This window comes from Arachis hypogaea, chromosome 20, assembly GCF_003086295.3.
Source record: "Arachis hypogaea cultivar Tifrunner chromosome 20, arahy.Tifrunner.gnm2.J5K5, whole genome shotgun sequence".
NCBI lineage: Eukaryota > Viridiplantae > Streptophyta > Magnoliopsida > Fabales > Fabaceae > Arachis > Arachis hypogaea.
The window spans coordinates 14,810,777-14,942,835 of NC_092055.1; the positions used below are offsets into that span (position 1 = coordinate 14,810,777).

Genomic DNA, 132,059 nt, shown 5'->3' on the forward strand with positions numbered 1-132,059 from the left:
ATTACTATATAATGAAGCAATCCAATAAAACATATCAACAAAAAAATGGAAACACATATAGCACTCAAGCAGACTTTATGACTATCTCATCTAACCACATTATTTCTCCAGATTTTTCCAAAAATTAATCAATGTAACAAACATCTAATTACCATGAATAAGAAGCCTTCACAACACACATTTTAATAAAAATTCTATTAGGAATCAATGAATCATTAACAAGATGTAGTTGATTGCATGCATTGTGACATAGACGGACAACACAGTGAGATTGAAATGGATCTTGGACTATTCGCACATTTAGGAGCAGTATAAACTACCAATAATTTTGTCTTTTCTAACATAGAACTTACATGTCTTCCACACAACCTAATTAATTTCTATATCCACTATCTATGTCTATCTCTATTGGAATTTTTTGTATCAATGACATTAGCTAAGCATAGCCTTTTTCCGCAACCCAATGTATTCAATTACAATCATACCTTATTAACATGTCCACTAGCAACGTAGGTGTGCCACATTTTTTTCAAAGAAAAAAATTAAAGAAACATCTAAAAAACATGGAAAAGAAACATTCACATTTCACATTCTCATAAAACCTCATGCAATTCAAGACTAACATATACAACATACAACATACCAAGGAACCCTCTTGATTAACAACGCCATCGTCATTCAATTCATCATTGCCTTCACTAGCATTGATCACTGTGCTATTTGGTTTCCCTTCCGGATTTGAGCGTTCCATGGAGACTTTTTTTCCCGAATATTTGCGCCGCCACGACCACTTCTTTTTTTTAGAGTAAAAGTGGCACGCACAGTGGAAAAGCAAGGACGGTCTCAAGCAAGTGATGATGATCAATGTGACATGCATTCAAGGCTTCCGGGGACGTGTTGCACCAACGGCGGCTTCTTAGTGAATGAAAAGTGGCCCGCACGGTTGAGGAGTGACGACGGCGACACAGCTTGAGTGATTGGGTGAAGATGGTGGAGGAGCTAGGCGGCTATGCTTCTTGGAGGAGAGAAAAAGAATGATGGCGCTAGTTGGAAAGGGTAACCCAGGGTAGTGAGCTTGAATGCTCAGCGCATCTGTTCCGTGATTCTCTCCTATCACTAGCGTATCTTCCCTCATGTTTTGAATGTGGTCAACAATAATTTAAAAAATAAATTAAATTATAAATTAATAAAACTAATTTAAATTAATTATGTTGTTCCATTCTTGGCTATTAGTTGGTTCTATATACTTTTCCTATATGAAAAGGCAATCGAAACATCAAGAAAAGAGAAGGAACCAACTGGGGAAACCTCAAGCACCAATCTCAAGGTTTTATCAAGAGATTTAGATACCATCATCGAGAATCCTATCGATACTACCAACATAGACAAAATTATTTTTCCTTATGCTATTGAAGATCATGTGCATTTCTTTCTAAGTCCTCATCTGCCTTTTTTGCGTATCAATGGAGTCTTACCTTTCTTTCCAACTTTGCCAAATCAAGAACTATTGATAAAGAGTGACATGTATATGGCTCCCTTTCGATGATGTCACTCGTGGTTTTCAAAACAACGCTAAAATCTCTTTCAAGAACACTAACTTCTTAACTTGGTTTAAAAGACTTGAGTCACACAAAAAATATTTCTAGATTTTGAAAGGCATATATGACCTTATTTGATTGTCGCAGTATCCACTCACCACCCATCATTGGATGATCAGAGCAATCCTTTATTTCTGGAGTCAAACAACTAGCAATTTACACCTCCCATGTGGAATGGTAGGTCCAACGTTGTTCGACATCACTGCTATTACATGTCTTTCCCCTACTGAAAGTCTGGAACCAAGATCACTCTTGAATTAAAGCCAACCAAAGAATATGATGTCAATTGGAACAATCCAGTCTATGGGAAATTTGTCAAAAACAACATGGGGCAAGGTAATGACCCTGACACTGTCGAAGAACACATCACCTTCCTGTGCTTTTGGCTAAATGGGATAGTCTTCTGTTCGCATAGTGTGACTATGCAAAAACTTCATCAGCCCTTGGCTATGCTTTATCATGAAGTCACATTGAGCTATTGCCTGACCAAACTCCTTTTAGGCAATTAATATGATGAATTAGGCCAGATGATTAAGAGTCTGTGCAAGAGACTCCTCGTAGTGCTAGAGTCCACTTTGGTATTTTCAATTGTGGTTGAATACTGTCTTTCAGAAGTTCATGCTTGTTGATGACGCTCCACTTGCAACAACACAGCGCATCAAAGGCAATATGTTGTCAGTGTTGAAACCTAAATTTCCTGGTTCCACTATGAGAGATTTGTTTTAGGAGGTTTTCACCAAGCTTTATAATTCTAAGTCCTTCCAAAATGAAGAACTCAAATTTGCTCCTTTTATCGAGCGCAAGTATGGCCCGACTTGGTTTCGAGCCTCTAGGATTTCTAAATCTGAAAATGAAAAAGTACACCGTCATGTCAACAACACTTGGGCTAACTTCACAACTATTCAAGTGTTCGCTACTAGCTTCCCTATGTATAAGTGATGAGCGGATAATTTATACGCTTTTTGGCATTGTTTTTAGTATGTTTTTAGTAGGATCTAGTTACTTTTAGGGATGTTTTTAATAGATTTTGTGTTAAATTCACATTTCTGGACTTTACTATGAGTTTGTGTGTTTTTCTGTGATTTCAGGTATTTTCTGGCTGAAATTGAGGGACTTGAGCAGAAATCAGATTCAGAGGTTGAAAAAGGACTGCTGATGCTGTTGGATTCTGACCTCCCTGCACTCAAAGTGGATTTTCTGGAGCTACAGAACTCGAAATGGCGCGCTTCCAATTGCGTTGGAAAGTAGACATCCAGGGCTTTCCAGAAATGTATAATAGTCCATACTTTGGCCAAGAATAGACAACGTAAACTGGCGTTCAACGCCAGCCTTCTGCCCAAATCTGGCGTCCAGCGCCAGAAAATGATCCAAAACCAGAGTTGAACGCCCAAACTGGCACAGAAACTGGCGTTCAACTCCACAAATGGCCTCTGCATGTGCAACACTCAGGCTCAGCCCAAACACACATCAAGTGGGCCCAGGAAGTGGATTTATGCATCAATTACTTACTCATGTAAACCCTAGTGACTAGTTTATTATAAATAGGACCTCTTACTATTGTATTAGGCATCTTTGGATCTTTGGATTACCTTAGAATCCTTTGATCACGTTTTAGGGGGCTGGCCATCTCGGCCATGCCTGGACCTTCACTTATGTATTTTCAACGGTAGAGTTTCTACACTCCATAGATTAAGGTGTGGAGCTCTGCTGTTCCTCAAAGATTAATGCAAGTACTACTGTTTTCTATTTAATTCTTCTTATTTATCTTCTAAGATATCCATTCGCACCCAAGAACGTGATGAAGGTGATGATTATGTGTGACGCTCATCATCCTTCTCCCCTTATGAACGCGTGCCTGACAAACACTTCTGTTCTACATGAATTAAGCTAGAATGAGTATCTCTTAGATCTCCTAACCAGAATCTTCGTGGCGTAAGCTAGAATGATGGCGGCATTCAAGAGAATCCGGAAGGTCTAAACCTTGTCTGTGGTATTCCGAGTAGGATTCAATGATTGAATGACTGTGACGAGCTCCGAACTCGCGATTGCAGGGCGTTAGTGACAGACGCAAAAGGATAGTAAATCCTATTCCAGCATGATCGAGAACCGACAGATGAATAGTCGTGCCGTGACAGGGTGCGTGAGCAGATTATTCACTGAGAGGATAAGATGAAGCCATTGACAAAGGTGATGCCTCCAGACGATTAGCCGTGCCGTGACAGGGCATTGGATCATTTTCCCGAGAGATGACCGAAAGTAGCCATTGACAGTGGTGATGTATCACATAAAGCCAGCCATAGAAAGGAGTAAGACTGATTGGATGAAGATAGCAGGAAAGCAGAGATTCAGAGGAACGAAAAGCATCTCCATTCGCTTATCTGAAATTCCTGCCAATAAATCTACATAAGTATCTCTATCCCTTTTATTGTTTATTTTAATCTAATAAAATATCATGTTTAAATCCGCCTGACTGAGATTTGCAAGGTGACCATAGCTTGCTTCATACCAACAATCTCTGTGGGATCGACCCTTACTCACGTAAGGTTTATTACTTGGACGACCCAGTACACTTGCTGGTTAGTTGAACGGAGTTGTGTCCACACATAGAGCCACAATGAGGATTCAATACAATTATATATTGTTACTCTCATACAAGTACAAAGAACATGGAACACAATTTCGTCCACCAAGTTTTTGGCGCCGTTGCCGGGGATTGTTCGTGTTTGGACAACTGACGGTTCATCTTGTTGCTCAGATTAGGTAATTTTCTTTTTGTTTTGTTTTCAAAAATTTTTCAAAAATCTTTCAAAAATTTCTCACTTATTTTCGAAAAAAAAAAATGTTTTCAAAAATATATTTTTCTTCAAAAATTTTAAGAATGAATTCTAGTGTTTCATATAACATATTTTAGCTTGACTGGCCATGAAGCCATGTCTAATTCCCAGGATTTTGATTGAGGACTATGAATTCATTACTTCCTTTTTCCCAAATGTTTTCAAAAAAAAATTATACAAAAATCCAAAAAAATTAGAAAATCATAAAAATCAAAAATATTTTTCTGTTTCTTGTTTGAGTCATGAGTCATGTCATAAGTTTGGTGTCAATTGCATGTGCATCTTGCATTTTTTTCGAAAATTCATGCATTAATAGTGTTCTTCATGATCTTCAAGTTGTTCTTGGTAAGTCTTCTTGTTTGATCTTGATGATTTGTTTGTTTTGTGTTATATAGTGTTTTTCATATGCATTCTTGAATTCTTAGTGTCTAAGCATTAAAGAATTCTAAGTTTGGTGTCTTGCATGTTTTCCTTGCATTAAAGATTTTTCAAAAATGTGTTCTTGATGTTCATCATGATCTTCAAAGTGTTCTTGGTGTTCATCTTGACATTCATAGCATTCTTGCATGCATCACATGTTTTGATCTAAAAATTTCATGCATTGCATAATTTTCATGTTTTTCTCTTGCATCATAAAAATTCAAAAATCAAAAAAATTATCTTTCCCTTTTTCTCTCATCAAATTCGAAAATTTGAGTTGACTTTTTCAAAAATTTTAAAAATCAAAGTTGTTGCCAATGAGTCAAATCAAATTTTCAATTTGAAAATCTTATCTTTTTCAAAATCTTTTTCAAAAATCAAATCTTTTTCAAAATTATTAGCTATTTTCGAAAATTTCAAAAATATTTTTCAAAATCTTTTTCTTATTTTTATATAAAAATTTCGAAAATAACTAATCAATTAATGTTTTGATTAAAAAATTTGAAGTTTGTTACTTGCTTGTTAAGAAAGATTCAAACTTTAAGTTCTAGAATCATATCTTGTGATTTCTTATGAACCAAGTCATTAATTGAGATTTTAAAAATCAAATCTTTTTCAAAACTAATTTCAATCATATCTTTTCAAAAATATCTTCTTATCTTATCTTTTTCAAAAATATCTTCTCAAAATATCTTTTCTAACTTCCTAACTTCTTATCTTTTCAAAATTTGTTTCAACTAACTAACTAACTTTTTGTTTGTTTCTTAACTTTTTCAAAACTACCTAACTAACTCTCTCTCTCTCTAATTTTCGAAAATATCTCTCCCTTTTTTTAAAAATTTCTTTTTAATTAACTAATTATTTTTATTTTTTATTTTTGAATTCAAAAATTTTCGAAAAATACTAACTAATTTTCAAAAACCAATTTTCAAAAATCACTAACTCTTTTTCAAAATAATTTTCGAAAATTATTCCTCCCCCATCTCATTCTATTTATTCATTCATGTCCTAACATCTCATCTCACATTCCAATCCTCACAGTTGCGTTCCTTTACATCACATCCTTTATCTCCCCCTCTTCTTCTACTTACAAAGGGATCCCTATACTGTGGTATAAAGGATCTCTATTATTATTATCATTTTTCTGGCCATTCTTCCTTGTCATATGAGCAGAAGCAAGGATAAGAACATTCTTGTGGAAGCAGATCCAGAACCTGAAAGAACTCTGAAGAGAAAATTAAGAGAAGCTAAAATACAACAATCCAGAGATAACCTTTCAGAAATTTTCGAACAGGCAGAGGAGATGGCAGGCGAAAATAATAATAATATAAGGAAGATGCTTGGTGACTTCACTGCACCTAATTCCAATTTACATGGAAGAAGCATCTCCATTCCTGCCATTGGAGCAAACAACTTTGAGCTTAAACCTCAATTAGTTTCTCTAATGCAGCAGAACTGCAAGTTTCATGGACTTCCATCTGAAGATCCTTTTCAGTTCTTAACTGAATTCTTGCAGATATGTGATACTGTTAAGACTAATGGAGTAGATCCTGAAGTCTACAGGCTCATGCTTTTCCCTTTTGCTGTAAGAGACAGAGCTAGATTATGGTTGGATTCTCAACCCAAAGACAGCCTGAACTCTTGGGATAAGCTGGTCACGGCTTTCTTAGCCAAGTACTTTCCTCCTCAAAAGCTGAGCAAGCTTAGAGCTGATGTTCAAACCTTCAGACAGAAAGAAGGTGAATCCCTCTATGAAGCTTGGGAAAGATACAACAGTTGACCAAAAAGTGTCCTTCTGACATACTTTCAGAATGGACCATCCTGGATATATTCTATGATGGTTTATCTGAGCTATCAAAGATGTCACTGGACACTTCTGCAGGTGGATCCATTCACCTAAAGAAAACGCCTGCAGAAGCTCAAGAACTCATTGACATGGTTGCTAATAACCAATTCATGTACACTTCTGAAAGGAATCCTGTGAACAATGGGACGCCTATGAAGAAGGGAGTTCTTGAGATTGATACTCTGAATGCCATATTGGCTCAGAACAAAATATTGACTCAGCAAGTCAATATGATATCACAGAGTCTGCATGGAATGCAAGCTGCATCCAACAGTACTCAAGAGGCTTCTTCTGAAGAAGAAGTTTATGATCCTGAGAACCCTGCAATAGCAGAGGTAAATTACTTAGGTGAACCTTATGGAAACACCTATAACTCAACATGGAGAAATCATCCAAATTTCTCATGGAAGGATCAAAAGCCTCAACAAGGCTTTAATAATGGTGGAAGAAACAGGTTTAGCAATAGCAAACCTTTTCCATCATCAACTCAGCAACAGACAGAGAACTCTGAACAAAATGCTTCTAATTTAGCAAATCTAGTCTCTGATCTATCCAAGGCCACTGTAAGTTTCATGAATGAAACAAGATCTTCCATTAGAAATCTGGAAGCACAAGTGGGCCAGCTGAGTAAAAGGATCACTGAAATCCCTCCTAGTACTCTCCCAAGCAATACAGAAGAGAATCCAAAAGGAGAGTGCAAGGCCATTGACATAAGAGCCATGGCCGAACCTGTGAGGAGAGGAGAGGACGTGAATCCCAAGGAGGAAGACCTCCTGGGACGTCCAGTGATCAATAAGGAGCTTCCCTCTGGGGAACCAAAGGACTCTGAGGCTCATCTAGAGACCATAGAGATCCCATTGAACCTCCTTATGCCCTTCATGAGCTCTGATGAGTATTCCTCTTCTGAAGAGAATGAGGATGTTACTGAAGAGCAAACTGCCAAGTTTCTTGGTGCAATCATGAGGCTAAATGCCAAATTATTTGGCATTGATGCTTGGGAAGTTGAACCTCCCTTGTTCATAAATGAACTAAGTGATCTGGATCAACTGACATTGCCTCAGAAGAGACAGGATCCTGGAAAGTTCATATTACCTTGTACCATAGGCACCATGATCTTTAAAGCTCTGTGTGACCTTGGTTCAGGGATAAACCTCATGCCCCTCTCTGTAATAGAGAAACTGGGAATCTATGGGGTGCAAGCTGCTAAAATCTCACTAGAGATGGCAGACAGCTCAAGAAGACAGGCTTATGGACACGTAGAAGATGTATTGGTAAAAGTTGAGGGCCTTTACATACCTACTGATTTCATAGTCCTGGATACTGGAAAGGAAGAGGATGAATCATTCATCCTAGGAAGACCTTTCCTGGCCACAGCAAGAGCTGTGATTGATGTTGACAGAGGTGAAATAGTCCTTCAATGGAATGAGAACTCCCTTGTATTCAAAACTCAAGGATCTCCCTCTGCAACCATAGAGAGGAAGCTTGAAAAGCTTCTCTCAAAGCAGAGTCAACCAGAGCCCCCACAGTCAAACTCTAAGTTTGGTGTTGGGAGGCCACAACCAAACTCTAAGTTTGGTGTTGAACTCCCATATCCAAACTCTAAGTTTGGTGTTGGAGAGTTTCAACAAAGCTCTGCACATATGTGAGGCTCCATGAGAGCCCACTGTCAAGCTATTGACATTAAAGAAGCGCTTGTTGGGAGGCAACCCAATGTTTATTTATCTAACTATATTTTTCTTAGTTATGTGTCTTTATAGGTTCATGATCATGTGGAGTCACAAAATAAATAGAAAAATCGAAAACAGAATCAAAAATAGCAAAAGAAAAATCACACCCTGGAGGAGCATCTATCTGGCGTTCAAACGCCAGAACAGAGCATAGTTCTGGCGCTGAACGCCCAGAACAAGCATAGTTCTGGCGTTCAACGCCAGAAATGGCAGCAAAGGGGCGTTGAACGCCCAAAATGGGCACCAACCTGGCGCTGAACGCCCGGAGTTGTGTGCAAAGGCATTTTGCATGCCTAAATTGGTGCAGGGATGTAAATGCCTTGACACCTCAGGATCTGTGGACCCCGCAGGATCCCCACTTTACCTCCTCATAATCCTAGTTTTTATTTCCACATTTTCTTCTTCATTTGCTCGAGGGCGAGCAACATTCTAAGTTTGGTGTGGTAAAACAATTATGTAAAGGATCTATAGCTCAGTGGTAGAACATTCGACTGCAAATCAAGAAATCCCTGAGATACCTCAGGGGATACATTTTCTTCCACACAATTATTGGAAGCAACTAAGGGTGGAACATCAAGAGCACTCCATCATCCTTCATGAAATCAGAGAAGATCTAAAAGCAATGAAGGAGGAGCAGCAAAGACAAGGAAGAGACATAGAAGAGCTCAAGGACATCACTAAGGTGGACTCATTCCTTGTTCTTACTTTCTCTGTTTTTCGTTTTCTATGTTATGTGCTTATCTATGTTTGTGTCTTCATTACATGATCATTAGTAGTTAGTAACTTTGTCTTAAAGTTATAAATGTCCTATGAATCCATCACCTCTCTTAAATGAAAAATGTTTTAATTCAAAAGAACAAGAAGTACATGAGTTTCAAATTTATCCTTGAACTTAGTTTAATTATATTGATGTGGTGACAATGCTTCTTGTTTTCTGAATGTATGCTTGAACAGTGCATAGGTCTTTTGAAGTTGTTGTTTAAGAATGTTAAATATGTTGGCTCTTGAAAGAATGATGACTAGGAGACATGTTATTTGATAATCTGAAAAATCATAAAAATGATTCTTGAAGCAAGAAAAAGCAACAAAGAACAAAGCTTGCAGAAAAATAAATAAATAAATAAATAAATATAGGCGAAAAAAAATTTAGAAAAAAAATAGAAAGAAAAAGAAAAAGCAAGCAGAAAAAGCCAATAACCTTTAAAACCAAAAGGCAAGGGCAATAAAAAGGATCCCAAGGCTTTGAGCATCAGTGGATAGGAGGGCCTAAAGGAATAAAATCCCGGTCTAAGCGGCTAAACCAAGCTGTCCCTAACCATGTGCTTGTGGCGTGTAGGTGTCAAGTGAAAACTTGAGACTGAGCGGTTAAAGTCAAGGTCCAAAGCAAAAGAAGAGTGTGCTTAAGAACCCTGGACACCTCTAATTGGGGACTTTAGCAAAGCTAAGTCACAATCTGAAAAGGTTCACCCAATTATGTGTCTGTGGCATTTATGTATCCGGTGGTAATACTGGAAAACAAAGTGCTTAGGGCCACGGCCAAGACTCATAAAGAAGCTGTGTTCAAGAATCATCATACTGAACTAGGAGAGTCAATAACACTATTCGAAATCTAAAGTTCCTATAGATGCCAATCATTCTGAACCTCAATGGATAAAGTGAGATGCCAAAACTATTCAAGAGGCAAAAAGCTATAAGTCCCGCTCATATGATTGAAGCTCTATTTCATTGATAGTTTGGAATTTATAGTATATTCTATTCTTTTTATCCTATTTTGATTTTCAGTTGCTTGGGGACAAGCAACAATTTAAGTTTGGTGTTGTGATGAGCGGATAATTTATACGCTTTTTGGCATTGTTTTTAGTATGTTTTTAGTAGGATCTAGTTACTTTTAGGGATGTTTTTAATAGATTTTGTGTTAAATTCACATTTCTGGACTTTACTATGAGTTTGTGTGTTTTTCTGTGATTTCAGGTATTTTCTGGCTGAAATTGAGGGACTTGAGCAGAAATCAGATTCAGAGGTTGAAAAAGGACTGCTGATGCTGTTGGATTCTGACCTCCCTGAACTCAAAGTGGATTTTCTGGAGCTACAGAACTCGAAATGGCGCGCTTCCAATTGCGTTGGAAAGTAGACATCCAGGGCTTTCCAGAAATGTATAATAGTCCATACTTTGGCCAAGAATAGACGACGTAAACTGGCGTTCAACGCCAGCCTTCTGCCCAAATCTGGCGTCCAGCGCCAGAAAAGGATCCAAAACCAGAGTTGAACGCCCAAACTGGCACAGAAACTGGCGTTCAACTCCACAAATGGCCTCTGCACGTGCAACACTCAGGCTCAGCCCAAACACACACCAAGTGGGCCCAGGAAGTGGATTTATGCATCAATTACTTACTCATGTAAACCCTAGTGACTAGTTTATTATAAATAGGACCTCTTACTATTGTATTAGGCATCTTTGGATCTTTGGATTACCTTAGAATCCTTTGATCACGTTTTAGGGGGCTGGCCATCTCGGCCATGCCTGGACCTTCACTTATGTATTTTCAACGGTAGAGTTTCTACACTCCATAGATTAAGGTGTGGAGCTCTGCTGTTCCTCAAAGATTAATGCAAGTACTACTGTTTTCTATTCAATTCTTCTTATTTCTCTTCTAAGATATCCATTCGCACCCAAGAACGTGATGAAGGTGATGATTATGTGTGACGCTCATCATCCTTCTCCCCTTATGAACGCGTGCCTGACAAACACTTCTGTTCTACATGAATTAAGCTAGAATGAGTATCTCTTAGATCTCCTAACCAGAATCTTCGTGGCGTAAGCTAGAATGATGGCGGCATTCAAGAGAATCCGGAAGGTCTAAACCTTTTCTGTGGTATTCCGAGTAGGATTCAATGATTGAATGACTGTGACGAGCTCCGAACTCGCGATTGCAGGGCGTTAGTGACAGACGCAAAAAGATAGTAAATCCTATTCCAGCATGATCGAGAACTGACAGATAAATAGCCGTGCCGTGACAGGGTGCGTGAGCAGATTATTCACTGAGAGGATAAGATGAAGCCATTGACAAAGGTGATGCCTCCAGACGATTAGCCGTGCCGTGACAGGGCATTGGATCATTTTCCCGAGAGATGACCGAAAGTAGCCATTGACAGTGGTGATGTATCACATAAAGCCAGCCATAGAAAGGAGTAAGATTGATTGGATGAAGATAGCAGGAAAGCAGAGATTCAGAGGAACGAAAAGCATCTCCATTCGCTTATCTGAAATTCCTGCCAATAAATCTACATAAGTATCTCTATCCCTTTTATTGTTTATTTTAATCTAATAAAATATCATATTTAAATCCGCCTGACTGAGATTTGCAAGGTGACCATAGCTTGCTTCATACCAACAATCTCTGTGGGATCGACCCTTACTCACGTAAGGTTTATTACTTGGACGACCCAGTACACTTGCTGGTTAGTTGAACGGAGTTGTGTCCACACATAGAGCCACAATGAGGATTCAATACAATTATATATTGTTACTCTCATACAAGTACAAAGAACATGGAACACAATTTCGTCCACCAATAAGAAGGATCAATATTGAGTAACCCTTCATGCTCCCCATTTGGTTGCTCAATAAATGGGATTCTCTCAAGCTCTATAGCTCCCTTTGGGTCAATATTAGGGGGTGAAAATGAGCCGAGCCAAGTAGAGCTTTGATTTTGACGAGCCGGATGATGCGTGAGCATCTTTCTTACCTTTTTTTCTAGTGAATTTGCATGTAATTTGTTAAGTTTTATCAAGAATTAATGATCTTTTAGCCACTATTGATGCTACTTTGAGTCTTGTGTATTTCTGTTTATTTTAGGTAACATTCGAATGGATTTGATGGAGTTTCTGCAGAGAAAGAGAAGAAACCAAGGAGCTTACCAGCGAGGAGAGACGTGTGCGCGTGCCTAATGTGTACGCGTGATTTGGAGCTCTCCATGGTGACGCGTGCGCGTACCTGACATGTACACGTGAAAAGCGAAGTTGCACAGCGACGCGTGTGCGTACCTGACACATACGCGTGACACGCGAAGAAGATCAGCGACGCGTAAGCGTGAATGACGCGTACGTGTGACATGCGCCACGTGAAGAAATCGCAGAAAATGCTGGGGGCGATTTCAGGCCGAGTTTCGACCCAATTTCGGCCCAGAAACACATACTAGACCCAGAGGATAGTAGAGACTCCAGGGAGATTCACACAAGAATGGTTATGCCCACTCCAAGTTAGGCGTGGACCCTACGAAGCAAGTGGTCCCTATCCATCAATTGAAGACATGCTGATTGCTTTAATTAATTCTGATTTAAACTTTATTTTATTTAAAAAAATAGGAAAAGATATTATTTTAGTTTTAGAAGATAGATTTTAAATTAATTAGGATTAGATATAAAAGGGGAATTAGTTAACTTTTCATACCACCTGAGCCCAATTTACAATCCTTATTTTTCTCTCTGAACCATGAGCAACTAAACCTCCATTGTTAAGGTTAGGAGCTCTGTCTATTTGTATGGATTGATTTTATTGTTTTCTTTATTTTAATTCAAGTTTTGATTTATATTTCAAGAATTTTTTTTGTTCTTTAATTTATGAACTTGGGTGGAACGGAAGTATGACCCATGTTCTAATTGAGTTCTTGTATAACTTGGAAAAGCTCTTTACTTGAACAACAGCTTGAAAATAATTTCTCCTAAATTTAATTATTTGGCTTTAACGGGATACGTGACATATAATCCTTTTATATTTGGGTAATTAGAATTTCTGTGGCATATAAACTAGAATTAAGCTTCACCCTCTAATTGGAATTAATTGACCAAGGAATTGACAGTTGATGAATTTTAGAGGAGACTAGGAAGGTCTAAGGAATTAGGGTCTAGTTACATATAGTTTGCCATAAATTAAATCTTGCATGATTAAAATAAATTAATAAGAAAAATCAATCCGGAAAATAGATAACTCTAAAGCCTTAACTGCCTTCTCCATATTTTATTCCCAACTTATTTACTTGCTCTTTTAATATTCTTTATATTGTTTAATGTCTTTGAACTCTCAAACACTATTTTCTATTTTCCTAACTAAGTAAATTAATCAACCATCGTTGTTTAATCCATTAATCCTTGTGGGATCGACCCTCACTCACCTGAGGTATTACTTGGTACGACCCGGTGCACTTGCCGGTTAGTTTGTGGGTTATAAATTCCGCACCAAGTTTTTGGCGCCGTTGGGGATTGATAGTGATTAACAACTATCAGTTGTTTGATTGCTTAGATTAGGCATTTTAGTTTTAATTTTTTTTTTTAATTTTTGCTTAGTATTTTAGAAAAATAATTTTTTTAATAAATAAATAGCACTAATATTTTTTCTTAATTTCTGAAATTAAGTTTGGTGTCACCTAGTTAATTTTATTTTAATTTCAGTGCTTATTTTCCCTTTTTATTTTCGAATTTTTTTGTCTAGTTTCATAACATTTTCGAAATTTATTTATTTATTTTATTTAGTATTTTTATTTTATTATTTTACACAGATTACGTCACAGGGACTTCTTTGCACTCTGACGTAGAGAATCCCATCTTTTCTTATTTTCTGTCTGTGTATGCGCAGGAACAGAGGCAAGGAACCTCTCTTAGACGTTGATCCTGAACCTGAAAGGACTCTCAGGCGGCGTTTGCAACAAGCAAGACTCTGCAAGGCTGCAGAATCCACTATGGATCACAATAATGCTATTAATGCCAATGTGGCAAATTCGAATGGGAATGAAGAACAAATGAGAGTGCTTGGCTCTTACTCTGCTCCTACTACAGATCTTTATAGAAAAAGCATTGTGGTGCCTCCTATAGCTGCAAACAACTTTGAGTTGAAGCCACAATTGGTCACCCTGGTGCAACAAAACTGCCAGTATCATGGTCTTCCCCACGAAGACCCAAATCAATTTATTTCTAATTTTCTGCAGATTTGTGATACTGTGAAGACAAATTGAGTGAACCCAGAGGTGTAGAAACTCATGCTCTTCCTGTTTACTCTGAGGGATGGAGCAAAGCTATGGCTAGATTCACAACCCAAGGAGAGTTTGAACACTTGGGACAAGGTTGTTACTGAGTTTCTTACTAAATTTTTCCCACCAAAGAAGCTGACTAAGCTTAGGGTGGTGGTTCAGACCTTTAGGTAGAGGGATGGTGAAACTCTTTATGAAGCTTGGGAGAGGTACAAGCTACTGATTAGGCAATTCCCTCCGGACATGTTCTCTAAATGGACCCAACTAGACATCTTTTATGAAGGCTTGGGTGAAATATCCAAGATGTGCTTAGATAATTCTACAGGTGGTTCATTGCACAAGAAGAAAACACCGGAGGAGACTATTGAGCTGATTAAATTGGTTGCTAGCAACCAATATTTATACTCATCTAACAGGAATCATGTAAACTCTGAGGCTCCTCAGAAGAAGGGTGTTATGGAAGTAGAAGCTCTTAATGCTCTTCTTGCTCAGAATAAGCTTATGTCTCAGCAAATAAGTCTACTTACTCAACAGATGGGTGGCATACAAGTCTCATCCATCAACACCCACAACTTACCTCAAGAGGTCTCTTATGACATGACAGGTAATTTTGTGCAAAATGATAATTATGATTATGCTCAATCCTCTTCTGAACAGGTCAATTACATGGGGAGTGGTCCTAGAAATTCCAACAATGATCCATATTCTAAGACATACAATCAGGGGTAGAAAAATCACCCAAATTTTGGATGGAAGGACCAATCTCAGAGACCTCAAAACTTCAACAATAATTCTCAGGACGGCTTCCAACAGAACAATCACAATAACCGCCAATTTCAGTCTCAGCAGCAATAACCACCTCAGCAAGCAAACTCTAAATCCCAAGAAGATTCTAATTGGGAGATGATGAGGAGTTTTTTTCAGGAAACCAGAGCCTTCATTAGAAACTTAGAAGTGCAAATGGGCCAACTGAGCAAGCAAATACCTGAGAGGTCTGCAAGTACATTTGCAGGTGATATAGTGGTGAACCCAAGAGAAGATTGCAAGGTTATTCAATTGAGAAGTGGTAAAACAGCTGGCTCTGAGACAAGGGCCAATGAAGGGCTAGTTGAAAAGAAAGCTCCAGAGGAGAAGAAGGAAAAAGTGGAGCACACCCCTCCAAAGCGTGCAGACAACCCGTTCCCTGACTCTCTTGACACGTATCCTACACTGCCAAAGGCTCCTGAATATAAGCCAAAAATGCCATATCCTCAGAGGCTTCAGAAGGCTTCTAAAAAAAAGCAGTTCTCTAAATTTTTAGATGTCTTCTAGAAGCTATAGATCAACATTTCTTTTGCAGAGGCTCTTGAGCAAATGCCTCTTTATGCTAAATTTATGAAAGAATTATTGACTAACAAGAGGAATTGGAAGGAGCAAGAAACCGTTGTGTTAACCAAGGAATGCAGTGCTATTATTCAACATAAACTTCCTGAGAAAATGCAAGATCCAGGGAGTTTTGTGATTCCTTGCACCATTGGAGATGTCACCATTCAGAGAGCTTTATGTGATCTTGGAGCTAGCATCAGTCTCATGCCACTTTCAGTAATGAAAAAGCTTCAAATTGAGGAGGTAAAACCCACTCGTATTTCTCTTCAACTTGCTGATCTTTCTATTTAATTACTTGTGGGTGTTGTTGAGGATTTACTGGTGAAAGTAGGACCCTTTATTTTTCCTACTGATTTTGTTATATTAGACAAGGAAGAGGATGTAAAATCCTCTATTATTCTTGGTAGACCCTTTTTAGCTACAGGTAGAGCTTTGATTGATGTGCAAAAGGGTGAATTAACCCTGAGGGTCAATGAAGAACAGGTGGTCCTTAATGTTTTTGAAGCTCTCAAGCACCCTAATGATTCTGAAGGGTGTATGAGAATTAATGTTATTAAACCACTTGTTCAAGAAGTACTGAAAGTTGAGGTACTTGATGACATTCTAGATCCTATCTCTGAATATGAGTTAGTGGAAGTTGATGATTCACCACCCCAAAAGGCTATGGTTCACACGCCTAAGGCAGAGGAGGAATCCCCCAAGCTTGAGCTCAAACCTTTACCTCCTTCTCTGAAATATGTGTTCTTGGGTGAAAATAATTCCTATCCAGTGATTATTAGCTCTTCCCTGAAGTCTGAAGAGGAAGAGGCGCTTATTTTAGTGCTCAGGAGCCATAAAACAGCTCTTGGGTGGACCATTAGTGACTTGGAGGGGATTAGTCCAACCAAGTGCATGCACAAGATCCTCCTTGAAGATGATGCTAAACTAGTTGTGCAACCACAAAGGAGACTCAATCCAACCATGAAAGAGGTGGTCCAAAAAGAGGTAATGAAATTATGGGAAGCATGTATTATTTACTCTATTTCTGACAGTCCTTGGGTAAGTCCTGTGCAGGTAGTTCCCAAGAAAGGAGGGATGACAATGATCAAGAATGAAGAGAATGAGCTTATTCCTACAAGGACAGTCACATGATGGAGAATGTGTATAGACTACAGGAGGCTCAACTCTGCTACAAGGAAGGATCATTTTCCTTACCTTTCATTGATCAGATGCTTGAGAGGTTAGCTGGTCATGCATTTTATTGCTTTCTAGATGGCTATTCTGGATATAACCAAATTGCAGTGGACCCTCAAGATCAAGAGAAGACAGCATTCACATGCCCCTTTGGAGTATTTGCCTACAGAAGAATGCCTTTTGGACTTTGCAATGCTCCAGCAACTTTTCAGAGGTGTATGCTTTCAATTTTTTCTGATATGGTTGAAAAGTTTATTGAGGTATTTATGGATGACTTTTCTGTCTTTGGTAATTCTTTTGAATCCTACTTTAAGCATTTATCTCTTGTCTTGAAACGGTGTCAAGAATCAAACCTTGTTTTAAATTGGAAAAAATGTCATTTTATGGTTACAGAAGGTATTGTTCTTGGATACCGGATTTCAAGTAAGGGAATTGAGGTTGATAGAGCAAAGGTGGAGGTAATTGAAAAATTACCACCACCAACTAATGTTAAGGCAGTCAGGAGTTTCTTGGGTCATGCAGGATTTTATAGAAGATTTATAAAGGATTTTTCTAAAATTGCTAAACCTTTAAGAAACCTATTGGTTGCTGATGTTCCTTTTGTCTTTGATTCTAATTGTCTGCATGCTTTTGAAACTCTGAAAGCAAACCTTATCTCTGCTCCCATTATAGCTCCCCCTGACTGGGATTTACCATTTGAATTGATGTGTGATGCCAATGACTTTGCTATAGGAGCTGTTTTAGGACAGAGGCATGGTAAGCTTGTACATGTCATTTACTATGCCAGTCGTGTGCTAAATGATGCCCAAAAGAATTACACAACTACAGAAAAGGAATTATTAACTGTTGTGTATGCTATTGATAAGTTTAGGTCCTATTTACTTAGTTCTAAGGTTATTGTTTATACTGATCATGCTGCTTTGAAGTACCTTCTAACCAAACAGGATTCTAAATCAAGATTAATCAGATGGGTGTTGCTCCTTCAGGAGTTTGATATTGAGATAAAAGACAGGAAAGGGTCAGAAAATCAAGTAGTTGACCTGTTGAGTTAAGAAATTAACTAAATTAATTAATGATGACAAACATTATTTTTGGCAAATAAATAATTAGTGTGGATTAATTATAATTGCATATTACTAATTATTTATTGTTGCAGGTCAAAACTTAGCAGCCCAAATTAAAATGAAAATAATATAGCAAGGTTGGTGGGTCAATAAATAAACAAAGCCCAAGAGAAAACAAAGCTGAAAAATCAAAACGGGCCATGCAAATAAAACCCGATCCAAGCCCGTGTCCATCAATTCAAGTTGATCACACCAAGCTTCTCATACAAGATTGAAATTTTCACTCTTTCTCATTGCTTCCAAAGCAACGTTCCTTTCCTCTCTGTCTTAGTCAAATCACAAACTCAGAAAAGTGAGAAAGAGAAAGAGAAAACTTCTTCCCTAAGGTGATCATCAAAGAAGCAAGAAAGAGAAAGTCCAAGCTTGAAACACAGAAGTCTAATCAGCAAATTTAAACCATATCAAGCTTAGGTCAAAGGTAATCCATTTTCTTTTACATGCAACACACTTTCTTCTTTTCATCTTCAACTCTCTGTATCTCTGTTTTGAGCTATATGGAAAAGAGGATTTATGTTCCTCTCTGTTGTAAATTCACGGTCTCAAACATGTCTTGCGGACCAAGTTGGTTTTCAAGGGCTCAGATTAAGTTGACCATTGGAAGACTTTTGTGGTTGCTGCTTTATGGCTTTCGGTCAAGATGGGGAAGTCAGAAGCAAAGTTTCTACTCTAAGGTTTAATGAGAAAAAGTGAATCTGTGGGTTGGTGAAGCTCAAGGCTCAAGGAGCTGACCTTGGAAGAAGAACCCAGCAACATGCAAGGAGATAAAAGAAGACTTTCTGCTCATTCAGAAGCAAGGAGAAAAAACCAGAGTTTGAGAGTTGTGTTCTGTAAAGAAGTTCCTCTACTTGGATAATGCTTTCTTTCAAAGAAGCATTCGGCCAATACTGAAGAACTGTATCTGAGGTTTGCAAATCTGGTTTTGCACATAGCAAAGAGGCTGTTGATGAAGTCAATCTCCTTCATGTTTTACAGATTGTAATGTACTTTTCTATGTTTATCTTTCTGTAATTTCTTGTGAGAAAAGGCATTGTGAGAAAGCTCAAGTAAAAGCCATGAGTGGAAAAAGGCTGAGTGATACACTTGAGAGAAAAGCCTAGAGTTATTTCAGATTTCTTTAGGTATGTCTATGTCTTGTATCTTGTACCTATGGGGTATCCCTTTCTTAGTTGGGTTAGCACTAAGAGTGAATAGTTAGGTATTAGCATAGCCAATGTCAAGTTAGGTTAGAACTTGAGTGTGAAAGGATTGGGTCAATCTTGTGAAATTGGTGTATGTAATACTGTTAACTACAGTGAAAATTCTTCCAATGTTGTGGAGGAGACTGGATGTAGGTTGCATAGCGTAAGGCAACCGAACCAGGATACATGCTGGAGTTAGCTTTTCTATTCTCTGCTAAGTTCTGTTTTCTGATATTCATGAGACAAAAATAAATTGTCTCATAAATTTTCACTACTGAGTACAAATAGAATCAGAATTGAAAGTTTGTTTAAAAAGGGTCATAACAGCAACTTAAAAGGAAGGCATAGATTCAACACCCCTTTTCTAAGCCTACCACAACCTTCATGACCATCTCTCCAGAATTGAGCCTGAAGCAGGAGTACAACCACCCACAGCTATGACTGAGACGTTTTCGGATGAGCAATTGTTCCTCATTCAGCAGGCTCCATGGTTTGCAGACATTGCAAATTATAAGGCCATGAATTTTATCCCAAGGGAGTACAGTAGGCAACAAGTGAAGAAGCTATTGACTGATGCAAAGTACTACATTTAGGAGGAACCATACCTTTTTAAGAGGTGTTCAGATGGTATCATCCAGAGATGTGCCCCAGATGAAGAAAAACAGTAGATTCTTTGGCACTGTCATGGTTCTGAGTATGGAGGCCACTTTGGTGGTGAAAGGACAGCTACAAAGGTCCTTCATATCGGGTTTTACTGGCCGACTCTCTTCAGAGACTCGAGCATTTGTGAAGCACTGTGACAAATGTGAAAAATCCATAAATCTCCCTGCCAACCATGAAATGCCACAGCAGGGGATTCTTGAGGTTGAGTTGTTTGATGTGTAGGGTATTGATTTCATGGGACCTTTCCCACCCTCACATTCAAATAACTATATTCTAGTGGCAATAGATTATGTGTCCAAGTGGGTGGAAGCTGTAGGTCTACCCACCAATGATGCCAAGGTGGTAATGAGCTTTCTTCAGAGATATATCTTTAACCGGTTTGGTGTCCTAAGGACACTCATTAGTGATGGTGGAAGCCACTTCTGTAACAGACAGCTGGACTCTCTTCTGCAGAGATATGTAGTCCGTCATAAAGTGGCAACCCGCTATCACCCTTAGACAAGTGGACAGGTTGAAGTTTCCAACAGGGAACTTAAGAGGATTTTAGAGAAGACCGTTAGTGTTTCAAGAAAGGACTGGTCTAGGAAGCTTGATGATGCTCTCTGGGCATACCGGATAGCTTACAAGACTCCTATCGGCATGTCCCCTTATCAGTTGGTCTATGACAAAGCCTGTCACTTGCCAGTTGAACTGGAGCATAAAGCTTACTGGGCAATCCGATATCTAAATCTTGATTCAGAAGCTGCAGGAATCAAGCGGATGCTTCAGTTGAATGAGCTTGATGAATTCAGATATTCAGCTTATGAGAATGCCAAGCTCTATAAGGAGAGAACCAAGTTATTGCACGACAAGAAGATTGCCATCAGAGTCTTTGAGCCAGGACAGAGAGTGCTTCTGTATAATTCAAGGCTCAAACTCTTTTTCGGGAAGCTGAAATCTCGGTGGTCAGGACCGTTTGTGGTTACCAGATCTTCACCATATGGTCATGTGAAAATACAAGAAGAGAATTCTGACAGGAAATTTACAGTGAATGGCCAGAGGTTGAAGCACTATCTTGGAGGCGAGATCGATCGCCAGAGGTCCGCTCATCTACTGAATTAGCAAAACAGACCGTCAAGCTAGTGACATTAAAGAAGCACTTGTCAGGAGGCAACTCGATAATTTCATATCCTTAGTTATTTTCCGTAGTAGTAGTTTTCTTACTTATTTGATTTTTATTGAGTTTTATTGTTTTTCTGATCATGCAGCTATTTTATAACAGGAACCGAACACTTCAGGCGACACACACACACAAAAAGAGCACCCGACGCGCAAGCATCACTGACGCGTACACGTCATATGTGTGTGCGTGAAAAATAAAATTGGATAGAAAGTTGAGCAGGAGTGGGGCTGGAACTGTGCTGGGCGCATAAGCCGCATCACGCATACGCGTACCTCACGCGTGCGCGTCGTTTGCGCAAATGGCCACCCACGCGTGCGCGTCCCTGACGCGTACGCGTGACCCTAAAAATCGGCATCAATGAGAGTTTGGGCAGAGAGTTGTGATGGCTTGGGGCTGGAAGTGTGCCAGAGGCACAAAGTTGATCACGTGTACGCATCCCTGATGCGTGCACGTCATTTGCGCAAATGGCCATCCACGCGTGCGCGTACATGACACGCACGCGTCATATGAAAATTTTGATTCCCAAGCCACGCGAACAGAGATTTGTGCGTGTGCGCGGCTGCTTTCACGTGATTCGCACAAACCAAATCCACGCGTACACGTGCCAGACGCATATGCGTCACTTGAAATTCGCGCGATCCACCCGTACGCGTGCCTTACGCGCACGCGTCGCATGCGACGCCCAAATTAAACCCCTCAGTACCTGATTTCAAATCATCCACCCCTATCCTAATACTCTCTTGTTTATTCTTCCTTCATCTTACTATTTGTTTTTGTTTTCAGTTCTTCTTTGCTTGAGGACAAGCAAACCTTTAAGTTTGGTGTTGATGTCGCTACGCTTATGGCTTTTCTGTTTATTTTAATAGCACCAAAGGGAAATGAAGGTTCTTCATGGAGGAATGAGATGGCCACTAGAATAACTGAGGTGGTTGAGTTCCTTTCATTCTATTTCTTTTCCATTCTTATTTTGTTGTTTTCTATTTTCTGTTGCTTTGATTTCAGTTCTTAAAATTAGTTTCATTCTGTTATTTGTCTCATGTACCACTCACTGAACTTGAATCTAAAAAGAAAAAGAAAAAAGAAGTGATGTATTGCATGAGAAATTGAGTTTATATTGAAGAATAGTCTTATTCACTTACATGTGGTGGTATTTTCTGTGACTCTGAATGCATGACATGAACAGTGCATATTTAAATTTGAATCAAAGAATGTTGATATACAAGGAACAGGGATTTAGAGAATTATTATGACTTCTCTGAAATAAACAAAAATTTAATCCTTGAAGCAAAAGAAACAGCAAAAAAAAAAAAAGAGAAGGGATATAAAAGCAAGGTCCAACACTCTAAGCATCAATAACTAGGGAGGTCAGACATGATTAAAAGCTCAAAGAGTTGTTTCCCTAGTCACATGCTTGTGGTGTTCTTGTGTTAAGTAATCCTTGAGACAAAACATTTAGAGTCGAGATCAATTGCAATTAGCAGAGTATGCCAAAGGCTTTGAGCACCACTGTCTGGGAGTAACTGAAAGAAAAATCAGAACTTAAAGAGACTTCCTCAGTTAAGTGCTTGTGGTGTTTCTGTGTTAAGTGAAGCTTGAGACAAAACATTTAAAGTCACGGCTAGGCTCAAGGTGCAAAGCACTAAAGAAAAGAAAAATTACTGTGTTCAAGGGTTAAATTGAGTTACAAAAGATCAGAGAATTCATAATATTATCCGGATTCTAATTTCGAATGACACTGACATCCTTCTGATTCAAAGGAGAGTGAGATGCCAAAACTATTCAGGATTGTAGTTATAAACCCCACTATAAGAAGAGACATGAGCTTAATCGAACTCTCATTCTTATGCAAATTCACATTCTAAGCTTATATTAGTTTGGTTGCTTAAGGACAAGCAACAATTCAAGTTTGGTGTTGTGATGCGTGAGCATCTTTCTTACCTTTTCTTAGTGAATTTGCATGTAATTTGTTAAGTTTTATCAAGAATTAATTATCTTTTAGCCACTATAGATGCTACTTTGAGTCTTGTCCATTTCTATTTATTTTAGGTAGCATTCGGATGGATTTGATGAAGTTTCTGCAGAGAAAGAGAAGAAACCAAGAAGCTGACCAGCAAGGAGCAACGTGTGTGCGTGCCTGATGCGTACGCGTGAAAAGCAAAGTTGCACAGCGATGCGTGCGCGTACCTGACGCGTACGCGTGAATGACGCGTACACGTGACATGCGCCACGTGAAGAATTCGCAGAAAATGCTGGGGGCGATTTCAGGCCGAGTTTCGACCCAGTTTTCGGCCTAGAAACACAGACTAGAGCCAGGGGATAGCAGAGACTCAAGGGAGATTCACACAAGAATGGTTATGCCCACTCCAAGTTAGGCGTGGACCCTACGAAGCAAGTGGTCCCTATCCATCAATTAAAGACATGCTGATTGCTTTAATTAATTCTGATTTAAACTTTATTTTATTTAAAAAAATAGGAAAAGATATTATTTTAGTTTTAGAAGATAGATTTTAAATTAATTAGGATTAGATATAAAATGGGAATTAGTTAACTTTTCATACCACCTGAGCCCAATTTACAATCCTTATTTTTCTCTTTGAACCATGAGCAACTAAACCTCCATTATTAAGGTTAGGAGCTCTGTCTATTTGTAAGGATTGATTCTATTATTTTCTTTATTTTAATTCATGTTTTGATTTATATTTCAAGAATTATTTTCGTTCTTTAATTTATGAACTTGGGTGGAACGGAAGTATGACCCATGTTCTAATTGAGTTCTTGTATAATTTGGAAAAGCTCTTTACTTGAACAACAACTTGAAAACAATTTCTCCTAAATTTTAATTATTTGGATTTAACGGGATACATGACATATAATCCTTTTATATTTGGGTAATTAGGATTTTTGTGGCATATAAACTAGAATTAAGCTTCACCCTCTAATTGGAATTAATTGACCAAGGAATTGGCAGTTGATGTATTTTAGAGGAGACTAGGAAGGTCTAAGGAATTAGGGTCTAGTCACATATAGTTTGCCATGAATTAAATCTTGCATGATTAAAATAAATTAATAAGAAAAATCAATCCAGAAAATAGATAATTCTGAAGCCTTAATTGCCTTCTCCATATTTTATTCCCAACTTATTTACTTGCTCTTTTAATATTCTTTATATTGTTTAATGTCTTTGAACTCTCAAACACTATTTTCTGTTTGCATAACTAAGTAAATTAATCAACCATCATTGTTTAATCCATTAATCCTCGTGGGATCGACCCTCACTCACCTGAGGTATTACTTGGTACGACCCGGTGCACTTGCCGGTTAGTTTGTGGGTTATAAATTCCGCACCACCAGACCAATGTTGTAAATAGACGGCCTAAGCCTAGGCCTATTACCTCTCATAGGCTTTTTTTCAGGCTCAAGCCCAGCCTGTTTAAAGCATGACAATCCCACGAGCCTATTTGAAAATCCTGTTTCATGAATTAAACCTCAAAAAATAATAAACTTAAAAATCTAAATTCATATTAAATGGATTCTAAAATTTATAATTCATAATTTGTAAAAAAAATCATTTATATATCAATCCTTAGTCACATATCATAATCATACTTATAATCCATAAACTTTTTCTTTGAACAAAAAACTACGATCTTAATTAGTATTGACTATTGATTCTTTTTAGTTTTGTTTTGTATTTAATATAAGTGAATAGTTGAAAGTCTAAACTAGGAGTAAGATATTTGTACAAAAAAATATTTTGACGAGCCAACCCAACGAGCTTCGTAGTTTTTTTTAAAGCCTATGGCTTGACCTTTTTAACTAATAGGTTTTACAAAAAGTCCAAGCCTAGCTTGTTTAATAAAATGAGCCAAGCTGAGCTAAGCCTAAAACAAGTCGAGCCACAAGTCCTTATCAAGTAGCCCGATGCACTTCCACCCCTAGTCGAAATTGTCGAGTCACCTTGGTAAGAAAGTTTAGAACTTGATGAAGCAGATATATCAGCTATTAAATCAAAATGAAGCTCGCCGATTTGATTACGAACCTATCAACTTCGTTTCTAGCTCCTATGCAACCAAGTCCTTTCTTATATTGTGGCAAAAGTATTTTTTAGAATATGATCGAAGTCCTCAACAAATTTTGTTTAGTATGATAAAGGTTTATCCTACAATAGTTGAGAAACATGTTACCAAAGCAGTATCAAAACGTAAAGAAGAAACCTCCAAAACTTTCAAGAAGAAAATTAGAGTATCGAAAGCATCATCTACAGCTTCAAATTTAGCAGAGGTAAATCAAAATAAACTTTGATCTTTTAATTTTGCTTTTATTAATAGTTCATTAACTTCAGTATGTTTCTTTTTTTATAAATCCAAGCAAGGACAAGCTTTACCCCAAGAACCAACCAAATCCACCAACTCTTCCTCCAAAGGTTCCAACATTAAGATTTCAATATCAAGCACTGGGAATGTCGACACAAACTTTAAGGATGTTTCCTCCAATTCTCTCAACTTGGTAGATTCAGGAGCTATTAAGGTATTTACACTACTCTGTACATATTCTCATAACTAATTTTAGAATATTACCTTCATTTACTTTGATATGTAGGAAATGGCTGCTTCTTCCAAAATCACAGAAACTGACCCTCATGTGGAAGGACCGAAAACTAAAGACTGGCCATATATTCTTCGACTTTATCCAGCTTTGATTCAACACTTCCTTTTGATATCGAAGAAAATAAGGAAGCTAGCCCTGCAAAGAATGTTAGAGGTGGCTTGAATATTGCAAACCTGATCCCAATTTTCAAGGACCAAGACATCACCCCATTTGAGCAAGATCCACATTCTCATTTGCTTTAACTTAACTCCAAAGAAATTGACCAAGAAATTGAAGTAAAAAAGGTGGATCAAGATGTACTTGACCTTAGTGCACTCCTTGGCGTCATGTCCAAAATTTCCAAAGGGAAGGATAAAGGTTTGTCAATTTCTGGAAACAAATTAGTATATTTAGTGACTAGTTCTAAAATTCCAAGTTCTATTAAAGAAGTTCAACATCAAGTATCGACCAAGCCCACCATGGATCCCAACATGTTTAAAATTTTGAAACAGTTGAGAACTTTGCTTGCCAACCCTGTCGAAGCACGATCCACTCGAGACGATCTGAACACTACTCTCAATGAAATTTTGAGCTCCAATATTTAACTTCAAACATGTTAATAAACTTTTCGAAGACCGTGGCAAACTTGAAGACTAGAGGAAAAAATTAAGAACAATCAAAGATTGAGATACAAAGCTTGACGCTTCCCTAGTTATCAAGAAGGAAAAGTTTTCAAAGTTTGAAACTCATTTAAATACTGCTTCTGTCAAATTGGACCATCTTGCAAAAAGAAAAGAAGCATTAAAGAGAGAGCTTGCTGAGGTCGAACAGAATGAGACCCTTCTTCGAGGTCCCTTCAAAAAGATTCAACAAAGGAAACAAACTCTTGATCAAGAGATTATATCCTTATCGAAGGAGAAAACTGATCTAGAGGCTCGAGCTACTCATATTCGTGATGTAAAAAAGAAATAATTGCAAAAGCTTCAAATGCTCGAGCGAGAACAAAACGGACTGAAAGATGAACTGGATCAACTTTTGCAACCATATGATGATTGAGAGTTTGGTATGCTAAGTGAATTTTGTAATCCTTTAAATTCTATGATGCTTTTTCGTTTTCCATAACACTTTTTGATAGTTGATTGTCATTCGCTTGACTTGTTAACTTTGAATTAGTTTAAGTATTTACCATTTATTGATTTCACTTTTCTACCAGTATCAGTGTCTTTAATTTGATATGCATTTCCTAAATACACTTTGACTATTTAGTAAGGACCTTCCCGATTTGGTGACCATTTACTATATACTTTCGATTTCTTTTCAAACGGAAGAATAACCGTCATCACTAACTCGCCATTTTGAAATACTTTACTCTTGACGCATCGATTATAGCTATTAGTTTTTTTCCCTGTCGAATAATAATATGCAATGCCATTAAACGCTCATTGTCTAACTTGTTCAATTCTCGAACATTGCATTCCAATAATCCTCGACAAGGAAATATTCTTGTTTCATCACTATTATAGTATTCAAATTAATTTCTAAAGGCAAAAACAACATCGTGGCTATAAACTAACTTATAAGGAGATGTTTTATTCGACCCTCGTGATGAATTCGATATGCCCACAACACTTGGCTTAAAGTTTCATGCCAATTATGAGGTTTACGTCCAACATGTTTTTTAATTAAACCTATTATGATTTTATTCGCTGCCTCTACTTAGCCTTTTGATTGTACATAGTAAGGCGTTGATGTAACCAATTTAATACTCATAGATGCTGCAAATTTAGTTATGTGTCGACCAACGAACATAGTCCCTTCGTCAATACTTATTGTCTGGGAAATACCATATCGATAGATAATATTTTCCTTGATAAATCTACAAGAACATTTTGTGTTACATTAACCAAAGCTATAACTTCGACCTATTTGGTAAAATAATTAATCACTACTAAAATGTACTTATGACCCTTCAATGACGATGGATAAATCAAACTAATTAAATCTAAAGTTCAACCTCAAAATGGCCATGGCTTGATAATGGAAAGCAAGTCTAATGCAGGCACTTGGGCAATGTTTGGTTAGTGTCCATGTCTAGCCAAGACACAGACACAATAGTACATGTATATTGTTTGGTTAGTTAATACATAGAATATTTTAGGATACGGATGGACACAGGTATACACAAATACACAAATTTTGTGTACCAGCTTGAAGGTGAGACACGAAGACACAGTACATGAGACACAAATTATTTTCATTTTTACCCCTTGTTATCCAGAGACTCAGACCCTTCTTTCTTCTTTCTCACCTTACTCCCTCCCTCCATGCATGATATACTCTCCTTTCTTCTTCCCCCTCTATCCCTTTGTGTTGTTTTCTCCTCTCTCCTCTTTCGTTTTTTGGCTACCACTCCTTATGTCTCTCTTTTTTCGCTTCCACTTGTTCTCAGATCTTGGTTTATCTTGTATGTTGCCGGTCACGACATGCTACCATTGTTGCTTGTTCGGTGATGCAGCTGTGGGTGCTGCTGGGTTCATATTCTTTACTTTCCAAGATGCGCCATTATATGTCCCTCTCACGTTGCCGTCTTCCCTTTTTTGCCACTCTGCACTATGCAATCCTTCTTAATTTTTGCCTCACCATTGATCTGTCTCTTTTGTTTTTCTTTTTGTTTATTTAAAAAAAAAAGATGATGTTCTTGCCTTCCTCTTTACTCCCAAATAGTGATTGTTGTGAAATTTCTTAGCTATTTTTTGCTAATTGATTTTTGTTGGTGTGTGTAATGATGAATCCATGGTGGTAGAGGGGATGGTTACTGGCAGCGGTAGTGAATAATTTTTTTTTTCTGAAAAAGCTTATTATAGGGTTAATATAGACTTTTTACAATTTTTATTGTGTCTTGTTCAATTTTTACCAAACACAATACATATACACTGATAATTTGTATCTATGTCTTTAATGTCTATGTCTCTGTGTCTATGTCTCAACTTATTGATAAACCAAATGCTGCCTTGTTGAACTATCCCATGTTTTTGACATTCCATACAAGCCTTAGCATATCCAATACAATCCTTTACCATAGTTGGCCAAAAACACTTGATCACGGTGAATAACCCATTTCATTCTTTCACCAACTTGATGTGCCCCACAAATTCCTTCATGGACTTCACCTAAAGCAATCATATCCTCAAATTAGCTTAGACATTTCATAACATTCCCATCGACACTTTTTTTATATAATCCGTCTCCCAACATCACAAAGTTCATCGATTGCAACTTTAATTTTCAATCAATATGTGTATTAAGATTCTTTAAATACGAAGCGGTTGTTTTTGGCAATCATCATCATCCCAATCATCTATCACCAACACTTATCTTTCTCCAATTGGCACTAAAATTTGTTGTACCTTTGCTAACTTGTTCAATGTATAAGGAGAGATTTTGTATTTTGAAATAATATAGGCTAATTCATTCACATTTTCATTAAAAATCCTTGGGATGTGAATTAATGACACATGTCGAAATGATATTAATAATTTCATGCTGCTAACAAATACTTTTGTAGAATTTCATTTACACACTTAAACTCTTTGGATAATTATTTCAATACCAATTGAGAATCTCCTAATATTTCGACATCTTGTGCCCCTTTGCTAACTAAAAACTCTAAACCAAGTATTAATATCTCATATTTAGCCATATTATTAGAACAAAGAAATTTCAATTCAAAAAAAAATTTTGATAGGATATCATTTGGGGATATAATTAAAATACCAATGCCAACGCCATCTTTGTGTTTTGATATATCAAAATACAATTTTCAAGGCTTGACTTTGACATAATCTGTCTCTTGGTCATTTAGATTACCCGGTCGATCGACCAAGAAATCTGCAATGACTTGGTCATTCGCAGGGACATACTGTAAATCGAATTCGGTCAAAGTAAGCATCCATTTACCTATTCAAGCGCACAAGAGTGGGTAAGACAGCATATACTTTACAAAATCTGTCTTTGCAATGACTTTAATAGTTTTAGCAACCATGTAATATTTGAGCTTCATGCAAGAATAATAGTGACAAACATAATTTTTGACATGGAAATATAGAGACTCAACATCAAATAGTACTCATCTTAGATAATATATTACCCTTTCATTGCCTACTTCATCAGCTTAGGCTAATATGCATCCGATTGTAGTAGTAGAAGCTGAAATGTATAATTTCAAAGGTTCAAATGCTCAAACGGTTGCTATAATAGGAGCATTGGCAAGATAAGTTTTAATGGAATCAAAAGCTTCTTGATGGGCATCAATCCATAAATAATGTGATTTGCCTTTTAATTTTATTAAAGATACAAAAATATTCTTGTTCAACTAGATAAATTAGAAATAAATCGATGCAAGAAATTAACTTTGTCTAAAATAGATTGGACTTCTTTCTTTGATCTTGGTGGTGGTAACTCTAAAATAGTTTTAGCTTTGTTTTGATCAATTACAATTCCCTTCTTTTGAACCACAAAACCCAGGAAATTACCAGCAGAAACACTAAAAACACATTTTAAATTATTCATTTTTAAATCCTTTCAACGCATAGTTTCAAATGCTTTACATAAATGCTCAAAATATTGATCCGTTGAAATTGATTTGACCATGACATTGTCAATATAAATCTCCATAAACTTGCCAAGATATTCATGAAAAATAACATTCATGGCTCTTTGATATGATCCTTTGTATTTTTTAATCCAAAAGTCATCATCCCCCATTCATAAGTTTCTAAAGCACCAAGACATCGAAACGTTATTTTTGACACATGTTCTTCAACAATAAAAATTTGATTATATCTAGAATACCCCTCCATGAAGCTTAAAAATTCATTCCCCACAGCAGAATCAATTAACATGTCTCCTATTGGCATATGGTACTCATCTTTGGAGTAGCATTTAAATCGTGAAAGTCTATACAAATGCGTCCATTTTTCTTGATCACTAGAACTATGTTCGACACGCAATCAACATATCGAGCAGTGCGAATGAATTTGACTTTGATAAATCGCTCAATCTTTTCCTTAATTTTAAGGTTAATTTTAGGTGCAAAATGTCGAGGAGCATGTTTAATAGGCCAAAAATTTGGCTTCGATGGTAAGCGATGTTCAACCAAAGAACGATTAAGACCAGACATTTTGTCATAATCTCAAGCAAAACAATCTTTGTATTCACCCAATAGCTTAATCAATCTTTCTAAAAAATAGGGATTAATATTTTTAGTAATGTAAGTTGGGCTTGTTAACTTCATTAGTTTCCAAGTTAATTTCCTCAAGTGGGTCTTGTGATTCAAAACCTTTCTTGATATGATCATCATGAATAAAAGTTTTTTCAAAACCCAAAGGTTCAAGATCATATATACTATCCAAAGAAAATTTATTAGAATTATGACAGAAAGAACTACATTTATTGATATCATTAGCCAAAACAGTTGTTGAATCCTTTTGAGTACAAGATGCTTGGTGCACAAAATTGTGATCATCAACAATGGCGCCAAAGACTTGGTGCTCTCAAACGTGAATCACACTTTGTCACAACTTCGCACAACTAACCAGCAAGTGCACTGGATCATCCAAGTAATAAACCTTATGTGAGTAAGGGTCGATCCCACGGAGATTGTCAGCCTGAAGCAAGCTATGGTCACCTTGTAAATCTCAGTCAGGCGGATTCAAATGGTTTTAGAGATTTGATAATTAAACGATAAATAAAACATAAAATAAAGATAGAGATACTTATGTAATTCATTGGTGAGAATTTCAGATAAGCGTATAGAGATGCTTTTGTTCCTCCTGAACCTCTGCTTTCCTGCTGTCTTTATCCAACCTTCATACTCCTTTCCATGGCAAGCTGTATGTTGGGCATCACCGTTGTCAATGGTTACATCCCGTCCTCTCAGTGAAAATGGTCTAATGCACTGTCACTGCATGGCTAATCATCTGTCGGTTCTTGATCATACTGGAATAGGATTCAGTGCTCCTTTTGCGTCTGTCACTATGCCCAGCACTCGCGAGTTTGAAGTTCGTCACAGCCATCCCTTCCCAAATCCTACTCGGAATACCACAGACAAGGTTTAGACTTTTCGGATCTCAGGAATGGCCGTCCATGGATTCTAACTTATACCACGAAGATTCTAATATCTCGGACTCGGTCCCCTGTATTAGATACCTAAGAGATACTCATTCTATCTCATTTTCATGTAGAACGGAAGTGGTTGTCAGGCACGCGTTCATAGGTGAGAATGGTGATGAGCGTCACATAATCATCACATTCATCATGTTCTTGGGTGCGAATGAATATCTTAGAATAGGAATAAGCTTGAATTGAATAGAAAAACAATAGTACTTTGCATTAATTCTTGAGGAACAGCAGAGTTCCACACCTTAATCTATGGTGTGTAAAAACTCTACCGTTGAAAATACATAAGTGATGAAGGTTCAGGCATGACCGAATGGCCAGCCCCCATAAAGGTCTAAGATAGCATAAAACTGATCAAAGATGATCCAAAGATGTAAATACAATAGTAAAAAGTCCTATTTATACTAAACTAGTTACTAGGGTTTACAAAAATGAGTAAATGATGCAGAAATCCACTTCTAGGGCCCACTTGGTGTGTGATTGGGCTGAGCATTGAAGCTTTCACATGTAGAGGTCTTTCTTGGAGTTAAACGCCAGTTTGTAAACTATTTCTGGTGTTTAACTCCACTTTACGACCTGTTTCTGGCGTTTAACTCCAGAATAGGGCAGGAAGCTGGCGTTGAATGCCAGTTTGCGTCGTCTAAACTCGGGCAAAATATGGACTATTATATATTTCTGAAAAGCCCTGGATGTCTACTTTCCAACGCAATTAAGAGCGCACCATTTGGACTTCTGTAGCTCCAGAAAATTCACTTTGAGTGCAGGGAGGTCAGAATCCAACAGCATCTGCAGTCCTTCTTCAGCCTCAGAATCTGATTTTTGCTCAAGTCCCTCAATTTCAGCCAGAAATTACCTGAAATCACAGAAAAACACACAAACTCATAGTAAAATCCAGAAATGTGAATTTTATTTAAAAACTAATAAAAATATACTAAAAACTAACTAAATCATACTAAGAACTATGTAAAAACAATGCCAAAAAGCATATAAATTATCCACTCATCAATGCTTGAGATACATCGACAAGAAGTTGACTGACAATATGGGCTCTATCAAAACAAACTGAACTTGAAATCCTAAAACTAGAAGGAAAAGTACATGTTGCAGAAAATAAATCCCTATTATATTGGCTTTATTAGCCAAATCCGAACTAGAGAGTAAACTTCATGTTGCATAATTTAAAGCCCTAACAGGTTCAACTTCATCAAAAGAAACACTACAAGAAAGAAAAGTACATGTTGCAGAATTAAAACCAGCTACATAATTACTTAAAAGAAAATAAATATATCGACACAACTTCTTCTTCATTAGACATTTGGTAGATTTTGTTGATCGAGACCCCTCTTTTTTTAAGTACTCCCAACCAATTGGAGTATAGTCGACCTTTGGGAGCCTGAGCTTTACGCTGAACCCCTCAGTAGTTAGAAAACAACCTTCACAATTATAGAGACTGAGGTTCCTGTCGACATCAAGAGACTTTAACTTGTCATTATAAACCTTGAATTCAACATGCATCTGCTCGACATAAAGGCTATCATCAGCCCTAATCACTTCAGTCTTTCCTTCATCAGTTCAAAAGAGAAGACTTTGATGCATAAACAAAGGCACGACTCCCACACCATAAATCTAGTCACGCTCAAGTAAGGCATTATAATTGGCTCTGGAGTCTGGAAGTAACTACCACTAACATAGTCCTTCTAGTCCATGACCCCACTTTAACCATGAGAGTAGCTAGACCTTTTGCCCGAGTTAAAACCCCACTATAGTCATCGATATGTTTTTCGACTTTAAGTAGCATTCTCTTTGGTAGAAGGATGATAGCAGAACCACCATCAATGAGGACCTTGTTAACTAGGATGCCACTCAAAGTTGCTTTAATATGCAACAGTCAAAGATGTGCCTTTTGCTTTTTAATAGGTTTGTTAAAACACCATACTTCCTCATTTTCACAAATGAAGGCAAAAGCGTCCTTGTCAATGGAGTCAGCATTGTACTCTCCACTAAGACTACCTTCATATTGACCAACGAATTCAGAAGGTATAATAGAAATAATACTAGTCATCTCCTCATTCTCTTCCTCGAAAAAATCTTCATCAAGATCAGGATCAGAGTATTAGATGTATTTGTTTTGGGCAATGAAGCTTCAACAGCTTTATCTTTCCCTTCGATAATAACATGTTCTTTTCCGTTGGCAAATATCTCACCATTTGTCGGGAAAACTATAGAATCCAATGTAGATGGTTTTGTCCCCTGATCTAGTATACACTTGATGGAATCGTCCACCGCCTCGATTCCCCCAGTTTTTCCTCAAGTGTTTGGGTTATGACCTCGACCTCGACTTCGTCCATGGTAGCCACATTCAGCCTGTTGCTGTTCATGCTCTCGCACTTCCCGATCTCTAAACTCTTTGCAATTTTTTATCCATATGACCCTAATAGCTTGGGATCAATAGAACAAAGGCAAATAGTTATCCTAAGGGTTTTGAGAAGATTGAGCCTCTGAATGCCTTGTCGAATGTCACTGTCAAGCTTGCTCTTCTTTATGAGCTAATTCTTTTTTCATTTCTTCCCTTTCAAAGATAGTAGCTGTTTCAGCGTCAAATAGTTTTGCACCTTGGGCATAATGAAACATTCGTATCTTTCAGCTTTATATGCATTAGAAAATTCAACAACCCTTCTTTTACTTTATATTGGCTTAAAAATCTCCTAAGGAAGAGTCAAACTCCAGAGAAGTGAAGCCATATTAACCCCCAAAAATTTTGGTTCAACAAAACTAGCACTGATATCGAAGGGATCAGTGCCGACCTTCATCTATTTTTTTCCTTCGTCAAACTTTAGTTTGCCTTCTGTAACACCCTAACTATCAAAAGTCACGCTTCCGGCTGCGCTGCTCTGATAGCTCGAATATTACTACGACTCTTATACTATTTAATACTAAAATAAGAGCCTGTTTAAAATTTAAAACCGCACAACCTTTCAAAAACACTTTTTCGTTGAAAACATAAACATACATGTACATACAAACCATATATATATATATACATAACTCTAGCTTACAAACATACATATCATAATTTCCTATCCCTCTTACAAACTTAATAAAGATAAAGGCGAGGGAAAAATAATAGCTAAGATAATACAAAAATACCGAATAAACAGAAAATGAAAATAAATCTTCTGAAGCTTCGTCGTCCATATCCTGAAAAGGAATAACCTGTAGAGGAGTGAGAACGTCGTCCTCGCTTGTTCTCACTATAGGGTTACAGAAATTGCTATAACAAGATACGTAAAATAGAATTATTCTTAGAGTACAGCGATCATCACTCGTCTTATGAGTCTTTCCAAAAACCTTGAGTACACATTCGAAATCTAGAAAATCCATTTTGAAGACTTGGTAAATTTCTCAAATATTTTAAAACAAAACCCTTTTCCTTTCTTGCAAAATCTGAAAAGTTTTTCCTAGACAGTATGAATGACCAACATGTCCCAAACATAGGTTCAATTAAGTCTATGCTGTAAGAGTTTGATTTTTCATACTTTTCTAGACCACAACCGTGAAAGCAGTTACCTACGTGGTATAAATGTTCATCCTGTTCCAAGCATAGGTTCATTAAGTCTATACTGAAGCAGTCAGATACTTTATACAGAACTAGAACTCAACATACCAACCACGGCCTCAAGCCTATCCAATCTAACACGGCCCCCGGCCCAAACAACTCAATCATCAACCAATTCATCACAAACCAACCAATCAAACACAATCACAAATAATTTAGTTCAAACACAATCAATAGCAATTACAACAAATATAGCAGTTAGCAGTTAACATAAGTATTCACATAGACAAACCAATTACAATATGCATACCCAAACAATGTCACATAAATGCAAATGATGAATGTCTGTCCTACAGGCTGTGATATCACATTGTCGGTTCAATTGCCAACTCGACACATCTCTATGGAGATGTCGCCCTTCGAAATCATCATATGGGAACCCCCGAGATATAGTGCTCAGATCACTGTCTAGGGTTTTGCGCCTGCACGCTCTATTGATCCGAAGGGATGCGAGCGGGATACTCTTGCCACCGACCTCGCATCTCACCGCAAGCGGGACGAACCACCGCCCTTACGCTGCCGCCGCTACCTCGACAGGCGGGATCCAACCGTAGCCCCTGCCGGGTGCATAGCGTCTCATACCCTCAATATAAAACAGTAGTCCAGTGGTTTTTCAGAAAAAATTTTTCAACACATCAATCAGGCTCAATATCTTATTTCAAAATCATTCTTGGCCCATTTACTTTTAAATAACAACCGTATTCAATTCACACCTTGCCAATAATCACTTTTCAAAACGGAGCCACTTTCCACTTCTTTCCAACACTTTCAAACAATCTCAAAACCATGCCAAATTCAAAATCATCTTTCGAGAGACTCAAAATCATTCATTTCTAAATCAGGATTCGGTCATAAAATTCCTCAGCGGAGTCTCAAGACTTCAGGGGAGAATAACCTAACTCATTTTCTTAAATTCATTGAAAACCTCTGAAACCTTAACTTCTTGATTTGAAATATAAAGAATAGAATTTAAACCAAAACCAAGTCATGTATCCAAATATTCCGAACCAATTTCAAAACCAACTTACTTAAACCAAAACCAAAGCACAATTTCATTCTTAAATCTGTTTCCTAAGGCTCAGAAATTATTTCAGTTTTACTAAATCAAAGCTTTAGAGAATACTTCAAACTTTTCCTAAAATGTCGTCAAGTGAAATTAGTAAATCAAAATCCAAGTTTCTTTTAAATCCATTAAAACTTCCCCAAATTTGCTTACTTAATCAAATTTCAAAACATAATTATTTTCATCTTTAGATCGACTTTAAAACAAAATCCTTTTCTAAAATAGTTTACATTCAAAATATAATAATTTTCTCAATAAAAGATTTCAAACCTAATTCATTTATCAGTAATTCAATTCAAGGCATAATTCCTTCTCTTTAAAATATCATTTCAAATAAAAACCCAGACATATAGAAATTTCGGCAGCATCTCCCCTAAAACTTGGACTTTGCCACCCTTTTCGGGTCCCAACCAAACCAATCATCAACCCTTCTCAATGGGTTCAAGACCAAATCAGTTTCCAATAAACAAAACTCAGACTTTCAAGCTATCAAAATCATTTCAAATCAACCAATCTAAAAATATCCAATTTATATTTCACTCAAACACGCAACCATATTCATCCAAGACATAATCAGACAACCCATAAGACTCACATAATCACCAGAAATACATTTCGCACAGCATATCTATTTATAACAATTCCAATTTTAAAGTGAATTAGTTTGAATAAAAAGCCCCTACCTCGATCAGCAAAACCATAACCTAAGCGCCTCACGGAAAGCCTTTCATCTCGATCCGAAACCAACAACAAAAACCTCGGCTCTGATTGCTCTCTCAAAAGCAGAAACAGCTACAAACGGCACAGGTAAACCGGATTCTAACTCCTAAAACCATTAACATTGCAATTACTTTATTACACGGACCAGAAAACTAACGCAGGGCTTTCGAAACAGAAATACTCACTGAAATAACAAAATGAAGCAGCCGCAACTCCAAATCGACCCGGCAGCGGCTCCGTCAACAACCTCAAGCGACAGCGGCGATGTAAAATACCTGATGACGGCGACGTAAATAAGAAGTGACTGAACTATGTAGCGGCAGTCCCGGTGGTGGTTCCGGCGGCGGCAACTCGCGATGACTCCTAGCACAAACAGCCGCAGCATAACTCTCATGGTAAAGGTGAACTTTAACGGATAAGGAACCTGAAGACGGGTTAAAGCTTACCAAATGACACCGGCTTCAGTGGCAATTTTCGGTGGCCGCAGCAGCGGCGTGGAGCTCCAGCGGCAGAGGCTCGGCCATAAGCTTAGGCAGCGGCAGATCTGGCGGCGACGGCTCCTCAACGGCGACACACTCCACTGTGGCAGCTCCCTCGCAGCACGTCTCTCTCTCCCTCTCGCGAATGGTGACAGCGTCTGGCAGCAGGGAGGACGAACGGCGACAGCGACTTCTCCTCCTCGCACGACTCTCTCTCCATTTCTGGTCTTCCTCTCGACGGTGACGGGTCGGGACGAACGGATCGGTGGTAACGGGTCAGACCCGCGCCTCCACTTCCCGCGGTTGAGCTCTCTCACGCTCGTTCTTCCTCTCTCTTCCTCTCGGTGACAGAGGCGCGACTCATGGCTCCATGGACGGATGACAATGGCGGTACAGATTGGGCAGCGGCAGCAACGTGGCCTCCTTCCCCCTTTCCTCGTTCCTCCTTCCCGTCAGCCCTCTTCTCCTTTTCTTTCTTTCCTTCTTCAGATAACTGTGTGGGTGTGTTTAGACCATCTCCAGTAGGGAACTCATCCAAGTTCCTGTTTATGGCCCACCTGTCATAAAAAGTAACTCCACATCAGCTTTTGCGTCATAAACAGTAAATAGAAACTCAAAGCATATCTCTCTTCTCCATTAGGAGGAACTAACTTTAGTCCCTGTTGTGGTCCCACTTAATTAATTAATTAAAATACTTGAAATTAATGTAATTAATTTTTTTCAATAATGTAATTTAAATTTATAAATTTAAAAATAATTCACTATTAAAAGATATTAATATTAAATAAATTCATGTATAACAATAATACACAATATATAATTCGGGGTTACACTAATTTGTAAAATTACTTAATACAAAGAAAAAAATAATTAAGCTTTATAGTTGACGACAAGCATTGTGAAATTGTCATGTGTTCAATCAAGTCCTCTTTCAATTGTCTATGCTGCTGCCTATTTCGAAGTTGGGTATTTCTTTGGAGAAGTTGATGGTATGGTACAAAATCTTCTTCCCCCAGATGAGGTTGTGATAAGCCATTTTCGACATCATCATACTCTAAGCCTTGAGCAAAATTTCCTGCATAAGTGTATCTTTCATCTTCAACAATCATATTATGCAATATAATACAAGCTTTCATTATGTTGGAAAGCTTCTTTTTTTCCCAAAAATGAGCTGGACCACGTATAATTGCAAAGCGTGCTTGCAACACACTGAATGCTCGCTCCACATCTTTTCTTTGCCCTTCTTGGTATTGTGCAAATAACTTGCGTTTCTCCCCTTGTGGCTTTGAGATTGATTTGACAAATGTGGCCCATTCAGGATAAATACAATCTGTTAAATAGTATCCCATAGTATAATTATTATCATTAATAGTATAATTTACCTCTAGAGCACGGTCATTTAGAATATCATCGAATACTGGAGAACGATCTAACACGTTCATATCGTTATTTGAACCAGAAACTCCAAAGAACGTATGCCATTTCCAAAGGTCTGAAGATGCTATAACCTCAAGTACTATAGTTACAACCCCACGATAACCACTCATGTACATACCTTTCCACGCCTTTGGACAATTTTTTCATTGCCAATGCATGCAGTCAATGCTACCCAACATGCCAGGGAAGCCACGACCCTCCGCCATTTGTAGTAGGCGTTGTACATCATTTGGATTGGGTTTTCGCAAGTATTCATCCTTGAACACCGAAATGATACCTTCAACAAATTTTTCCAAGCATTCAATTGTAGTGCTCTCGCCTATGCGCACATAATCATCAACAGCATCAGCTGCTACGCCATATGCTAACATCCGTATCGCAGCGGTACATTTCTGGAGTGACGACAAGCCTCTTCTTCCAGTTGCATCAACCTTCTATTGGAAATACAGATAGACGCTTGAGAGAGCGTCTATTATCCGAAAGAACACATGTCTTCTCATTCGAAATCTCCGTCGAAAAATGTCAGCATTATACACCGGTTCATCTGCAAAGTAATCTTGGAAAAGGCGATCATGTCCTGCTTCTCAATCTCTGTTGATCCATCTACGAGTAATTGGGATAAAGCTTCTATCGATACCTTATTCTTCTGAATCTTCGAGTAAACATTCATCCATCCAATTATCTATGAGTGTGTTATCTTGCCGTCTTCTTTTGTCATACAAAGTCTCATTAAACATATCATCAAAATTTCTAGCCATATCTAGAAATGTAATTTTTAGTTCTCTTTCGAGGTGAGAAACAAGAGTTGAAGTGGAGCTGCGGAGTCATTGATAGTTGATATTTACAAGTGTGTCTGCAATAAGTACCTTAACGGCTAGTTAACGGCTAGTTTTGCAACGATCACTTTCATGACAATAAGGGCATAATAATATTGACTAATTTAAAAACTTACATCATAAATAAATAAAACAAACTACATCAGATACCAGTAATACGCAATAAAAATAAGAACATAATACATAACTCTACGAATACAAGGAACCATTAAGTAAACCACTTGGCGATTATTTTCTCACATGCAATCTCATGAAGAGCTCGTTGTTTTTCACTCATTGTAGACGTGTCAGCATTAAGTATTTGCATATCCATCTCCCTTTCCCTTTCCTTGGCCATCCTTTCCATTTTCCTTTCTTTTTCTTTTATCTCCATTTCTTTAATATACCTCTGAGTATGTAATTCTAGTTCTTTCATTGCCGCTTGAGCTTGTAATTCTTGTTCTTTCATTGCCACTTGAATTTGTAACTCCTTCTCTTTGATTGCCATAATCTTTGCTCTATGTTCCTTCTCCTCTTCTCTTTCTTTTTCCCTATCCATTAGTTCCTTTTCTCTAACATTCTTAATATCTTCCATGAGAGATAATTTTTTAACAACCGATGATTTCTTTTCGCTAAAATCTTCAGACATTTGTGCTTTTTTCTTACCTTTTCGCTTGCTCTTCTTTGATCCTTGTGAGCGAACGGGAGAGTCCACACCGGGTTTGTTAGCCAATGGTGTTTCTGGGTTTGATGAGGATGAGTATGCTTCAGTTGCACTAACCTTGGTTCTCTTTGAGCCGCCACTCTGTGTAGGTAGTTGGCTTCTCCATTTTTGCTCCAACCTAAGCATGTTTCAATGCCTCTCAAAAGTTAATTTTTTACCATAATTTGTGGAATAAATTTTATAGGCCAACTCCTTTATATTATCAGCGTTCGAACCACTCCTTATGTTTCGACTAGCTTGATCGTAGCAACCAGCAAATTGTGCAACAGTCTTGTTGATCTTATACCATCGTTTCTTACATGCAACTACCTCCTTGTCATGTCAGAGAAAAATTCTACACAGTAGCTATGAATTCGACTCCAAAGTGTTTCTCCATTTTGATCGGTACCAACTATAGGGTCAGTTGAAACATTTAACCACGCACTAATCAACATCTCATCCTCTTCCCAATGCCAGTGTTGAATACTATCTTGCCTCCGATCTTCAATATCATCATCATTGAGGTCGATAGCATCTAATCCACGAGGGTTGGCAAAATCTGAATATTGCGAATTTCGACTAGATTGTATAGGAGTATGAGAGGATGGGTTAGAAGAGCCACCAACACCAGATGTGTTATGTCTTGATGCACTGAATTGAGTTGGAAACGGTAAAGAAGTTGGAGTAACATTTCCAATAGAGGGGTTAAATATGGATGAAAATGGAAAATGTGGTGTTTGTGAATTTTGATTTTTTAGTCAGAATATAGGAAATTGATTATTATAAGGAGCTTGAAAATTGAAATTAGAAAGATTTTGTGGATTTGGATTTTGAAATGTATTCGGTAGTGTGAAATTTTGATTTGGGACTTGAAAGTTTGAGGTTTGAGATTGTTGGGTATTTGGAATTTGAGAAAAGTTTTGTAAGTAATTCAAGAAAGAGTTGAGTTGGTTTGGATCCATTTTTCCGAACAAAAAATAATATTAGCAGAACTTTGATTTCGTAAACTTGGAAGAAGATGAAGAAGAGTAGTAGAAAGTGTGAGAATAGAAGTGTATCTAAGTGGTATATATAGAGAAACAAAATATCAATTTATTAATAATAACCATAACATGGCAACGGCTAGTTTCCAACGGCTAATTTTTCAACGACTAATTTTGCAACGGCTAACTAAATATAATAATATAAATTATTAATTAAATAAAAATTTAATCATTTAATTAATTAATTATTATAATTATTAATAAATTAAATATGATTTAATTATTTAATATAATTACTTATATATAATTATATAAAATAATTAAATCATATTTAATTTATTAATAATTATAATAATTAATTATATATGTAAAGTATACTATATATATAATGGTCAGCTCAATACATATATATATAAAGTATTAATTTTATTAATAAAATATCATTTTATTGAAAGAAAGGGAGTCCCTTGAGCAGGACTTCTATTGCTTTGAACGTTGTGAAGGAACTCACTTTTGATTTGCTTCAACGGTAGGTCCTCACTTTTTACTGACACACAATAAATGAGGCTCAAAATTCTTTTACCGTTGGAGTTGCTCTTAGGATAGGGGTGGCGGCTGAGGGTTAGGGATTAGGGTTTCATTTTTGAAAATTAGGGTTAGTGTTAAGCTAGGGGTAGTTTAGGTAATTTCAAATAAAAGTAGGGATAATATAGTAATTAGAAATAAATTTTAATTTAATAATAATAATGTATAAAAAACACTATTTGTTCATCAATTTTACAAATTATTTTCAATAAAATGTTCAAATCAAAAAATTAGAAATAATATAAGTAATTTCTTTATTTTCCAAAACGGCAGTATTAATATTTTAAAATGTTAATTATTTAGTCCAAATTATATAAAATTCTTATTATTTCATGACTACTAACTCTATAATTCAAATATAGAAAATAATTCAATAATGGTAAAATTGGATAATAATCTTAATTTATTTCAAATTCAATTAATCAAAACTTACCTTAATTATCTTTAATAAAATAGTTTTTGAAATTAAGACTATAAGTAACTATATAATTTGAGATTTGGTCATAATAAGACTTTTCAAAAGTTCTGGATCTTACACCTTCCATAATAGCTTCTTGAACAAGTTCTTTGAAATGAACACAATTATTAGTCGAATGGCTAGTTAGTTGATAAAATTTACAATAAAATTTTTCTTTAAGTTCTTTAGTATAAGGCGGTTTTTCCTTTAGGTAAAACCAATTGCTTATCTGTGAGCAATACATCAAAAATTTATTCCAATTTTTTAATAACAAAACTATATTTTTTTCCACTCTTATATTTTGATTCGCTAGATTTATCAAAATTAATAATTTTCTTTAGTGAAGAGAAAACATATAGAGAATTTTTTTTTTTAATTCACCCAAATTGACTTCAACACTTTTTATGTTCTGGGTCTTCGCTGGAAAACTCCATTTTAATATATGAATTTTTTTTCTTTTGAAGGAAAGACTTATAATTTTTGTATTTGCTTTCCTTTTTAAATGCTTCATTTTCGTTCTTAAACAATTTAACTTGTCTAACTCTTTCAGCTAAATGATCTAAGTCATGAATATGCACATTAACTAATTTTTGGCGCATATTAAATCCCAGACTCATAGTTACTATTTTGACAATCTCACTTTCAAGAATCGACACATAACATCAATTGCGAGTATTTTTTAATCGAATCATATAATAATCGATCAGTTTATTATCATTTCACTTCAACGCAAACAAGTCATTTAAGGTTACCTTTAACTCTCCTTTATAGAATTAACTATGAAAGGCATTTTTCAATTGTGTCCATGTAGGGGTGAAAAAAGGCCAGTTGGCCTGTCAGGGGCCTGTGTTTGGTCTGGCCTGACCTGGCCTGTTATAAAATAAGCACAGGCTCAAGCTCTTATAAAAATCTTATTATGTTAATAGGCCAGACTCAGACTCACTAATTAGCCTTATTGACTTGTTAGACTTGCCTGGACCTGTTAATACATAATTACATATATAAATAATTTTTTTATTATTAACAAAATTATGAAATATTTTAAATTTATTATATTTAATTATAAATAATTTTGTATATTTTAAATATTTTAAAATTTAAAATTTTTTATAAATATTAAATATGACATATTACATATAAATATGTTTATTAAAAAATAATTTTTTTAAATAATATTTTTATTTTTTATTAAAAAAATATCAAATTTTTTAACAAGTTTCAGGCCAAACCAGATTGAATAACAGGCCAGGTTTAGTACTTAAAAAAAAGTCTATAATAAACTGCAAGTCAGACTCAAGCCAATTGACTACATGACAAATCAGACCTGTTAAAAGGAAAGCCTGACCTGACTTAGCATGTTTCTATTTCTATGTCTATGTTAAAATTGAGTTGGGCCTTAAATTCAAAATCAGATAAAAGTATTTTTTGTCAAAGAAAAAGAAAAATATTTTATTTTTAAATTTCTATTATTTACTAAATTTTTTAATTCGTCCAAATATCGAGCAACGTACTTGACAGTAGAATCACCTTCTTTTCCAGTAAATTTTGTGACAATTTTATGATTTTTTTTAAATATTTTTTGCACTTCGACCATTTGATCTAAAATTTCAGAAAAAAAGTCGAACTAAAATAAGGTTGATTTATAAAATCTATATTTATTCCTACTCAATTAAAAATATTCTTAACTATTCTTGTCATTTGATATTGATCACCACACTAATAAGCTCGAATCCTATTTAAAATTTCATCAGTATTTTGACTTCGTCGAACAACGTGAGGATGAACTTCCTTGTCGAAACCCTACTAAATTTTGAGGATCACCATGCCCCTTATCATATTCTACAATCGTACCAATTCGTTCGACCTGCCTGGGTGCTTATAATATGGGTGTTTGTCTTCTTCATTTTACAATATCTTTATTTTAGTATTTCTTTTTATAATTATGCTATCGTATTGTAACTTCAGGATTTTTATTAAACATATACGAAGTCATAATATAGATTTATATCTTTGTAGCAACTATTGAAGAATATATATATATATATATATATATATATATATATATATATATATATATATATATATATATATATATATATATATCAAATAATTGTTCAAAAATATCTATATAATAAAATATATAAAAATTAAATTTAATAAGGAATAAACTTTAAAATTCTAATAAAAATATAAATTATTTCATGTGCATAGCATGAGTATCTAGACTAATTTTACTTGAATATATAATATCATGTCTGAATAAAATTCTAGATAATTAATTTACCGAGTCATATTTATTTTTATGGGACTTTAAAACTTGAGTAATACTTACGTATTTTTATTTTATGCGTGTTCTAAATACTTATTTTTTGTTCAAACTTTAATTATGTGTTGGAGTGGTTAAATATTTGATTATATATTGTATAAAAAATATACCAATCAAACATATAATAATACATGAGAAAAAATAATTTACATTTTAGTTTTAGAAAGGTATTAAGTATTAAACTATTAACTATTAAGGCAACTTTTAAAACGCTCTACGTCCTAGATGTCAAAAATGCGCTGCCGAACTTAGAATAAATTATTATTTGTACCCATAAAAGATATAGATACTGATAAATGTATTTATATAAGAATAAAACGATAATTATAACCACAGAAGATAGCTTTTGTGTGCCAAGAGTACCCAGACATTAGTTACACAATTGGTCTGTTTAGATATTCTTGGCACACATAAGTTATCTTTCGTAGATACAATTGTCGTTCTATTCTTATATGGATACATTTGTCAGCATTTATATCTTTTATGGATACAAATGGTAATTTATTTGCCGAACTTATTAAAAAGAAACAAAACATTATTTTTAAATACAAAATAGTGAGTCCACATTGACAGTATTTTCAAAATCATAAAATAAAAAAAAAATAGACAATTTCCACAACAAAATAGAAGACACAATTTCCTTTTAAAAATTTATTGTTTGTTGGAATCATAAGTGGGGCATCTTTTGTAGGTCAATATATAGGGATCGGATCTTTTTTCTTTGAAGTTTTTTTCGGAGGATAATTGTTTTTTTAACGTATTTTTTAAGTTGACAAATCAAAGACTAATACGTCATAAATTTGAATTTTATTTAAGAATTTGTTATTGATCAATGAATTGCTATATAGATATGACTGGATTCAAATTTCTGACACTTATTTAAACAAACTAATAAACTAATTACTAGACCAATCTAATTTAATTTTTTCAAGAATAATATAACCGTATAAGTAGGGGTGTACATTAAAAACCAAAATATGGTTAACGGATTAAAAAACTATAACCACATTTTGGTTAATTAATTTAACAAAATAATTTTAAAATTATATCCATATTTTCTAAAATTAGTTAACAAAAACTAAATTAAAAAAATTAATTTTTAACCAGTTAACTAAAATCAAAACTAAATTTTAAAAAAATTTAATTTTAATATTTTTAGATTAAAAATTCATTTAAAAAAATATTTTTTAGAGAACCGATTTTTTTGTCAAAAACCAGTTTTTTGATCCAAAAATAGGATTTTTGTCCAGAACCGATTTTATTTTTCTAAAATCCAGTTTTTTTATTTAAAAACCAATTTTTTTAAGATTAGTTTTTATTTTTACAATCGATTAAAAATCAATTTTTAAATTTTATAACTAGCTAATAACTAATTTTATCATATAAAATTAATTTAGTTAATTAATCAAAATTAAATTTTTGATTAAGCAAAAAATATATTTAATTTTTAGATTAACCAAACTATATACAATCCTACCCATAAGGATCAGATTAATTATTGGGAAGACTAACAAAAAATTAAAAAAAATTAATCATTGGGTAGTACAAAATACGAAAATGAAAAGCAACCAAGACAAAAATGGTAACATGGATCAGTGTTGCATTGCAGCAATGGTTAACAAAAAGCGTCTTTAAGGAACTTGACCCAAAATGATGGCTGACCAAAAATGAAAAAAAGGACTTAAATGGAAAAAGAATAAAAACATTACTGGCGTCGCCCGGACTCGAACCGGAGACCTTCAGTGTGTTAGACTGACGTGATAACCAACTACACCACGACACCAGACAAAATCTAAGTGAATTACATTTTATTAGTAATTAATATTCAAGAATTGGACAGTATAACTGATTTATAGAAATAGAGGCAAGGCAAATTTGATGTTTTTTATTTTTAGAGAGTAAATTTGTTGGGATTGAATTACACTTTATTTTATTTTTATTTTCATAAATTGAATTTTCTAGTCGAATTCTATGTTTTTTCCTTTTTAATTACAATATTCAGGAGACGAATTCATAATTTGAATAAATTATTTATATGTTTTATTAATTGTATTGTATCTGTATACAAAAATTTAGTCTCCACTTTGAAAAAAAATGCTCTTACGAATTTGTTTTTAACAAAATATCCCATGTTAATCTATCACCATAAAATATAATAAATGTGCAAATCCTGCATTAAGGTGCACTTATGCCAGGCATGTGTTTACTTTTCCATCCAGAAATATTTTAATTTTAATTAAGGAATATAAGTGGCATTTTAATTCACGGTTGTAAGTGGAAACAGGCTGTTCAAATTGGATTCTTCTTCTGCCTTGGTCTCCACGCAAATCTTGGAAAGCATTATTTATTTAGCTCTTTCACAAATTAAAATATTCTTCAAAGAGTTAGTTGCATGTATTGATGTATATGTGGTACTTGGATGGATACAATGATTTTAGACACACTAATTCTTACGTGAATATCACAATATAAACAACTAGAAATTAATATATTTTAATGATAATAAGTATCAAGTATGTGAAAGTTGGTTGGTAATCGTTGTTTGATTAATATGAACTTGAGTTATATATATATATAGACGATTTATTCACTTTTGTCAAAGTGTATCTTCATGTATTCAATATTTAATCACATGAATAAAATATACGTTAAATATGTGTCTATTTGAAAGTCAATATATATGCTGTGTTAACTGTTAAAACTTAAAAGTTAAGCCAGCAATTTTTGTTTTCTTTTTAATCTTAGAAAAAGTGTCATTTTTATTTTGTTTTGAAGGTTCTTCAAAGGTGTCACTTTACCCTAAAAGAAGAGTATTAATTAAATTAGGCACACCGCAGACCAATCATTTTCACTACCTCGCCCTTCCAAAAAAAGTTAGACACACCAGAATAATAAACTCTAAACTAGAAAAAATAAATATAAAAATAACAACTAATTAATATTAGAATTACACAAATTTTTATCTATATAAAAAAACCTAACCATGCACACTTCAAAATACATCAGCTCTTTTCTATTCAAAATTAATATGTCTCAAAATATGAACAATTATTCACTATTTTATTTCATTTCATGTATATAGTAATTTATCAATTAACAACGAATTTTTAAATAAAATTCAAATCTAAATATAAATTAGCTTTTTATCTTTTATTGTGAAAAATCAAAGTTTTTTTTTTTAAATACAATTTTATATTATACTTTGACATAATAGAAATTAAATTAGGGTTTTTTTTTTCATGATATTTTCTATTCGACAGGTTAAAGATTAATTATTTGTGAATTTAACCTCTATTTAAAAGTCTATTATTTGTCAATGAATTGCTGTATGCTTATATAAGACAAGATTTAAATAGAAGGGATCACTCAACCAATCCAAATTGATTAATCAAATCAAATATTTCATTAATTAAAAATGAATAAGAAGAGAAAAAGAGAATATTCCAAAGAAGGAAAGGCACAACTTGAAGGCCAAGAAAATGGGAAAACAATGAATTGAGAATTGAGAATTCAAAGAAAGCAAACTAGTGGTTAGAATGGAGGGCGGTGGCACATTGTTGACGTGTTCTACTTTTCAAATTGCAACCTAATCACATGCTTCGCGAACATTATTATTTCGGGTTATTACTTATTTTTAACTACCACGATTTCCGGTACCATACATTTAAAAACGTTGCCACATTCAACATTTAATTTGTGACTTGTTGCTTTTTGCTCCGCTTCCATTCTTGCTTCGCAAGCTTAAAAAGTTTCCCTCTGTTTTCTCAATTCTTACTCTCTTCTCTTTTTGATCTCCAATGGCCGCCAACAGATGGTTGAAGCCTGAGGTATTATAATTATTCATTTATTCATGCATTATGTTTTAACATATTAACACCCCATGTTTTTTTTTTTTTTATTTGTGATCGATCTAGTAGTCTTTTTATTCATACCATGTCCTTTTGTTCATATATAGGTATACAGATCCGTTATTAAAACATCCCATATTTTCTAATTTCTTATGATTTATTTGGTATTCATAACACACATGTCATGTTTGCTGGTGTAAATGATATAATACTTCATATTTCTTTAATTGATTTTTCATTTGTGTTAGGTATTATTAACAAGTGATTTTGAACTTTTAATGATTTCCAGATCCAATAATGATTACATATATATTACATTATTAGTGCATAATTTTGAGATTTATGTGTATAGGTATACCCTCTCTTTGCCTCAGTTGGTGTGGCCGTTGGAATTTGCGCTATGCAACTTGTTAGGAACATAACAACCAACCCTGAAGTCAGGTATTGCCTTTCATGGATTATTATTACAACAATGCTAGATGGCTCATCAAATGTTATTATTAGACGTGATGAAAGAATATATGAATAATATTGAAAATTTTGATTGTAAATTCAGGGTACTAAAAGAGAAAAGAAGTGCAGGAATTCTTGAGAATTTTGAAGAGGGTGAGAAGTATTCACAGCACACCGTTAGGAAGTTCGTCCGCAACAAGACGCCCCAGATCATGCCATCTATTAACAAATTCTTCTCCGATCCAAACTAGATACTTGGCTCTAGTTTTTCAAACAAAGAAGAAAAAAAAAGAAAAGATTCTTGACCATTTTTTTCCCATTTTTGGCTTTTAATTTCCAGTGCTGTGGATTATTGAGAAGTAGGACACAAGGAATTTTATTTTAATACGAAGCATATCTATTTATATAATGTACTAGTGCGGAGCAGCCTGTGCTATGCATAGGTATAATGTTTCCTTTTTCATTTTATATCATTGATTTATGAAATAAAAAGAAAAATTATATAATCTATCTCAAAAAATTATTATGATCTTTGCACGTATTACGCTTAAGAAGCAATAATGGCGGATTTAACCTTGGGTCTATTGGTTATATGGGTAGGCGACAGGTAATAGTTTTTATTTTCGTTGATTTCATTGATTTGCTATTTTTATGATAATTTATAGCTGCTTTAGCTTTGTGTTTCGATGATTAGTTTGCTAATATTAGGAGAGATTTTAATCTGTTCAAGATATTGGTTTGCTCCTTTTGACTTTGATTTGGACTATGGGGCTGTTATGTTATTCATCATAGTAGTTGGCCAGGGACCCGGTCATTTGTCTGAACCAACGCAATAGATGATTTTACTATTTATTATGAATTTGTGGTGATTAGTGTGATTGATGCCTTTAAGATGGTAAAATCTAGTTTTTAGAACAAGGAGCACACCATGTGGTGGTTATGGAAATAGTCCAATAGCTAGAAGAAGAGGGAAACCAGCAAGAAAAACGTTGATTGAACCATTGAAAAGGATTATGATTTTTCTTGATTTGACTATAAACATTAGGACAGGATATTATAGCATCTTGACCTAATCTATAACTTCTCTTGGTAAGACGAGGTTTGGTTGTTGTTGCTCACAGTTTTCTTACGGTATTCATGATGAGTAACGAGCAAATTAATAATTTAGTGTAGTTAGTTAGTTACACTAGTCCTACTTTGAGAAAGACAAAAAGTAAGAGTTGAAAGATGATTATCAACTTCATCAGTTTATTGTAGCACTGGCCTATAAATTTTCACCCTTTATCCGTTATCCCAAATCAAAAATTTTGAGCGACAGAGATCGATTTTGGCAATATAAAAATGGATTTTTACTAATCTATACCCAAAATCAATGCAGAAGCAAAAAGTTGTTACTTTCCGTTAGAATCACTTTTAAAAGAACTAGTAAACATAAATGAATTTACCTCAATCGACCGTAAGTAAAAATTCTATTGAACTAACTAAACCATTTCTGCAAAAGCAGACCCAAGCACACTATATGTAGTTAAAATGTACTCGATTATACTGGTTTGGAATGAATTATTTATTTGCGAAATTGATCATGTTACGTACCAAGATTCCTCGTAATTTTAATCTTAATGTTCAGCTGGAGTAGTGGCAACCTGAAATTTTATATACATATAGGGGCATAGACTATAGACTCATGACATAATGCTATTTTGGGAAAATTTCAGGGTAGCACTTGTTAAGCATAATAGTGTTTATGCCACTGTTTTGCAGTTAATTCATTTAGTTGCTTAAGCTATCTTGGAATTTTTCTACTAGTCAATGCTATATTTTCTTTTCTTTTCCTTGGAACTGTTTCCGATTGATTAATAACTATCAATTATTTGATGTGTTCTCCTATGATTTCTATGTCATCAACGTTGAGGGTAAAATTTGAAACTTTTGGCAAACGTTGGGGGCATTTAATATGCTTTTTCCCCTTGTTATATAAGACAATATCAATGGTGCAAACTCTTGCTGATTGAGCTATTGATTGTGTATTATGGTCAAATTCTCTTCTCTCACTAAGTTGCTTGCCTAATTTATTTTCTGGAAAATGCAGGGAATCATAAATTTTACGTCAACTTATGATAGTAGAACACAAGAAGTTGCAAGGGGAGATTTGTGGAGAGTAGAGGCATCACACGGTGGCTCTACTTCTACATCTGGAAATGGAAATTCATCTCTTTTTCTTGTCCAGCTTGGACCTCTCCTCTTTATTCTGCCTGTTCATTTGTCAAAGCAACACTTACTTTGGTATGGCTATGACAGTAAGGTAAGTACGAGGATCGGCTATCTAAATTCAACTTACAGGAAAGTAACAATGTTTGTGGAAATGGGTTTATCTTAGAACAGTATATTTGTGGACATTCTGTTGAAGTTGTGGTTAGCAAAACATATTTCATCTTGTTCTATTAAAGGAAACCTTGCATTTGATAAATGACCCCCATTTCCATTTACATGATCAACTTTCCTGTCCAAGTTAGTGTACAGTTTGCTAGTTAAAATGAAACACATTAATTTGGCATTTTTTGTTTCTGCGATACAGAAGATATCAATATACCATTTTTGGCAATAGATTTATGACTTTATTTTCCTGTCAAAAGTAACTCCTTCTCTTCTTCTTCTTCTATATTATGTTACATGATATGATCATTTTTTGATTGTCAGAATGGAATGCATTCTCTTTGTCCAGCAGTGTGGTCAAAACACAGAAGGTGGCTGTTGATGTCCATGCTTTGTTTGAATCCCTTAGCTTATGATGACTCTAAGATCGGTCGTTCTGGTTTTCATTTGTGCATTTGTTTTTATGCACTGCTATGTGCTGACTTATATTATCTTAGTATTCCAGCTTAGTGCTTCGGTTGCTGATACAATCATTCTTGTTTCATCACAATTGTAAATTTCAAATAGAAAAATTTGAAGGTTGACCTTAAGCCCATAATTGCATGTATCACTGTGACACTGTCTTGCGTGTGTCAATCATAATTCAACATCTTAATATTTGACCCCTCCTAGGGGGATAGGCTTTGTTGTAGTATTTAGGCGGAATAAAATTCCCGGTTGTATAAAATATGAATGATTTCCTGGTGTTAGTATTGTCTCTTCTTCCCTAAATTCCCTATGTTCACATTTCTTTTTCCCTCCTCTATCTTTGCGTCCAGTCATTTGTGGATCTGCAATTTCCTAATGGACAACTATGAGTGTTTTCCTTCCGGTTTGCGGAGGTCTTCTTCAAGCTCAGGGTCAATGATTCAAGGTTAGAATCCAAGCTGCATTGAAAACTTAGAATAACTTTTTAAATGCACATGGTTCTGTGAGGTCAAACTGATACTCCTATATATGGGAATTGGGAACTTGTTGGGTAGTAAAACAAGAGGTTGATATGTTCTATTCCCCCTTACTCCTTCCCTCTTTTGCCATTGGATTCATGAGCTGAGAAAACAAAGGCTTTTTATTTTAGAATGTCGCTTCTATATTTTACGTCTGGTTGCCAAGCACATCCAATACAAGGCTAGCTGATATTTTGGTATACTTCATGGTTTTCTGTATATATTAACTTCAATTTTCAATTTTGTTTGTAAAAAGAGAAGCTCAGCCTAATCTGTGGATGTGCCTTCATGTCGTATCCATCTGCATTCGCTTCTGTCTCCGTAAGTTGATGGAATGAGGGTTCTTTCTTCATAATAATCTGCTATAACTCTTTCCTTGGCTCATTTTTTGTTTTGATCAAAGTGGAATGGAAATGTTGGGAACTCAGGCGTTGTCTTCAGAGTTGATGCTCCTCTCTCCAATGTTGGGCGTCCTTCCTTCTCTATTCAGCTAAATAGTGGCATTGAGTTTTGATGAAGCCTTATAATGTGTTCCGTACCTTAATATATTCCTTATTTGGTATGAGAAAAAGTGTAAATATTTAACAATAGTGAATACAGTTTCTATGTGAATAGAAAATCTTGTCCTTGCAGTCTATTATTTTTTTGACTGTTGGCACCTAGCATCGTTTGATTGTGTAGCCAATTCCATAGACTGGGAAAGGCTTAGTTGTTGAATCATTTGGGAACATGTACTATAATTGATTTGTTTCTAATCTTTTCCCATTTAGTATTGGACTATTGGTATCTGTGTGCTTAAGGTTATAAAAAATCATCGATTTTGGATAAGTCGTCTGTTACGGTTTTTCTAGTATCCTTACTGTTAGGGCAGAATTGAGTGTAGAAGATAAGGGTAGAAGGAAAGAACAGAATAACTGAACAGAGGAAGGAATTATCGATGTGATAATTACCCCACTGACAGAATAATATTATAGATCTAAATGAAAGAAAAGCAAGAATCATTGACTTTTGAGAGGTCAATTCTCTCCCTCTAGATTTTCACTCCACTTATTTCCTGCCTACTAGCTTTTCCAGTCTTCCTATTTATAATATCTAATCCTATAACTACTGTCCTAAAGATGTGGAGTTTCAAAATTTAAAATTCAGTTTGCTACTTTTTCTCCTCTCCTTTTATAAGTATATTTAAAAGGAGTTAAATCCCTATTATCTCTCTGGTTTGTTGTAATACCCTCCTCATGAAGAGCCACCTTGTCCTCAAGGTGGAAAGAGGGAAATGTTGTCTGTAATGTTGCTGCTGACTCCCAAGTGTTCTCGAAATCTGGCAGTTCTTTCCATTTGATAAGGACCTCAAGATCTCCCTGATTGTTGTAGCGGCTGTCCACGACGTGTTCAGGTTCGACCAGCAATTCCCCTTCTTTAGTGAGTGCTTCGGGTAATGGTTGAGGATGTAAGGAAGGTCCAACACTTTTCTTCAACTGGGAAATATGAAAAACAGGGTGTATTCTTGCGGTGTCAGGCAATTTCAGCCTATAGGCCACTGCCCCAAACCTTTCTAACACTTCAAAAGGACCATAAAACCTTGCACCCAACTTCTTATTTGATCTGGTTGCCAAAGACTTCATCCGATATGGTTGAAGTTTGAGATACACAAAGTCCCCTACATCAAAAGACGCATCACGTCTTTTCTTGTCTGCACTTTGTCTCATTCTGTTCTGAGCCCTATTAAGCTGAAATTGAATTTCATCCAGCATCTGATTTCGTTCCTCCAATAAGACCCTTACTTCATCCATTGAAGATTCCATCCCTCCTCGTAATAAAGCTGGAGGTTCCCTGCCATATAAAGCTCAAAAAGGTGTCATCCGAATAGAGCCATGGTATGAGGTATTATACCAAAACTCTGTCCAAGAAAGCCAAGCTGGCCATTGTTTAGGTTTAGCACCAGTTAAGCATCACAGGTAGGTTTCTAAGCATTTATTCACCACCTCAGTTTGGCCGTTGGTCTGTGGGTGATAGGCCGTAGGACATCTTCAAGGTAGTACCGACCTGTTTAAAAACTTCAGTCCAGAAAGCACTCATGAATATTTTGTCTCGATCGGAGACAATTGAAGATGGAAAACCATGGAGGCGTACCACTTCCTTAATGAACAAAATAGCAACATCCTTCATCGTAAAGGGATGTGAAAGTGGGAAGAAATGAGCATATTTAGTCATGCGATCCACCACCACAAATATCATATCCATCCCTTTGGCTTTGGTTAATCCCCCTATGAAATCCATTGAGATGTCAGCCCATACATTGGAAGGGATCGGCAACAGTTGTAGGAGACCAGCAGGTTGCAAGGTAGAGTGCTTGTTCTGCTGACAAATTTCACAGCCTTTAATAAAGTTCATCACTGCTGCCTTCATATCCTCCCAGTAAAGGATAGCAGAAATCCTCTTGTAAGTTCTAAAGAAGCCTGAATGGCCACCCAGCTTGGAGCTATGAAATTCCATCAGAATTTTTGGAATCCATTTAGAGGTTTTTTGCAAGCACTAGCCTCCCTTTATATTTGAGTTTTCCATTCATTAATGCAAAATCGGGTGTAGTTTCTTCCCCCACCAATAACTTCTACATAACCCCATTTAATTTCTCATCAGCCAATACTTCAGCCTCCATATCATCCCACTCTGCTGCCATGGAAAAAGACAGGGAGGAGAAATGAAATTTCCTATAAAGGACATCAGCCACCCTGTTCTCTGTCCCTGCCTTATATTTAATGTCAAAATTGTATCCCAGTAACTTGGATAACCATTTCTGCTGGCCTTCATCTGCTACTCGCTGATCTAATAAAAACTTCAAGGACTGTTGATCAGTAAAAACCGTGAATTGCTGTCCCATGAGGTAATGTTTCCACTTTTGAACAGCTAGAACAATTGCCATCAACTCTCTTTCGTAGACAGATTTCTGTTGGGCTATTTCTGAGATTTTTTGGCTCATAAAAGCAATTGGCCGACCCTCCTGCATCAAGACAGCACCCACTCCCTTTCCAGAGGCATCGGTTTCCAGCTGGAAGGGTTTAGAAAAGCATGGAACGGCTAAAATCGGAACTGAAAACATAGCTATTTTGAGCATTTGAAAAGCAGATTCAGCATCATTACCCCAATTAAAATAGTCCTTTTTGAGAAGTTGGGTGAGAGGAGCAGCAATAGCACCATACCCCTTTACAAAACGCCGATAATATCCGGTTAAGCCCAAGAAACCCCTCAAGCTACGAATATCCTTTGGTGGAGGCCAGTCAAGCATATCTCTGAGTTTCTTAGGATCAGCCACCACCCCTTCGGCAGAAATAACGTGGCCAAGGTACTCAATACTCGTTGCTTCAAAATAGCACTTCTTTTTATTTACCAATAAACTGTGCTGTCTCAGTACCTCAAAAATATTCTGCAAATGACCTCTGTGGCTAATGAGATCCTTGTTATAAATAAGGATGTCATCAAAGAAAACTAGAGCAAATTTTCTGAGAAACGGATGAAGTACAGTGTTCATGAGAGCTTGAAAAGTGGATGGAGCATTCGTGAGGCCAAAAGGCATTACAAGGAATTCGTAATGGCCGTCGTGGGTGCGAAAAGTTGTCTTATGAATATCCTCCTCCTTCATTCGAATTTGATGATATCCGGATTTGAGATCCAATTTGGAAAACATTGTTGCACCATCGAGCTCATCCAATAGCTCATCTATAATAGGAATAGGAAATTTGTCCGGCACCGTGATCTTATTGAGGGCCCTATAGTCGACGCAAAACTGCCACCCACCATCCTTTTTCTTTACCAGAATTACCGGGCTCGAGAAGGGGCTTGTGCTGGGCCGAATAATCCCAATCTGCAGCATTTCATCAATTATTTTTTCCATTTCTGCCTTCTGATAATGTGGATATCTGTAAGGTCTAATGTTTGGAATCTCTGCACTGTCTTTTAATACGATAGCATGGCCGTGAGTTCTTTGTGAAGGAAAACTAGATGGGGACTGAAAGACATCCTCAAATTGCTGCAAAATTGCCAAAGTTGCTAACGAAACAGATAGTTGGGCTTCTGTAGAATCGGCAATGAACACAGGGGTTACGAGAAAGCCCTCTTCATTATTTCTCAGGACATTTAGAGTCACTTTTGTACTAGCTCGACTTCTCCCTAAAGAGGGATCACCTTGTGACGAACGGATTTTTGACGGTTTAGAATTTCACAAATGAAATCTCGTTGAAGTATAGTCTCTAAACCAACAATAATCCTTTCATGCAAAAATTTGTTTGTCACAAGTACAAACCCCTAAAATCTATAAACCGAAGTATTTAAACCTCGGGTCGTCTCTCAAAGGACTTGCAGGGTAGTGTTCTTGTTATTGGTTATGGACTTGTTTATTTTGGGGTTTTGGATGAGGAATGTGAATAGTAAATGGTAGGAAAACTTTATTCACAAAATGGTCTTGGCAAGGTTTGGTTGTCAAGGGTCTTCATCATTATCACTAGCCACAAGTATGGTAGTTGCAAGGATTAATCCCACTTAGTCATCCTTAAATCGATTAACAAAGGAAAGTCAAGTGAGTTATATCAATCCTAGTCCATAAGTCCTAGTTTTCCACTAATTGGATTAATGAAGGCTAGAGTTAATGGCTATCAACTATCAATCAATTGGACACTAGTGACTCAAGAAATCCTAAGTTACCTTCTCAAGCCAAGAACATAAAATTCTAGTCTAAAATTCTTCCAAGCACTTAATCAAACACTTGGAAGGCACAAAAGAAAAGTATAGTCAATCACAACAAGAATGAATTCTAACTACAATTGAATGTAAAGAATTAACAACAACAATCAAGGAAATCACAATTATCATGAATTACCTCAAATTGCATTATTGAAAGAAAATAAAGAGAACAAGAGTATCATGATTACAAAACCTAGAAACAAAATAAGAGAAATTACAACAAGAGAATAGGGATAGAGAGAAGAACCAAAGTGTAGCAATCATCAATTGAAGGTAGAAGTAGAAGGAGACTTGAATTAAACCTAGAACTATGAGATCCTAATCTAACCCTAATTCCTAATCCTAATTCTAGAGAGAAGAGAGAGCTTCTCTCTCTAACTCTAACTACTTCTAAAACTAAACTATGACTAATGATTAAAAGTAAAAGTAAAGTATGAAAAGTATGTTGATTCTCCTTCAATCCTTGGCTTAAATAGCATCAGAAATGAGTTGGATTGGGCCCACAAGGCTTCTAAAATCGCTGGCCACGTTTGCATTAAGTGGGTCATGTGCCACCATCGGCGCGTCCGCGTACCGTGCGCGTGCGCGCCTCTATGCGTGATGCAACTATGGCAAATCTTATATCGTTTCGAAGCCCCGGATATTAGCTTTCCAACCCAACTGGAACCGCATCATTTGGACCTCTGTAGCTCAAGTTATGGTCAATTAAGTGCGAAGAGGTCAGACTTGACAGCTTTTTGGTTCCATCATTTCTTCATGAGTTCTCAAACTTTACATGCTTTTTCTTCATTCCCTTAATCCAATCTTTGCCTCCTAAATCTGAAATCACTTAACAAACATATCGAGGCATCTAATAGAATCAAGGTGAATTAAATTTATCTATTTTAAGTCCTAAAAAGCATGTTTTCACTCTTAAGCACAATTAAGGGAGAAGTTATAAAACCATGCTATTTCATTGAATAAATGTGGGTAAAAGTTGATAAAATCCCCAAAAATCAATACAAGATAAACCCTAGAAATGGGGTTTGTCACCTTGCAAAGTCACCTTCTTCCCATTCAACATCCAGCTCAAGGATAAGGTGTTATAATCCCCTTTAAATTTGCCCAAACTAGCAATCCACCCTGCACCCAAAACTACTTCAGAACGTCCCAATTCCATCACCAAGAAATCCTCCACAATAGAAAGTCCTTGTACCAATATTTCCACTTTTTCACAGCCCTCTAACCCCTGCTCTATTGCTCCATTTCCAACCTCAATTCGGAAAGGAGGCAGGTGTACCAATGGCAAACCCAGTATGGAGACGAGAGAAGATGAAATAAAATTTGCCTCAGCCCTGGGTCAACCAACACGACCACCTCAACACCGTTTATAGTAGCTCGTACCTTCAAAGTTTGGTGTGATGTAAGTCCCCAATAACTTAGAGAAGAGAGACAAAGAGAAAGACTGTTAATGGTTACTACAGGTTCTTCCGAGGCCAAATCTTCGCAACAATCCTCGGGTTGTTCCTCCTCCTCCCCCAAGAGAATGAGTTGTTGATGTCTGAACTTGCATGCGTGGCCAGGAGCCGAGGACGTATTGGATTCTGTTTTACTATGTGGGATGGGTGTGGGCTGTTTAGTTATTGAAGGAGATTGTGAAGTGGGCTGAGCCCAATTATTGGATCTGGCACCGCTCCCGCCCAGACGGTTAGTATTTTCATTTCGTCTTCCTCCTGGGTGCGTTCCTTCTTCACGACACGCTTCATTCCTCGACACTAACATCATGGCCCTATCCATCAGCGCCTGGAGGTTTTCAAACTCGGCAACTCGCATCTCCGCTTTGATCGACGGTTTGAGTCCTTCATGGAACATGCACAACAAAGTATCTTCCTCCAAATGTCTATGTGCCCTAGCCGCTATCTCAAAGTCTCTCCGATACTCCATAACCGACCCATGTTGTCTCGCTTGCAATTATGGCGCAAGAGGATTCGCATCTGCACCTGGCTCAAATCGTTTGAGCAAATCTTGTTTAAAACGAATCCATGAAGGGAAGGTGGATTGAGACTCCCACCATTCAAACCACGTTAAAGCTTCCCCATGAAGTGCAAGCACCGCGTACTCGAGTTTCTCTTCCACCTGAATCCTCGATATGCGAAAATAACGATCCATTCGGACCAACCACCCACTCGCATCCGAGCCATCAAAGGAAGGAATGTCCACTCTGCGATTGAGATCACCCCTGTTTGGAGTTGGATCTCGCTGACGCCCTCCACCCGGATCATTGATGCGCGAGTTCCCACTGCTCGAATCCTGTTGTGGGATTCGCATCACTAATTCATCCATCCTTTTCGTCATCGTTTCCATTATTCTGTTTTGTTCAAATCGAAACTCATTCAACTGTTTCTCCAGACTCTCAACCCGATCCTCCATCGCACCTCTGCTGCGTGTGGAAACCATTCACAGGAAGAAGCCCAGATCGAACTTCTGATACCAATTGTTACGGTTTCTCTAGTATCCTTACTGTTAAGGCAGAATTGAGTGTAGAAGATAAGGGTAGAAGGAAAGAACAGAATAACTGAACAGAAGAAGGAATTATCGATGTGATAATTACCCCACTGACAGAATAATATTATAGATCTAAATGAAAGAAAAGCAAGAATCATTGACTTTCGAGAGGTCAATTCTCTCCCTCTAGATTTTCACTCCACTTATTTTCTGCCTACTAGCTTTTCCAGTCTTCCTATTTATAATATCTAATTCTATAACTACTGTCCTAAAGATGTGGAGTTTCAAAATTTAAAATTCAGTTTGCTACTTTTTCTCCTCTCCTTTTATAAGTATATTTAAAAGGAGTTAAATCCCTATTATCTCTCTGGTTTGTTGCATCGTCGTAGCTTGTATATAACTTCTGAACAAGTCAATGATGTGCAGAAAAGAGTTTGAACTTTGAAGCTTTATGTACGAACAAGTCAATAGTAGTTCATGTGAACATAGTTGTTAGTATCGTCCAATTCGCATGATTTGTCATCCGAATGTTATAGAAACAAGATTCAATAGGACATGGCAATGGATTGCATACAAAAACCACGACAACCATGGGCTTTGTGCTCTCTTCTCTTCTCTGTCACGGTTGGAATGAATGGATAAACGAAGATGACGGAGGCAGAGTCTCTCTCATTTGTGTTATGGTCTCTATAGATTTAGGGTTTTATGGTGGTTTTTATTATAGTTATAATTTCTTCTTTGGGTCTGAGGCTCTGAGCTATCCTTTCAGCTTAGCCATTATTTATTTATTGGAGGATTTTTGGACTAACTGAATGTGGAATGAGTTTTTCTTCCTTGTTTCTAATGTTAGGTGTTATTAGAAATAATATAAATAGGAGATAAATATTGTAAATATGCAACTATGTGAATTTGACTCCCCCGGAAAATATTTTTCGTTCTTATCTCAACAATTTCTTCTTGAATTCCTAGATTTTTCTACTTCACTAGTTCCAATGCTCAGAAGTGCTGTTACATCGCATCATAAATTATTTGTAGAATTAATGTAAAAAATATTGAGCTTTTTTATTTTTTTTACATGAATTTAGTTTCTTTTTTTTTGGTGACTTTTACATGAATTTAGTTGATACATTATCAGTGTCAAACAGTTTTATATTTAGTATTAAAAACCCCATATAAAATTTTAATTCCCTTTTGGGTAAAAAGGCAATACCAAAAGCCCAACAGCTCCAAACAAAAACATTTAAAGTAAAACCCTATACTAGTATTAGCAAGGAAAAATTGAAGGATCTAACAAAAATGAAAATAGAAGGAAACCCACCCTAAAATAATAATGGACTAAGTGACCAACTATCGAACTGATCTAATAAAGTATTTAATATAGATAATTACCCAAAAAAAGAGTATTTAATATAGATAATACCGTGGCTGAGGCATGTGAGGTATACATGCAGTGACAAAAGTGTTTCCCTCAAACTAAGTCACACCCCGTTCATCCTAGCAGTGGAATCTAGGTTGGGGTATGTGTTTGTACGATAAAAAAAAATAAAGATAATACCAAAAAGAAAAAGGTATTTAAAATATAGATGATGTCCAAAAAACAAAGTAATTCATATGAGTTGAGCCTCGTTTTAGTCTTGAGTTTGACGAGTTGTACTAATTTAGTTCTTGAGATTCTAATTGTTTTAATAATTTAGTCTCTCAGATTTAAAAAAGTACATCACATTAGTCCCAGGCACATTTTTCATCACCAAAACTCAAACACCGTGAGTGGCATAACTTAGTCTTTGCCATGCTGGAGAGAAAAAAACGACGTCGTATATATTTTAGCGCTAAAAAAAGGTTGAAACGACATCGTTTGAGGATTTTAGAGTAATAAAACATTACTTTTCCACCACTTTGATCACTCTTTATCTTCTCCTTTTCCTCTGAGCTTTAAAACAAAAAAATTTCTCTCTTCCACAGCTGAAAAGTAATTAGTGGATGTTAGAGGAGAAAGAATTTGTGGCTGAATATTGATTTTTAAAAAGTGTGTATAAAAGTGCATGGAAGTTGAATATAGCTACAAAGATTTGTAATTCTATTCACGGAGGTTAGTGACGAGTGACAAAAAACTTTATTTGAAAATTTTTTTGTATTGCATACATGTTTGGCAATAATATTTCTTTGTTTTCGTTATTCTGATCCTATTTTTATTGAAAGTAAATCTATGTTAAGATTTGTTTTGATTTTTCGTTATTGGGTGCAAGAGTTTTTATATACGTACTTGATGAATGAGATATTTTGAAGATAGTTTTGGTAGGCCTAATGATATATATAGATGAAATTGATGATTGGTGTTAATATTGTTGCCTAGTTGTGAATATGCTGAGGATTTTTTGTGTGATTGACTATGTACTTTTTAATCTGATGTACTAATGATAATTATATCTTGAAAAATTATAAGTAAATAACTTTTAATCAGTGAATTTTAAACAATTTTAATTAATAATTATTAATTTTATATTTTTAAAAATAAAATTTAAATAATCACTAATTAATGAATTCATTAATATAGAGTATAGTTTAAAAATATTTGTTAGTTTGTTGTTGGCCAAATCTTTATTGGTTATTTAGCAAGATTAATTTTCATAAAGATAATAATAAAAATATAATTTAGTCACCTGACAATAAAACATGCTTTGGTAGTGATCTTGATGAGGATACACTAAATATATATATATTTTTTTTTGTCAAAAATTATTATAAAAAATTTAGATATGACAAAAAGAAGAATGGAAAAGAAGAAGAATAGGAAGAACGATATTTGGTTTAGGTTATAAAAAGGGAGAAAAGAATCAAATTGTTTCAATTTCACTTTTCCTCCTCGTTATATAGACGTTATTATCTCCAGCGTGACAAAGATTAAGCTACGTCACTCATGACGTTGAGTTTCGGTGACGGAGAATGTGTTTAGAACTAACGTGATACATTTTTTTATATTTGAAAGACTAAATTAAAACAATTGAGATCTCAAGAATCAAATCGATGTAACTCGCCAATCCTAAAGACTAAAATAAAACTTAACTCTAATTCATATAGATATAGTTGCTTGCTATAGATATTGACTTACAGGGACCACTTAATTTTGGCTTTTCTTCACCGGAAAAAAAATCACACACGGTGCACGCATCACAGTATCCTACAATGTAAAAGCTTGACCTAGCTTGTCGCATTTGTATGTAATAGATGTAGGCTAATTGCTAAATATATAACGATACCAGAAAGTTACTTAAGCATTTTATCATATATGAAAGTTCTTTAGAAGATTAACTAAGAATCAGGTAAATTTTGGAACAGATTGAGGATTTGGTTTCGTAAGATTACAAATTAAACAAACTTTTAATTATTACAAAAGCACGATGCAACTTCTTCATTCCAAAGGAGACGCATAAATGAAGTTACTGTTTATAAGTGTTCATAGAAATAAAACATAATGATATCAACACTTTAATAGAGAGTAGCATGATAAGGTCACTAGAAAACCTAAACATTAAAAGACAGGCATGCTTAACCGAAGATTAAAAAATTGATAATCATTAATTGCACTTGTGTTAGCTAGCGACTGAGTTTGAGATGCATAGGTCAGCCTAATGACATTACCTCGCAATTGAGAGCATCCAGTATTTTTTTTTTTTTTTGTGTTTAAATATACAAATAAATAAAATAAATACTATCCTATATTTGAACAGATGATTTGCTGGAGATCAACACAAAACTCAAACCAAATAATATGATTAGAGTTATTCTTAGCACCATATTTAGCCATTCAATCCGCAATTCTATTTGCTTCCAGGGACTCCCACTTAACGTGAACAAGTCAAGGACTAGATAAAAGTTTATGAATCTTGTGAACCAAATTTATTACTTCAGATAAATATCCACTTCTAAGATCATGCATGATGGGTATAATGTTAAGGCAATCCATTTCACATATAATATCCCTCAAACCGCAATCCCAAACTAAAACCAATCCCCTCCAAGCAGTAAATAAATTACATCTCATGATAGACCAGGGAAATGCTTCTAGAGCAGCTCAAGATCCAACTTCCCTTAGAATCTCTAATAATACACCCGAATCCCGCTAAATTTGAATCCAGATACAAGCTTGCATTACAATTAACTTTAAAATCGTTGTCTGCTACTGGTTCCCAACACATGCGATTTTGGCGAGACCTAAAGGCATTGTTTCGATTCATGTAAACCTGTAAGTCCTTGGCAATAATTTTGGCTAAGACAACAACCTTGTGGTCTGTCCAAGGGTTGTCAGCATTGAATATGTCATTGCACTTATGTCTCCAAACCCACAAAAGTTCTGCACCAAAAGACGCCTCATTGTCAACCAAGGCCTTCCAAAACCACTCTTCAAAAGCAGTACCAGCCGTCGAGTCCAGGATACAGCATGCCCTAAGACAATGATTTCTGGTATTTAGAATTTGTGCACTAATTTTGTAAAAAAAAAAAATTGAATTTGACTACTAATTGTGCATTAGTTGTGAAAAAGAATTACTTACTGTTGGATTTACTGGCAGAAAAATTCGGCGATAAATGGGCACCAAAAAACATTACATGGCGCCAAAATTATCGTAAAAAAAATTCGCCGAAAACTAACTACTTATTTTCGTCAAATTGATTCCCAACTCCGACGCAAAATTTGCCGATAATTAGCGTTAGACAAAATATCTACCGATAAACATCTTTCGACGCCGTTATACTATCAGATGTATTTCATCACTAAATTTGACTGTACTTAGAATTTTTTTTGTAGTATTTACTTATATGATGATCTTATCTCGTATTTCTTTTTTGCTAATCACTACTCAAAATTCAGCATGTGAGAGAATAAGAAGAGAGAGAAAACCGGTTATGTGAATATCTTATATGATATAATTTTAATGACATCATTATGTTTATCTTAAATTAATTCACCATAGTATGAAAAATATGGGTATCATATATTATTTCAACTTTAAAATATTTTTAAAATATTTTGGTGAAATTAAATAGATCAAGAAATACCAATAAAAGATTTTTATCGGATGAATTTGGTTTTGGTAATTAAAAATTATCGTTAAGAAGTACTATTTCGTCCTGTATAAAAAATGTTTTTTTATATATTTTCTGTTGACCCGCCTCGTTAAATCGAGGTGAATCATAATTCTCAAATTTCGTGAATTTCAGTCACAGCAAGGCTGAAAATCATATTGAAAAATGGAGTTCTTATACTAATTGTTAAGGAAAGAAAAGAAAATGCATTATTACACGCCACTGCTTTCTAGCTCACTTACGATTTATTTTCCTTTTTCGACAGGATCAGGTGTTATTTGTTCCATTATGCTCATTGTCTATTTTAGCTTCTTTGACTGATTGCTTTTGCGTTGTTCTATCATTCTTCATCGTGTTGTTGGTAAGTCCAGCAAGCAAGTTGTTGAGTGTAGCAAGAAATTAAAAGTGCAATTCAGGAGATTTTGATATTAATTAACAGAAATTGAAATAGCAAGAAATTAAAAGCACAATTTGAGAACTAAGCGGCAAGAGAATAAAGAACAATTAAAGAAACTAACTAAATTGCAAGCAACTAACAATTGGCAACAATTAAAACAATAATCTTGTCTAGAATTAAGAATTAAATATCACTATTCTTGTGTATATTCAACTGCCCATCACACATCACACAAAAGTCATTAGGAACAGTGAAAGCGTGGAGCTGCATTCATAATCTTCAAATTCCTGAATTAGAAGCAGACTCCGACGTCAAAGAACAACCATAATTATGTCTGAACAAACCATTGAGGTAGAGAATATGTCTGAACAACCCTCTGCTAGGGTTTCCACTCAGGAAGACGACCTAGTACAAAGAAGTACAAAGAAAATCAAAACTCGAGGAAAGGTGAATCTTAATCATCCGCCCGATTGCATGGAAATTGTTCCAGTTGAGGTGAAAGACACATCGATTCAGAAAGGTTCATATAAGGAAACTCTACTGACCGGCCCTGGATTGGAAGGCGACTATGAGACCTTGTTCATCATGGACAATGATGAGCCTAACCCAGAGGATAAGTGGTATAAAGATGACGAGGATGGGGTGAATGCTGAAAAACCTTTCAACCCTTGTCCCATGATTCCAATGTCAAAAGAGGAATTTGAAGAGTGGTGTAAGACATGGAACAATGCTCTTATGGTCAAAGTTTTGGGAAAACATGTGACTTTCACTTTCATGGAGCAACACCTTCGAAGAGACTGGGAAGGTAAAGGTAAGATTCATGTCATTGATATGAATCGTGACTATTTTTTGGTTCATTTTTCAGATGAGGAGGACTACGCTCATGTGCTTATGGAAGAGCCTTGGATGGTCACCGGACACTATCTTATTGTTTAGAGATGGAGACCCTTTTTCTTATCAGGATCCACAGAAGTTAGGAAAATCGCTGCCTGGATCCGCATCCCGAATCTCCCTATTGAACTTTATAATCATCGCTTCCTTTGGAGGGTAGGTTCGGCCATTGATCATATGCTCAAGGTCGATCGAACCACGTCTATCCACTCAAAGGGAAAATTCGCCCGTATATATGTAGAGATCGACCTGGCAAAACAACTTGTGCCCATATCTCGATGCTTGGATGTGAACTACACCTTGAATATAAAAGTCTGTATCAAATTTGTTTTACTTGTGGCAGGTATGGACATAGATCAGAGCAGTGCATGGAAAACCTAACAACTAGTGGCAATCCTATGGATGATGTCGGAGTCGGAAATAATCCTCCAGTGGAGGTAACGGCTGAGAATGGTGATGACCAAAATGGGAAGTTTGGAGCTCCACAAAATCAGCACAATCATGACATTTATGGCAACGGTCAAACTAACCCTGATTTCGGTCCTTGGATAATGGTCAAAAGATACGCAAATAAAAAGAAGATCCAAATAGGACAGAAAGAATCTCATGGTAATCAGAAGCTAGTTACTAAATATAACTCTGAAAAGGACGAGTCTCCAAAAAAGAAAGATTCTGATGGATCTCGATTTACGATCTTGCATGAGGAAAGTTCGGAGGACGTTCAGAAAAGTATGGAAGATGTAGAGAAGGTCCAAAAGTCAATAGAAGTCAACGGGCTGCAATAGACCCAAGCCCAACATGCGATGGTCAAGGCCCATGTCCAAAAAAGGATCTTGAGACAAGGAGCTGGGAAAAACCCACAAAATAAAAAAAACTATGCCTCCCCCAAAAGGCTTATCTGAACCGGGTGGGAAGCCAAACTACAACAAGAATAAAGAGAAAAATCTTGCAATTGCCTTACCTAACCCTAAAAGGATGGAAAATCCACCAAGAGCTGTCAAAGGGAAAGATACAGATCCTGAACTTGAAGGTATGGAGCTGGTGGTCAAGGAGTATATGAAGAGGATAGAGCGAGAGAAATGGGAAGCCTTCGATTCTTTGAAGAATGCCCGTATGACCCTGGATCAGCATGTAGTCCGGGATAATATGTTGTTTAATTCGGGAAAGAACCAACATCCACCAGGTGAACGATTAGGGATTGTCGAGCCCAGAGGCAATCAAGTGAAGCAATCAGATGTTCTCATGGTGGAAGCTGGTAGCAGGGACAAAAAGGAGGAATCGTCCTCCAGGGACCAGGTAGGTCCGGAACAAGGGGCCCTTGCCCGCAAGTGATCCTGGTCGTTGATGGCTCCTCCTCCCTTGCATCTTTGATAATGAATATCATTAGCTGGAACTGTAGGGGTGCTGGCAGTAAAGCCTTCCCGTCGATTATCCGGGACCTGCAACAAGAGTATGAAACTTCTTCTTTTTGTTAGAAACTCATGTAAGTGGAACACGAGGCAAACAGATTCGGGACAAGATGGGTTTTGATAAATCCTTTGTTGTGGATGCTCTGGGTCACTCTGGAGGAATATGGTGTCTTTGGGACTCCTCTGTTTGGAGCGTGGATGTTCTGGAACATGATAGGCAATATATCCACCTTAAAGTCTCCGGTAATAACTGGAGCCCCTGGCTCTTTACAGCTGTTTACGGTAGCGCCCAAAAAGTGACCAGAAGAGCCTTGTGGAACTCACTTGAAACGTATGCTAGCAATGTTAATCTCCCCTGGTGCCTTTTGGGGGATTTTAATGCCATGTTGCATAATCATGAAAAGCCTGGTGGGACGATCAACAATAACCAGAGCGCCTACAAGGAGTTTCAAGAATGTATCTCAACTTGTGGCCTAGTTGATTTGGGTTATTCTGGTTGGCCGTTCACTTGGAAGAAAGGGAATCTTGCGAAAAGACTGGACAGGGGGCTGAGCAACTTGGAGTGGCAAATTGCCTTTCCTGGGGCTTATGTTAAACACCTGCCCATGCTCAAATCAGATCACTCGCCTATCTGTTTGCAACTACATATTGCTATGACACAGAATAGAGGTAGACGGCCGTTTTGTTTTCATGCAGCTTGGATTACCCACCCGGATTTTGGAAATGTTGTTGATACCTCGTGGAATGTCAAGAACTCTTGGGATGAGGGTATTTTAGATTTCAAGAATAAAATCAAGGAGTGGAATAGCTCGGTCTTTGGTAATATTTTCAAACGGAAACACAGAATCCTTAGAAGGCTCCAAGGTATTGCTACTAGTTTGGGGTATTCTCAGGATTCTTTTCTGGAAAAATTGCAAAAAGATCTGTGGTTGGAATGTGAAAACATTCTCATTCAGGAAGAAATTTTATGGTTCCAAAAAGCTAGGTGCAAATGGATCAAGTTTGGAGATCGAAATACGAAATTCTTTCATGGCTCTACAATGATTAGAAGGCGTAGAAATAAAATTACCTCCCTACAAAATGACAACGGTGACTAGATAACCGACAAGACTACTCTGAAAAATATGGCTACTACTTTCTTTTGGAATCTTTACTCTGACAGCCCTACTTATACCCCCTTCATTCTAAAGAATAGTTTTCCCGCTCTGAGTAGCTCCGACAACAACATCTTAGGCCAAAACGTGACTAACGAAGAAGTGAGAGATGCTATTTTTGGTATAGGCAGTTGGAAGGCACCCGGTAGGGATGGGCTTCAAGCCATCTTCTACCAGAGTCAGTGGAATAAAGTCGGCACTGATGTTTGTGATCTGACCAAGAATTTCTTTGAAGACTCGAGCAAGATCAGAAAGGTAAATGAGATGCTAATCACTCTATTCCCAAAGTGGAACCTGTCTCGCATTTAAGACAGCTGAGGCCCATCAGTCTCTGTAATATTTCCTATAAGGTGGTTACTAAGATTCTCGCTAAACGGTTGAGAAAAGTGATGGACAAATTAGTTATGCCCAATCAGTGCAGTTTTGTCCCCAGTAGGCACAGCTCCGATAACATCATCAACACTCAAGAGGTCATCCACTCTATGAGACAGAAAAAAGGAAAGAAAGGCTGGATGGCTATCAAAATTGACTTGGAAAAGGCGTATGATAGGTTAAAGTGGTGCTTTATCAAGGAGACCCTTGCAGATATTGGGCTTCCCCAGAATTTTGTTAATCTTATCCTCTCTTGTATCTCGACCACCAGGATGAGGGTCCTTTGGAATGGGGAGGAACTGGAAGAATTTACACCTTCCAGAGGTATTAGACAAGGATATCCCATCTCTCCGTATATCTTTGTGCTCTGTATTAAATAACTCTCCTAACTCATTAGTACAGCAGTGGATCATGCCTTTTGGAAACCAATTCGACTCAAGAAGGATGGTCCCCCTATTTCTCACCTGTGCTTCACAGATGACATTATTTTGTTTGCAAAGGCCAATCTTGAACAAGCAAATGTCATTAATAAATGTCTCGAGGCTTTCTGTGATAGCTCGGGTCAGAGCGTCAGTAAAAAGAAAACTAGGGTCTTCTTCTCAAAGAATGTGGGCCACACAGTGCGAGCAGAGTTGAGTAATGTTTTGCAGTTTGTCAGAACTGATGACTTAGACAAATACTTAGGCATTCCGATTCTCCACTCCAAAGTATCCAAACATAACTTTAAGGGCATTATCAACAAGCTTCATGCCAGGCTCAATTCTTGGAAAGCTTCATCCTTGTCCCTTGCGAGAAGAGTGACTCTGGTGAAATCTGTCCTCTCATCTATGCCTTCATATAATATGCAATCTGCTGTTTTACCTTCCGCTACTTGTAATACTATTGACCGTATCTGCAGGAATTTTCTCTGGGAGAACACAGAACAAACCAAGAAAATACATCTTCTTAGTTAGAAGAGAGTCTGTGAACCTAAAAACTGTGGGGGTCTGGGTATTAGACATGCAAGCCAAATGAATCAAGCTTTCATGATGAAGGAAGGATGGGGACTTATTGAAAGAAAGGAGGCTCTTTGGGCTAGAGTACTCAGATCAAAATATGGCAGCAGCACGGATATCATGCCCAAGGTGGAAAGGAAGTGGAATAACTCAAATCTTTGGAAGGGTATCTGCTCTTCCTGAGAGAATGTCCAACAAAACTGCATTTGGAGAGTTGGGGATAGTTCCCAGATTCGCTTTTGGGAGCACTGCTGGATCCCAGGTGTAAGCAGTTTAAGTGAGACTGCAAAGCAGGTTAGTAATAATTCCATTCATTCAGATATGCTAATAGATTTCCTCGATGTCTCAGGGCAGTGGGATGTTAGGAAGCTGACTATATAGCCTGGGGATCGTAGATATCTCCCCACCGTCCCCGTGGAAGAAAGCTGACTATATAGCCTGGGGATCTTCCTTAGACATCCAATTCAGTATCAAGTCAGCGTCTCAGAACCTCATGGAGACCCAAGTTACTCCCAACAGTATCTTCCGTTTAGTGTGGATGTGGCAGGACCCTGAGCGTGTGAGAACCTTCCTATGGCTGGTGGCACACAACGCTATCCTCACCAACTTGAAAAGAAGACGTAGACACTTAACCACGGATGGCACTTGCCCTCGATGCCGACACCATGAAGAGTCAGTCATCCATGTCCTTCGAGACTGTTTCTATGCTAGAAGCGTATGGCAAAGGCTTATCCTACCTAATGGCATCAACTCCTTCTTCAACACTAGCCTCAACGATTGGTTATCTCTAAATCTTACCTCAAATAATAATTGGTCTAGCCTATTTGAAGTTGCTGTATCATCCTTATGGTTCTTCCGAAATAAACTTGTTTTCAATGGAGAGACTGTTGCTGCTACTAGTGTTGGCTACCAAATTCGAGCGCGAGCTTAGGAATTTCTAAAGGTGGTTAAGAGCAATCTAGATTCGAGAAATATTCGAGCTGCTACCGGGTGTCTTGTTGGCTGGTCGCGACCGGATGGAGATTGTGTTAAGTTGAATGTTGACGGTTCCTGGTATGCTCAGAGAAGTCACGCCGCTTGTGGGGGAGTGTTCAGAGACTCAGCTGTGAAATTCTTGAAAGGATTTTCATGTAATCTAGGCAACTGCTCGATTATGCACGCGGAACTGTGAGCAGTCATCCATGGGCTGACCATTTCTACAACAAACGGTTACCAAAAACTGGTGGTTGAGTCTGACTCAACTTCTGCTATCAACTTCATCAAGCATGGGTGTTCCCCAGCCCATCATTGTGCCCCTCTGGTTCAGGACATCCGAAACCTTGCTGCACACCTTCAACAAATCTTTTGGACGCACGCCCTTCGTGAAGCAAACACAGTGGCTGATCATCTCGCCAAGATGGAACAAGACCTCCCCCTTGGATTACACCTGTTTGATAGAGTCCCTCCGGACAACAACTATGCTTTGTTATGCGACTGCATAGGGACCCTTAGATTTAGAGGGTCTTAGTTCTATATTTTTTCTTTGTGCTGTTTTCTTTCTTTCCTTTGCTGGGGTTCTTTAACCCCCCGTAGATCATCCAAAAAAAATATCATTATTCTTGTAACTAATTACAAATTATAATAATTTTTAAGAGTCGACCTAATAAGTTAACATCTACACATTAAAAAAAGTCAATTAGATTTCATTAATCTTAATTATAAATCCTAACTAATTTATTAATTAAATTAGTAAAAGATTAGTATTAGTAAAAATAAGGTTAATCAACAACTCTCAATTACTAATCAATTAGAGTAAGAATGATTTAATATCACCTTATTTCTTAACTGCAAAGCAAGTGTAAGAATCTACTTTATAACTACTTCAAATATTTTGTCATACACTTCATGTACATCATAAAATATAAACTTGCAATTAACTAAAATCTATTTCTAATCATCACCAAATTTATAATAAACATAAAATTAACATCAAGAAAAATAAACAATATCCATAAAATAAATACTTTAATAAACATCAAACCAAAAATTTAACATAAAGCATCAAAAGTATTCATAACAACAAAATAAAAAAGAGAACTAGAAGAAGATGAAATTAATGCTCAATTCTTGCAAGAATTAATTGAAATTAAAGTAAAACTAACATAAATTAACTAAACTTAATCCTAATCCTAATTCTAAAGAAAAGAGAGAGATTTTCACTCTAAAAAACCTAACTAAAATATACTAAAATTAAATTTAAACTCTCCTAAGTTGCCTCCTTGAGTTTCCTCCTTAAATCATTGAATTTCTTATGCATTTCTCATCCACGTGCTTTATTAATTGAGGCATGTGCGCCCAAGGATGCATATACACAATATGGTATTTACACATCCGTTGCTTCGAATAGCATTCTTATTCTTCGTGAATTTTTCAATTTTTGCATGATTTTTTTCATATTTTCAAACTATCCTTACCTCCTAAACATTGAACAACTTAAACAAATATATCAACACATCAAATAAAATAGAAATAGAATTATATTGATAATTTTAAAAGCCTAAAATGCATATTTAATTAATTAAGTTCAATTAAAAAAAATTTACAAAAGTACGCAATCATATAAAAAAAAATGCAAGTGAAAAATCTCATTCTTTTCAACCCAAAATTAACATAATATATGAATTTATCAAAAGGCTCAAATGATTGACTTCAAAAATGCATTCACAAAACCAATATATATGTTTTAGCTCTAAGACATTAATGGGCGTACTCAACAAATTAATTATTTAAAAAACTTCTCTTTCTACTACTATGCTTAGAACAAAACTTAAATTATGGTATGAAAGAGGTGTGTGTTCAACCAATATTTAATACTTCTATGCCTATAACTACAAGACCTTTAAAAGACAAGAATGAATTGCTACAAAAAGATCACAATAATCTTTAAAAAATCAAACGTCTCAAATAGTTCTTAAAAGATAGAGAAATCTTTAAATTGATTTTAGCATACAAAAAATTCATAACCCCTTCTATTTACTCAAAATTAATTTTATCTTTTGTTTAAATTTATTCAAGAAATATTGCGTGATAAAAAGATTATTCTATAAAATATAAATTTTCTATGATTTCAAACAAAAAACATACGATTATGGTTGGGATCAGAATCCTCTCATTAGGGATCACAATCCCTCTTTAATTTCTTTTAAAGTTTCTAATTCATGACCCCACAAATGCAAATGTGGCTATGGGATTTTCCCCTCGAAGTTGCTGAGTTATGTAACAGGGAAGAAATGAAAAAGAACTCGTGCATAGCATCTCTCAGGTTTGAGTGATTACAATACACTTGCGATTGTCGTCCTAGCTTCTTTGCACAACATTTCAGCGTCTTTCCCACCTAAAGGTTTATGAATAACAACTTTTACCCAACCTACGTTTACTATACCCTCTCTTCCAGCTGGCATGATTTGACCAGTTCCAATAAGGGTTATTGGTACCACTGGAGCATTTGTCTTGGCAGCAATACTGAAGGCACCTTTCTGAAAATTCCCAAATAATTATAACACAATTTAGAATTAGTTCATTGACAAAATCTTACACACAAAGAGGTATGAAAAGCCCGAAGTTAATCTGTGACATGGCCTGATCTATGAAGTTAACTGTTAGGGAATTGGGTATAATGGGGTGCCTAAAGTCCAACATCGAGTAGTATGAGATGCTTCATGTTATATTTAAGGAGTGGTTCTTCTCCTTTTAACAGCTAGCTTTTAAGGTGTTTTCCACTTTCTTTAGGTACTTAACAAAGGTATCAAAGCCTTGGTTGTTGGTGCCATGGAAAGTGCTACCTATAGGCCAGATGCTAATAGCGGGTAGCAAAGTTGCTACCACTGGGTCGGTGTCAAAGAGTGAAGCCACCGAGGATGTGGGCTCTCCAAGGGCGGTGTATTGTTAGAGACTTGGGTATTATGGGGTGTCCAAAGTCCCATATCAGGTAGTATGGAATGCTTGATGTTGTATTTAAAGAGAGTGGTTTTTCTCCCTTAACAGCTAGCTTTTATGGTGTGGTTTTTCCACTTTTCTTAGATACTTAACACTAACACCACCCAAGAGGATAAGTAGATTGGGGTTCAATTTGCTATAGGAAAGTTAGCATGTGGTGTAAAATTCAACACCCCCCTTAAGAATTTACCATAGTGAAAAAGAATTAAAAAGTGAAAGAATAAATGGACAAAAGTACACATGAAAGAGACAAAAATACACACAAAGTTGGTACTGAAAGTACACCCAAAAGATTTATTTCGATGGACAAAAGTATACCACGGGCCTTACAAACCCACTAATGGCATGGTATTTTTGTCCATCGAAAACAATATTTCGAGTATACTTTGATATTTACAATCTTTTGTATGTACTTTTGTCTACCACAAACCTTTTCATATGTACTTTTTGTCCATTTACTCAAAATGAAAAACTAAAATACATTAAGGAACTGTTGGTCATTGGTCATTAATGAATAACCTAAAATTGTTTGCATCCTTAAATATGATTATAGACAGATGAAAATCATTACATGAGTTGAGATACAAACCTTGAAAGCACCTAGTTTTCCATCTTTACTGCGTGTTCCCTCTGGAAAGAAAAAGACTGAGGCTCCCTTCCTGATAAGATCCATGCATCGTTTAAGACAATCCTATATGTGAAGAAGCATAACAGAACTGTGACTTTGAAAATCATATATAAACACAATTTAGAAATAAATTCATGGAAGACATTGGTATTGAATCAACAAGAATAAGTTAAAATTATCCACAGCATCAATCGCAAAAGTATACCATCTGGCTTCGGCTATCCATGCGCTTCAAAGGAATGGTGCCTAGAAGAAACATTGCCCACCCAATTATCGGAAAGAGAAATATCCCAGTCTTGCTTATGAATTTAAAGCTTCTTCCTAGAGTGAGAAGAGTATATATGTCAAGGAAACTCTGATGATTGGAAACATACACAGCAGGAGTATCAGGAGGTGGCAGATTCTCCAACCCCTCAAATTTTATTCTATAAAATGGAGCAACTGTGAGTGAAGCCCAGACTTTGGCAACATAATGATGAAATTTTCTTCGTTGACGATCAAATAGTAGTACAAATGGATGTCCAACCAGCATCAGCACAAAAAGAAACACGGCGGAAAGGGCAGTGACAGCATAAAAACAAGCTCCCCTAACTTTTGATTCCATTTTCAGATCCGCTGATTAAGCAAGCACCAATAGGTGAATTGGCATTCCATTTAAACATTATTGTTGCTACACATGAAATCTAATGAAAGGATTTTTATACCTGACAATGAGTGACTATCTCCCGCTGCTGCAAGTTCGCATCTTGCAACCGTGTCTCTGGCATGTTTATTCTGATAGCGCAAATTGCAACTACAATGAGGCCTACATAACTCCTCGTTGGGACAAAAAGATACCCACAAAGCATTTCTGTGCTTCCTGGGTATGCCTGCCAATCTTCTTTGGGCATCTATACAAAGATAAACAATCAACACTGTTTGTTGAGATAAGCCTCAATTTGGTAAATGAATTTTCACCCAAAAATCAACTAGCCCCTAAGTTATGAGTTTTAAAAGTATGAATCACATTAGTCCTTCCATCACAACTCAACTAACAAAGGTACTAATGTGTGTAGGAAACTGCCATGGCTCAATTTAGTCTATTTGTAACACATCTAAAACGATGCTTAACTTCCAGTTTCTTTACTCTTTACCATACCAAACTATTCAAACATAATATATATATATATATATATATAAAGATCTTTTTAAATAAAAACAATTGCATATAAACTAGCACTAGATATCAAGTGAGGAAAACAATTAAGTAATTTTTAAAAAAAGAGAACTAATACCATGAAAGACAAAAGAGATAAGTGATAAGAACACTTACAACTAAGTGAAGTCCTCAAAACTTGATGATCATAAGTTGGTCGTTTATAAGTACACAACTGCAACCAATGGAAGTAAAACAACATAAACAAAACCTGTTCAATTCAGGGTGAAATGGTCCTTTTTTTCAAGCTGCCAAACCGAACTGAATTGGAATGGATTTGATCATATCGGTTTTTTGTCCTAAACTTGTCCTATGTAACATTGGTGTAAAAATACCGTTCCAGCTGTCCTATGTGCATTTTATATTTTCAACAAAAAATGACATAAAATATTCTAAAATGCCCACAAAGTTATAACTGCAAAACATCACGTAGGAGTTTGTTCCACAAAGCTAAAACTGTAAAACATCAAACATGAGTTGCACAATGTCACACTAAGTGAAAAAAAATAACTGATAGTGGGCTGGGAATCAACATAATGTGTTGGAAAAATTATGGGAAAATACAAAGTTAATTTTAATATCTAATACTCGTAAACAGCAAATTAGCATGCTAGATGTATACATTCTAGTATTCAACAATTTCATGTCAAAGCTAAGACTTCAAAGCATGAATGCAAAACATCTGAAAATTAAAATCGGCATTTGACTTTAAGGAAAATAAAATTGGCATTTGAACTCATTTACTTCTGGAAATTAAAAAAGTTTCATTAATAAAACCCAAGAAACAGAGATGAAATAGTATGCTTCTCAGCAACCGAAACTAAAACCAGAATTTGAGTTAATCGTATTTGAATTCATATCCTTCACAGCAACCCAAATGCATAACAGAACATCATAAACACAATCATAAAATAAAACAGCATAATAAAAAAAAACTACCTGAAACATCTCCATTGAGGGACTGGAATTAAGAAACATCGACGACAACGGTGACTGGGAAAGTGAAGTAGATAGGAGCGCGCGAACAGAGGACATAGCTATGGCAATAGGGATGGCGAGACGGACTCACAGCGTTGTCATGTGCAACAGCATAACTGGCTTGCTCGTGGTGATGATTGAAGAAGAAGAATAAGAAGTGAGGGACTGTGGGGGGAATGGGTGATAGGATTTGTGGGTGACTGGAGTAATGGAGTGTGGAGATTGCTTTGCAAAGTGATGGCATGGGGAGGGAAGAAAAGGAGTGATAAAGTGATAAGTCGGGTTATAACTTCCAACAAACAACTTCAAGTTCTCTGTTAAAAAAACGAAATACATAAATGTGTCAACATACATCATAAACAAAACACCATTTAAAGTATAAAGACTTAATTTCTCTTGATGGATTTTGACTTCTAACAAAACCGTGTGGTTGACTAATACTCTTTGCTCAACCATAAAGATTTGTAATTTGTCGAGCTTAATATGTGTTCACACATTAGCATCGTAAAAATGAATAACAAGTTCCATTAAAAAACACAAAGAAAAAGATAAAACAAGAGATACCGTTGATCAATTACATCAACCTGCAGAATAGATGAAGAATTTATAATACTATCACGATTTGAATTTAATTTTCTTTTTCTAAAGGAAAAAACACTTCTTTTACCACACTATTTTTGGAATTCAATAACCACACACTATATACATTATATGCACTAGCTACAAAAGCTTTTTTACTTCTTCACTAGAACGATCATTTTCTGACAACATAAACAACAGATACTAAAATAGATAATTTTTAAGATATAGCTTAAGACCAAACGTTTATCATGTGAACACATATTAATAGGGAACAACTCTATTGATTTTCCATCTGAACTTGCCTAACCAAAATTCTAACCTCACTAACCCTTAAAATGCACCAAACTAAATTAATCCAAATCACAATTAATTCATTGTTTGCTCGCTCAAATGACTTCAAAGCTTAAAACTTGTGTGTGTGCACACTAGCCAAGGCATTACCAACTAAGAAGGCTTAGCCACCCAAATAATTTCAAAATAATTTTTACTAGGAGCTCAGATTAAGAGTTGTACTATTTAATTTCTGTTGAAATTTTTAGCCTATTGAATCATTTTTTTTAATCAAAAGCTTTTAGTTCCTTAATGCTTATTCAGGGGAAAACAAGCACAAAACAAGCACAAGCATGCTGCAGCTGTGGAAAATCAAGCAATGCTCAAAGCACAAGCATGCTGAAAATCACCGAGATTCAAAACAAACAAGCACAAAAAATTGTGGGAAAGCCATTCTTTGATAGCGGCTAGTTGGCAGTTTAGGGAAGCTAACGGAAAGATTGGGCTAGTGAATTTTCTTTTGGTGTTTGATGAGGGATTTTTTTTTTTTAAATAAATTATGAAAAATATTTATTTTTTCAAAATCCATTTTTTAGCTTTATTTACTGAAATGCACGTTTTTTTTTTTGTATTTGGATAAATTTTATAGAGTTCGCCTTACACCCCGGCGAACTCCACTTTAAATATATTAAATTGAGTTTAAAAAGTTAACCATGGTAAGTAATATCATCATCTCCAAAGTACATAAGAGTAAGAGTACACATGAGTACACAGGAATAAGTCGTATTTTATTTTTGGTAAAGAGTTATTTTTTTTAATTTATAATTAAAAAAATCTTTGTTAAATATGACTTATTCCGGTGCACCTGTGTATTTTTAGAGACGATGATAATGATTGCCATGAACCTAGAAAATTATAATAGTTTGGACAAAAATAATTATTTTTTGATAAAAAGAATTGTGGTTGTTTGATGTAAATTTTTATTTTCCTTACACATTTTTTGTCTCTCACACAATTTTGGTAAAAATTTAAAATTAGTTAATTCAAGTTATATTTCTTATAAATTCTTTAATTATTGAACTATAATTTTTTGTTGTATTATATAAAAAATAATCAATAAAAATATAATTCGACAAATATGAGATACTGAATAAGGCACTGGTATTAATAATAACCGTATCACACAATAATGCCAAAACCAAAGTTCTGAAAATCGGACCGGTTATCAAACCGTTTTAATCAATGGTTCATTAATTTACTGGTCCAACCAGTCTAATCATGATTCAACCCGTTCCATAATAAAATAATAAATAAATTATAAATAAACATCCTAAATATCTTTCAAATTTAAAACCCTACGTAAAATATCACCAACTAAATGTAATTAATCATCAAAATATGCAATAACTTGATGCAAATTTGTTGACAATTAACATAATTATACTTCCATTAAAAATAACTCGATTGAATTACAATGCACAAGTTAAAGATAGAGAATATTATCTTAATGTAGCTAAGTCAAAAAGTAAAACAAAAGATGAGTGTTGCACAATAAACACACAACAGAACCCGAAACAAACACACAACACAACAGAGGCTGAAACAAAAACACAACAAAGCCTGAAACAAAAAGAATCCAACACGGAGGAGCAAGTCGGCGGAGATCAAGAACAGGGACAGTGCAACCAAACAATGAAAACAGAATTTTGTTTATATAACAAAACAATCAAAACATGAATCATCACTAATTGCAAATTTTTTCTTCATAAGAAGAGAACAATGAAAACGTGAAGCATATAATAAATCAAAAGATCACCAATTGCAAATCTTTTAATAAGAACAGAAGTTAGAACAGTGAAAAATGAAGAAAGATTAGTAGTTTTCTTTTTCAACCCAATTTTAACAAAGCTCATCGCAATGATTAACAACAACAAAAAAAGCAATGAAGGAACAGTGAATCAATAACATAGGCAGTGCAAATTCAAGAAACTTTAATAAAATTTAACTACAGAAACAGACAATAAAGAAGTAATAGAGTTATCAATTTAAAATTTATCATCAAATACATTCAGTTAGCAAAACCAATCAACCAAGTACTGACTGAGCATTCGGGAAAAAAAAAAGAATCAAAAGAACATTTAAATCACAGCAAAAACACAACAACAATAGGAACATTTAAAACAAAGCAACCCAAAAAAAAAATCTAAAAATCCCCATTGCTGAAAACAACAATTTGATCCGTGTATGCTCAGAATTAAAAGCTAAGCTTACAGGAAAGTGAAGAATACCAAAACCAAAGAACCTTCAATCACAGCTTAAATCAAGAACAGAAAATCACAACAAAAACAAAAAAAAAATTAAAAGTAACAGAAGAACAACAGAACAACAACACAATAACAATTAGCAAATTAACAAATTCATAATAATAGTTAAAATTTACCAGAAGAACACTAATGCAAATGGAATCATCATGCTAATATGTTTTCTGCAAAGATGCTATTTGTGCAGCTAAAATTTCCTAATTACCAAATCCAATTATTCTAATTTCACATGCAATCAACTTACTAAGTTTCTAAAAGCTAGAAATTATAAAACCAACCAGAAATATGGTTAAAGCATTTCATCAAACATGTTCAGTGCCGTAAAATTAAAACAAAATAAGAGAATTCAAAGCTTAATATCAATGTGATAGAGAAGAGAACATAACTATTGTAACTTTAATTCAGTCTATGAAATAATCCAAACCACTACCAAATCAAATAGTTACTTATTGTAATAGAAATCAAAAGTTGCAGAGTTTGAAGCAGAGTATTGGTGGTGTGTGTATTGTCTGGTGGCGGGTTTAGGGAACTCACGGCGGCGACAAAAGGGAGCAGTTCGACGGCTAGGTGGAGCGCACGGGTTGGTCGCAGTGTTTGAAGCAGAGCAACGTGGCTTCCAGACGAACACGAATGCGAACTCGAACGGTGAACGGCGAGTGAACGCGAACAGCGAACGCCGAGCGAACGTGAACGGCGAAGAAGGCGAACGAAGACGACAGCTGAACGAAGACGCGAACGTGAACGGCAAACAAACGGCGACGGAAGCGCGGCTAAGCAGACAAAGACGACGGACGCCGAGCTCGAGGAAGCAGCCGCGATCGGTAACAGCGAACAGGGGTTGAAGACTTGGATCACGAGGGAAGCTAGATAGACGGACGGATGGCGAACTTTGAGTGCGACGGACGCGGCAGTATGCCACTCCTTGCGGCGGTTGTGTAGGCTTAAAGTGCTAGGGTTTTTTGGCTGGGGTTGTGTGATTTGATTTCTGTCTGAATGAAAGAAAGAAAGGGGGAAATGGAGAAAGAAACGAAGGAGCTTCCGTTTTTGTTAAAGCGGGCGGGTTCCGGTTCTTGTTCGGTTCAACGGTTTTTTATCGATTTTCTAAATGACGGTTTTACATGCCAGACTGAATAGTTAATGTTGTCGGTTTGTGATTAAATCGGTCCGACTAGCCGATACGGTCCGGCTTTCAAAACATTGGCCAAAATATTAAAATGAGAAAAAAAATTAATATAAATTAATATATTTTTTAATGTGTTAATTATATTTATTAAAAATTTGACTAACTAACATGCTCTAAGATTTAAATAACTAAATATATTGATATTATTTTTTTTATTATTTTGATATATTATTTTTGCTTCCACTATTATAATTTTCTGGATCCATAGTAACCATTAGGATTAAGTACTGAAATCGTCCTTAAGGTAAGGGGCGAAAATCAAATTCGTCTCCGACCTTTTTTTGTTATTAAAATCATCCTCAACGTTATAAAACGTTATAAAATCGTCCTTTTTACCAATTTTATTTTTTTATTACCAAATTACCCTTTATTCAAAAATTATAAAATAAAATAAAATAAAATAAAAAGAAAAGAAAGGCTGAGGGAGAAAGAAAATCGGGGGAAAGGGGAAAGGGAGGACGAGAAAGAGAGGGGGTGGGGAAAAAGGAAGAGGGGAAGGGGAAGGGGGGAAGGGGGACGGCGCCGGCGAAGGGGGGAAAGGGGAAAGGACGCGGGGTGGGGGTGGGGGGAAGGGGAAAGGACGCGGGGTGGGGTGGGGGAAGGGTTGTGGGGGAGGAGAAGTGGGAAGGGGAAAGGGGGGAGGGGATCGCCGCCATCGCGTCAGTCACCGCCGCGCCTTCGTTGCCGCCATCGCGCCAGTCACCGCCGCGCCTTCGTCGCCGTTCCTCGCCGCCTCCGCCTCCGCCATCTTCTCTCCTCGCCGCCGCCCCCGGTCTTCATTACCGCCACCGCTCTTCGCTGTCGCCGCCGCCGCTCTGCTCCTCGGAGAAAGGGGGAAGGGAACGCGAAGGGAGAAGAGGGGAGAGGGGGTTTCGGGAAGAAGAGGGGGAAGGGGAAGACTCCTCGCCGCCGCCACCGATCTTTACGGACGCCACCGATCTTCGCTGCCGCCGCCACTGCTGCACCGCCTGCCCTGCACTGCTACACCGCCGCCACTTCTGTAAATTGAATTTTTGTTGTAGAATTTCTGAATTTTTTGTGAATTGTTGCTGAGTTTTGATTATTGCTTATTGCTGAGTTTTTATTATTGTTGTTACTGAATTTGTTATTGCTGAGTTTTGCTGAGTTTTGATTACTGTTGTTGCTGAGTTTTGAGTTTTGATTTTCTGAGTTATGTTGTTGCTGTTGCTTGATGTTTTTGGTGGTGGTGGTGGTGGTGGTGGTGAGAAAGGTGAAGAGAATAATGATGATGATGAGGGTATTTTGGTCAAAGAATTCGAAAAAGGATGATTTTAAAGCGTTTTTGAACGTTGAGGATGATTTTAATAACGAAAAAAAGTCGGGGACGAATTTGATTTTCGCCCCTTACCTTAGGGACGATTTCAGTACTTAACCCTAACCATTATCGTCTCAAAAAATATACAGGTATACCGGAATAAGTCCTATTTAACAAAAAAAAATTAATTATAAATTAAAAAAATAATTATTTTCCAAAAATAAAATACGACTTATTCTTGTGTACTCTTATGTACTTTGGAGATGATAATAATGTTTATTATTGTTAATTTTTCAAACTCAATTTAATATATTTAAAGTGGGTATTTTCATGAGATTTAAACAAAAAATATTGAAAAAAATAAAAAAAAAATTAAATTTAAAATGCCTCCTAACTTGCACCTTAATCTATTATATATTTATTAAAATATATAAAAAAGAACTAAAATAGTGTTATAAACTTATAATACGTGAACACACATAAATTTTTAGGTTTTCTATAAAATTGTCCTATCATTTATAAACTGAGTTTATAATGATATAAAAAAAATATTTATCTATATATAAAATTACATTTATACTATACTACAGAGAATAATATTTATATAATTAATTTAATATTAATTTCACAATTTTATATATTAAATTATTTAATTATATTAAAGAAATTATAATATAAAAAATATTAATTTATATTAATGATTTAAATTTTAATATTACATGTCATATTTGAAAAATATTTTTTTCATAAAAATTTATTTATTTATTTATCTATCTATTTATTTATAACATACAAAAAGAAAATTGAATTGATATCATAATGAGCTCTTGATATATTAAATAGCTTCTAATATTATCACATAATAAATATTTAGGTGGAATTGTTATTTTATAGTTTTTTCTATTATCGCATTATTTTTTTTCGTATTTAGCCTTATGTTTTCACCTCTTCTTACTTTTTTTTATTTCTATGTATATTATTCTATGTCTTTAATGGTTATATTTAGCGACGAATCCAGAAAAATTTGACAGTAAAAAAAAAATTATATAATATGGCAACAATTTTTTATAATAAAAATATTATGTGTACATAAAAAATCAATTATTAAATTATCTATTAATTATTATATATTTGTGTATAAATACATGTATTGTTTAACTTATTTTTAACGTGTATTTTATATTTAATATATATTTTATACAGATAATTATTTTTTATGTACATATAGCATGATTGTTATTATAATTATATTTTGTTATTGTAAAATGTGATTAGTTTTTAAAATATCTAATTTATAAATTCAAACACTAAAATAATAATTTAAATAATAACGTATAATTTAAAATTCTATTTCCTTAGATTTTATATTTTAAAAAAATTAAGTAATTTTTCTTTGACGGTACAATTAAAATTTTTCTCTTTTTATATATATCATTAAACAATTATTTAGAAATTCACTTTCTAATACAATTAGAAACTGACTCTTATTGATATTCATAGTTAGAAATGTTCTTTCAATTAATATAGTTGTTATGGAAAAACTAAAGCTAATTTCAAAAGAAGATAAATAATAATATTCTTTTGAGTCGATTTTTAAGAAACAACATCAATCTCGTTTAAATTTAAAAATTGATTCTTCTGACGAACATCTAATATGAAGTTCTTAAATTAAATATTAAGTACCGAAAATTAAATAAAAAATTATTGTGGAGTCAAATTTAATAATTTAATAAGAACAAATAAATATTATCATTATATACTACTTAAAAAAATTTCAAATTATAGTGGAAACAATTGCCCTTACAATACTATGCTTAGAATCATCCCTGATATGTTATTTCTTTTTATAAACTGGTTAATAAAATCTAATTCATTTATCTTTTTATTCTCACTTTTATTCATGTTTATTATATAAATTAGTATTCACTTCACACATTTACTTTATCTTCTTTCACATAATCTTATACCTTTACTATTTTTTTTTATCCTAACTAATATTTTACACAATTATTTAAAAAATTTAGTTGATAATGATGTATAATTCTTTATTAAACATAGATGGTAGATGACGAACTCTTAAAACTTATAGTATATGTGTCATTACATTTTTTTTTTTATATTTTTTTATCTAATTGTGTTCATCATATATGTATTATCTTTGTCACTTGTATATCATAATTTTTTTCAACGATTTGCATCTTTTAATATTACTTAGTTGTAAGAATAATATTGAAAATAATGCATGGTGTCATGATTCATGAAAATGAATGTTACTTTCAGTTAATGACACATTATGTTCATATTTATATTGTATCTAATAGTTTCATTCTTATATGATAGTATTTAAATATAACAAAAAGTAAAAACAAAAACTAATATAAGATGACTACTTAAAAAATAGAGATAGTAACACACTATGTTCATATTTTTATAATTTTATTAATAGCAAAATTTATTTATAAATTTTTACTTGCATAATAATTAAGTTTTATATTAATTTATATATTTTATCCAAATACATATGTATTTTATTTTTACATAATGTGCAAATCTAAACCTTGTTTAAAAATACTTCGGATATTATATTACAACTTACCTCAATAAACGGTAATCGTAGGGGCCAAGAAATCAATAGCTTAAATAATTACCTAAAATTTCAATTTTTTTATTTTTGGTTGACTTGCCTTACTTTCCTGTAAATATTGAATGTTTTTTTTAATTTAATTAGATATTCTTTAAATTATTTTTTTAGTCAATTTTTTATTATATTAATTTAAAAAAATAAAACACACACATTTAAATAAATTTAGTGTCTTTTTTTCAAATTTACAATACAAATTCAAAAAACAGTTTAAGTAAGATTAAAATCCAGAAATTCAATTTCAAATATTCAAATTTATTTTAGACTCTTAAACACTAACACATAAAAAAAAAACCCTAAAATTTCAAAACACACCTCCCTCCTAAAACGACAAAATTTAGGTATTGCGATCCTCATCGTCGTTACCGCTTCTTCCGCGATGCGCTCCTCCTCTGTGTCGCGCTCATCCTCGTCACTGCTTCCTCCTCCGCGACAAGCTCCTCCTCGTCGCTGCGCTTCTCCTACGCGCCACTTCCTCCTCCGCGACACGTTCCTCCGTGCCAGAAACATAGGTATTTGGATATGTTTGTATTGACAATTTTTTTTTCCACTATTCTGTTTGATTTAAAATTTGTTACCTCCTTCACATTTTCTGGATTATTAGAGTTCCTTTTTTTCTTTTTCTCTGTTTAATAAAAAGTTCTATCTTCTCAATCTATACATAATATTAGATGTGTTTGTAGTTTTTTCGTTTTTTTTAATGTGTTTGTGATGATATTTTTTTTTTTGCGCTCATCTATTTGATTTGGGATTTGTAATATTAAGTAATTTAAATGTGTCAATACTGAATTTTGAATGTGTTTATATTATTCATTTAATTTTAGACGTGTTTATGTTGTTCTTTATGGCTCCATTTAGTTTATGTATAGGATGAGACATAGGCACAAAGACACAAACATTAAAGACATATACATAAAATATGTGTCTGTATATTATATTTGGCAAAAATAATGAATAAAGACAAATATTTGAAAAACATTGAATTACCCTTCATTCAACTACAAGTTTTACCACCATTACTGCACACCCATCACCCCAAACACTGGACATCATCACTATTGAATTTTTATTTCTTTCAGTATTTTTTTTTAATATCATCTCAAATTATCATTCATACAATTTTCTTGAAAAAAAAATAGAAAACCAAAGTTCAGAATTTATCAAAGATTAATCAAAATTTAAATAAATAAAAAATTAAATGTACAATTTTTTTCTTGAAGAAAATAGAAAACCAGTGCCCAAAGAAAGAGAGGAAAAAGAAGATGATTGCAAGGAAGAAGCAGAAAACCTAGAAGAAAAAGATAGCAGAAAAGAGAATGACGGAGACAACTACTTAAAGAAAAAGAGGCAGAGGTAGAACCAAAAAAGACAAATCAAGAGAAAGAGGGAGAGACAGAGCAGATCTGGAAGGTGAAGTTTGGATATGGAAGGTGTGGAGAGACAGAACGGATCTGAAAGAGGAGTGCGGTGAGGCAGTCTCGACGACGGAGACGAGGCAGAACGCAGAGAAATGCGTGTCCATGAATAAGCAGAGTAATGCGACAGCGAATGGCAAATTGGATGGCAACGTCATCGGGAGAGGAAGAGACGACAATCCAGTTTCCATTGGTGAGGGTTGAAGAAGGAAGAACGAGGAGGATTGTGACCAGTGAGAAAGGAAGAGGTGGTTGTAGAATTGAAAGAGGAAAAGAAAAGAGAAAGGTTTGGGAAGATAGAAGAACACATTTTGAAAATTTAAAAATTGAATAAGAGTAAAAGAATAAAAAATTAGTGTCTCACAAGTTGTGTCTTAGTATCTCAATAAATTGGAGGTAGACAAATTTAGTGTCTCCATGTTCATCCATGTCCTTCCGTGTTCTTCAAAATTCTGTCTCACCAAACCAAACATCAGACATGTCTCACCATGTTCATGTATCATTGAAACATGGACATCAACCAAACGCTACCTATATTCCCAAGTTTGTATATTTAATTTTTGAAGTGAGTTTAAATTATTTTAAAAATTTATGTGATTTCATTGAAAGTGGTTACAAGTTTTACTTGGATAAATATAATAATAAATTAAATAAAAATGATAACGGTTCCTTAAAAATAAAAAACATGATTAATTATAAAATTAAAATAATAAAATATTAAATTTAAAGGCCGAATAAATGACAATATTTAAATGATGATAAGAATTTCTCGCCTTTTTTTTTCGTCATTCACGGTATTCCTTAATCTGATATGCCAAGGATTAATCCATTACGGATCTGAGCTTGGATTTAAACTCCTGATACATATTTAAGCAGACAAATGACCATTTTTTATTAAATAATAAACACCACTACATAACTCACCAAAACCTCACTTAGCCCAAACTCAAGGGTCCGTTGTTGAATGCGCAGCTCATCCTCCACAGCTCTGAACCAGTGCGGCTCAACAACTTTAAGCCGTCCACAAGCAAGCTTGGCTTAATTTCATGGTACCATCATAGTCGCTACTTAATATTAGACTTATTGGCCTTTTTGTCTTTTCGGCAATCATTACAGGGATCCTTTAGTAATTGCCACAGATGCTAGCAAATAAATGGTTAACTTAAAAACTGTTCGTACTTGGAATAGCAATGTACCAGTAAAGTGGTCTGGTATATGTGAAATTTTTCCGTCCAAATAATGAATTAAATATATGAAAGACGGCGATGTAGATAGAAATTCTTTATGTGAGGATGTTAACATGTAGAACACGGTAAGAGATGTCCTACTGCTCTGTTAACCCAAGAAGAAAGGTTCGAAATGTTGTTTCTGACCTCTGGTGGTATGGTTGTCAGCGTACCTTATGAAGTATGAACGACTTGTGTTTCAGCTAGCTATTTAGTGGAGAAAAGCTTAGCATTAATTGCTTAGGTTTGTGTGGATTGGGCCAAAGTAATGGAGCTCTTCTTTAACATTGGAATATAATTTTTTTCTGTGGCCTAGAAAATTAGTTAAAGTTGTCTTATATCACCCAAAAATATAAAGAGAGTTGATAATAATACAAAAAAAAAAAGGGCTAAATTTATCATATTGATGTAGGTTTATTCAATTAATTTATTCTAATGAGTTATCCTAGGAATATTTTAATTGAGATCACTGTTACAATAGGTTTTTGAAGGATGTTATTTATGGAGGATTAAACATAGGTTACTGATGAGATAATTAGAAAAGGATAAAAAAATTTTAAAAAATTATATTTAATATTTATAACGAGAAGTGATATGGTTATTTTAATTTTATTTATTAGAGTTTTTTTAATTCAACTTTTGAAACCTATTAATTAAGTTGACAACTCTTTATTAGATGTATATATAATTTAAATATATTAAATTACACAGTTAGTCCCTACACTTTCAGTGAAATTACAAATTGGTCCTTACAGTTTAAAAGTTTGTAATTGGATCCTTGAAGAAAATTAAAATTTGTAATTGGATCCCCACTAACGTTTAGCATAAATGGAAACGTTAAATGTTGTTATTTTACCAGAATGCCTATACGAATCAATGTTCTAAAGAGTCAATTTGAAAGAGAAGATAACGATCTCTCATAATGTTCCTCCAGTATCATCCAGTATCTGTTAGGATTGAAGGATTTTTTTGAGCTGTAATAGACCCAAACCAGTTGTCCGAAGGAAGCTTAATATCCAGGAGTATGAACAAGAGAAGACATCAATGCTTCTGTGGGAAAGAGGTGGTGGTGCTCTCGTCGTCGTCTATTGATATTTCTTCTGTTGAAGTTAACTTTTATTTTGACAATCATATATAGTTGAAAGAATTCTTTACTTTGATTTTGTAATTATATGAAAGATAAATTTATTTTAATGATTATTTATTAGTATATATAGAAAAAAAAAGATTATGCATCTTTAAAGAAAAGAGATTGGCAAAATAAAAAAATGGTGTTCTAATCAAATTTAAATTAAGATAGCAAATTCACATGTTATAAAAATTATAAATATAATAGTGATTTTAGGTCTTATTTTTTCATATTAAAAGATTTTATTTTTTAAAACGAAGAAATTTGATTATATTGACAATAAAAGATTATTTTATATTTTTTTAAATATAAAATAACAAATAAAGAAATTTTAAATAATATTTTATTATTTTAGATTATGTTCTTTAAAATTAATGTATTAGTCAAATAATTTGAAATTTGATTATATTTCATAATAATAAAAATTTCTATTATAATATACGTATAGTATTTGTCCGCAGTTAAAAATTTTTTGAATCCCTCACTGCATGGTGTGTAAGCCAAAATCACAAATAATTGGGAAAAAAAATGGTTAGCTGGAGATATTAAGGCAAAAAAATGGTTATCTTTTTTGAACACTTATTTTTTGTGTTTAGTTATTTTTTCCTCTTCTGGAGACAGATGTAATTTCACATCTTAAATTCGTGTTTACGTGAAACAAAAAATTGTTGTTTGTATAATTAAAAAATTAGGTTCGGCAATCAGTTGATTGAAATTATTTTCTTTCTACCAACTCTGATTTTTTATTTTCATCTTTGTAGTCTCTTTATTACTCAAATCTATCCTATATATAATTATATTTTTAATAGAATTTTCATTTTTTTTATTTATATGAGTTCTTTTATTCTATTTTTTATTGTATTTTAATTATATTTTGCATAAGATATTTTTGTTTTTTGTTTGACTCTATTAAAATTTGTAAGTATAATTGTTGTGTATTATGTTTGTTATTGTAATTTTGTTATAACATGAATTGTTGATTCCACTAAAAAAGATAAAGTAAATAAAAATTAACTATACGAAACAATAGAGTTATAAATAAAAGAAATTGACAATCTAAAATAACACTAAATAAAATAGTAGTGAGACTAATAGAAAAATTATGAATAATATAATTTAATAAAGTATATTTTGATATATTATTTATATATGATTTTTGTTTTTGATATAAAGTATATTTTGTCAATCAGTATATGTTATTTTTAATTTAATAAATAAATATTAATTTTTATTATAAAATTGATGAATAAAATTTATTTAAATATTTAAATTAAAATGATAAGATAAAATAAAATAATTATTTAGATTAATTTTTTTTAGTTTTCTTTTATTTAAAAGGAATTTTGAATAATATAATCTAAACAACATTTAGCTGATTACAATCGATGTTAATGTAAAAATTGTCAAACATAAATCACATTAATACTAATTCAATTTAAATGAAATTCAATTTTATGTAAACTTCTATTTACAAACTTCAATATAAAAGCGGTTGTATTTTTATGAATATTAAACACGGAGTAATACATGTTAAGCAAGGAGTAATTTAGTTTCTTTTTATAGTAATTAATTTAAGGCAAACAGAAAGACCGATTACTTAGGCTTGGTTTAGTAAAATTTTTACTTTTCGAAAGTAGCTCATAGAAATTATCTTTTATAATCTTTTTTGTTCTCCTTTGCGTTTCTGTATTGATTGTTTATGGCTTCTCTGCTCTTCTTTGACTTTGAATAAATTCATACAATTGATTGATTTATGTGTTGTTTGTGTATGAATTTATACAATTGATTGGTTGATCTGAATCTGAATTTTTAGTATGTGGCTTGAAGATTAAGATTATTTTTTTGTTGAAATCTCTTATTATCGCAAGGGCAATTTAGTCGTTTTATTTATTTTAGTATCTGTTTTTATTTTGAACCAAATAAATATTAAGATATAACTCAGTCTTGTACACTTTTACACTAAACACAATACTGAGATTTATTTCAATCTTTGTCTCCCAATCTCTATCTCCCAGTCTCAATCTCAGTTTCTCTTCCAAACACTACCTTAATTTACCAAACACCTACATCTCCAAAAAGTTTTACCCAACGAAGCGTTAGCATTGTTAGATTAGGCTTTGGTATGAATGTTTGGCTAAAACATGATTACTTCACACTTTGTCAATATTTTATTAGGCTAATGTTAGATTTAAGATGGTAGTAAGCTGTGAAGTTTGACATGATTACATCAATTTAGCGTGCCAAAAGCTTATGTTGAAGATAAACGTCTTTTATTTTTAATATTGGAGAAGAAAGTGTGTTTTTTTGTATTATAGAAATGAGGAGTGTATCACAAAATTGTGGAAGTGAAGTAAAAGAAATTAGAGAGTCAGATTTAAAAAGCGAAAATCTAAGGGTCAGATTTCACAAATTTAAGAATTAGATTTGTGTTTAATTATAAATTTTTTTTTAATCTCAAATCTGATGGTCAAATTTGTGTATTTGGCAAATTTTATTATCAAGTTGGACCCTCTGATTTCTTATTTCAACAATAAAATAAATACTCATTTTATCCACACTAATAAATAACACAATATATTTTTCAGTTTCAAAAAAAATTAACGATAAAGTGTGTAGGAATAATTCAATAATATATATGCTAAGTTGAGTGGAACATTTGTCGAAAAAAATCTTAATCGGATAGATGAGCATTATATTTTTACATAGTTAGTTAAAAATGTCAATATATTTTATAGTGATATTTTATTTTGTTATAGTTTTAATATTATTATTGTTAATTTAAACAGTATTGTTATTATTATTGTTAATTTAAATATTATTATTATTTTTATTCATAACTATTATATTCACTCTTAGCATTATTATAATTATTACTTGCCTTTAATATTATTATTATTATTATTATTATTATTATTATTATTATTATTATTATTGTCGTCGTCCATTGCTTGTGCCATGTGAGAAATGGCAAACTTTGAGCGCGGAAAATTAGTGTGCATTTTTATTTCACTAGCACAAATATAAGAAGGTGGACAATATGAAGTTGAGTTTTGTTTTTGAATTATAAAAATAAATTTCAAATTTTTTAAATTAAATTCAAATACATTTAAGTATAATATTTATATTTTTAAATAAAATAATATTATATGAAATTTATTTTTTACATAAATTTTACTAACTTTTAACTTTTGTCTTTTGTCGATTGATATGTTATTTTTTGTTTTTTTTCAAATGGTGTTTTATCTTTAGTTTATCTTGACATCAGTTTTTTTTTTTTATTTTGCCAAAAGGGAATGTTGCACAAACTAAAAAAAACTCCTAATTCACTATTATTTCATTCGGATTTATCTTTATACATGGGTTGTAGTACAGACACGTCAACGCAGAGAATGGCTACTTTCGGTCATCTCTCGGAAAAATGATCCAATGCCCTGTCACGGCACGGCTAATCGTCTGGAGGCATCACCCTTGTCAATGACTTCATCTTATCCTCTCAGTGAAAATGATCAACGCACCCTGTCACGGCACGGCTATTCATCTGTCGGTTCTCGATCATGTTGGAATAGGATTTACTATCCTTTTGCGTCTGTCACTAACGCCCTGCAATCGCGAGTTAGGAGCTCGTCACAGTAATTCATTCATTGAATCCTACTCGGAATACCACAGACAATGTTTAGACCTTCCGGATTCTCTTGAATGCCGCCATCATTCTAGCTTACACCACGAAGATTCTGGTTAGGAGATCTAAGAGATACTCATTCAGTCTAAGGTAGAACGGAAGTGGTTGTCAGTCACGCGTTCATAGGGAATGATGATGATTGTCACGTTCATCACATTCAGATTGAAGTACGAATGAATATCTTAGAAGCGAAATAAGATGAATTGAATAGAAAACAGTAGTACTTTGCATTAATCTTTGAGGAACAGCAGAGCTCCACACCTTAATCTATGGAGTGTAGAAACTCTACCGTGAAAATACATAAGTGAAAGGTCCAGGCATGGCCGAGATGACCAGCCCCCAAAACGTGATCAATAGATCAAAAGATAATCCAAAGATGGTCAAAAAGACGTCTAATATAATAGTGAAAGGTCCTATTTATAATAAACTAGCTACTAGGGTTTACAGAAGTAAGTAATTGATGCATAAATCCACTTCCGGGGCCCACTTGGTGTGTGCTTGAATCTTTCTTAACAAGCAAGTAACAAACTTTAAAATTTTTGAATCAAAAACAGCAGAAGAAAAATCACACCCTGGAGGAAGCATCTGCCTGGCGTTCAACGCCAGAACAGAGCATGGTTCTGGCGCTGAACGCCCAAAATGGGCAGTGTTTGGGCGCTGAACGCCCAGAACAGGTATGGTTCTGGCGTTCAACGCCAGAAATGGCCAACAAATGGGCGTTGAACGCCCAAAATGGGCACCAACCTGGCGCTGAACGCCCAGAGTTGTGTGCAAGGGCATTTTACATGCCTAATGGATGCAGAGATGTAAATCCTTGACACCTCCGGATTTGTGGACCCCACAGGATCATCTCAGGATCTGTGGATCCCCACCCACCTCACCCTCTCTCTCTCCATTCATGGTCATCCCTTCTGTTTTCTATTCACCACTCACATCCATACACACATCCCTCCATCTCCTCCATATCTTCTTCTTCTTCTTCTATTCTTTCTTCTTTTGCTCGAGGGCGAGCAACATTCTAAGTTTGGTGTGGTAAAAGCATAAGCTTTTTGTTTTTCCATTACCATTAATGGCACCTAAGACCGGAGAAACCTCTGGAAAAGGGAAAGGGAAGACAAAGGCTTCCACCTCCGAGTCATGGGAGATGGAAAGATTCATCTCAAAGGGTCTATAGCTCAGTGGTAGAACATTTGACTGCAAATCAAGAGATCCCTGAGATACCTCAGGAGATACAGTTTTCTCCACAAAACTATTGGGAGCAAATCAACACCTCCCTAGGATAATTGAGTTCCAACATGGAACAACTAAGGGTGGAACATCAAGAGCACTCCATCATCCTTCATGAAATTAGAGAAGATCAAAAAAGCAATGAGGGAGGAGCAACAAAGACAAGGAAGAGACATAGAAGAGCTCAAGGACATCATTGGTTCCTCAAGAAGGAAACGCCACCATCACTAAGGTGGATTCATTCCTTGTTCTTATTTCTTCTGTTTTTCGTTTTCTATGTTAGGTGCTTATCTATGTTTGTGTCCTCATTACATGATCATTAGTAGTTAGTAACTATGTCTTAAAGTTATAAATGTCCTATGAATCCATCACCTCTCTTAAATGAAAAATGTTTTAATTCAAAAGAACAAGAAGTACATGAGTTTCGAATTTATCCTTGAACTTAGTTTAATTATATTGATGTGGTGACAATGCTTCTTGTTTTCTGAATGTATGCTTGAACAGTGCATATGTCTTTTGAAGTTGTTGTTTAAGAATGTTAAATATGTTGGCTCTTGAAAGAATGATGACTAGGAGACATGTTATTTGATAATCTGAAAAATCATAAAAATAATTCTTGAAGCAAGAAAAAGCAGCAAAGAACAAAGCTTGCAGAAAAAGAAAAAAAATAAATAGGCGAAAAAAAAAAGAGAAAAAGCAAGCAGAAAAAGCCAAAGCTCTTAAAACCAAGAGGCAAGAGCAAAAAGCCAATAACCCTTAAAACCAAAAGGCAAGGGTAAATAAAAAGGATCCCAAGGCTTTGAGCATCAGTGGATAGGAGGGCCTAAAGGAATAAAATCCTGGTCTAAGCGGCTAAACCAAGCTGTCCCTAACCATGTGCTTGTGGCGTGTAGGTGTCAAGTGAAAACTTGAGACTGAGCGGTTAAAGTCAAGGTCCAAAGCAAAAGAAGAGTGTGCTTAAGAACCCTGGACACCTCTAATTGGGGACTTTAGCAAAGCTGAGTCACAATCTGAAAAGGTTCACCCAATTATGTGTCTGTGGCATTTATGTATCCGGTGGTAATACTGGAAAACAAAGTGCTTAGGGCCACGGCCAAGACTCATAAAATAGCTGTGTTCAAGAATCATCATACTGAACTAGGAGAATCAATAACACTATCTGAACTCTGAGTTCCTATAGATGCCAATCATTCTGAACCTCAATGGATAAAATGAGATGGCAAAACTATTCAAGAGGCAAAAAGCTATAAGTCCTACTCATATGATTGAAGCTATATTTCATTGATAGTTTGGAATTTATAGTATATTCTCTTCTTTTTATCCTATTTGATTTTTAGTTGCTTGGGGACAAGCAATAATTTAAGTTTGGTGTTGTGATGAGCGGATAATTTATACGCTTTTTGACATTGTTTTTAGTATGTTTTTAGTAGTATCTAGTTACTTTTAGGGATGTTTTCATTAGTTTTTATGTTAAATTCACATTTCTGGATTTTACTATGATTTTGTGTATTTTTCTGTGATTTCAGGTATTTTCTGGCTGAAATTGAGGGACTTGAGCAAAAATCAGATTCAGAGGTTGAAGAAGGACTGCTGATGCTGTTGGATTCTGACCTCCCTGCACTCAAAGTGTATTTTCTGGAGCTACAGAACTTGAAATGGCGCGCTTCCAATTGCGTTGGAAAGTAGACATCCAGGGATTTCCAGAAATATATAATAGTTCATACTTTGGCCAAGAATAGATGACGTAAACTGGCGTTCAACGCTAGCTCTCTGCCCAATTCTGGCGTCCAGCGCCAGAAAAGGATCCAAAACCAGAGTTGAACACCCAAACTGGCACAAATACTGGCGTTCAACTCCAAGAAGGACCTCTACACGTGCAACACTCAAAGCTCAGCCCAAGCACACACCAAGTAGGCCCCGGAAGTGGATTTATGCATCAATTACTAACTTATGTAAACCCTAGTAGCTAGTTTATTATAAATAGGACATTTCACTATTGTATTTGACATCCTGAGTTTTATCTTCGGATCATAGTAGTCTTGGTTACTCCGGTTCTCCTCTGGGGCCGAGACCAATGAACTCCATTATCACTTATGTATTTTCAACGGTAGAGTTTCTACACTCCATAGATTAAGGTGTGGAGCTCTGCTGTTCCTCAAAGATTAATGCAAAGAACTACTGTTTTCTATTCAATTCATCTTATTTTGCTTCTAAGATATTCATTCGCTCTTCAACCTGAATGTGATGAACGTGACAATCATCATCATTCCCTATGAATACGTGCCTGACAACCACTTCCGTTCTACCTTCGACTGAATGAGTATCTCTTAGATCTCTTAATCAGAATCTTCGTGGTGTAAGCTAGAATGATGGCGGCAATCAAGAGAATTCAGAAAGTCTAAACCTTGTCTGTGGTATTCCGAGTAGGATTCAATGATTGAATGACTGTGACGAGCTTCAAAATCGCGATTTCCGGGCGTAGTGACAGACGCAAAAGGATAGTAAATCCTATTCCAGCATGATCGAGAACCGACAGATGAATAGCCGTGCCGTGACAGGGTGCGTTGACCATTTTCACTGAGAGGATAAGATGAAACCATTGACAAGGGTGATGCCTCCAGACAATTAGCCATGCCGTGACAGGGCATTTGGATCATTTTCCCGAGAGAAGACCGAAAGTAGCCATTGACAATGGTGATGTATCACATAAAGCCAGCCATGGAAAGGAGTAAGACTGATTGGATGAAGATAGCAGGAAAGCAGAGGTTCAGAGGAACAAAAGCATCTCTATTCGCTTATCTGAAATTCTCACCAATGAATTACATAAGTATTTCTATCCTTTATTATTTATCTTTTAATTATCTAATCCAATCACATTTAACCCCTACTTGACTGAGATTTGCAAGGTGACCATAGCTTGCTTCATACCAACAATCTCCATGGGATTCGACCCTTACTCACGTAAGGTATTACTTGGACGACCCAGTGCACTTGCTGGTTAGTTGTGCGAAGTTGTGAACCATGGTATTGGCATCATGTTTGTGGCGCCATTACCAGGGAAAGAAAGAGCGATGAATTTTACATAATTAAAGTGTAATCACAATTTCTGCGCACCAAGTTTTTGGCGCCGTTGCCGGGGATTGTTCGAGTCTGGACAACTGACGGTTCATCTTGTTGCTCAGATTAGGTAATTTTCTTTTTGTTTTGTTTTCAAAAATTTTTCAAAAATATTTCAAATTTTTTTTTTTGTTTTCGAAAAAAAAATAATAATAAAAATAATATTTTCAAAAATAAATTATTCTATGGCTTCAAAACTTTCAAGAATGAATTCTAGAGTTTCATGGTAACATGTTGAATCCTATCTGGCTGAAAAGCCATACCCAAACCCCTTTGGGATTGGTCTTCAACTAATCACCTCAATGGATGTAAATCCATTCTAAAGCTTGACTGGCTATTAAGCCATGTCTAACCCTCAGATTGGAGCTTTAGAGCATAAGATTCCTGGAATTCATATTAAAAATTTTGAATCCCTGTTTTTCTTTTTTTTTTTTTTTTCAAAATGATTTTCGAAAAAAAAATTAAAGAAAATACAAAAAAAAAAATCATAAAATCATAAAAATCAAAAATATTTTTGTGTTTCTTGTTTGAGTCTTGAGTCATGTTATAAGTTTGGTGTCAATTGCATGTGCATCTTGCATTTTTTCGAAAAAATTCATGCATTCATAGTGTTCTTCATGATCTTCAAGTTGTTCTTGGTAAGTCTTCTTGTTTGATCTTTACATTTGCATGTTTTGTGTCTTTTCTTGTTTTTCATATGCATTATTGAATTCGTAGTGTCTCAAAAACTTGGTGCACAAATTGTGAATCACACTTTTCACAACTCGTACCACTGACCAGCAAGTGCACTGGGTCGTCCAAGTAATACCTCACGTGAGTAAGGGTCGAATCCCACGGAGATTGTTGGTTTGAAGCAATCTATGATTATCTTGTAAATCTTAGTCAGGTAGTCAATTATATTTATCAGTTGAATTGCAAATAAACAAGAGAGCATGGATTAAAGGTTACTTGTTATGCAGTAATGGAGAATATGTTGGAGTTTTGGAGATGCTTTGTCTTCTGAATCTCTGCTTTCCTCTGTCTTCTTGTTCACGCACGCACGTCCTCCTATGGCAAGCTGTGTGTTGGTGGATCACCGTTGTCAATGGCTACCTTCCATCCTTCCAGTGAAAACTACGCTCACGCGCTCTGTCACAGCACGGCTAATCACCGGTTGGTTCTCGATCCGGTTGGAATAGAATCCCTTGATTCTTTTGCGTTTGTCACTAACGCCCAGCCTTCAGGAGTTTGAAGCTCGTCACAGTCATTCAATCCTTGAATCCTACTCGGAATACCACAGACAAGGTTTAGACTTTCTGGATTCTCATGAATGCTGCCATCAATTCTAGCTTATACCACGAAGATTCTGATTAAGAGATCTAAGAGATACTCATTCAATCTGATATAGAACAGAGGTGGTTGTCAGGCACACGTTCATGGGTTGAGAATGGTGATGAGTGTCACGGATCATCACCTTTATCACAGTTAAGCGCGAATGAACATCTTAGATAGGAACAAGCGTGTTTGAATAGAAAATAGAAATACTTGCATTAATTCATCGAGACACAGCAGAGCTCCTCACCCCCAACAATGGAGTTTAGAGACTCATGCCGTTAAAGAGTACAAAGTTCAGATCTAAAAATGTCATGAGATGTAAAATAAGTCTCTAAAAGTTGTTTAAATACTAAACTAGTAGCCTAGGTTTACAGAAAATGAGTAAACTATAGCAGATGGTATAGAGATCCACTTCTGGGGCCCACTTGGTGTGTGCTGGGGCTGAGATTTAAGCAATTCACGTGCATAAGGCCATTTTGGGCGTTCAACGCCAGGTTTGGATCCATTTCTGGCGTTGAACTCCAACTTTTAATCCTTTTCTGGCGCTGGACGCCAGAATTGGGCAGAGAACTGGCGTTGAATGCCAGTTTACGTCATCTATCCTTGAGCAAAGTATAGACTATTATATATTGATGGAAAGCCCTGGATGTCTACTTTCCAACGCAATTGGAAGCACGCCATTTCGAGTTCTGTAGCTCCAGAAAATCCACTTTGAGTGCAGGGAGGTCAGAATCCAACAGCATCAGCAGTCTTTTTTCAGCCTGAATCATATTTTTGCTCAGCTCCCTCAATTTCAGCCAGAAAAATACCTGAAATTACAGAAAAATACACAACTCATAGTAAAGTCTAGAAATATGAATTTTTCCTAAAAACTAATGAAAATAAACTAAAAACTAACTAAAACATACTAAAAGCTATATGAAATTAACCCCAAAAAGCGTATCAAATATCCGCTCATCACAACACCAAACTTAAACTGTTGCTTGTCCTCAAGCAACTAGACAAATAAAATAGAAGACTAATAGGTTGAGAAGCAATAATATTTCAGAGTTTTTGAGTGAAGCTCAGATTCTAATTAGATGAGCGGGACTAGTAGCTTTTTGCTTCTGAACAGTTTTGGCATCTCACTTTATCCATTGAAGCTCAGAGTGATTGGCATCTATAGGAACTTAGAATTCAGATAGTGTTATTGATTCTCCTATTTCAGTGTGATGATTCTTGAACACAGCTATTTTATGAGTCTTGGCCGTGGCCCTAAGCACTTTGTTTTCCAGTATTACCACCGGATACATAAATGCCACAGACACATAATTAGGTGAACCTTTTCATATTGTGGCTCAACTTTGCTAAAGCCCCCAATTAGAGGTGTCCAGGGTTCTTAAGCACACTCTTCTTTTTGCTTTGGACCTTGACTTTAACCGCTCAGTCTCAAGTTCTCACTTGACATCTACACGCCACAAGCACATGGTTAGGGACAGCTTGGTTTAGCCGCTTAGACCAGGATTTTATTCCTTTAGGCCCTCCTATCCACTGATACTCAAAGCCTTGGGATCCTTTTTATTTGCCCTTGCCTTTTGGTTTTAAAGGTTATTGGCTTTTTGCTCTTGCCTCTTGGTTTTAAGAGCTTTTGGCTTTTTCTGCTTGCTTTTTCTTTTTCTTTCTTTTTTTTTCCGCCTATTTTATTATATATATTTTTTTTTTCTGCAAGCTTTGTTCTTTGCTGCTTTTTCTTGCTTCAAGAATCATTTTTATGATTTTTCAGATTATCAATAACATGTCTCATGTTCATCATTCTTTCAAGAGCCAACATATTTAACAGTCTTAAACAACAAATTCAAAAGACATATGCACTGTTCAAGCATTCATTCAGAAGACAGAAAGCATTGCCACCACATGTTACTAATTAGAATTTTTCTTATTAAAAACTCGAAATTTTATTGCCTCTTATTCAAAAGATCTACTATTTTATTCATGTTTGCTGATGATGAGAAAAATAGACTATAACTTAATTGGGGATAAAATCAAAATAGACACTAATTACTACTAATGATCATGTAATGAAGACACAAACATAGATAAGCACTTAACATAGAGAAAACGAAAAACAGAGAAAGTAAGAACAAGGAACGAGTCCACCTTAGTGATGATGGCATTTCCTTCTTGAGGAACCAATGATGTTCTTGAGCTCTTTTATGTCTCTTCCTTGCCTTTGTGGCTTGATTCCTAGTGATTTTTGGTATTTCTCTCCTCAGTTGCTTCCAATAATTATGTGGAGGGAAGTGCATCCCCTGAGGTATCTCAGGGATCTCTTGATTTGCAGCCACATGTTCTACCACTGAGCTATAGATCCTTCACATAATTGTTTTACCACACCAAACTTAGAATGTTGCTCGCCCTCGAGAAAAAGAAGAAGGAATAGATGAAGAAGAAGATGTGGAAAAAAACTAGGATTATGAGGAGGGAAGGTGGGGATCCTGTGAGGTCCACAGATCTTGAGGTGTCAAGGCATTTACATCCCTGCACCAATTTAGGCATGCAAAATGCCCTTGCACACAACTCTGGGCGTTCAGCGCTAGGTTGGTGCCCATTTTGGGCGTTCAACGCCCATTTACTAGCCATTTCTGGCGTTGAATGCCAGAACCATGCTTGTTCTGGGCGTTCAGCGCCAGGATGTTGCCCATTTTGGGCGTTCAGCGCCAGAACCATGCTCTGTTCTGGCGTTGAATGCCAGACAGGTGCTTCCTCCAGGGTGTGATTTTTCTTCTGCTGTTTTTGATTCCGTTTTCAATTTTTAATATTTATTTTGTGACTCCACATGATCATGAACCTAATAAAACATGAAAAATCATGAAAATAAATAAAAATTGGGTTGCCTCCCAACAAGCGCTTCTTTAATGTCTTTAGCTGGACCTTGCTGAGCTTTTAATCTAGCTTCAACCTTGAGCACTCTTGCTCAACATTGCCTTCAAGTTAGTGCTTGATTCTCTGTCCATTAACAATGAACTTCTTGTCAGAGTCAATATCTTGAAGCTCTACATAACCATATGGTGATACGCTTGTAATCACGTATGGTCCCCTCCACCGGGATTTCAATTTTTCGGGGAATAGCCTGAGTCTAGAGTTGAACAGCAGAACCTTCTGTCCTGGTTCAAAGATTCTAGATGACAGCTTTCTGTCATGCCACTTTTTTTATTTCTCTTTATAAAGCTTGGCATTTTCGAAAGCTGTGAATCTGAACTCCTCTAGATCATTTAGCTGGAGCAATCTTTTTTCTCCTGCTAATTTGGCATCAAAGTTTAGGAATCTGGTTGCCCAGTAGGCCTTATGTTCCAGTTCCACGGGCAGGTGACATGCCTTACCATACACCAGTTGGTATGGAGAGGTCCCTATAGGGGTCTTGAATGCTGTTTTGTAAGCCCACAAAGCATCATCCAAGCTCCGTGCCCAATCCTTTCTACGGGTATTTACTGTCCGTTCTAGGATTCTCTTTAATTCTCTGTTAGAGACTTCAGCTTGCCCATTAGTTTGTGGATGATATGGAGTAGTCACCTTGTGGCGAATTCCATACCGAACCATGGTAGAGTAAAGCTGTTTATTGCAGAAGTGAGTGCCTCCATCACTGATTAGTACTCTAGGGACACCAAATCTGCTAAAGATATATTTTTGGAGAAACTTCAGCACTGTCTTAGTATCATTGGTGGGTGTGGCAATGGCCTCAACCCATTTTGATACATAATCAACTGCCACCAGAATATAAGTGTTTGAATATGATGGTGGGAAAGGTCCCATGAAGTCAATTCCCCATACGTCAAACAACTCAATCTCAGAGTCATGTTATAAAGCAGGATTGGCGTGTCAAACAACTAAAATAGAAGACTAAACCTTAATTTAGACTTCTTAATTGAAATCTCCGTGGTATAAGCTAGATTGATGGCGGCATTCAAGAGAATCCGAAAAGTCTAAACCTTGTCTGTGGTATTCCGAGTAGGATTCAGTGATTGAATGACTGTGACGAGCTTCAAACTCGCGAGTGCTGGGCGTTAGTGACAGACGCAAAAGGATGGTGAATCCTATTCCAGCATGATCGAGAACCGACAGATGAATAGCCATGCCGTGACAGGGTGCGTTGACCATTTTCACTGAGAGGAGGGGATGTAGCCACTGACAACGGTGATGCCCTTGCATAAAGCCAGCCATAGGAGGACGTGCATGCATGAATCAGAAGACAGAGGAAAGTAGAGATTTAGAACACAAAGCATCTCCAAAACTCCAACATATTCTTCATCACTGCATAACAAGTAACCTTTAATTTATGCTCTCTCGTTTATTCGCAATTCAACTGATAAATATAATTGACTTCCTAACTAAGATTTACAAGATAACTATAGATTGCTTCAAACCAACAATCTCCGTGGGATTCGACCCTTACTCACGTAAGGTATTACTTGGACGACCCAGTGCACTTGCTGGTTAGTGGTACGAGTTGTGAAAAGTGTGATTCACAATTTGTGCACCAAGTTTTTGGCGCCGTTGTCGGGGATTGTTCGTGTTTGGACAACTAACGGTTTATTTTGTTGCTTAGATTAGGAAAAATTTCTCTTTTTGTTTAGAGTCTCGTATTAGTGTCGTGTTAAAATTTTAGAATCCTTATTTTCTTTTTAAAACCTTTTTCAAAAATAATTTTTCTATTAAATCCTGTGCCAAACTTTAAGTTTGGTGTTTTCTTGTTGATTTCTCTGTGTTTTTCGAAAATTATAGTTTGGTTTTCTAAAAATTTTAAGTTTGGTGTTCTTCCTTCGTGTTCTTGTGAATCTTCAAAGTGTTCTTGAGTTTCCCGTGTGTCTGGATCTTAAAATTTTTAAGTTTGGTGTTCCTTAGTGTTTTTCCCTTAAAAATTTTCGAAAACAAGGAGCATCAGATCTAAAAATTTTAAATCTTGTGCTATCTTATTGTTTTTCTCTCTCCTCTTTAAATTCAAAAATATCTTTTCTCTCTGTTTTAAAAGCTAATTTTCGAAATCTATTTCTAAAATTCAGATTTTTTATTTCAAAATTTAAAACCTTTTTCAAAAATCATCATATCCTTTTCAAAACTTCCTAACCATTTTCTCTCTCCTCAATTTTTCGAAAATTCTCACCCATTTTTATTTATTATTATTTTATTTTCGAAATAAATAAATAAATAAATAAATAAAAATATTTTTTTTCTATTTTACATCATCTCCCTTTCTCCATCATGGACCTAAGCGAAAATAAACAGTCCAGGAGGACTCTGGGGTCATATTCTAGCCCCTCTACTACTTCATATGGGAGTAGCATCTGCATACCCTCCATTGGAGTCAGTAGCTTTGAGTTGAATCCTCAGCTCATTATCATGGTGCAGCAAAGTTGTCAGTATTCCGGTCTTCCACAGGAAGAACCTACAGAGTTTCTGGCACAGTTTCTATAGATTGCTGACACAGTACATGATAAAGAAATAGATCAGGATGTCTACAGACTATTACTATTTTCATTTGCTGTAAAAGATCAAGCTAAGAGGTGGTTAAATAACCAACCTAAAGCCAGCATAAGGACATGGAAACAGCTGACAGAAAAATTTCTGAATCAGTATTTCCCTCCAAAAAGGATGACACAGCTAAGGCTGGACATCCAAGGCTTCAAGCAAGGAGATAATGAATATCTTTATGATGCCTGGGAGAGATACAGAGAGATGCTACGAAAATGCCCCTCTGAAATGTTTTTAGAGTGGGTTCAGTTAGACATCTTCTACTATGGGCTTGCAGAAGGAGCTTAGATGTCTCTAGATTACTCAGCTGGTGGATCTATCCACATGAGAAAGACAATTGAAGAGGCTCAAGAGCTCATTGATACAGTTGCCAGGAATCAGCATCTGTACCTAAGCAGTGACCCTTCCATGAAAGAAGAGGTTAAAACAGCAACTGCTGAACTCAGTCCTGTAAAACAAGCTGCTGAATTCAATCAGCAATTGGACTTCCTAACAAAGCAGTTAGCCGAATTCAAAGATAGACTAAGTGAGACAAGGATGGCTAATATACATATGGAAGAATAGTTTAAGCAAACAAAGCAGCAGCTGTCAAGGCAAATAACAGAAGAATGCCAAGCTGTTCAATTAAGAAGTGGGAAAACATTAAATACCCCACCTCAAAGCAGCAAAAAGCCAAGAAATGCGCAAACCACCCAAGATTCACCTGAGGACAGTAAGAGCCCAGGGAAAAATAATTCTGGCTCTAAAACGCCAGAAATTTGGTGGAAGGCTGGCGCTGAACGCCCAGACCATGCTTAGGACTGGCGTTCAACGCCAGAAACAAGGCAAAACTGGCGTTCAATGCCAGAAATGGGCAAGGATCTGGCGTTGAATGCCTAAATTGGGCAAGATCTGGCGCTGAACGCCCAAAATGGGCACAGTTCTGGCGTTCAGACGCCAGGAACAGACAAGGAGTTGGCGTCTAACGTCACTCCAGTTTCTAACTCTGGCACTCAATTGCCAGTGAGGGATCAGACACACACAAATGCTGATAACAACCCCTCTAAAAAGGCTTCTTCAACCACTTCTGTAGGCAATAACCCTACAGCAACTAAGGTTGAAGAATATAAAGCCAAGATACCTTATCCTCAAAAACTCCGGAAAGAGGAGCAGGATAAGCAATTTGCTCGCTTTGCAGATTACCTCAGGACTCTTGAAATAAAGATTCCATTTGCAGAGGCGCTTGAGCAAATACCTTCTTATGCCAAGTTCATGAAAGAGATCTTGAGTCATAAAAAGGATTGGAGAGAAACAGAAAGAGTTCTCCTCACTGAAGAATGCAGTGCAGTCATTCTGAAGAGCTTTCTTGAAAAGCTTAAAGACCCTGGGAGTTTTCTGATACCATGCACATTAGAGGGTAATTGTACCAAGACAGCTTTATGTGATCTTGGGGCAAGCATCAACCTAATACCTGCATCCACTATCAGAAAGCTTGGTTTAATTGAAGAAGTTAAACCAACTCGGATATGTCTTCAACTTGCTGATGGCTCCACTAAATACCCATCAGGCGTGATTGAAGACATGATTGTCAGGGTTGGGCCATTCGCCTTTCCCACTGACTTTGTTGTGCTGGAAATGGAGGAGCACAAGAGTGCTACTCTCATTCTAGGAAGACCCTTCCTAGCAACTGGACGATCCCTCATTGACGTCCAACAGGGGGAAATAACCCTGAGAGTCAATGATGATGAGTTTAAGTTAAACGCTGTTAAAGCCATGCAGCATCTAGACACATCAACAGACTGCATGAAAGTTGATCTTATTGACTCCTTGGTAGAAGAGATCAACATGGCTGAGAGTCTCGAATCAGAGTTGGAAGACATCTTTAAAGATGTTCAGCCTGATTTGGAGGATTTAGAGGACACGAAAGAGCCTCTGAAATTTCTTCTGGAAGAGGAAAAACCTCATAAACCCGAGCTCAAGCCATTACCACCATCCTTGAAATATGCATTTCTAGGAGAAGATGACACTTTTCCAGTGATCATAAGCTCTGCTTTAAATTCACAGGAAGAGGAAGCGCTTATTCAAGTGCTAAGGACACACAAGACAGCTCTTGGGTGGTCCATAGGTGACCTTAAGGGCATAAGCCCAGCTAGATGCATGCACAAAATCTTATTGGAGGATAATGCTAAACCAGTGGTTCAACCACAGAGGTGGCTAAATCCAGCCATGAAAGAAGTGGTGCAGAAAGAGGTCACCAAATTACTAGAGGCTGGGATTATTTATCCTATTTCTGATAGCCCCTGGGTGAGCCCTGTCCAAGTCATTCCAAAAAAGGGAGGCATGACAGTGATTCATAATGAAAAAAATGAACTGGTTCCTACAAGAACAGTTACAGGGTGGCGCATGTGTATTGACTACAGAAGGCTCAATACACCCACCAGAAAAGACCATTTTCCTTTACCATTCATAGACCAGATGCTAGAAAGACTAGCAGGTCATGAGTATTACTGCTTTTTGGATGGCTACTCAGGCTATAACCAGATTGCAGTGGATCCCCAGGATCAAGAGAAAACAGCATTCACATGTCCATCTGGAGTGTTTGCTTATAGAAGGATGCCATTCGGGCTGTGTAATGCGCCTGCAACCTTCCAGAGATGCATGCTCTCTATTTTCTCTGACATGGTGGAAAATTTTCTGAAAGTCTTCATGGATGACTTCTCAGTATATGGAGACTTATTCAGCTCCTGTCTTGATCACCTAAAACTTGTTCTGAAGAGATGCCAAGAGACCAACCTAGTTTTAAACTGGGAAAAATGTCACTTCATGGTGACTGAGGGGATTGTCCTTGGGCATAAAATCTCTAAGAAGGGAATAGAGGTGGATCAAGCAAAAATAGAGGTAATTGAAAAATTACCACCACCTGCCAATGTTAAGGCAATCAGAAGCTTTCTGGGGCATGCAGGATTCTATAGGAGGTTTATAAAGGATTTTTCAAAAATTGCAAAACCTCTAAGCAATCTGCTAGCTGCTGACACGCCATTTGTGTTTGACACAGAGTGCCTGCAGGCGTTTGAAACGCTGAAAGCTAAGCTGGTCACAGCACTAGTTATTTCTGCACCAGACTAGACATTACCCTTTGAGCTAATGTGTGATGCCAGTGATCACGCCATTGGTGCAGTACTGGGACAGAGGCATGACAAGCTTCTGCATGTCATTTATTATGCTAGTCGCATTCTAAATGATGCCCAGAAAAATTACACAACCACAGAAAAAGAATTACTTGCAGTGGTTTACGCCATTGACAAGTTCAGATCATACCTAGTAGGATCAAAAGTGATTGTGTACACTGACCATGCTGCTCTTAAATATCTACTCACAAAGCAGGATTCAAAACCCAGGCTCATCAGATGGGTGTTGCTTCTGCAAGAGTTTGATATAGAAATAAGAGACAGAAAAGGAACAGAGAACCAAGTGGCTGATCATCTGTCCCGGATAGAGCCAGCAGAAGGGACGACCCTCCCCTCTCTTGCGAACTCTGAGACTTTTCCGGATGAGCATTTATTTGCCATTCAGGAAACACCATGGTTTGCCGATATTGCAAACTATAAAGCTGCAAGGTTCATACCCAAGGAGTACAACAGGATACAGAAGAAGAAATTAATTACTGATGCAAAGTACTACTTGTGGGATGAACCCTATCTCTTTAAGAGATGTGCAGACGGAATAATCCGTAGGTGTGTTCCTAGAGAGGAAGCACAGAGGATCCTATGGCATTGCCATGGATCTCAATATGGAGGCCATTTCAGAGGTGAGCGAACAGCCACCAAGGTCCTCCAATGTGGCTTCAATTGGCCCACACTCCATAGAGATTCCCGAGAGTTTGTGCGTAACTGTGACAGTTGCCAAAGAGCTGGTAATCTGCCTCATGGTTACACCATGCCTCAACAAGGAATCTTGGAGATTGAGTTGTTTGACGTATGGGGAATTGACTTCATGGGACCTTTCCCACCATCATACTCAAACACTTATATTCTGGTGGCAGTTGACTATGTATCAAAATGGGTTGAGGCCATTGCCACACCCACCAATGATACTAAAACAGTGCTGAAGTTCCTCCAGAAACATATCTTTAGCAGGTTTGGTGTCCCTAGAGTACTAATCAGTGATGGGGGCACTCACTTCTGCAATAAACAGCTTTACTCTGCCATGGTTTGGTATGGAATTCGCCATAAGGTGGCTACTCCATATCATCCACAAACTAATGGGCAAGCTGAAGTCTCTAATAGAGAATTAAAGAGAATCCTAGAACGGACAGTAAGTACCCGTAGAAAGGATTGGGCACGGAGCTTGGATGATGCTCTGTGGGCTTACAGAACAGCATTCAAGACCCCTATAGGGACCTCTCCATACCAACTTGTGTATGGTAAGGCATGTCACCTGCCCGTGGAACTGGAACACAAGGCCTACTGGGCAACCAGATTCCTAAACTTTGATGCCAAATTAGCAGGAGAAAAAAGATTGCTCCAGCTAAATGAGCTAGAGGAATTCAGATTCACAGCTTTCGAAAATGCCAAGCTTTATAAAGAAAAATAAAAAAAATGGCATGACAGAAAGCTGTTATCTAGAATCTTTGAACCAGGACAGAAGGTTCTGCTGTTTAACTCTAGACTCAGGCTATTCCCCGGGAAATTGAAATCCTGGTGGAGGGGACCATACGTGATTACAAGTGTATCACCATATGGTTATGTGGAGCTTCAAGATATTGATTCTGATAAGAGATTCATTGTCAATGGACAGAGAATCAAACACTATCTTGAAGGCAACATTGAGCAAGAGTGCTCAAGGCTGAAGCTAGATTAAAAGCTCAGCAAAGTCCAGCTAAAGACACTAAAGAAGCGCTTGCTGGGAGGCAACCCAGTCATGGGGCATCAATCCTCTAAGAATTTTTGCCCTATTTCTATTTTTATTTTTATTTGTTTATATAGAGTTCATTGATGACAAGGTAAATAATCAATTGCATAAGTTCACAGGGTTACAGAAGGAATCTGCACACAAAACAGAGAAAAAGAGCTCACTGGCAAGAAAACACCAGTAAAAGTGTATTTTGGGCGTTCAACGCCCAAAATGGGCATCCACTGGGCGTTGAACGCCAGTAATGGTAGCAATCTGGGCGTTCAACGCCAGAAATGGGCACCCACTGGGCGTTGAACGCCAGTAATGGCAGCAGCTGGGCGTTGAACGCCCAGGAGAGCAGCATTTGGGCGTTGAACGCCCAAAACAGGCAGTGTTTGGGCGTTCAAACGCCAGGATGATAGGGAGGAGGCAAGTTCATTTTTCTTCATATTTTTTCATTCCAATCTTGATTTTCTTACTTCAATTAATGATTTCTTACATAAACATGTTAAGAACCTTGATTTCTAAATTCCATAATTTCTAAAAACCCTACCTTAAAAATATCAAATATATCTTAATCCATAAGCACCAACCCTCTTTGCAAATTCAACCCAACTCTTTTCAAATTTTTTTTTTTACAAATCTATCTTTTCAACTCATCAATATCTTTTTCAAAACCTCCACTTTATCTTTTTCAAAATCTAAATCTATCTTTTTCAAAAATCTTTCATATCCTCTCAATTTTAAACTATATCTTCTCTTATCATATCTTCTATCTTATCTTTTCCAAATAAATCTTTTTATCATATCTTTATCTCTTTTTTTTCGAAAAACCCACCCTCCCTCCCTATAAAGTTGAGTTCGGCCTCCCTCCCCTCCCATCAACAATTGCACCTAGCTCTCCTTCTATCCCTCTCCTTTCTTTTATTTTGCTTGAGGACAAGCAAACCTCTAAGTTTGGTGTGTTTATCCGTGATCACTAAGATCATGGCTCCCAAAGGAAAACAACCCACTCCAAGAGGCAAGAAAGAGAGCGTTCCAAAACCACTTTGGAATCAAGGGAAGTTCTTATCTAAAGAACATTCAGACCATTATAACAAAATAATAGGTCTGAGATCAGTGATCCCGGAAGTTAGATTCGATCTGAAAGAAGATGAATATCCGGAGATCCAGCAGCAAATTCGAATCAGGAACTGGGAAGTCCTAGCTAATCCTGAAATGAAAGTGGGAAGGAATATGGTCCAGGAGTTCTATGCTAATATGTGGCAGACTGACAAGCAAAAACTATCTGGAACTGCTTTCTATGAATATCAAACCATGGTCAGAGGAAAGATTGTTCATACCATCCCTGATAAGATCAGAGAGATCTTAAAGCTACCTCAGCTGAAAGACGATCCAGACTCCTTCAACAGGAGAATGATGAGAGCAGACAAGGGCCTGGATAAGATTCTAGAGGACATATGTATCCCTGGAGCCAGGTGGACCACCAACACAAAGGGTGTCCTAAATCAACTCAAGAGAGAGGATCTCAAACCAGTCGCCAGAGGATGGCTGGACTTCATTGGGCATTCTCTGTTGCCTACTAGCAACCGTTCTGAAGTCACAGTTAAAAGAGCAGTGATGATCCATTGCATCATGATGGGAAAGGAAGTGGAGGTTCATCAGTTGATCTCAGCTGAATTCTACAAAATTGCTAACAAAAATTCTAAAGAGGCCAGGTTGGCTTATCCAAGCGTGATATCTCTGCTCTGCAAGGATGCTGGAGTAAGGATGGGAATAACTGAGTATATCTCAGTTGAGAAGCCAATCACCAAAGCATCAATGGAAAAACAACAAGCACAAGATGATCCCATCAAGAAGAAAACACAGGAATTCCTCCCAGAGATCCCTCAATCTGAATACTGGGAGTATCTTGAGACGTCTGTTACCAAGATACGGGAAGCTATGGAACAAATCATAAAAGAACAAAAGGAACACAGTCAAATTCTTACATATATGATTAAAGAACAAGAGGAGCAAGGGCGTGACTTAAGGGACTTGAAGCGCCAGAAAGTATCTCTTGCAGGACCAAGCACCCCAAAGATCAGAGGAACCCCCGTTCTCCCAGAATAAAGGTTGTTAATTTCCAATTTCTGCCTTAACTCTGTGATAGTGTCCTTATAGAAGTTTACCTTAGGAGTCATATAGTAGTAATTAGTATCTATTTTGATTTTATCTCCAATTAAGCTATAGTTTATTTTTCTCATCATCAGCAAACATGAATAAAGTAGTAGATCTTTTGAATAAGAGGCAATAAAATTTCGAGTTTTAATAAGAGAAATTCTAATTAGTTAAATGTGGTGGCCATGCTTTCTGTCTTCTGAATGAATGCTTGAACAGTGCATATATCTTTTGAATTTGTTGTTTAAGACTGTTAAATATGTTGGCTCTTGAAAGAATGATGAACAAGAGACATGTTATTGATAATCTGAAAAATCATAAAAATGATTCTTGAAGCAAGAAAAAGCAGCAAAGAACAAAGCTTGCAGAAAAAAAAAGTGGCGAAAAAAAAAATAGAAAGAAAAAGAAAAAGCAAGCAGAAAAAGCAAAGCTCTTAAAACTAAAAGGCAAGAGCAAAGAGCCAATAGCCCTTAAAACCAAAAGGCAAGGGTGATAAAAAGGATCCCAAGGCTTTGAGCATCAGTGGATAGGAGAGCCTAAGGGAATAAAATCCTGGCCTAAGCGGCTAAATCAAGCTGTCCCTAACCATGTGCTTGTGGCGTGAAGGTGTCAAGTGAAAACTTGAGACTGAGCGATTAAAGTCAAGGTCCAAAGCAGAAAGAAGAGTGTGCTTAAGAACTCTAGACACCTCTAATTGGGGACTTTAGCAAAGCTGAGTCACAATCCAAAGGGTTCACCCAATTATGTGTCTGTGGCATTTATGTATCCGGTGGTAATACTGGAAAACAAAGTGCTTAGGGCCACGGCCAAGACTCATGAAATAGCTGTGTTCAAGAATCATCATACTAAAATAGGAGAATCAATGACACTATCTGAATTCTAAGTTCTTATAGATGCCAATCACTCTGAGCTTCAATGGATAAAGTGAGATGCCAAAACTGTTCGGAAGCAAAAAGCTACTAGTCCCGCTCATCTAATTAGAATCTGAGCTTCACTCAAAAACTCTGAGATATTATTGCTTCTCAAACTATTAGTCTTCTATTTTATTTGTCTAGTTGCCGGGGATTGTTCGAGTTTGGACAACTGACGGTTCATCTTGTTGCTCAGATTAGGTAATTTTCTTTTTGTTTTCTTTTCAAAAAAAAAATTTTTTCAAAAATATTTCAAAATTTTCTCCTTTGTTTTCGAAAAAAAAATAATATAAAAATGTTTTCAAAAATTTTATTCAAAATTTTTAAGAATGAATTCTAGTGTTTCATGAAGCATGTGAAGCCTGGCTGGCTGTAAAGCCATGTCTAAATTTATTTGGACTGAGGCAGCAATTTGTTATCAAGAGCAAGCTAGTTGTTGCTAATCCACCTGCTACTGTTCCTGATTCACCTGCTGAAGCTTGGCTGGCCATTGGCCATGTCCAGTGTTTTGGACCGGAGCTTTCATTGAAAGCTTGGCTTGCTAGTGAGCCATGTCTAATTCCTGGACTGAAGCTTTAGACTAAGAATGCAAGATTCCTGGAATTCATGTTAAAAATTTTGGAATCCTTATTTTTTCTTTTTCATATAAATTTCGAAAAAAATCCAAAAAAAAAATTAGAAAATCATAAAAATCAAAAACAATTTTTGTGTTTCTTGTTTGAGTCATGAGTCATGTCATAAGTTTGGTGTCATTTGCATGTGCATCTTGCATTTTTCGAAAATTTCATGCATTCATAGTGTTCTTCATGATCTTCAAGTTGTTCTTGGTAAGTCTTCTTGTTTGATCTTGATGATTTTTTGTTTTGTGTTGTATGGTGTTTTTCATATGCATTCTTGAATTCTTAGTGCGTAAGCATTAAAGAATTCTAAGTTTGGTGTCTTGCATGTTTTCTTTGCATTAAAAATTTTTCAAAATTGTGTCTATGATGTTCATCTTGACATTCAAAGTGTTCTTGGTGTTCATCTTGACATTCATAGCATTCTTGCATGCATTCATTGTTTTGATCCATAACTTTCATGCATTGCATCATTTTTCCTGTTTTCCTCTCTCGTCATAAAAATTCAAAAAACAAAAAAATATCTTTCCCTTTTTCTCATCAAATTCGAAAATTCGAGTTGACTTTTTAAAAAATTTTTAAAATCAAGTTGTTTCTTATGAGTCAAATCAAATTTTCAATTTGAAAATCTTATCTTTTTCAAAATCTTTTTCAAAAATAAAATCTTTTTCAAAATTCTTAGTTATTTTCGAAAATTCCAAAAATATTTTTCAAAAATCTTTTTCTTATTTTTATATCAAATTTTCGAAAATAACATAATCAATTAATGTTTTGATTCAAAAATTTGAAGTTTGTTACTTGCTTGTTAAGAAAGATTCAAACTTTAAGTTCTAGAATCATATCTTGTGATTTCTTATGAATCAAGTCATTAATTGAGATTTTAAAAATCAAATCTTTTTCAAAACTAATTTCTAAAATATCTTCTTATCTTACCTTTTTCAAAAAGTTGGCTTCAAAATATCTTTTCTAACCTCCTAACTTCTTATCTTTTCAAAATTTGTTTCAACTAACTAACTAACTTTTTGTTTATTTCTTAACTTTTTCAAAACTACCTAACTAACTCTCTCTCTCTAATTTTCGAAAATATCTTCCCGCTTTTTCAAAATTTCTTTTTAATTAAACTAATTATTTTTATTTTTGATTTAAAAAAAAATTTCGAAAACAATACTAATCTTTTCCAAAAACTATTTTCGAAAATCACTAACCCTTTTTCAAAAATTATTTTCGAAAATTCTCCCTCTCCCATCTTATTCTATTTATTTATTAATCTACTAACATCTCATCTCACATCTCTACCCTCCTCACAGTTGTGTTTCTTCCATTACATTACATTCTTTATCTCCCTCTTTTCTTCCACTCACAAAGGGATCCCTATACTGTGGTATAAAGGATCTCTATTATTATTATTATTATTATTTTTTCTGTGCCCTCTTCTTTGTCATATGAGCAGGAGCAAGGACAAGAATATTCTTGTTGAAGCAGATCCGGAACCTGAAAGGACTCTGAAGAGAAAATTAAGAGAAGCTAAATTACAACGATCCAGAGAGAATCTTTCAGAAATTTTCGAACAAGAAGAGGAGATGGCAGCTGAAAATAATAATAATGCAAGGAGGATGCTTGGTGACTTTACTGCACCAAATTCCAGTTTACATGGAAGAAGCATCTCCATTCCTGCCATTGGAGCAAACAACTTTGAGCTGAAACCTCAATTAGTTTCTCTGATGCAGCAGAACTGCAAGTTTCATGGACTTCCATCTGAAGATCCTTTTCAGTTCTTAACTGAATTCTTGCAGATATGTGATACTGTAAAGACTAATGGAGTAGATCCTGAAGTCTACAGGCTCATGCTTTTCCCTTTTGCTATAAGAGACAGAGCTAGACTATGGTTGGATTCTCAACCTAAGGATAGCCTGAACTCATGGGATAAGCTGGTCAAGGCTTTCTTAGCCAAGTTCTTTCCTCCTCAAAAGCTTAGTAAGATTAGAGTGGACGTTCAGACCTTCAGACAGAAAGAAGGTGAATCCCTCTATGAAGCTTGGGAGAGATACAAAGGACTGACCAAAAAGTGTCCTTCTGACATGCTTTCAGAATGGACCATCCTGAATATATTCTATGATGGTTTATCTGAGTTATCAAAGATGTCATTGGATACTTCTGCAGGTGGATCCATTCACCTAAAGAAAACGCCTGCAGAAGCTCAAGAACTCATTGACATGGTTGCAAATAACCAGTTCATGTACACTTCTGAAAGGAATCCTGTGAATAATGGGACGCCTATGAAGAAGGGAGTTCTTGAAGTTGATACTCTGAATGCCATATTGGCTCAGAACAAAATATTGACTCAGAAAGTCAATATGATCTCTCAGAGTCTGAATGGAATGCAAGCTGCATCCAACAGTACTCAAGAGGCTTCTTATGAAGAAGAAGCTTATGATTCTGAGAACCCTGCAATAGCAGAGGTGAATTACTTAGGTGAACCTTATGGAAACACCTATAACTCATCATGGAGAAATCATCCAAATTTCTCATGGAAGGATCAAAAGCCTCAACAAGGCTTTAATAATGGTGGAAGAAACAGGTTCAACAATAATAAACCTTATCCATCATCCACTCAGCAACAGACAGAGAACTCTGAACAAAATACTTCTAATTTAACAAACTTAGTCTCTGATCTGTCCAAGGCCACTATGAGTTTCATGAATGAAACAAGGTCTTCCATTAGAAATTTGGAAGCACAAGTGGGCCAGCTGAGTAAAAGGATCACTGAAATCCCTCCCAGTACTCTCCCAAGCAATACAGAAGAGAATCCAAAAGGAGAGTGCAAGGCCATTGACATAAGCAAAATGGCCGAACCCAATGAGGGAGAGGAGGACGTGAATCCCAAGGAGGAAGACCTCCTGGGACGTCCAGTGACCAATAAAGAGCTTCCCTCTGAGAAACCAAAGGAATCTGAGACTCATCTAGAGACCATAGAGATTCCATTGAACCTCCTTATGCCCTTCATGAGCTCTGATGAGTATTCCTCTTCTGAAGAGAATGAGGATATTACTGAAGAGCAAACTGCCAAGTTTCTTGGTGCAATCATGAAGCTAAATGCCAAATTATTTGGCATTGATACTTGGGAAGTTGAACCTCCCTTGTTCATCAATGAACTAAGTGATCTGGATCAACTGACATTGCCTCAGAAGAGACAGGATCCTGGGAAGTTCATAATACCTTGTACCATAGGCACCATGATCTTTAAGGCTCTGTGTGACCTTGGTTCAGGAATAAACCTCATGCCCCTCTCTGTAATAGAGAAACTGGGAATCTATGGGGTGCAAGCTGCTAAAATCTCATTAGAGATGGCAGACAATTCAAGAAAACAGGCATATGGACAAGTAGAGGACGTGTTAGTAAAGGTTGAAGGCCTTTACATCCCTGCTGATTTCATAGTCCTGGATACTGGAAAGGAAGAGGATGAATCCATCATCCTAGGAAGACCTTTCCTGGCCACAGCAAGAGCTGTGATTGATGTTGACAGAGGTGAACTAGTCCTTCAATGGAATGAGGATTCCCTTGTGTTTAAAACTCAAGGATCTCCCTCTGCAACCATGGAGAGGAAGCATGAAAAGCTTCTCTCAAAGCAGAGTCAACCCAAGCCCCCACAGTCAAACTCTAAGTTTGGTGTTGGAGAGTTTCAACAAAGCTCTGCACATTTGTGAGGCTCCATGAGAGCCCACTGTCAAGCTATTGATATTAAAGAAGCACTTGTTGGGAGGCAACCCAATGTTTATTTATCTAATTTTGTTTTTGTTTTTCATGTTTTCTTAGGTTCATGATCATGTGGAGTCACAAAATAAACGAAAAAAAAATTAGAAACGGAATCAAAAACAGCAGAAGAAAAATCACACCCTGGAGGAAGCACCTGTCTGGCGTTCAACGCCAGAACAGAGCATAGTTCTGGCGCTGAACGCCCAAAATGGGCAGTATCCTGGAGCTGAACGCCCAGAACAAGCATGGTTCTGGCGTTCAACGCCAGAAATGGCAACAAATGGGCGTTGAACGCCCAAAATGGGCACCAACCTGGCGCTGAACGCCCAGAGTTGTGTGCAAGGGCATTTTGCATGCCTAATGGGTTCAGGGATGTAAATCTTTGACACCTCCGGATCTGTGGACACCACAGGATCACCTCAAGATCTGTGGACACCACAGGATCATCTCAGGATCATCTCAGGATTGGCGTTCAACGCCAGAAATGGGCAAGGATCTGGCGTTGAACGCCCAAAATGGGCAGGATCTGGCGCTGAACGCCCAAAATGGGCACAATTCTGGCGTTCAGACGCCAGGAACAGACAAGGAGTTGGCATCTAACGTCACTCCAGTTTCTAACTCTGGCACTCAATTGCCAGTGAGGGATCAGACACACACAAATGCTTATAACAACCCCTCTAAAAAGGCTTCTTCAACCACTTCTGTAGGCAGTAAATCTACAGCAATTAAGGTTGAAGAATATAAAGCCAAGATACCTTATCCTCAAAAACTCCGGAAAGAGGAGCAGGATAAGCAATTTGCTCGCTTTGCAGATTATCTCAGGACTCTTGAAATAAAGATTCCATTTGCAGAAGCACTTGAGCAAATACCTTCTTATGCCAAGTTCATGAAAGAGATCTTGAGTCATAAAAAGGATTGGAGAGAAACAGAAAGAGTTCTCCTCACTGAAGAATGCAGTGCAGTCATTCTGAAGAGCTTTCCTGAAAAGCTTAAAGACCCTGGGAGTTTTCTGATACTATGCATATTAGAAGGTAATTGCACCAAGACAGCTTTATGCGATCTTGGGGCAAGCATCAACCTAATACCTGCATCCACTATCAGAAAGCTTGGCTTAACTGAAGAAGTTAAACCAACCCGGATATGTCTCCAACTTGCTGATGGTTCCACTAAATACCCATCAGGCGTGATTGAATACATGATTGTCAGAGTTGGGCCATTCGCCTTTCCCACTGACTTTGTTGTACTGGAAATGGAGGAGCACAAGAGTGCTACTCTCATTCTAGAAAGACCCTTCCTAGCAACTGGACGATCCCTCATTGACGTCCAACAGGGGGAAATAACCCTGAGAGTCAATGATGATGAATTCAAGTTGAACGCTGTCAAAGCCATGCAGCATCCAGACACATCAAAAGACTGCATGAAAGTTGATCTTATTGACTCTTTGGTAGAAGAGATCAACATGGCTGAGAGTATTGAATCAGAGTTGGAAAACATCTTTAAAGATGTTCAGCCTGATTTAGAGGAGTCAGAGGACATGAAAGAGCCTTTGAAATTTCTTCTGGAAGAGGAAAAACCTCCTAAACCCGAGCTCAAGCCATTACCACCATCCTTGAAATATGCGTTTCTGGGAGAAGGTGACACTTTTCCAGTGATCATAAGCTCTGCTTTAAATTCACAGGAAGAGGAGGCACTTATTCAAGTGCTAAGGACACACAAGACAGCTCTTGGGTGGTCCATAGGTGACCTTAAGGGCATAAGCCCAACTAGATGCATGCACAAAATCTTATTGGAGGATAATGCCAAACCAGTGGTTCAACCACAGAGGCGGCTAAATCCAGCCATGAAAGAAGTGGTGCAGAAAGAGGTCACCAAATTACTAGAGGCTGGGATTATTTATCCTATTTCTGATAGCCCCTGGGTGAGCCCTGTCCAAGTCATCCCAAAAAAGGGAGGCATGACAGTGATTCATAATGAAAAAAATGAACTGGTTCCTACAAGAACAGTTACAGGGTGGTGCATGTGTATTGACTACAGAAGGCTCAATACAGCCACCAGAAAGAATCATTTTCCTTTACCATTCATAGACCAGATGCTAGAAAGACTAGCAGGTCATGATTATTACTGCTTTTTGGATGGCTACTCAGGCTATAACCAGATTGCAGTAGATCCCCAGGATAAAGAGAAAACAGCATTCACATGTCCATCTGGAGTGTTTGCTTATAGAAGGATGCCATTTGGGCTATGTAATGCGCCTGCAACCTTCCAGAGATGCATGCTCTCTATTTTCTCTGATATGGTGAAAAAATTTCTGGAAGTCTTCATGGATGACTTCTCAGTATATGGAGACTCATTCAGCTCCTGTCTTGATCACCTGAAACTTGTTCTGAAAAGATGCCAAGAGACCAACCTAGTTTTAAACTGGGAAAAATGTCACTTCATGGTGACTGAGGGGATTGTCCTTGGGCATAAAATCTCAAACAAGGGAATAGAGGTACTTGAAAAATTACCACCACCTGCCAATGTTAAGGCAATCAGAAGCTTTCTGGGGCATGCAGGATTCTATAGGAGGTTTATAAAGGATTTTTCAAAAATCGCAAAACCTCTAAGCAATCTGCTAGCTGCTGACACGCCATTTGTGTTTGACACAGAGTGCCTGCAGGCATTTGAAACGCTGAAAGCTAAGCTGGTCACAGCACCAGTCATTTCTGCACCAGACTGGACGTTACCATTTGAGCTAATGTGTGATGCCAGTGATCACGCCATTGGTGCAGTATTGGGACAGAGGCATGACAAGCTTCTGCATGTCATTTATTATGCTAGTCGCGTTTTAAATGATGCCCAAAAAAATTACACAACCACAGAAAAAGAATTACTTGCAGTGGTTTATGCCATTGACAAGTTCAGATCATACTTAGTAGGATCAAAAGTGATTGTGTATACTGATCATGCTGCTCTTAAATATTTACTCACAAAGCAGGATTCAAAACCCAGGCTCATCAGATGGGTGTTGCTTCTGCAAGAGTTTGATATAGAAATAAGAGACAGAAAAGGGACAGAGAACCAAGTAGCTGATCATCTGTCCCGGATAGAGCCAGTAGAAGGGACGCCCTCCCCCTCTCTTGAGATCTCTGAGACCTTTCCGGATGAGCATGTATTTGCCATTCAGGAAACACCATGGTTTGCCGATATTGCAAACTATAAAGCTGCAAGATTCATACCCAAGGAGTACAACAGGATACAAAAGAAGAAATTAATTACTGATGCAAAGTACTACTTGTGGGATGAACCTTATCTCTTTAAGAGATGTGCAGACGGAATAATCCGTAGGTGTGTGCCTAGAGAAGAAGCACAGAGGATCCTGTGGCATTGCCATGGATCTCAATATGGAGGCCATTTCGGAGGTGAGCAAACAGCCACCAAGGTCCTCCAATGTGACTTCTATTGGCCCACACTCTATAAAGATTCCTGAGAGTTTGTACGTAACTGTGACAATTGCCAAAGAGCTGGTAATCTGCCTCATGGTTACGCCATGCCTCAACAAGGAATCTTGGAAATTGAGTTATTTGACGTATGGGGAATTGACTTCATGGGACCTTTCCCACCATCATACTCAAACACTTATATTCTGGTGGCAGTTGACTATGTATCAAAATGGGTTGAGGCCATTGCCACACCCACCAATGATACTAAAACAGTGCTGAAGTTCCTCCAGAAATATATTTTTATCAGGTTTGGTGTCCCTAGAGTACTAATCAGTGATGGGGGCACTCACTTCTGCAATAAACAGCTTTACTCTGCCATGGTTCGGTATGGAATTCGCTACAAGGTGGCTACTCCATATCATCCACAAACTAATGGGCAAGTTGAAGTCTCTAACAGAGAATTAAAGAGAATCCTAGAACGGACAGTAAATACCCGTAGAAAGGATTGGGCACGGAGCTTGGATGATGCTCTGTGGGCTTACAGAACAGCATTCAAGACCCCTATAGGGACCTCTCCATACCAACTGGTGTATGGTAAGGCATGTCACCTGCCCGTGGAACTGGAACATAAGGCCTACTGGGCAACCAGATTCCTAAACTTTGATGCCAAATTAGCAGGAGAAAAAAGATTGCTCCAGCTAAATGAGCTAGAGGAGTTCAGATTCACAGCTTTCGAAAATGCCAAGCTTTATAAAGAGAAATAAAAAAAGTGGCATGACAGAAAGCTGTCATCTAGAATCTTTGAACCAGGACAGAAGGTTCTGCTGTTCAACTCTAGACTCAGGCTATTCCCTGGGAAATTGAAATCCTGGTGGAGGGGACCATACGTGATTACAAGCGTATCACCATATGGTTATGTAGAGCTTCAAGATATTGACTCTGACAAGAAGTTTATTGTTAATGGACAGAGAATCAAGCACTATCTTGAAGGCAATGTTGAAAAAGAGTGCTCAAGGTTGAAGCTAGATTAAAAGCTCAGCAAGGTCCAGCTAAGGACATTAAAGAAGCGCTTGTTGGGAGGCAACCCAATTTTTATTTATTTTCATGGTTTTTCATGTTTTATTAGGTTCATGATCATGTGGAGTCACAAAATAAATATTAAAAATTGAAAACGGAATCAAAAATAGCAGAAGAAAAATCACACCCTGAAGGAAGCACCTGTCTGGCGTTCAACGCCAGAACAGAGCATGGTTATGGCGTTCAACGCCAGAAATGGCTAGTAAATGGGCGTTGAACACCCAAAATGGGCACCAACCTGGCGCTGAACGCCCAGAGTTGTGTGCAAGGGCATTTTGCATGCCTAAATTGGTGCAGGGATGTAAATGCCTTGACACCTCAAGATCTGTAGACCTCACAGGATCATTTCAAGATCTGTGGACCCCACAGGATCCCCACCTTCCCTCCTCATAATCCTAGTTTTTTTTTCCACATCTTCTTCTTCATCTATTCCTTCTTCTTTTGCTCGAGGGCGAGCAACATTCTAAGTTTGGTGTGGTAAAACAATTATGTGAAGGATCTATAGCTCAGTGGTAGAACATGTGGCTGCAAATCAAGAGATCCCTGAGATACCTCAGGGGATGCACTTTCCTCCACATAATTATTGGAAGCAACTGAGGATAGAAATACCAAAAATCACTAGGAATCAAGCCACAAAGGCAAGGAAGAGACATAAAAGAGCTCAAGAACATCATTGGTTCCTCAAGAAGGAAATGCCATCATCACTAAGGTGGACTCGTTCCTTGTTCTTACTTTCTCTGTTTTTCATTTTCTCTATGTTAAGTGCTTATCTATGTTTGTGTCTTCATTACATGATCATTAGTAGTAACTAGTGTCTATTTTGATTTTATCCCCAATTAAGTTATAGTCTATTTTTCTCATCATCAGCAAACATGAATAAAATAGTAGATCTTTTGAATAAGAGGCAATAAAATTTCGAGTTTTTAATAAGAAAAATTCTAATTAGTAACATGTGGTGGCAATGCTTTCTGTCTTCTGAATGAATGCTTGAACAGTGCATATGTCTTTTGAATTTGTTGTTTAAGATAGTTAAATATGTTGGCTCTTGAAAGAATGATGAACATGAGACATGTTATTGATAATCTGAAAAATCATAAAAATGATTCTTGAAGCAAGAAAAAGCAGCAAAGAACAAAGCTTGCAGAAAAAAAAATATATATATATAATAAAATAGGCGAAAAAAAAATATAGAAAGAAAAAGAAAAAGCAAGCAGAAAAAGCCAAAAGCTCTTAAAACCAAGAGGCAAGAGCAAAAAGCCAATAACCCTTAAAACCAAAAGGCAAGGGCAAATAAAAAGAATCCCAAGGTTTTGAGCATCAGTGGATAGGAGGGCCTAAAGGAATAAAATCCTGGTCTAAGCGGCTAAACCAAGCTGTCCCTAACCATGTGCTTGTGGCGTGTAGGTGTCAAGTGAGAACTTGAGACTGAGCAGTTAAAGTCAAGGTCCAAAGCAAAAAGAAGAGTGTGCTTAAGAACCCTGGACACCTCTAATTGGGGACTTTAGCAAAGCTGAGTCACAATCCAAAGGGTTCACCCAATTATGTGTCTGTGGCATTTATGTATCCGGTGGTAATACTGGAAAACAAAGTGCTTAGGGCCACGGCCAAGACTCATGAAATAGCTGTGTTCAAGAATCATCATACTAAAATAGGAGAATCAATAACACTATCTAAATTCTAAGTTCTTATAGATGCCAATCACTCTGAGCTTCAATGGATAAAGTGAGATGCCAAAACTGTTCGGAAGCAAAAAGCTACTAGTCCCGCTCATCTAATTGGAATCTGAGCTTCACTCAAAAACTCTGAGATATTATTGCTTCTCAACCCATTAGTCTTCTATTTTATTTGTCTAGTTGCTTGAGGACAAGCAACATTTTAAGTTTGGTGTTGTGATGAGCGGATATTTTATACGCTTTTTGGGGTTAATTTCATATAGTTTTTAGTACGTTTTAGTTAGTTTTTAGTTTATTTTCATTAGTTTTTAGGAAAAATTCATATTTCTGGACTTTACTATGAGTTGTGTGTTTTTCTGTAATTTCAGGTATTTTTCTGGCTGAAATTGAGGGAGCTGAGCAAAAATCTGATTCAGGCTGAAAAAGGACTGCTGATGCTGTTGGATTCTGACCTCCCTGCACTCAAAGTGGATTTTCTGGAGCTACAGAACTCGAAATGGCGTGCTTCCAATTGCGTTGGAAAGTAGACATCCAGGACTTTCCAGAAATATATAATAGTCCATACTTTGCTCAAGGATAGATGACGTAAACTGGCATTCAACTCCAGTTCTCTGCCCAATTCTGGTGTCCAGCGCCAGAAAAGGATCAAAAGTTGGAGTTCAACGCCAGAAATGGATTCAAACCTGGCGTTGAACGCCCAAAATGGCCTTATACACGTAAATTGCTTAAGTCTCAGCCCCAGCACACACCAAGTGGGCCCCAGAAGTGGATCTCTATACCATCTGCTATAGTTTACTCATTTTCTGTAAACCTAGGCTACTAGTTTAGTATTTAAACAACTTTTAGAGACTTATTTTGTATCTCATGACATTTTAGATCTAAACTTTGTACCCTTTGACGGCATGAGTCTCTAAACTCCATTGTTGGGGGTGAGGAGCTCTGCTGTGTCTCGATGAATTAATGCAAGTATTTCTGTTTTCCATTCAAACACGCTTGTTCCTATCTAAGATGTTCATTCGCGCTTAACTGTGATGAAGATGATGATCCGTGACACTCATCACCTTCCTCAAACCATGAATGTGTGCCTGACAACCACCTCCGTTCTATATCCGATTGAATGAGTATCTCTTAGATCTCTTAATTAGAATCTTCGTGGTATAAGCTAGAACTGATGGCGGCATTCATGAGAATCCGGAAAGTCTAAACCTTGTCTGTGGTATTCCGAGTAGGATTCAATGATCGAATGACTGTGACGAGCTTCAAACTCGCGAGTGCTGGGCGTTAGTGACAGACACAAAAGGACGAAGAATCCTATTCCAGTATGATCGAGAACCGACAGATGATTAGCCGTGCTGTGACAGAGCATGTGAGCATATTCTTCACTGAGAGGATGGGATGTAGCCATTGACGACGGTGATCCCCAACACACAGCTTGCCATAGAAGGACGTGCGTGCGTGAATCAGAGCACAGAGGAAAGCAGAAATTCAGAAGACAAAGCCTCTCCAAAACTCTAACATATTCTCCATTACTGCATAACAAGTAACTTTTAACCCATGATCTCTTGTTCATTCGCAATTCAACTGATAAATATAATTGACTTCCTGACTAAGAATTGCAAGATAACCATAGATTGCTTCAAACCAACAATCCCTTACTCACGTAAGGTATTACTTGGACGACCCAGTGCACTTGCTGGTTAATGGTACGAGTTGTGAAAAGTGTGATTCACAACTCAGCGCCAGAATTGCACCCTGGAGAGGAGCTGGCGCTGAACGCCCAGAACAAGCATGATTCTGGCGTTCAACGCCAGAAATGGCCAGTAAATGGGCGTTGAACGCCCAAAATGGGCACCAACCTGGCGCTGAACGCCCAGAGTTGTGTGCAAGGGCATTTTACATGCCTAATGGGTGCAGGGATGTAAATCCTTGACACCTCTTTATCTGTGGACACCACAGGATCACCTCAAGATCTGTGGACACCACAGGATCATCTCAGGATCTGTGAATCCCATAGGATCCCCACCCACCTCACCCTCTCTCTCTCCATTCATGGTCATCTCTTCTGTTTTCCATTCACCACTCATATCCATACACACATCCCTCCATCTCCTCCATATCTTCTTCTTCTTCTTCTATTCTTTCTTCTTTTGCTCGAGGGCGAGCAACATTCTAAGTTTGGTGTGGTAAAAGCATAAGCTTTTTGTTTTTCCATAACCATTGATGGCACCTAAGGCCAGAGAAACCTCAAAGAGGAAAGGGAAGGCAAGTGCTTTCACCTCTGAGCCATGGGAGATGGAAAGATTCATCTCTAAAGCCCATCACTAAGAAAAAGATGGAGTAAGCAAGAGAGCCCATTCATGGAGCTCAAGAGGCGTATGAAGCTCATTACCATGAGATCCCTGAGATACCTCAGGGGATATACTTCCCTCCACAAAACTATTGGGAGCAAATCAACACCTCCCTAGGAGAATTAAGTTCCAACATGGGACAACTAAGGGTGGAACATCAAGAGCACTCCATCATCCTTCATGAAATTAGAGAAGATCAAAAAAGCAATAAGGGAGGAGCAACAAAGACAAGGAAGAAACATAGAAGAGCTCAAGGACATCATTGGTTCCTCAAGAAGGAAACGCCACCATCACTAAGGTGGATTCATTCCTTGTTCTTATTTCTTCTGTTTTTTGTTTTCAATGTTATGTGCTTATCTATGTTTGTGTCTTCATTACATGATCATTAGTAGTTAGTAACTTTGTCTCAAAGTTATGAATGTCCTATGAATCCATCACCTCTCTTAAATGAAAAATGTTTTAATTCAAAAGAACAAGAAGTACATGAGTTTCGAATTTATCCTTGAACTTAGCTTAATTATATTGATGTGGTGACAATGCTTCTTGTTTTCTGAATGTATGCTTGAACAGTGCATATGTCTTCTGAAGTTGCTGTTTAAGAATGTTAAATATGTTGGCTCTTGAAAGAATGATGACTAGGAGACATGTTATTTGATAATCTGAAAAATCATAAAAATGATTCTTGAAGCAAGAAAAAGCAGCAAAGAACAAAGCTTGCAGAAAAAAAAAAAAGCAAGCAGAAAAAGCCAAAAGCTCTTAAAACCAAGAGGCAAGAGCAAAAAGCCAATAACCCTTAAAACCAAAAGGCAAGGGCAAATAAAAAGGATCCCAAGGCTTTGAGCATCAGTGGATAGGAGGGCCTAAAGGAATAAAATCCTGGCCTAAGCGGCTAAACCAAGCTGTCCCTAACCATGTGCTTGTGGCGTGAAGGTGTCAAGTGAAAACTTGAGACTGAGCGGTTAAAGTCAAGGTCCAAAGCAAAAAAAAAAAAGAGAGTGTGCTTAAGAACCCTGGACACCTCTAATTGGGGACTTTAGCAAAGCTGAGTCACAATCTGAAAAGGTTCACCCAATTATGTGTCTGTGGCATTTATGTATCCGGTGGTAATACTGGAAAACAAAGTGCTTAGGGCCACGTCCAAGACTCATAAAGAAGCTGTGTTCAAGAATCATCATACTGAACTAGGAGAATCAATAACACTATCTGAACTCTGAGTTCCTATAGAAGCCAATCATTCTGAACCTCAATGGATAGAGTGAGATGCCAAAACTATTCAAGAGGCAAAAAGCTATAAGTCCCGCTCATATGATTGGAGCTATGTTTCATTGATAGTTTGGAATTTATAGTATATTCTCTTCTTTTTATCCTATTTGATTTTCAGTTGCTTGGGGACAAGCAACAATTTAAGTTTGGTGTTGTGATGAGCGGATAATTTATACGCTTTTTGACATTGTTTTTAGTATGTTTTTAGTAGGATCTAGTTACTTTTAGGGATGTTTTCATTAGTTTTTATGTTAAATTCACATTTCTGGACTTTACTATGAGTTTGTGTGTTTTTCTGTGATTTCAGGTATTTTCTGGCTGAAATTGAGGGACTTGAGCAGAAATCAGATTCAGAGGTTGAAGAAGGACTGCTGATGCTGTTGGATTCTGACCTCCCTGCACTCAAAGTGGATTTTCTGGAGCTACAGAACTCGAAATGGCGCGCTTCTAATTGCGTTGGAAAGTAGACATCCAGGGCTTTCCAGCAATATATAATAGTCCATACTTTGGCTAAGAATAGACGATGTAAACTGGCGTTCAACGCCAGCTTTCTGCCCAAATCTGGCGTCCAGCGCCAGTAAAGGAGCCAAAACCAGAGTTGAACGCCCAAACTGGCACAAAAGCTGGCGTTCAACTCCAAGAAGAACCTCTACACGTGCAACACTCAAGCTCAGCCCAAGCACACACCAAGTGGGCCCCGGAAGTGGATTTATGCATCAATTACTTACTTCTGTAAACCCTAGTAGCTAGTTTATTATAAATAGGACCTTTCACTATTGTATTAGACGTCTTTTTGACCATCTTTGATCTTTGGTCTTAGTTTTAATCCATTGTTCATCTTAGGAGACTATTGATCACGTTTTAGAGGGGCTGGCCATTCGGCCATGCCTGGACCTTTCACTTATGTATTTTCAACGGCAGAGTTTCTGCACTCCATAGATTAAGGTGTGGAGCTCTGCTGTTTCTCAAAGATTAATGCAAAGTACTACTGTTTTCTATTCAATTCATCTTGTTTCACTTCCAAGATATTCATTCGTACTTCAATCTGAATGTGATGAACGTGACAATCATCATTATTCCCTATGAACGCGTGCCTGACAACCACTTCCGTTATATCTTCGACTGAATGAGTATCTCTTAGATCTCCTAACCAGAATCTTCGTGGTGTAAGCTAGAATGATGGCGGCATTCAAGAGAATCCGGAAAGTCTAAATCTTGTCTGTGGTATTCCGAGTAGGATTCAATGAATGAATGACTGTGACGAGCTCCTAACTCGCGATTGCAGGGCGTTAGTGACAGACGCAAAAGGATAGTAAATCCTATTCCAGCATGATCGAGAACCGACAGATGAATAGCCGTGCCGTGACAGGGTGCGTTGACCATTTTCACTGAGAGGATAAGATGAAGCCATTGACAAGGGTGATGCCTCTAGACGATTAGCCGTGCCGTGACAGGGCATTGGATCATTTTCCCGAGAGATGACCGAAAGTAGCCATTGACAGTGGTGATGTATCACATAAAGCCAGCCATGGAAAGGAGTAAGACTGATTGGATGAAGATAGCAGGAAAGCAGAGGTTCAGAGGAACGAAAGCATCTCTATTCGCTTATCTGAAACTCTCACCAATGATTTACATAATTATTTCTATCCCTTCTTTTATTTATTTATTTTTGAAAACCCATTACTGTTTTATATCCGCCTGACTGAGATTTACAAGGTGACCATAGCTTGCTTCATACCGACAATCTCCGTGGGATTCGACCCTTACTCACGTAAGGTATTACTTGGACGACCCAGTGCACTTGCTGGTCAGTTACACGGAGTTGTGAACCGTGGTTTTGGCATCATGTTTTTGGCGCCATTTCCAAGGAAAGAAAGAGCAATGAACTTTACATAATTAAAGTGTAATCACAATTCCGCGTACCAAGTTTTTGTGATGAGCGGATAATTTATATGCTTTTTGGCATTGTTTTTAGTATGTTTTTAGTAGGATCTAGTTACTTTTAGGGATGTTTTCATTAGTTTTTATGTTAAATTCACATTTCTGGACTTTACTATGAGTTTGTGTGTTTTTCTATGATTTCAGGTATTTTCTGGCTGAAATTGAGGGACTTGAGCAGAAATCAGATTCAGAGGTTGAAGAAGGACTGCTGATGCTGTTGGATTCTGACCTCCCTGCACTCAAAATGGATTTTCTGGAGCTACAGAACTCAAAATGGCGCGCTTTCAATTGCATTGGAAAGTAGACATCTAGGGCTTTCCAGCAATATATAATAGTCTATACTTTGGCCAAGAATAGACAACGCAAACTGGCGTTCAACGCCAACTCTCTGCCCAATTCTGGCGTCCAGCGCCAGAAAAGGATCCAAAACCAGAGTTGAACGCTAGAAATGGATCAAAACCTGGCGTTCAACTCCACAAATGGCCTCTTCATGTGGAAAGTTAAAGCTCAGCCCAAGCACACACCAAGTGGGCCCCGGAAGTGAATTTATGCATCAATTACTTACTCATGTAAACCCTAGTAGCTAGTTTATTATAAATAGGACATTTCACTATTGTATTAGACATCTTTTGATCATTTTTAGATCTCTAGACCTCCATGGGAGGCTGGCCATTCGGCCATGCTTACCCTCTATTCACTTATGTATTTTCAACGGTAGAGTTTCTACACTCCATAGATTAAGGTGTGGAGCTCTGCTGTTCCTCAAAGATTAATGCAAAGTACTACTGTTTTCTATTCAATTCATCTTGTTTCACTTCTAAGATATTCATTCGTACTTCACTCTGAATGTGATGAACGTGACAATCATCATCATTCCCTATGAACGCGTGCCTGACAAACACCTCCGTTCTACCTTCGATTGAATGAGTATCTCTTAGATCTCTTAATCAGAATCTTCGTGGCGTAAGCTAGAATGATGGCGGCATTCAAGAGAATCCGGAAAGTCTAAACCTTGTCTGTGGTATTCCGAGTAGGATTCAATGAATGAATGACTGTGATGAGCTCCAAACTCGCGATTACAGGGCGTTAGTGACAGACGCAAAAGGATAGTAAATCCTATTCCAGCATGATCGAGAACCGACAGATTAGTGTAGGTATGAAGAGCAGTCGACGACGAAAATTACCATTAATGATTGGGTTAACACCAAAAGCAACCTCCCTATTGTAGGAGGGCAGGTAGTAAATCTTGGGCAAATTTCATCTGCTGCATAAATGGCGTGATGTGTCCTTCAAGAATAGGATAATCATTACAAATGTAGAGAGGAGTTACGTAAGGCAACACTGGCAACCCAATTTTCAATCTGCCCGACCTCGTCGATGGCGCGAATGAAATCCTTCTTTTCATGGGAAGAGAGGAAATGATATTTGTCGGGTCTAGTGGGCACGGAGCAAAGTATAGTGGTTGTAGATCGGATCATAGTCATCAAACCCTATCTGTGGGCCATGCTCTGCCGTACACGTCTTGTTCGGAGAAGAAAACGCTTTACATGATGCACGAAGCAAAACTTGCTTATATAAGGATCCCACATTGCACTTCCACATTTGCATACTCCATATCTTCTCCCCATTCTCTAGTTCCTAACTTCTGATGCTGTGTTTCTAACTATGTCGTCAGTAATGAAAGATGAACAAGTTGTGCCGACCGATTATCAGCTCCCAGAAGAAAAAAATGGGTACCTTCTCTAACCAAATAGGGATTCTTATTTGGCACTCCCACTCCCAGCAAGATGCAAATGTTTATTCCGAACTAACATTCTCTTTCTTTTCTTTAAGCTGGTTCCCTCGACTCAGTGCCCGACCAATGCACAATCAGTCCCCGACGTTGGAAACATCGACGTCAACCTAGAGTTACCAGTCAACGCGGTGAGAATCGTAAACCCTTGGAAACCCGTATTGATTTGTTGTTTTTGTAGAAGATGTTGTTTCAGTAATGGACCTAAGACCTTTTATGTGTGATTTGTTTAACATAACAACCATTTGAGGGAGTACAACTACTAGTGAGGGTCAATAGGGTAGAGCCGGCGTCATCTCCGACGTTCTCTGGAACATCCTGGCCGCAGTTGAGCTTCATGCCCTAGTCCATTGTTTGATTACTTGTTTTAGTAAGGTCAATGGGGTTTGGGTAAAACAAAATATAAACAGTGATTATCCATAAAGTGTACATGGGGGGTGGCACAAAAGTTTTAAACTTTAGGATAAATTTTGGTCAACACTTGGGTCCCAATGCATGTAGTGTACATGATATGGGAGTCTGACCTTGAAGGGCCCATTTTAAGCGAAACTAAATTTTTATGAAAGCCAACCCAAGGAAGTCTTCATGAAGTATTGGTGTCTTCTGTGAACATGTTCACTCTCAAATACATATGTCTTCTTCGTGTCTTGTACCATTAAAATTAGTGGAACCCATTAAGAAAAAGGTTTTTTTTTTTGCATGCAGAGGATCGAATCTAGATCACTTACTCTGGAGGCAAACCTGGGTGAACTTCAGCGTTTGGTGAAGGTGCAAAACTCAAGCGGTGCGACCCCGTTGATCGTGACTTCAGGAACTACCACTGCTGTCACAAGCTTTGCGGGAAACAATCACAGTGTTGGACGTCTACATGCCTGCCCTGACAAGGGAACCACTACCACAATAGGTCAAAGGGATCAGAAAAACCAAACCTACATCCACCTGACCAATGTAGCTGACAAAGGGAAGGGTATTATCGAAAACGATTCCAGGTACATGTGGAATGTGATAATCCCCAACTCCCTTGGTTATGATGATGACATTGTCATCGATGAGAACCTCTCTACCCCACCTCTGGTTGTTGGTTGTAGGCGCATGGGGCTGCAATCTGGGACTATGATGCATTGGGAACTTGGCACACCTAAGCTGAGCCTCGGTGGGAACATATCGCGCCCCTGCATCGAGCAACGGTCGACTGATAAGGTGTACACATATAACTCCCAAGTTTTCTCCATGTCTTCCAGTTGTCTCACATAATTTTGAATACGACACCTCTAGCACTTGATTTAAGCTAATTTATTAGTAGATCATGCAGGCATTTAATGACTTCCCAGGTTTTGAACAACTTGACCGCACAAGTGTCGTCTGTGAGGTGTTCTCGCATTCAGCTACACCCTTGTGTGCAAACAAGATACTTAAAGTGGAGTAGGCTGTTTCTTTCTCAGACCAGCCCCATCATCTGATAGCTACTGTGGAAGCTACAAACCCAATTCAACCAGAGTCGGCAGGAAAGTCGATAACTCGACTGAGTCAGGGCGAGAGAGGGGTCAGGCATCCTAGACTCATCTCAAGGCTTGAGTCCCTTATCTTTCTCATACCCATGGTAAAAAAAATGAAAATTGTGCATACCTTAATAATATAGGTGTAAGTATGGTCTGTGATTCGTTGCAATTTTTCTGTTGATTGTAGAGCCATGAGATGGTCTTCGACCCAACTGCTGATACGGATCTAACTTACGACGAATGCCGCATCGCTACTTACGTCTATGCAAAGATAGATGATCTTGAGTAAGTTCCTCTAAGATTTTCTATTGTTTCAATTCTCTGATTGCCAAACTATAAAGCCAAACCCGTTATGAGTAATATAATTAACTCCATTATGCTGCAGTAAGGTACTCTTCAAATTTTATGAGTTGGAGGTCGCTAGGGACATGTTCCATTCTCTGATCCCAAAATTTGTTCCACACTCTGATGTAAGTGATTCCAGCTAAATAGAAATGACAGGCTTATTTGGGTACTTTGTTGGTGATGACTAGTATCTTGTTATCAGTTAATGGCTTCCTCATATTTTCTATGGAAGATTGTGAACATTGTTGTTGTGTTTGCTTCTCTGAGAGCATCAAGAGACACTCCCATTTGCTTTTGTTTCCTCCCAAGTCCCTTCGCTGTTGATGTCATTCAGTTGAGGCCCATTGATGTCATAGTCAAAAAACACCTGTGTCGTTGGATGCCTATCACAACTAAGTTGGAGAAGGTATAACTTAAAGAACTTTGCTTTCACATTTGGATTCTGTAATGTTGGGGTGGTAGGAGGATGTGGTAATTCCTTATTTT

The 132,059-nt window shown here is 36.6% G+C and overlaps 7 protein-coding genes and 2 non-coding genes across 10 annotated transcripts in view; 3 read left to right on the forward strand and 6 right to left on the reverse strand.

Moving 5' to 3' along the window:
- The window catches only part of LOC112785490 (protein FAR1-RELATED SEQUENCE 5-like), a 2,192-nt gene extending 1,441 nt beyond the window's left edge, over positions 1 to 751 (reverse strand). The window contains exon 1 of the mRNA XM_025828952.1: positions 644 to 751. Coding sequence (XP_025684737.1) covers positions 644 to 751 — 108 coding nt within the window. The remainder of the gene's footprint in view (positions 1 to 643) is intronic.
- A 38,058-nt stretch (positions 752 to 38,809) lies between these two features.
- Positions 38,810 to 39,563, reverse strand: LOC140182963 (uncharacterized). Its single transcript, XM_072230947.1, has 3 exons — positions 39,365 to 39,563; positions 39,138 to 39,271; positions 38,810 to 38,851 (listed from the first exon to the last, which is right to left on the reverse strand). The coding sequence occupies exons 1-3, from the start codon at positions 39,561 to 39,563 to the stop codon at positions 38,810 to 38,812; spliced, it is 375 nt and encodes a 124-aa protein (XP_072087048.1).
- Positions 39,564 to 46,770: 7,207 nt separating this feature from the next.
- TRNAV-AAC (transfer RNA valine (anticodon AAC)) lies at positions 46,771 to 46,844 on the reverse strand. The gene has a single exon. It is a non-coding gene; the product is annotated as a tRNA-Val (tRNA).
- An 812-nt stretch (positions 46,845 to 47,656) lies between these two features.
- LOC112784458 (uncharacterized) lies at positions 47,657 to 49,870 on the forward strand. The gene is made up of 3 exons (XM_025827660.2): positions 47,657 to 48,888; positions 49,262 to 49,350; positions 49,466 to 49,870. Exons 1-3 carry the CDS (start codon positions 48,859 to 48,861, stop codon positions 49,611 to 49,613), a joined length of 267 nt encoding a protein of 88 aa, XP_025683445.1. The 5' UTR covers positions 47,657 to 48,858; the 3' UTR covers positions 49,614 to 49,870.
- Positions 49,831 to 53,755, forward strand: LOC112784456 (uncharacterized). 2 transcript variants are annotated; one of them, XM_072230612.1, is made up of 5 exons: positions 49,831 to 49,969; positions 51,452 to 51,664; positions 52,060 to 52,106; positions 52,554 to 52,648; positions 53,125 to 53,755. In XM_072230612.1, the coding sequence occupies exons 1-5, from the start codon at positions 49,955 to 49,957 to the stop codon at positions 53,166 to 53,168; spliced, it is 414 nt and encodes a 137-aa protein (XP_072086713.1). In that variant the 5' UTR covers positions 49,831 to 49,954; the 3' UTR covers positions 53,169 to 53,755. The 2 variants fall into 2 exon arrangements, with proteins under 2 accessions (XP_072086713.1, XP_072086712.1); XM_072230611.1 differs by having other exon boundaries at positions 52,978 to 53,549.
- A 108-nt stretch (positions 53,756 to 53,863) lies between these two features.
- Positions 53,864 to 54,511, reverse strand: LOC140182964 (uncharacterized). The gene has a single exon (XM_072230948.1). It carries the CDS (start codon positions 54,509 to 54,511, stop codon positions 53,864 to 53,866), a length of 648 nt encoding a protein of 215 aa, XP_072087049.1.
- Positions 54,512 to 67,828: 13,317 nt separating this feature from the next.
- On the forward strand, positions 67,829 to 68,815 carry LOC114926112 (uncharacterized). Its single transcript, XM_029296579.1, has one exon. The coding sequence runs from the start codon at positions 67,829 to 67,831 to the stop codon at positions 68,813 to 68,815; it is 987 nt and encodes a 328-aa protein (XP_029152412.1).
- A 4,549-nt stretch (positions 68,816 to 73,364) lies between these two features.
- On the reverse strand, positions 73,365 to 81,253 carry LOC112782920 (1-acyl-sn-glycerol-3-phosphate acyltransferase BAT2, chloroplastic). The gene is made up of 7 exons (XM_025825595.3): positions 80,723 to 81,253; positions 76,977 to 77,329; positions 76,155 to 76,212; positions 75,547 to 75,732; positions 75,048 to 75,457; positions 74,804 to 74,905; positions 73,365 to 73,754 (listed from the first exon to the last, which is right to left on the reverse strand). The coding sequence occupies exons 2-7, from the start codon at positions 77,070 to 77,072 to the stop codon at positions 73,551 to 73,553; spliced, it is 1,056 nt and encodes a 351-aa protein (XP_025681380.1). The 5' UTR covers positions 77,073 to 77,329; positions 80,723 to 81,253; the 3' UTR covers positions 73,365 to 73,550.
- Positions 81,254 to 114,436: 33,183 nt separating this feature from the next.
- Positions 114,437 to 114,543, reverse strand: LOC112787169 (small nucleolar RNA R71). The gene has a single exon (XR_003194598.1). It is a non-coding gene; the product is annotated as a small nucleolar RNA R71 (small nucleolar RNA).
- Positions 114,544 to 132,059: the final 17,516 nt, after the last annotated feature.

What these genes read in the sequence shown, in the direction of transcription:
- LOC112782920 (XM_025825595.3), bottom strand. Translation starts at nt 77,072, where the DNA reads ATGTCCTCTGTTCGCGCGCTCCTATCTACTTCACTTTCCCAGTCACCG. An exon ending in TTTGAGGACTTCACTTAGTT is followed by an intron (nt 75,733 to 76,154) that starts GTAAGTGTTCTT and finishes ATCTTTGTATAG; the next exon opens with ATGCCCAAAGAAGATTGGCA. An exon ending in GAAAACTAGGTGCTTTCAAG is followed by an intron (nt 73,755 to 74,803) that starts GTTTGTATCTCA and finishes GGGAATTTTCAG; the next exon opens with AAAGGTGCCTTCAGTATTGC.
- LOC112784456 (XM_072230611.1), top strand. An exon ending in GTGTGGTCAAAACACAGAAG is followed by an intron (nt 52,107 to 52,553) that starts GTGGCTGTTGAT and finishes CTTTGCGTCCAG; the next exon opens with TCATTTGTGGATCTGCAATT. An exon ending in CTCAGGGTCAATGATTCAAG is followed by an intron (nt 52,649 to 52,977) that starts GTTAGAATCCAA and finishes GTTTGTAAAAAG; the next exon opens with AGAAGCTCAGCCTAATCTGT.
- LOC112784458 (XM_025827660.2), top strand. Translation starts at nt 48,859, where the DNA reads ATGGCCGCCAACAGATGGTTGAAGCCTGAG. An exon ending in ACAGATGGTTGAAGCCTGAG is followed by an intron (nt 48,889 to 49,261) that starts GTATTATAATTA and finishes TTATGTGTATAG; the next exon opens with GTATACCCTCTCTTTGCCTC. An exon ending in ACAACCAACCCTGAAGTCAG is followed by an intron (nt 49,351 to 49,465) that starts GTATTGCCTTTC and finishes TTGTAAATTCAG; the next exon opens with GGTACTAAAAGAGAAAAGAA.
- LOC114926112 (XM_029296579.1), top strand. Translation starts at nt 67,829, where the DNA reads ATGGGTTTTGATAAATCCTTTGTTGTGGATGCTCTGGGTCACTCTGGA.
- LOC140182964 (XM_072230948.1), bottom strand. Translation starts at nt 54,511, where the DNA reads ATGGATGAAGTAAGGGTCTTATTGGAGGAACGAAATCAGATGCTGGAT.
- LOC140182963 (XM_072230947.1), bottom strand. Translation starts at nt 39,563, where the DNA reads ATGTTAGCATATGGCGTAGCAGCTGATGCTGTTGATGATTATGTGCGC. An exon ending in TGGCTTCCCTGGCATGTTGG is followed by an intron (nt 39,272 to 39,364) that starts GTAGCATTGACT and finishes TTGTAACTATAG; the next exon opens with TACTTGAGGTTATAGCATCT. An exon ending in TAAATGACCGTGCTCTAGAG is followed by an intron (nt 38,852 to 39,137) that starts GTAAATTATACT and finishes TGATTGTTGAAG; the next exon opens with ATGAAAGATACACTTATGCA.